This window comes from Delphinapterus leucas, chromosome 6, assembly GCF_059928025.1.
Source record: "Delphinapterus leucas isolate spDelLeu-1000000601 "Yukka" chromosome 6, BTC_Dleu_Yukka2, whole genome shotgun sequence".
Lineage (NCBI taxonomy): Eukaryota > Metazoa > Chordata > Mammalia > Artiodactyla > Monodontidae > Delphinapterus > Delphinapterus leucas.
In genome coordinates this window covers 66,779,730-66,923,908 of record NC_143134.1, presented here as the reverse complement: position 1 = coordinate 66,923,908, position 144,179 = coordinate 66,779,730, and the positions used below count along the sequence as shown (strand labels likewise).

The following is a 144,179-nucleotide window of genomic DNA, read 5'->3' as shown; positions in this document are numbered from 1 at the left end:
TTATCTAACTAGTTAACCCATTGACTTTCTGCCTTTTAACTCATTCTAAACGTAATCACTCACTTAAGTCTGTTTTCATCTGTCTCCCCTGGAGAAAAAAGGTCACTTTCCTTCAAGAGTAACTGCCTTTAAGGATTAGACCACCTTGATCTTCAAATATTTGAAGAACCTTTCATCAAGGCCCTACCAAAAGGAACTCTTTGCTCTTGAGGGCTCAGCTGCCCTGTTGAATAATTAATTTGACCCCAACATCACTACCCTCAACTCTAGGAGCTAGCTCCAGACTGAAGCTGTACTAGCGCTACAGCTCATTCTCCCCTTACCCTCACCACTGCTGCCCTGTCCCTTCCTAGGGATGGAAGTTGAGACATATCCTCTGCAGTAGCTCAAGTCCAGTATAGGAGACTTGGATGAGAAGACTGGGCACCCCCATCCCAGGTACTGATCAAGTGATTCGATCTGGCTCACAAGATGCAGGGTATGCCAGGCCACAAGGGGCACAAGGCTCAAAAAGAGGTCAAATTTTTTAGCCTGCAAGTGGTTAAGAATTTAGACCCTGTAGTAAAACCCACCTGAGTTCAAAGCCTGATTCTACTGCTTACTATCTGTACGAATTTGGACAAGGTGTTTAAATCCTCCTTGCCTTAGTCTTCTCATCTGTAAGTTTGGTGATAATAATCAAATTTACTGGTTTTTTTAAAGAGTTATATATAGTGATATATGTAAAGTACGTAGCATAGCACTTAGCCTGGGGTGTTCAAAACATTGTAGTTATTATTATCACTCTCATGGCCATACTTTTTAAGTTGGAGTTAGACTCCCTTGGAGTATGCACATGAGCAATGTGTGTTTATATATCACAAATATATAATTTTAAGGCATTTAGCCAACAGTAGGCTGAATAAGTATGTATATTTCAGGTCTTGTTTTGCCTTAGATTTTTGAGTGAGTCATTAAATTTTGCTTCCTTTTTTTCCTATCTATACTCATTAATATATTCATTTAATCCTTAGAACAACTCTGTGATGTAGATACGATCTGCATTCCCTTCTTTTAAGTGGGGGAAGAGGTTTATGGAGGCTAAATAACTTGTTTCAGGTTACAAAGCCAATACGTAGTAGGATTTAAACCAAGGTGATCTCTGTCCAGAGATGATGCTGACCACAAGACTACTAGATTATTTATAAGTGGCTTCAAGTGTACATTAACATGGATTAAAAATAGTAATTTTATATGACCTTTCAAAGCTTTTTCCTTTCTTTTTTTCACTTTTCTTTCTTTCTTTCTTTCTTTTTTCTTTTTTTTTGCGGCATGCGGGCCTCTCACTGTTGTGGCCTCTCCCGTTGCGAAGCACAGGCTCCAGACGCGCAGGCTCAGCGGCCATGGCTCACGGGCCCAGCCGCTCCGCCGGCACGTGGGATCTTCCCGGACCAGGGCACGAACCCGCGTCCCCTGCATCGGCAGGCGGACTCTCAACCACTGCGCCACCAGGGAAGCCCTCACTTTTCTTTCTTAAATGTAAAATACTTTCATTGTGAGCATCAGGGAAGAAAACATTATTGAGTTCATCTTAGACATGGGAAGAGTAGGGAGCAAAGTTCAGATTCTAGAATACGGGCCTCCTCTTACAATCACAGGCCACGGAGACTGCCTCTTATTTGGAGCTCAGTACATGTTTGTGGAATACATGAGTGAATTAAAATTCTTTTACATCTTTTTCATCTTTTGATCTTCATAGCAGATGTTACCATATCAGTTTGAGAAATGAGGGAATTGAGTCTTAAAGAAGGTCAGGGTCTTGCTCAAAGTCACAAAACTAATTAATAAAAGAAACAGGGCTAGAATCCAATCCCACTTACTTGTAACACTGCACAGATACCTTCTTCTGCTTATCTGCTCGGTCCTGAAAAATACAAACCAGAACACAGACAAACCCAGGGAGGAAGTCGTTCTTAGAACTGCTATTCAAAACAGTTCTCTCTTCCCTTTGGAGTCTGTTATGACCACCACCCCTGCCCCGCTCCATTATGCTGTTTCCTTCTTTTCTGGATGACTGTTCACACCCCACGGCAGGCATACTGATGCTCCCCAATAATGTCAGCAGAAGTCTGGTGCCTCCGTTATGTTTGGTTCGGCAAGATTCTTGTTCTGTGACAATCTGCAGAGAACACACCTTATAAATCAGAAGTCTATGGAAAGTTCAGGAATGAAAGAAATCTCTTGCAGACCTGAGGAACTGAGAGCTCATTTTTGAATCCCTGCAGGAAACCAAACCAAACCACACCAAACTGTGGCCTTAAAAAACACATTTCCTTCTCTCTCTGAGGAACTTGTCTGTACCATTTGTTTGCCACTTAATATATTCTCCTTTGTATTGGCTGAGATCCAGGAGGATGGAGTCTGGTCCCTATTCATCCCTCAGGCTGATGAAAGGCATGAGATGGGAAGGAACAAGGCAGACCTAGACAAGCCAGGATATGAGGAAGCTGACTAAGCTGGACAGTCAGTATAGGATAATGGTATAAGCATGTGAATCTCAACATCAAACTACCTGGGTTCAAATCCTGATTCCACCACTTACCAGCACCTGGGACGCTTCACTGCAGACAATACTGGGTTTAGTTTGAAACATCTTGAGTATTAATAGCTAGTGGAATCCTAGCTCTTGAGGTCCTATGGTGGTTGGAAAGGCAGCGGGGAGGCATGGGCACCGGGCATAACACTCACAAGGGCTAACAGTTATGGTGTACTTCTCTTGTGCCAAGAGCTTGCTCAGCGCTTCCTGAGTGTTACGTCATAGTACTTTGTTCTTTCCATTTACTGGATCCTTAGGAGTTCTCCAAAGGGCTCAAGTTTCCTAGACTCAGGGTTCCTCGTTACTCTTTGTCATGATACTTATTTTGCCATAATCTTGCCCTAACTACCTAAATTGAGCTTACTAGGCATAAGGTCGAGCAGAAAAGGAGAGTTTATATCCGATGGGAAATAAGAACAGCTTAGAAAGGGGAAACGTATTCACCTGAAGAAAACTATGGAAGAAAGAAGAAAGAAAAGCTGTTTTTGCTAATTACGGTCCCAGTATGCTCAGGCTTTACCAGCGTATGATGAGAAATGTTATCACATAAATGTTACATGTGAATTTTGCTAGCCTAAAGCCTGAACTTAGTGATTCCTTATAAAGTGCCCCAGGCTATTTAAATCCCCACAGAGGTCTGTGTGGACATGGGAATATGTGTTGCAGCCACCATCATGTTGTCTTGTGCCATTTTCAGGTGGCTTCTCTAGATGTAGATTTTGGACAACTATTCCAGTCACTGGGCCCTAATTTGTCACAGTGCAAGGACAGCCTGGGGGTCATTCAAAGATGGAAGAAGGTTTCAGCCTGTGAGTTGTGCTCTTTCAGGTAGCGTTGCTTGTCATGAAGTGTTTTGCCTTCACTGAGATTACACTCACATAGCCTATTGCTTGCTGAAGCAGAAAAATACCATCCAAGTGATGCTATAGGGGTGAACTCAAGTTCTGTAAAACCTGGAAAAACTATTGGCCTCAGGCCCCTGCTGGGTTACTAAGCCTGCTTCTGTGTACCATGCTGTTGTCTCGATGATAGCTCTCTCTGGGTTTTTAGAAGATTCTGGCAAAAATTGTCTTTTTAATACATCCTTCCATTCTTGCCCCATGCTCTCCACTTGCGTTTACAAGTCTAAATTCCAATTCTAAAGCCAATACGTGAGTCCCTTTCTCATACTCCCTGGGGGTTCTTTAGCTCCAATATCTGCCAAAAAGAGATTGGAAAGGTGGAGGGGAGAGGGCAATGCATAGCTCCACCTGCCAACTGTGAACAACATGAGACACCCTGGTTCTACCCCTGTTTCGATCTCTGCCTCCTTGGATGTGCCATTTAAAACCTATCTCAAAGGAGCCCAGGAAATAAGAGAACCAGAAAAGGAAGATACAGAATCCAAACATCATAGCAAATCTCTGTGTGAATAAAAATAGAGGGCGTAGTTGGTCAGAATCCATTGCTAACTCTGGAACAGTGTCGATCCATCTCTTCGTCAGACGTCAGACTGAGATTCTCTAGCCACATCACTCTGCTTCCTCAGACACAACCCTCTTGTGGACCTTGCTTCATGCTAACTTGATGAAGGGGAGGGAGGAGTGATGGCATCACGGTCACTTGCCCTGAGTCCCTACCAGCATCTAGTACAGAGACTATTCTCTACTGGACAGCTTGATCTCACAATGTGCCCTCAAGTTTTGTTTGACAGAGAACATCTGCTCACGGTAGATTTGCAGTGCACAGGTAGGATCTGACAGGGACACATTTGGAGGGAGCCCACGGGAGGGGGACCCCCAGTAGCTGCTGCATTGCACAACTGGAATTGCATAGTGCACAGCTTGCACAGGCCTAGTGCACCCTCCCCCTGGTTCGCTCTGTCAGACAATATAATGGGCTAAATTGTGTACCTCCCCAAATTCATTCATTAAAGTCCCAGCCTCCAATATTTCAGAATGTAGCTATATTTAGTAGTAGGGTCTTCAAGGAGGTGATTGAGTTAAAATGAGGCTATTACAGTGGCACCCTCACCTGATATCACTGGTATCCTTATTTTTTTTTAATTTTGTTTGTTTATTTATTTATTTATTTATATTTTTGGCTGCATTGGGTCTTCATTGCTGCACGCAGGCTTTCTCTAGTTGCAGTGAGCGGGGGCTAATTTTCCTTGTGGTGCACAGGCTTCTCATTGTGGTGGCTTCTCTTGTGGAGCACGGGCTCTAGGCGTGCGGGCTTCAGTAGTTGCAGCATGCGGTCTCTGTAGTTGCGGCGCGTGGGCCCTAGAGCATGCGGGCTTCAGTAATTGTGACGTGTGGGCTCAGTAGTTGTGGTTCGCGGGCTCTAGAGCACAGGCTCAGTGTGTTGTGGTGCACGGGATTAGTTGCTCTGCGGCATGTGGGATCTTCCCAGACAAGGGATCAAACCCATATCCCCTGCATTGACAGGAGAATTCTTAACCACCGTGCCACCAGGAAAGTCCCACTGGTATCCTTATAAGAAGAGGAAGAGACACCAGAGGCACAGAGGGACGAACACGTGAGGACAAAGCAGGGAGAAGGTAGCTGTCTATAAGCCAAAGAGAAAGGCCTGGAACAAATCCTTCCATCATGGCCCTCAGATGAATCCAACCCAGATGAATCCAATCCAAGTCTATGTATCATAGACTTCCACCCTCTAGAAACTGTGAGAAAATAAATTTCTGTTAAGTTACCTATTCTGTGGTGTTTTGTTATGGCAGCCCTAGAAAACTAATACCCCTTCATACCATCTCTAATAAACAAACTAAGCATAAACAGATTTCACAAACATAGCTGTTCCCCAACCCTGGATGCTTCTCCTGTAATTCCTTCTGATGAGAGACTTTCACAGTCTTTTAAATTTCTTCCAGGAATATTTAGCTACGCTGATCATGCATCATTACTAGAAGCCTATTGTATGACTCCATACAAAACCTGTCTCTATCCTATAGTCTGGTGTACTCGGCCTTCTCAAGGAGCCCATTCTTTTATCCTAAGCTAAGGATATCTATTAGACCTCCAAGATCTATGCAGATCCTCCTATAGTTTGGTATACTTGGACTTCTCAATGAGCCCATTCTTTTATCCTAAGCTAAAGATATCTATTAGGCCTCCAAGATCTATGCAGGTCCTCTACCGTTGGATATGTACACGGGCTCGCCAACCACACAAATCAGCCATGACATTTTCTAGTTGCATGAGCTTAAGGGCATCATTTTACCTTTCAAAACTTAAGTATTTTCATCTGCAGAAGGGCATGATAGTAGATACTTTGTTGGACTCTTGTAAAATGATGCATGTGAAATGCTTGGCTCAGCACATGGCACATGGCAGTTACTCAACAAATGTTCATGTTGGATGTTGATCATCATTACCTTTATGTTTTTTGGAATCTCCTATAGCTGTTCTCTTCTGAAATTCTCCAGTTTTCTTTTGTTGAATGCCTCAGCACTCTTGCAATGCATAAAGCAATTTCTCTGATCTGAGGTCTTTTCTCACCAGTCTCTCCTTTATTATTGGTCTCCATACAGGTAAAATTGTCGTCTCTATAGAACTCCACATCTACAAGCCTTGGAGGGCTACTTTCTACACTCTTCAGAAAGCATGAAGAAGGCAGGAGGAAACTTTTGAAAGGAGGTGATGGATATGTTCATGGCATGGGTTATAGTGATGGTTTCATGAATACATACTTATCTCCAAAGTCATCATGTTGCATACGTTAAATATGTACAACTTTTGAGGTATGTCAATCATACCTCAATAAATTGTTTAAAAAAGAAAGCAAAGGTTAGGGCCAAGTGTGTGGGAAAAGCCTTTTTTTCTTTTGGCATTCGCCTCAAAAATTTGTTCTTTATTTAGATAAAGAATCAGAACCTTTAGCAATAAGCCTGGGTCACATATATCATGTGTTGGGGACACTACACTTATAAAAAATACCTCAGAAAAAGATTGTGTGTAATACTACAATTTAAATATATCATGAGGATTTTTATTATCAATTTCATGGCTGACATGCATGGATCTTCTCTGTGGAGGTGTATGTTCCTCACAATCACAAAAACTTGGTTAAAAAAAGGAAGTTAAAACATTTTAAAAGCATGAACTATGTGCTGTGCTTTGTGTTATTTATTTCTCATGCCATCCTTTAAGGGAATTATTTTACTTCCACTTTACAGATGAGAAAATTGAGACTCAGCATTTTGACTAATTTTGGAGTTTTTATGAGTACCATGAAATTTATTCTAACACAATCAAACAGTGATTAGATAGGTAGGGGGAAGGAGAGAACTTTCTTGTTATACAAAGAGAACATCTTCATTAAAAAAACAGAAAATATATATAAACAAAATTGAAAAAATAAAAATTGCCTAAACCTGTCACCTGGAGACCATCACTTCTAGCATTTTCATTGATTACACAATAATTGTGATTCTTATAGGAAACCCTCAATCACTCATACTAATGCAAGAGAGAAGACAAGGGTGGAGAATCTAAAAATCACTTCTATCTGTACTGTGTGCTTTAGGGAGTAGAAAATTAACCTTTTGATCAGGTTCTGTATGGGCTAATTACTAAAATTACTTTTTCATTCCTAACTGATCCTAATTGAGGGCAGAGTCCCAGAAGCATTTTGGTGACATGGGATTAAACGTGTGTGGTAGCTAATCCAAGAAGTGGAGGCTGTACACATGGATAATTAAGATGTGACTGTGGAACAACGGCTCATACATTGTGGTCACAGAGGGGCTCTCCAGCTTTTCAGATGCTCTATCCTCAGAGCCATCTTGAAAGTAGATTCGATTCAATTCACCAGGCATTCACTGGGAGACTGATTCTCTCTGCAGTATGCTAAAATGTCCAGGAAATAGTCCCTGATTGTAACGGACATATAATCTAGTGAAGGAGATGGGTATGCATCCCGCTAAATTTAACAATAGTAATGATAATTATAGCTAACATTTCTTGAACATTTACTGGCCTGAGGTTCAGCTCTCTTTTAAGCTCCTTAAATGTGTTAACTCATTTAATCCTCATATAAAGCATAGTGTAATAAGGGGAAAATACTATGCACTTAGTTAGAGGAGAAGGAATGGTTTATCCTGAATTGGGAACTTAGGAAGGCTTCAAGGACTGCTGTCACAGGTGGAAGCTCATAGACTAAAGGGACCATCTTTACAAACCTGATCTTATAAAATGGGTGATGGGGGCTACAGTCCTCTGGCTGCGTCTGTTTGTTCCTCTTCCTCCCAGCATTGATGACTGCCTGGCTCACAATGCATCCGCTTCTAGGCATCGTCTCCCCAGTACGTAGGGTGGACTCCCTGTGCCATGGCTCTGTGACCACATATGACACTGCCTCACTGGATGGAGCTGATTAGATCAGGTGTTGGTTCCAAACCAAGCTGGGGCACTGAGATCCTTCCACTGGATTATTTCAACTAAAATTATGGGGAACACATCAGTCTTTCCCTGGTGGTGGAAACTGGGTAACGTGAAGTTTGAGAACTGCTGAGGTGGCCGTGAAAATAGGTCACTAAGGCCTCCTGCTTAGGGAAGAGTTATTGACCCACAGCCCCAGCTGCTGGCTCTGTGTCCACTGCCCTGTCCACATGGAGGCCACACTTCCCAAGGGCCAGTGACTGAGTGTGGTCTGCACAGGAAGGCAGACCTGTTTCTGTGAGATGGGCAACTTTGGCCCCAGGAATCCTTTCTTGGAACCACATTTAGCGTATCCAACACCCTTTCTTCCCCTTCTCCTTCGCAAGGCCAGACCTATACCACATTGTGATGGCTCTTCCCATAGCTAGCTCCCACCCCTTATTCCCTGCAGTTTTTCCTCTCACTAAACGTCTTGCACATCTGATCCCATCCTGACCTGTGCTTCTCTGAGAAAGTGTATCAATAGTAGAATTTTGTCTTCATGTGGTATTTCATCTTTAAGGTTAGACCAAGTTTCTTCACATTGCAACAGCAATATTCCAAGAGGTTAAGCCGCAATGAGCAAGCACTTATCAAACCTTATATTTACTGTTGCCCAGTTGGCTGTGTCAAGTCACATGGCCGAGCCCAGAGTCGGCCATGAGTTGGGATTAAGCGAGGATGTAGATACCCAAAAGTGTGATGCATTGACCATCCTAGTATAATGGTCTAACAGAGCTATGAACAGGGAACAGTTACCTGCATTTTCCGTAAACTGCAATTTCATGGAAGGTTTTACATGCTCCCTTCTGGAGAAAAACCCAAATAGGTACCTGGTAAAGATAAAGATTGTTCAGGAAACTATTATAAGTAGAATTAATTTTTAGAAAAGAAACCTTGTTTGTGTCTAATTGGCTCGTTGAAATAATCTCTCAGGTGGTACGATTGGTATGACTAAGGCTTTATTCCTCTAACTTTTGAGCACAAAATGGAGTAAAGAGGACCAACTGAAGCTTTTGGTAGCAATGAGGTCAGTGGTACTTTTTTCAGTGTGAACCATACCCTGTGGGCAACTCTGTATTCAGGAAGTCACTTGTGAGACTATCCCACAGAAAGAAAATGAGCAGAAGCTTAGCAGAAGTCTACTGTTAGAGGAAATGTACGTGGGAGGGCTAGGAGATCCTTGTGCTACTGCTTGTTAGGAAATTAAGCACATAAAATAATGTTCCCATGTCAGTACGTTTTCCATGCATTGCATAGTTTTTATCTCACACTGCTTCCTCTTCATCTTCTTAACTGTTCTTAGCTCAGCACTCACCATATTGCTTGAGGAATTGAGAAGGCACTGTTATTTGGAATAATTACAACTGCTCCCTTTTCTCTAAGAATGTTGCCCTTCTAAGGGTGGGGAAATTGCATGGAAATAAGTGGACTTTGCTGTCAGAAGCTTAGAGCAAATCTTTATTCTTCCACCCACCCTCTTGAACCCCATTTAAAGATGTGGGATCTCTAGTTGAATTATGTACCTTATGAACAGTGTAGTAACCACAGAGTGTTTTGTAGAGTGGGAAGTACTCACCTTTTTATGTTTTTAAATTTTTGTTCTTTGTTACTGGTCAAAGCAAGTGGAGAGAATGAGAGAGGGAGAGAGAGAGCTGGAGGGAGAGTGATTCCATGTTGGGAGAGAGCAGAATGACAATTCGTTCACTCAAGTCTTTTGAAGAAAATCGAGAAATGATATTAATGTCTTGAAGCATCTCAATGACTCAAAGTCTTCCATACTTAGCTTAAGTTTATGAACAAGGTGCTGAGTCTGTACTCTGGACTATCAGAGCAAAGGAGCAGGTTAGACAACAGCGATCCCCTCCCTTCCCCAGATCACTGTTCCACACGCACTTGGCCTCCCGGGTCAATCTTCCGAAGCTCACATTATGGGACGTGCTCTGTGGTGACACCTTAATTAGGCAACATAAAACCTCACTTGGCATTAGCCTTGATTCTAGCCTCCAGGCATTACTTCATCTCAGGAAAAGGTTTTTAATAGTTTCTTGAGTTGTATAACCATACAGAGCTGAGAAAATTATAACTAATCTCCATCTAAGCTACATTAGCACCAAGTCGTTTGGTGAATAAAGCCCCCTCCTTTTTTTTATAATTGAAAGGAAAAAGTCACCTTCCTTTTTACAAACTGAGTTCATTAGCGAAAGGTTTCGTAGGGGGTGGGTGAGTCAGGGGCAACTCACAAACTCAAGCTCTCCTCCTGGGCAGTCACAAAGATTACACCAAGTCATAAACATCCCAAGGCATTTGTGCATAACGTTAATGAGCCTGTGGATCAGGTGAAGCTGTAAACGCCAAGAGATGACAAGCTACAGTTTGGATGAGCTGCCTCCGGCCTCCTGGTGAAGGAGAACAGGGCTCTTGTGAGAAGGTGCTAGCTGATACAAATGTCTGATGATGACAATGTGGTGATGAAGTTCAGCCCAGAAAATCAGATGGCACAGCCCTCTGGCAAGGCTGCCTCTTTCCTCTTTGCCACATCATCTTTCTGAGACGGTCACCCCATATTTTCTCAATCCCTATGTTTGGGAACCCTCCCAATATCTCAGTATCTTGTGTGAAGTTTTTGCCTTATTGTTGTCTATCGGGTAATGTGACAGCCACTAATTATGACATCTGAAGTCCTTCTCATTCTGTTCCCAGTTCTCTTTTCCCATCCTCTTTCTGACCATTTTACTTGCTCCTCCCTCTCTCCAGATAAGCAAACAACCGGACTCCATAGTATTCCACCCAGGCTTTATTCCTTCAGTTTCCTCCGCCCAGAATGTTTTCTTGCCATTTCTCCACTCAAAATTATCATATTCATCCTCAAGACATAGCATTTCAACTTCATGAATTCCCTCCCATCTTCCCTTTAATAGATGGAACTAATCTGTCATTCCACTATGCCATTCTAGCATTTGCATATACATACCTGTTATAGAGACTTAGACTTCTAATCAAATAAAGTTACTCTAAGTAATGTTTCTTTACCTACAGCAGAAGTTCCTCAAGGGTTGGGTCCAAATCTCTTGCATATATGCATTGCCATTTTCAGATTCCCTCTCAACCCTCAAACCTGATGTAGTTGGTTGCTCAAAGATATAGGACTGATATGCAGGAACTTTCAGTTCTACATTATCACATTGGTCCTACACTATCACCAAGGGAAAATAAGACGAAATCCAAAATATCAAACTGTGATGGTTACATTTTATGTGTTAACTTGGCAAGGCTATGGTATCCAGTTTGGTCAAACACTAGTCAAGATGTTCTTATGAAGGTGTTTTATAGTTGTGATTAACATCTGCAATCAATTGACCTTAAGTAAAGGAGACTGACCTTGATTATGTCTGTGGGCCTCCTCATCCAATCAGTTGAAAGCCTCAAGAGCATAAATAGATTTCCTGGGAAGGAAGGAGCTCTACCCCAAGACAGTAACATGGAAATCTGTCTGAATTTCCAGCTTGCCGCTCTTCCCTACAACTTTCAGACTCAAGACTGCACCATCTACTCCTGCCTGAGTTTCCAGTATGCTGGCCTGTCCTACAGATTTCAAAATCAACACATCAAATCTTGCCTGAGTTTCCAGCTTACTGCTCAAATCTCAGACTCATCAGTGCTCACAATCACGTGAGCCAATTCCTTAAAACAAATCTTCATATTTTATCTCCTCTTGGTTCTGTTTCTCTGAAGAAGCCTTTTGATATGTAAACCGTCTAGCTAGAAAGAGAATAGAAGCGGAGGTATGGAGTCAAAGTGGGGAAAAGAAACCAGAAATGTAAGAAACAAGAGATAGCAGAGAAAGTGATTGGCCAAAACTATATAACTTCCAGATATGAAATGCAAGCACTTGTAAAGACTTTTCATGTGTCTAAGGTTTGTGTGAGTCAGTCAGATTTAATTAAGGAATCAACTTAGCGATTCTTGGGACATAGCAGACATTCAGTAAATGTTGCTGAATGAGCAAATAAGTGCATTTGTGAATGAACTGATCAACCCTTGCCTTCTCTTCCTTCGCAACAACTTGATAGCTAGAAATACCAGGAAACATGACACCCTGGGATAATTTTGACCCCTGGGCAAGATAACCACCAATATGGCAAACTGTTCTCCTTTCACAGCCATATTTGAACAGTGGAATGACAAAGTTACACCGAGAGTAGGTGATAGAGTTTTACTTTTAGAAGTTTATCATGTTAAATAGAGTAGATTTTTTAGCACAAGGATGATGCAGAGAAGCAGGGAATGGTTGACCAGTAGTGCCAGTTTCTTTTGCTTCCTGTTGAAACCACCATGGAAGCTATCAAAGGCCTGGGGCAGTCCTTTGCTACAAACATCATCCTTCTAGTAACATCTGCTCACTGGGCGAGGTATCAACTGGAGGAGGAGATATTGCAGCCAGTCCTCAAGGCAAAAACCCTGCATGCTAGGCCTTCGTTGGACAACATCCCAGGAGCTTGATTTTAGCCTCTGAACATCATTTAATCTCACTCAAAGGGTTTTGCTATATGTAGAATGTAGAAGGTATATGTAGAAGGCACACCTCTGAGGAAGTGGCAGACCGTATTGTGGCTTTTAAAAGGGCTTGGGTGCAGTCATGAACGGCAGAGCTCTGATGACTACTATGGATTATCAGGAAAAATATGTGTCAAACCTGTCCTCCATCTAGGACTGTATTCTTCTGTCAGCTGTGGTTCTCATGTTATCTTTTGTTCTTTTATTCAGCAAAACTCTCTTGCATACCTCTGTGTTCAAGGTGTTATTGCAGGAGAGTAGCTACAGGGATGAATCATATGTAAAACTTCTCCTGCAACTAGCAGAAACACAAGTTATTTCAATTAAAAAGGGGTGGGGGAAACCTCGTCATCTGACTTGGTGCTGATGTAGCTTAGATGGAAATTAATTGTAACAGTCTCAAATATGTGTGGTCATTTAACTCAAGCAAATATTAAAACCCTTTTCCTCAGATGAAGTAATGCCTGGAGACAAAGATAAGGTGATGTAAATTAATCTATAAATATTTAGGGGGACAAAAAAACAAATAATTTCTAGCAAGGGCAGTTTTCCCAAAACCTATTTAAGCATCCTTTGCAGAGGAATACTATGCATGAGTAAAATTCCAAGAGATATTCTTTGGGAAATGCTGCAATCAAGCTTTTGGATTTACTCTTTCCCTTAGGAGTTTGATGTTCATTAATACTTCCCAAGCTACATGCCTTGGAGCACCAGACTTCCACATGAGTTTAATCGGCATTGTGGGCGACTGTGGATTCTCAGGTCGAAAAAGTTTGGGATTAAGAGAAACTTCATACTCCCTTCTCCTACTAAGGTTTCCAATCCATTTTAGGTATCTCAGCATTTTAAGATGTTGAGGGGTAACCTATGAACATGTTAGATGTGCTAAGATATCCAGCAGAAAAGAATCCTGACTAAGACATATTTAAACAGGAGACTCAGGATGACTTCATGGTGACATCTAAGATGAGCGTTAAGGGGACAGGAAGGATTGTTGTTGGGAACAAAGGGCCTTTCCTTGGTTAGAGCCTCTGCTCCTTGCCTGTCATGCTCTCCAGCCATATAACTTCTTTTCAGAACTGACACTGCCTTGGTCATCCCTTTGGATGAAGGGACCGAAGAGAGGGAGCCCCTTTCCTCCCTTACCTCAGCACTAGTGTGCAGTTCCATTCGTGAGGTCTCTCTGAGATGATTCCCAAGTTCTGGGAATTCATGCCTAAGAATTTTTAGTGATCCTTTTGGCGCTGCCATTTGTGTCCCAGAGCAGCAACATCTCAGGATTGTACAGTAAGAGTTAGACCTGAGCTGAGAAATGGCATATCTTCTGCTGATAGAGTTCCTAACTGGGGAAATCCATTCGAGTCGAGCTTTTGTAGCTTTGCCAGATTAAATGGAGAATGAGTGATTTCGCTGGTAGTGTTCTTGAGTGTGAAGCCACAAAGAAGAGTGCATGGAATTTGACAGGTTGAAAGTCATCTGGTAGAGAAGGCAAGATAGAGGAGAGGTCATATAGACTCAAACTATTGGAGTGCAGGTCTTGAGTTGTCTTTCCTATTGGGAAATTTAACAGGAGGAGGGGAGGAAAATAAAGACAGGGAGAAAAGAAAGAAGGAGATTAAAAATTTGACTTTCTCAGTTGCCTGTTTCAGGATTGGGCCATCTTGAAAGCCTCAGTTTGAGGTATTTATCTTCTCTCTACCCTTTCCTTCTGTATACCTTCATTCTTTGATTACTACACACATACACACATACACACGCACACGCACACGCACGCGCACACAACCCTCACTAAAAAAATCTGGCTTTAACATGAGATTCTAGAAAATTCCTTATCTCCAGAGAATTTTATAAAAATACCACCTTTCTCTGCCTTTAAACAAATGATTTGGCTCCTGTGTCACAGAGTCAGCCTTCTAAAAGGGCCAGTACCTGATGAGTTCCCATTTCTGATAATAGTAGAAAATATTAAATCACTTTTAAGTGGGTTTTTGTTAAGCTGATTCGATAGTAACTTAGTTATTTCCAGTTTATGATTAATTGTAATCAGCCCTCCCATCTCCTTCCTCCCCAGAGACACCTCTAACCCCCACCAAGATTCTTTTTTCAATAATTTAATAATAATATATATTGAGATATAATTCACATCCCATACAATTCATCCATTAAAGGCATACAATAAAATGATGTTTATAATATTTACAGAGCTGTGCAACCATCACCATAATCAATTTTAGAGCATCTTCATCACTCTAAAAAGAAACCTCATACCCATTAGCAATCACTGCCTGTTTCTCCCAGCACCTCCAGTCCCTGGCAACCACAAATACTTTCTGACTGTGTGGATTTGCCTCTTCTGGTCATTTCACATAAATGGAATCATACAGTATGTAGCCTTTCATGGCTGGCTTCTTTCAATTAGTGTAATGTTTTTTAATATTCATCCATGTTGTAGCCTCTATCCGTACTTCATTTTTTTTATTGCTGAATAATATTCCATTGTACGGATATACCACATTTTGCTTATCTCTTCATCAATTGATGGACATTTGGGTTCTTTCCACTTTTGGATACTATGAATAATGCTTCTATGGACATTCATGTATAAGTTTTGGGGTATATACGTAGGTCCACCAAGACTCTTAGAGAGCTTTGGTGACAGCCCAGTGATGGTGTTGGAGAGGAAAGGGTCTACCTCTTGGTTTTATCTCCTCTCAGTCATGGATTATGTCATGTCTAGCACGTGTTTTGCCCGCAGGAATGCCCAGTGCTTGCTACAGAAGGCAGTAACTGGATAGGTTGCAAATGTTCATTCAGCATGTATTCATTTGTCTGACGCTGGCAATCTTTAGTAAATTGCAGCCATGCTATCCTTCAGTCCCCAGCTTGGGTAATCTACTCATGCATTCTAATGTGGAATCTTCCCTGGACTGGCTGAGGAAATCCCCAGGCAGTCCCACAGGCTCTCTCTGAACAAAATCCTCTGCTCCTGGGTACAATGGACCTCTCTTTGTCTCTCATTAATAGGAGGAAAATACAAGATGGTTCTCTTAGGCCCCTCTGATGCCAAGATTTGCCTTGTCACCATCTCTCTTGATCTCTATCATCACTTGGGCAGCGGTGTGGGAAATATTTGGCAACTTCAGCTCTTAAAAGAACAAGTAAACAAACAAACAAAAAAGCTCAGAGTCGCATGTAAATGTAAAATAGTAAAATAGATAGCTAGTGGGAAGCAGCCACATAGCACAGGGAGATCAACTCCGTGCTTTGTGACCACCTAGAGGGGTGGTATAGGGAGGGTGGGAGGGAGATGCAAGAGGCAGGAGATATGGGGATATATATATCCATATAGCTGATTCACTTTGTTATAAAGCAGAAACTAACACACCTTTGCAAAGCAATTATACTCCAATAAAGATGTTTAAAAAAAAAACAAGAAAAAAACACACACATTCCATAAATGGAGCAAGCTGCCAATCTGCCTACTCTAGAAGTACCCAAACTTCTGGGATATCCTCTCCTGTTGTCCTCAGTGCCTTCTATTTGTACAGAAAACGGGTGGTGGACAAGACACACTTCTGTATGGCTTCTTTCTTGCTTCCTGTACTCTGTGCATTTCCCCCTCTCCTGCTCAGAGGTTTCAGGAGTTCATCTGGGGCAGAAAGAAAATAGTGTTCTCCTCTAGATATCTTTGAGCAAATTGCTTCTGATTCACACCACGTTGATGCCTTTTGAACATAGAAGCTTAGAATGTGACTTCTCTGTGGGGCTGTCTCTACTGCAAAGATGGCCCTTTGTTAATCTGCCAAATGGGTGAGTCAGGCTAAAGGGTAAAGGCTGAAGCTCTGGTGATCAGGCTAAATTATGGCAATGTGTACTTTGAAATAGCATTTTGCCCCATATATACAACTATGTAACTGAGATCCTAATTTCTCCAGTCCTTAGGAGCCACCTTCCTTTTAATACACAAATAATGGAGAACCAAGTCATGTGGCTGCGGCATTTATCATGTTTCCATCCCTAGGTATTTATGAGCATTTTTCAGAGAATTCTTCCATTTGTCACAAACATTTTTTTATCTCTACAGACAGCCTCTTACTCTGGACTGCTACCATCGTCCTGGAGGTTCTTTCTGCCATCTACCCCAAAATTCTGAGACAGACTAGAGACAGTTTCCTCCAATTTCCCCCCAAAACATGTCTAAGATCAGGTGATAATATCTAACAACACAAAATTACAAAGCAGAAAAGACCATTTTTCACTGGAGAGGACACATCACTGCTCCTCCACACAGCTTCTGCAGTAGCCATATCTGTCCCCAGCCTCCTCCATACATTGCTGAGACCAGTCTACCCTACAGACTGAGCCAGAAATATGTAGTGATTCAAATGCGATAGACATTTATTTCCCACTCATATAAAATTCAGGGTTGATTTTTACAAATGAGGGTGGGTCTTCTTCAAGCAGTGATTCAGAGATCCTGACTCTTCTACCTTGAGACTCTACTGTCTTTGTTATATGGCTTCCAAGGATACTGTGCTCACCTGCATTGAGCCAGAGGAAAGAGAAGTAGCAGAGAGGATCAGATTTAGGAGTTCCTTCAGGCATCAGGCCTGGAAAGTTACTTTCTTTTGTTTTCCATTGGCTAGAACTCAGTTACATGGCCATGCCTACCTGCAAGGAAATCTGGGAAATGTAGCTCAAGTATGTGCCCAGGAGGGAAATAAAGTAGGTTTGGTGAGCAAGTAACCAGTTTCAAAGGGGAAAACCAGCTTGTCTCCAGTAGGCAGTGGTTATCAGCAGCATAATAATTTACAGAGTTAACAACTTTCCTCACAATTAAGACAGCCTTTTACATGATTACACTTATAAACATGCCAGAATAGGATCTTGGCTTTACATCTGATAACCTGAAAGCCCAGTAGAGTACCAACTCAAAAAACATCCTTCTCCCAAGGTGGATTTTGCTCTTATCTCTAGAATAATAGAAATACACAGATTTTCAGAAATATTGGTGGCTATGTTTAACTTTTCACTATCATGCATGGCTGTGTTTAACTTTTCAATGTTATGCATGGCTATGTTTAACTTTTCACTATTTATAATTAGAAAACAATGACTTCTGTTTTCTTCTGTGGCTGAAAGAAGCTTCTCATTGCTTTTATAAATAAGTCTTTCAGAACCACAAGCTTAGTTTTCTGAAACTGCGTAAAGGATTAAGCTCAGACAAGGGTCATAATGCTCTTTGACTAAGGGGTAACTTCGAGACATTTATATTGTGTAGAACATAAAATTAGCACAATCATTTATAATGAGAAAATTATCACAGAACTGCTGTGTACATTTCATCTTAGGTGGTTAAATTCAATTTGCTACAGCAAACATAGTCTAACAAATGCATTTTCCTCTAACAACATACAGAGAGTAAGTTCAATATCCAATAACAAATACCTAAAGCATTTTTGCAGTAATTGTAGCCTCAAGGTTAAGGAAATACATTTCTTATATTCTATAAGAAATAAAATTAAAACATGTACTCAAAGAGCAGAATGTCACAGGAGAAGTTCTAGTCATTCTTGGCAAATAAACTGCCTATAAACTCAATCTCATATTGTTGAGGTATATGTGATGTTTATATGTGCCTCTATCAGGATATTCATACACCCAGTGCATTCTGAAAGGTACTCGTGTCATCTGTCTTCTTATCCTCTCAAAATGTCTTACTAACTGCAATTATAACTTGTGATCAATTGTTTTAATACAAAATGGGTTTTTTAAATTGTTGAATCTAAAATTGGGGGCTCATAATTTTCTATTTCTATACTTCCTTTTTAGAAAATGTCTCTGAAATATAGCCACTCCAATTATTGAGCAACATACCAGAGACCTGTTGAAATGCCAAAGTTAGGCTATTTATTTCCTTGATCTATACTTATGTTTACTCTATACGTGTATTATCCCTACTCAGGGTGTGCACGTGTCTGCATGTGAATGCCTCTGCGTGCATGCGTGTGTGTGTGTGTGTGTGTGTGTGTAACTAGTTAGGATTCTTCATTGCAAACAACAGAAATTGACTTTGGGTGGTTAAGCAGGAAAGAATTTGTGGGAAGATGTTATCTGGCTCACAGACAGATGGAAGGCCTGGAGAACCAAACTTACAAATAGGAAAGAATCAAGGGGAGCTGGTTGCCAGGACTACAGCCAAAATCATACCTTGAGAAGAGTTTGGTCAGGGCAGCACAGCCACGAGAGCAGGTCGCTGGTACTAGTGTCTCTGCGCTTGCCAATGCTGGACGTTAACCATGACCTCTGAATGAACCTCGTCTCCTGCTTGAATTAGTTTGGGTTATATACCTACGCTCAAGCTTCCAGGCTTCAGAGAGAGCCAATGTCTGGGCTTTTTGGCTCCTGGGGGGTAGAAGGCAAATTCCTATTTCTGTACAAGTTTCACAAGATGGTGGACTCTCCAAACCTAGGAAGAGGTTCAGCTGTGAGTTGACCAAAGCAAAGGCGGCATGTGTCCACTCTAGCAAATTGTAATGAGGAGTTTGACTCCTTTTTTTGATATATGACTTCTGACAGCATTTAAGCCTCACCCCTCCCTCCGCCTCTTGTGCCTTACATCTGGACAAGTAGATAAGAAATCCTGGGCATTCCTTCCTTTGGTGCCAGCAGGAGATTCAAACCACGAGACCCCTGCCACGTGGGAACTCTCACCCTGGCACCACCTCCTAACCACAGTAAACCCAGGCCTGCCTCCCTCCCTTGCTCTCTCAAACCATTTCAGACCTGCTTGAGAGGAATGCCCTGCCTTCCCAGGGACCTCAGTTATGCCAGTAGTAAACCTTTTCATACCCTCTTGCTGTGTTTTTGGTATCATCATTCATGACATTGAACCAAACCTGGATGAGGGTCCAGCTGCCTCTGCAGGTGACCATTATATGGATTAACAAAATGGTAAATAAAAAAGTGACCCCCCCCACTAAAATCCTGGTTAATTTATCACAGGATTCATTTATGTAATAAACATCTTTAGTGCATTCAAAATAGCACTTATAATTCAAACAGATTTCCTAGAACTCATCCTTTTCATAATGGAGACATAGGCAACGCCACCCTTCTTTTAAAAGAAGAAAGTATTTCGTACTCTTGAGTGTGAGAGCAGTTGAGGGGCCTGCCTTTGCCTAGTGCTTAGATGAGGGAGATTTGAACCTACTGGGGGCTATGGACAAAGTGAGCATATTTCCCTGAATGAATAGGAATGAGCTCTTCCATGGGGACTGTGATTTAATTTGTATTCTGAGGGAAGTTGATTTATTAAAGCATATGAAGATGGAAGGGGCCTTATGTGAACATCTAGGCTACCCATTCTTACCTCATTCCCCTTTCTAGCATCTGTGACCAATCTAGCATCCTTGACTAAATGGCCAATCACTTTCTCCTGAAATACCTCCAGTGAAGGTTTGTCCTTCTTTGGACGTCTCTGATTTCTAGAAAATCCTTTTATCTATTGCTCTATCCTGAGCTCCTAGTTTTACTCATCTCAGCTACCTAGAGCAGTCTGATACATCCCCCTTGTATTCAGAAGTCCCACTTTGATTTACTGTGTCTTACCTGCTCACCTAAACCCTCTCATTCTCTCAGAAATATCAACTGAAGACTGTAGAGAAACATCTACATCCATCCCACCCACTGACTAAAAGCATCACAAGAGAATATAGAAGACCAACTGACTGATTTCTCTTTCACAATAGCGAGCTTCCCAGGTGTGCTTTTTAGCTTTAATAATTATGATGAGGGAAAGCTCTTCCTGTGCTTCAGAACTGACCTGTGATTTATGCTCTAACTCCAATTGGCATGTTGAGTGTATTATGTGCTGCTTTTGCTGGCAAGGAAAGCCTGTATACTTGCTCCTGCTATAATAATAAAGCCTCCTTTCTTAGTCTGTGCTGACAGAAGCAGGCTGAATGTGCCTTGGGTTCTAAAGCACTCTATTTATAGCCCCATTGCCCAATAATCTCTATTCATTGCATTGCTGGATTTGCAGGTTCTCATTCTGCATCTGTGAAAGCAGGCACAGATGCATGCAAGGGGCCTTCCTGGCTGAGGCAGGAAGGGGAAATCTTGGGACTGTCTGCTCCGTAGCTACTTTTTGAGGATAGCTTGGGAAATATCCTTGGAGGTTAAACAAAAGTCTTTTCAACTATATCAAGAACGGAGCTGACATTGAATTGAATCACAGAGACCAGGTAGGCTGCGGGTCCACCCAGAGGAGTTCTCACAGGTCAAAGGCTTTCAGTTTTATTACAGACCCTGTCTTAACATAAGAACTTGATATCTGTCACGGGTGCACTTCTGAATAAAGTGTTTTTTAGAATAAGCCATGATTTGTTATTTCCTTGAATTTATTTGATTTCTCTAAGGAGACTTTATTTTGGAAGCTCACAGAAAATTTATCTTGCAGAAACCTTTTATTCTGCACATCGTCCAGTGATCTGGTTAGAAAGAGGAAGAGCTTGAGAGAACAGTCCTAAGAAATATTTATCTAATGCTGAAGTCCTTTCCTGAAATCCGGGAGAGGTAGAAAGCAATAAAGTACCATCTGGATGCAAACTGGAAGAAAGCCTGGGGATAAACCAGCCTGTTGTAGATACTATGGGACAATTGGAAGAGAAACTGAGAACCTAGTGGAGAAGTGAGGAGGGGATGGGAGGCAACAGGGAGAAGAAATATTCTGTATTGGGGCTTCGTGCCCATGACTTTCTGGCTGTAAGAACTGATCCCACATTCCTGCCTTTAAAATTTTTTCTTCACTTCCTCCACTTAGAATTCCCTCTTCCCTAGATTTTATCTGTTAAAATGCTGTCCATTCTTTAGGGCTCACAGTAATGCTGAGATTGGGGGTATCTGTGCATGACATAAACATTTTCAGTTAAAAGAGATTCAAATCTCAGAGTTGGATGTTTGTCATGACAAGATTAACCTTCCTGATCTCACCCTATATATCCCCTGTACCGTATCATATTCTATTTGTATCTCTCTTAAGGCTCTTGTCACATTCAGTCCTGTATTAGCCATCTTAGTAACCCCTATTACATAAACAGTTCCTTTAATGCAAGTGCTGCATTTAACTCATCTTTGCATCCCCAGCCAAGCAAAAGTGTCTGGTAAATAGCGCCCACTTAATGGGTATCTATTGTCAGATTCTCTATAATTTTTAAAACATATCTTCAGGGTGCTTTGTACAGCAGATAATCTGAGTGATTTAAATGTGGCGATGTCTATCCCTCATGGTGTGATTATCCGGTGAGCTTTTTAAATTCTCATTTCCCATTCTGTTGGGATTAGATTTAAAAGCAAACAAACAAAAGAAACGATCAGGGGATAGAACACCAGTGCATCCTCAAGGGATTCAGTGAGTATCTGTGAGATGTGGGTAAAAGTTAAGGGTGGTATCAAACGATAGTATGATCAGAGTTGAAAGCCTGAATTGTACCCTGACCTCAACTATCCTTGGGAATCACTGTAGGGAATAACAGCTAAGTGAGAATCTGGGCACCACTAAGTAAAAGCACAGTTCAAAGCCCTGATTACAGTCTGACTCAAAAAGCCTAGGTGGTACCTTTTACCTTCCTTCCCCTTTACCTCCTGTCAGTTCACATCTATATCTTGAGGCTGGCATAATCAAGTGTGCTTAAGGAGGGAAAGCGAGATGGCTGGACCCCAAGAGAAGCCTTCAATTCACTTACCGAATAGCCACTTGGAGCAGAAAAGGATGTATCTATGGTGAGCGGAGCCTGGGTTCTTGCCTCATAACGCACAGTGGTTGTGCTCACTAGTAATTATGGCCTTAACAGAACTTTTTATGTAGTAATGGAACTAAGATAACGAATACAGGGTCTAATGTGGCAAGAGCCTTAAGAGAGATACAAATGGAATGATAGGAGGGGATATGGAGGGTGAGGTCACAAAGGCTTATCTTGGCATGATTACTTGTGGGTACAACCACGGTCAAGTTAGCAACACTTTCTCCCCTATAATGGCGCAGAGATGATGGGGCAGAGGCCACCGCGGTGGGGGGAGGGAGAGGACTGAGAGTTCTCCTTTGCTGATGACAGTTTCGTGATTGCAGCAGTTCTGAGCAAGAATGTGGGGTCTTTCCATTGGTTCATTCATGCCACTTCTGTTATGAATTCCTCCCATGGCACCTGATTAACTTCATGATGAAAACCAACTCTTCAGCACGTGGTCCCTCTATCATTGCTAGTACTGCCTCTTCCCATGCAGCCCTGATGACAAAGCCCTTGTCATTTCCTTAACCTCATGTGCTCATATTTGCCCTTTAGCACGCTATTCTCTGCCCATAATGTGTTCCCCAAACTTACCCAACTGATTTAATCCTACTCATCTTTCAAGATGCAGTGCAACTTTGCAGGGGACAAGATGTCTAAGCTGACTTTCCTGTGTAGAACTGAGTTATTCAAGGGCAACCTACTTCATGTTGCTCTGATGCAATGATGTGTTGATATAAGTTTTCCTTTGTAGTCTGGAAGCATCTTGAGGATAGGGATATTATGGTCTTTTCAGGGTCCGGCAAATTACTTGCCCAGTATTAAGGAAAAGAGATGAGTGTTTGTTAAATAACTGAATAAATGAAGGAAGGAAGGAAGGAATAAACAGTCCAGATGACCATGCAGGCGACTTTATCAGTAATCACAAGCCCCTCGCTAATACCATCAGGTAGAGTATGCAGTTGGAATGCCAAGATGATCTCTGTTAGCTCAAAACATATTTTCTTAGTTCAGAACATTTCAAATGGAGAGTAGAAGAATTGTGTGTTCTTACTGAATATATTGAAAAATATTTTCAGTGTTACACATTACTGTGTTGGTGTAAATGAGCAGAAATTCATCCTTCCTATGTTTTACTTTCCTTACTAGAAAGAAAACAAGTATTCTTAGTTATTATTTACTTTGTCCTTAGTCTGTGCCATCTCTTTTACTCCTTACAAAAACTTCCTAAGAGAAGTATTATCCCTATTTTATAGAGGAGGTAACAGGCTTTGAAAAGTTAATTGCCCACGTCATGCAGCTACTAAGTGGAGGAGCCTAGATGCACAGAAGCCTGACTGACCTGCTCTAAATCCCATGTCTTGTACACATAACTGTCTTTTGAAGGTTAAATGCAGTTCCATAGGGTTCCCTCTAGCCTTGTTTCGCTCAATCTTGGATTTTGCTCCTTCTTGGCAAGTGAGTCCAACATGTTTCAGATGATTATTAACTTTTGAAAAAATGACAAGATATATTTTTAATGATAAAATTGTCAATGTATGTTTCCATTCAAGAGATTTTAGGCTATTATAATCCTAGAATCTAGATCTCAATAATATCTATGAGTCATTCTTACTATTTTTCAAATGAGGAAAGGAGGCTGAGAGAGATTATGTGACTTGCCCAGATAACAGAGTGAGTGGCAAAGCTGAGTTTAGATACTAGACCTCCGGATTTCCATTTTGTGGTTCTTCACATTTCAGCAAACTGGGTCCCTTCTTCTGCCTGCAGTCTTCAACGCTTTCTTCAGTGAATGACCTTCAGCAAGTTATATGATCTTTCTGTGCCAGAGTCTAATTAGTGCTCCAAGAAGGTTGTAGTGGTCCACTTCCCAACATTGTGAGGACAATAATTAATAGCTATAAAACACTCTGCAATACACAGCGCTGTCCAAACACCAACATGGCACAACCAAGTCTACTTCACAGTAATTAACTTGGCATTCAGTAAGGGAGAAATCAGTAGAGCAATTCCTGGATGACTTTGCAGAAATGACCATTTCTTCTGTATCTTGAAAGAGTGTCCCACAGCCAGGGAAAAGATTCAAACTATGCATATTAATTTATTACAAGATATTTTGTAGATGACTATTGTTTTTCTTCTTTAATATTGTATTTTAAAGACATGTGTGTCTTTTTAATGGGAAAGTGGCAATGCTGAGTTTTATCAACAATGAGCATCAGTCCTCCGTGAATCATAACTAGTATGCATATTATATAAATTATTTTTAATTTGTATAATAAACCTGGAGGGTGGATAATTCATCTCTATTTTATAGATGAGAAGATAAAGGTTTAGAAAATTAAGTAGCTTGATTAGGACCAACTCAGCTAATACATGATGAAGGCCGGATTTGAACCCAAATCTGATTCCAGGGTTTTGGTTTTCTTCCTGATACCTGATATTGTTGTAATTAATAGGCTTTGCACTTTAAGTTGATTTTCCAGAAATGATATAAATCCAGCTCCGATCCATCTATACTCTCATGCTTGTCTGTCTTGGTAGCCAATGATCCACGCTTTCAACTTGTTGGATAGGCTACCAGCACAATCTAGGACCAAGAGACACACTTAAATCCTTCTAACCGATAGGCAGTTCATACCCAAGACTTTATTAACTTTAGTGGTCTAAGCCAGAGTAAAAGTGGCTTTATCCCATCTAGCTCTTTTATTTCCAGCCCCAGTAGGAAAAATAAATGATAAGAACTGAAGAGACCAAAATAATTTTGGTTTCACTAAACTTTTTTTCATAAAGTCTTTATTATATACATTTTTGTATATATTAATATACATAATGTCAAAGCTGAAGTGGGAGGTCCTTGTCTTTACCCTGAGTCTGAGCAGCTTGTGCCCTCCTCAGACTGTGTCTACACACTTCTAAACTGTACACAGATCCTTGAGAAATAAAGAGATATCTTTAAAAATGACAATTAATATGCTTAAAGTTTCTGAGTTAACTGTTTTTTTTTTAACTTAATTCTTATTTTATGTTGGGGTATAGTTGATTTACAATGTATTAGTTTCAGATGTACGGCAAAGTGATTCAGTTATACTTATATATATATTCATTCTTTTTCAGATCCTTTTCCCGTATAGGTTATTACAGAATATTGAGTAGAGTTCCCTGTGTTTTACAGTAGGTTCTTGTTGTTTATTTTATACAGAGTAGTATGTATATGTTAATCCTAAACTCCTAATTTATTCTTTCCCCCCCCACCTTTCCCCTTTGGTAATCATAAGGTTTTCTTTGAAGTCAGTGAGTCTGTTTCTGTTTTGTAAATAAGTACATTTCTATCATTTTTAAAAAATTAGATTCCACATATGAGTGGTATCATATACTTGTCTTTCTCTGCCTGACTTACTTCACTTAGTATGATAATCTCTAGGTCCATCCATGTTGCTGCAAATGGCATCATTTCATTCTTTTTTATGGCTGAGTAATATTCCATTGTATATTCCATCTTTTTTATCCATTCCTCTGTCGATGGACATTTAGGTTGATTCTATGTCTTGGCTGTTGTAAATAATGGTTACACTAAAATTTAACAACAATTATTTCTACATCAAATTTTAGCAACATTGAATAGCTTACTAGGTTATGATGAGTGTTCCTTACCCGTTTCTATGGAATTTCTATGGAATTGCATGTCATTCCTGTAGTCTAAGAGTGGGCTGGATCCTGTACATTGACAAACACTGCTATAATATTCATATTTTGAAAACCAATTTATTTTACACTTGTATATATATAAATAAATAATAGCCATTAATAAATCTTTATTGACATGCAACAAATAGAGAAAAACACAAGAAAGTAAACGTATAGCTCAGAGATTTATCAAAAGACAAATACCTATGGAACCACATCTAGATCAAGAAATAAAATATTGTCAGCACCCAAGAAGTTTGTTTTCTGCTCTTCTAATCACTGCTTACCTCCTCCCAAGAGGGAACCACTTGAGAATCATATAGTGCATAATTTTTTATGTATGGTATGTTATGTTTGCTTTATGTTATGTTGATCATACTTATTCACTGTATTCCATTGTGCCATTTTGCGAAAATATATTTATCCATTTTACTGTGGATGGACATTTCTGTTATTTAGAATTTTTGGCTCTATGATTAATGTTTCAGTGGACAGAATTTTATTCTGTTCTTAGTCTCTTGCTCACATATGCATGCATTTCTATTTGTGATGTAATTACAACCTGTAAAACTACTGGATAAGCTATGTATATATTCCACTTTACTTTGGAATGCTTAAGCGTGTTGTACAGCGTTTATAAAATTGCATTCTAAAAAGCAGAGTGTATGCTCATAATAGGGAATGGCGCAGAATTCCATAGAGGCTTTATACGTGTAAGGACCATTCACTCAGAACTCATGGATTCTCACCAACCTTTAATAATGTTAGTCTTTTTAATATTAGCTGCTCTGGTGCATGCATATTGGTATTGCATTGTGGCTTTAACTTGCATTTCCATGATTATTTATTAAATTAAATAATTTTTCATTTGTTTTGAGCAATTTGGCTACTTTTTTTTTTTTTTTTGGTGACATGACATACCTATTCAGGCCTAGTGCCTAATCTTTTCTGGGGGTGGGGGTACCTGCCTTTTTCATATATATTTTTAGGAGTTGGTTATATACTGTGAATATGGACCCTTTGTTACTTAGAGTGGTTAATGTTGGTAAGCTCTGAAGTATTATGCTCCTATTCAAATTCCTGATATTGCTTGTCCAGCTCTTTTGTTTAAATCATTTTGCTAGGGTTTACCAATATTGTTGTCTTTCAGGGAATCAGCTTTTAACGATAAGTTTTGTTGATACTCCCTATTATGTATTTATTTTAAATTTTACTATTATTTCTTTTCTTTATTATTTCCTTCCTTCTACTTTCTTGGGATAGAATTAACTGTTAATTTTCTAATTTCTAATTAATTTCAAGATCATTGGTTTTCAGTCTTTCTTTTTTTCTAACATATGCATTTAAGGCTATAAATTTCTGTCTAAAGCACAGTTTAGCTTTATTCCACAAGTTTTGATATGCAGTATTTCATAATTTTATAGTTATAATTTCTTGCTTCCATTGTGATTTCTTCTCTGACCTGCTATTTAGAAGGCTTTTTAATTACCATGCATTCATATGGGAATTTTCTAAATATCTTTGATATAGAATTCCGGTTGAACTGTAATGTGGTCAGCGAATGAATATACTCTACATAATTAAAACACTCAAGGGCTTCCCTGGTGGCGCAGTGGTTGAGAGTCCGCCTGCCGATGCAGGGGACGCGGGTTCGTGCCCCGATCCGGGAGGATCCCACATGCCGCGGAGCGGCTGGGCCCGTGAGCCATGGCCGCTGAGCCTGCGCGTCTGGAGCTTGTGCTCTGCGGCGGGGGAGGCCACAGCAGTGAGAGGCCCACGTACCGCAAAAAAAAAAAAAACAACACTCAAAATTTATTGAGATTTGCTTTATGGTCCAATCCCTAGTCAATTTTGGTAACTATTCCATGTGCTCTTGAAAATGTATTCAATTCTTATTGAATGTATTCTTAAGCTGTTGAATAATCTATATTCTTAAGTTGTTGAGTAGTGATCTACATAGGTCACTTAGGTTAATTTTGTTAATCAGGTTATTTATATCTTTTATATCATTACTAAATATTTTTGGTCTGTTCTGAAACAGTAATTTTATCAACTACTGAGAGAAGTGTTTTAAAATCTCCCATTATGATCGTGGATATGTATGTAATTCTATTTATTTCTGCCTATTTTTGTTGTCTCTATTTTGAAGCTGTATGACAAGTGCATACAAACAGAATTGTTATGTCTTCCTGGTGCATTGAAGCTTTTTTCGTTGTGAATTGACTTATTATTTGCTAATGCTATGGCTGAAATTAATAACAGCACAGCATTCTTTTGGCTATGTTTGCATGGCATATTTCTTAACCTTCTTTTACTTTCAGCATTCTTATACTTTTATGAGCATTATATATCTAGACTACAATGTATATTTTTAAGTTGGATATACTACATTTACACTTAATGTAATTTTTGTTTTGTTTAAATCTATCATATTATTATTTTCTTTCTATTTGTCCCACCTGTCCTTGGTTCTTTCCTGAGTTCTTTTTTTTTCTCTCCATTCTTGCCTTTTTAAATTGATTTTTAAAAATTAATCCATCTTCTCATATATTTTAAAGCACCCCTACTTTAAAGTACTTATTATAAAAATTTTAGAAAAAAGTACAAGGTAGTTTTATTACATAGTTATCATTTAGTAAATGATGCATTTCTTTCCAGTCATTTAATTCTTTGTTTCAATATGTGTACATAATTTTATACCTCCTTTTAATGATTTTTCATGTCATAACTTTTTCCCACAAACTACTTAATCACTTAATGGCTAAATTACAATGTATTATTGATGGTGTTGTGATGTGTGTGTGTGTATAAAATTTTACACATATACAATTTCACATATATACATTTTATTTTTAATCATTTCCTATTAGTGAACATTTAGGGTGCTTTCACTTTTATTTTGCTATTACAAATAATGATACAATCTACAATTTCAAATTCATAGTTGTTCCTTACTATACTTATTTCCTTAGAACTTACAGAAACCCTTTTTAAAAATCATAAAGTTAAACACTTTTCAGATTTATAATTTTACAAATTATTATACTTTATCGAAATTCTCTTAACTTATGAAGTCTAATCATAAATATGACTAAGAAAAGAAACCTAAACTATTAGTGAGTTATTATTAACTAATAATTCCTACATGTGTGTACATGTGTGAAGTGAGCTATTTTGTCATCTTTGGCATTCCAATCAGACATCTGTTTAATATAATGCATCACAATGATCAGAATATTAAGTATGATTCACCTTGAAATTTTTGTCCTGTTTTTCTGGTTAGGGATTGTGTGCTTACACAATCAATCAATAGGGTGATTGAATCTATAAAATTAAAGGACAGTTTAGGTGGAGAGCAAGAAAGAATGAGGAAAAAAGAGTCTAATTGTCTATTTCATATCAAGTTTTCCAAGATACTTTTTGGATAATGGGACTGTTTCATTCCCTCATCATTTCCGTGGCAACATGTAGTTGTAACATTACCCAGCATATCTGTGCTTTGCCTTACCTTAATTCATTAGGTTGGTTGGCAGTCAGTTGTTGGTCCTACCATATTCATCACTATTTGGCAAGGTGACAGCTACTGTACATCCTTCTTGATTTGGCAACTCAGTGAGCACATTCTCTCCTCCTATCCACAGTTGTGATCCTGAGATGATCACTTACTCCAAGTCCTATCAATGGGGGCCAACAAGCATCCATTCTGTTCGGGGATTTCTGTTTGTGCTGTTGGGGAATTAACTCTTCCACTTGCCTGCTTTTTGATGTTATGATCCCAAAGTTTCCAAGGACCGCATAGATTCCTTAGAGCTGACACTGAGAAAGTAGAAACCAGGATGGGAGAAAGAGAGAGATGCCAAGTGTTGAAGATATCACCTGAGTTCTGAGTCCAGTTGTTTCTGAAGATTATATATTTCTACTCTCTCAACATAAGCCCATTCCTGATCTTTAAATATATGAGCCAAAAAACACTTTCCTTGTCTTTTAAGCTGAGTCAGAGTTTCTCTCCCTCACAATAGAAAGTCCTAACTTCATGGATCTCTCCTTTCCCTTATAACACTTGTCAGAGTGTAATTTTATCATTATTTATTTAATGCAAACCTCTCTCCCTAGGCTGCAATCTCCATAGGAGAAGCAGCAGTATCTCATTTGTTCACAGTTGCATTCCCAACGCCTACAACAGTTCTGACTTATAATATTGAATGATTGAATAAACAATCCAAGCCAAGTATTTTCTTAGCCATGTTCCCAAAGAGTTTTTATGTACTTGAGAGATGCCAGTTGTTTCAAGATGATAATACTTATATACATCCTAATGCACTTATTTGTATATAGTAGTCATCGTGAAGAATTAAAGATTGCCTATGATCTCTAGTTTGAATGATACCAAGGCTTCTTTCTCTGCTGTGTGAACTCGGGCAAACCATTTCTTTAAGCCTCAGTTTGCTTACCAGTGAAAGGTGCTCACCTCAAGGCAGGCACCTGTAGATAGCAGCCTCTTGGTAAGTAGAATTACTATTAGTATAAAGGAACTAACCAGATAACCAGGGGGGAAGAGGGAACATCCATAGTTAGTTCAAAACCAAAGTGCTTGAGTGGACAAAAGCAAAGGCCAGGGCTGCATAACACTGACATTTTTATTAGAATTCATTTGTAACAAATGGAACTTGTGTCAGCAAAGAACTGATTTTCATACAGACTTCTTTCGCCACCAATGTAACGAAGTAAGAAAATAAAAAGCACGCCTTTCATTCTGTAAAACATTTACGCGTACTACTAATTAGAGGTAATTGTATTTTTTTAACAAGCCATTTTACAAGTTGTTTTTTTTAAATTTTTCAGTCTATGCATCCAAAACGAGAGCAAAGAACACAATTGTTATTATCTTTGTAAAGACACTCCAAGCTTGGATGGCAAAGCCACATAACAGATGGATAGGATGGATCTGTAGCCTTCTGATCTCTGCTGGAGTATCAGGGCACCCATAAACCCAAAGGAAACTAAAATCCAAAATAGGAAAAAGAAAAGGTAATTAAAAATAAAAAGAAAGGCCTAAAGCAAAGCGAAACCAAAAAACAAAAACAAAACCAGGAAAGAAAAAAATCTGTACATTACTGCAGAATTTTTCCTTTCCTTTTTCTATATTGGGTTATTTACATACACACAAACGAATTTCTGAAGCAGTTTCTTACAGATGGGTTCAAGTAATAACATTATTGGGTGTAGAATCAATAGGGCAGTGCATAGTATAAAGGTATAGAAAGTGCAAAGTTCCCTAGAGGCCCTTCCCTCCCCTGGCTGTCCTCGCCATTGTCTAACCATGCAAATCATTTTTAAAAAAGAGCTAAAATAAAGTTCTGTACAAATCACTTTTTATATATTTTGATTTTTTTTACCTTTGTAACTAATTACAAAATTATACATAACTACACGTACATAGGTAAATAATAGCACCGTACTGGTTATGATGATGAAAATAATTGGAAACTTGAAAGTTTATGGTAATGGTAGATAAAGATGTTTACCTGGGAAAAGAAGATAGAATGGTTGTACAGAAAAGCAGAGTGGAATGCACATCAATGACAGTAAGGGAGTTAGCTCTCAGAACAGCTCCTGAACAGTAAGATATCCGGAATATTCTCCTCCTCGCTCCTCTATGGTATGCATCCCGTTCATTTTCTTCTTGTGATTATTCTCCCCTTTCCCTTTGCCAAATGGGCAGTTTTGGTATCAGGGAGAGAAACTGCTCATTGGCCAATCGTTCTGGTGTGCAGTACACCATCGGATTCTACCTGTCCAACATGGCATGTCTGCATGACGCAATGTCTGTCCGACCCCCTTTGTTTCACTAAACGAAAATCATAGCACTGAGTAATCTGGCACTTGGATAAATCTCCAAAAGATACAAACTAAAAGAAAACAACAACAGACCCACATAGTGCACATTCTTCTCTTGTTCTGATGTAGGTTAGAGAGTCTCATTCTGAGGTAGCCTTCTAGATACTTATTATTATTTTTTTTTTTAGTATTATAGTTTTTTTTTTTTCTTTTTCTTTCTTTTCTTTTTTTTTTTTACAAAAGTGCTCAAATATGATGCTTGCAAGTGTTTGGTCTCTTGGATTTCATTCTGCTAGTGATGGGAAAATGTAGAAAACAAAACTCCTTCCATGCAGAACATCAATGAAGCTAACATTAAACCAAAATATTTTACCAAAACTCTTTAATAAGAGTTCCTTGGATATTCTGAGTGTTCTTTAAAATCATGTAAGATATGGCAAACTCATGCCATTGTCCATGGCTTCCTATAGAAATTATGTTGAAAAATTTGGGGGGTATATATATATATATATATTTTTTTAATTTCTCCTTTTAGAAAAATCCTAATGAAATAGTAAATATGTTCAAAGTTGACAATCATGTTTGTCAATAAATTAAGTTTGGTGCAGTTACTGAATGTTCCAGAGCAGATTTGGAAGGGATTACAAATAAAACAAGTAGCTTTTCCTGATGTTGACAATTATGAAAGGAAGAAGGGCCCTGATTATCCAAGTGCTTTGGGCTGGTACAATCACTAACATCCCCGACTTGGTTGAAAACTAGGAATGCATATTATTCAAAGAGTTTTTGTACATGTGGTAAACAGATAATGCTTTAATTGGAAGAGAAACACATACGAACAAATAATGAAAATATGAACCAAAAGCTGAAAAGAAATGCTATTAAAATAGGCATCAATTATAAGGCACTCTAAATGCAAAACTAAAACCAAAAGAAAACAAAGTACAGCACTTCCCAGGAATGCTGTATGCCACAAAAAATGTTTCTGACTGAACAGAGTAACATGAGTTTGGCTTTGCCCCTGTTACATATCATAAATGCAAATTTCATAGCACATACTATAGACAATATACAATTGAATACACTGTTTTTTAAACATCTTGATAGCTGATATATTACAACATTCTCTCCTCCTAAAGGGATATGCACTGACCTTTCCCACATGCACACCTCTTAGATATTTAATAATGTTTTATTGCACTAGAGTGTTAGAAATATTGAACTTTGTTGGAAGCCTGGCTAACAAAATAGTATTTGTGAATATGGTTAGGGGGGTGGGGGGAGATTGGGTAGGAAATTAAGGGGGTGAGGTTTGACAATCACTGATGTGCATTCCTCATTTCCCTTAAGAATTAAAATTGTGTGATATTGAGAAATATCAGTATGTCATAAAATTAATAACAAATTGAAAAAGGTGTTACAATAGCTTGTCTACCTTAAAAAAATTTAAAAACTAAATCATGGAAGAACTGAATGATAGCTATATCTATCTTTTTGTGTGGACACACTATATATACATAGACACCCCTATAAAATATGGATATATATGTATATATGTTAGCAGCAACTTTATACTTTGCGCCTCCCTGTTGATTCCAAAGAACAAAACAAAGTTCTCTTTGATTATTTGAAGAAAATGGGTACTTTCTCAGCAACGAAAACCAGACAGAAGTGTAAAAGTAATACCAGACGAGACCGATACTGTAGATTAAGAGTATTGCACAAAAATGTGCAAATTTTCCAATTATTTGATATTTCTACAGCAAGGTATCACAGATAACAGTTCTACAGCTTAAAAAAACCTACAATTTGGAAATAAAAAATGAAGAGTTATGTAACTTTTTTAAAATTCACTTTATCGAATGATACATTTTGTTAAAAAAAAAAGTTTACACAGTTAAAAATGAAGCACAGGTCAGCAGTATCTTTACAATACTAAAAAACTAAATCAAAGACTTTCTTTTTAAACATTCCCCACCCCCTTTCCCCCTAAAATGTTATCATGAGTAGTATGCTGGGAAGGGGCGATGTCAAAGCAGAGTCCATTTTGTCATGAGAAGCCAGCAAAGATCTTGCCCTGAACTGCTGCACTCAGGCCATTTTTTTTGCACCCATCAAGCAATCCTGAACAAGATGGCGGTTCTTTGCTGTGATTTCTTCTTCCCTTTATTTTGAATCCTTGAGGTATCTGTAAATAAAATCCTTCAGATGCCTCACCAGTCAGGACTCTCTTTATTATTTCTCAGGTTAGATTATTAAACTGTGAATTCTTGGTCCACCCGGAAGAGTTTGTTTTTTTAAATTTGTTTTGTGTGTGATAGTCCCACTAAGTGGTTGTTAGCTAGAAGTTAAGAAGGACTTCTCAAATGCCCTGTATGGCTCAGAAGAGACTCCATGGATATTGAAGGGCTTGCAGTAAAAATCCAAAGTGGGTCAGGGGTTTCTACGTTGCATAGTGATCAAAGCTGCCCAGGTACTCTAGTGCGGCTCGATAGCAGAACTGATACTGATCCTGCCGGAGACAAAGCATGGGGAGAAAGAAAAGGGGCCATGAGTACATTTTAACAAAAAAGTGGAAATCGATGTTGGAAGACAAAGTTACACCTAGATGGGGGCAAAATCACTGCTTTCGCCAGTCAATTCAATCCAATGACCAATTGTTTTGTTTAGAGCAAAGAACCATTAGCCACATGGGGTACTTATTAACTTCACCACTCAATTCAACTAAAATAGTCTCCTAATTCCAAAGTAGTAACAGCTCCTGTGAACATTATCTTCCAGACACATGTGAACTGTTCTCCAAGGATAGTACCAGACAATTACCACCAGCTAAACATGGGAACTCCTTATATGTCACAGCCATCTTTTAAAATTATCTAATTATTTGAGGTAAGTAATTTTCAGTTCGCATATTTAAGAGAGGTCTATGCAGACACATATTGTCCTGAGGAAAATGTGGTTTCATTTATCTTCTGGGCTGTTGCCAAAAACATTTGAATTAAAAAAAAAAAAAAACCTTATCAGACAGTAGACCTTGTTGCCTGCAATCAGAATTATTCTCCATTGTTTCTGATGTGTTTATATAAGCGAGGGAAGCGGCCAAAAGGTATCGTTGTGATGAACATCAGGCACACAAAGCTGAACTTTTAGGCTTTTCATCCCTTGAAAATGGCATCACAAGACTGGCTGCCCATGTCAAAAAATACCTGTGCCATTTGGCCTAATTCATTGTGATGGCTAGTTAGTTGCCTGTTCTAGAAAGAACCACACTAAACTAAAACAGCATGAAACATGTCCTTTTTCAGACAGGGAAGAACACTGTCAAATGGGAATAAGTGGGGGCATTATAAGATAGAAAAATTATAATTTACAGATGAAGAAGGGGTGAGAAAAAGTAGGATCTTCCCCGTAAAAGAAACTTATTTTCAGTAGCCAATGGGGCTGAAAGTAGATAGTCTCTATTTTGCTTAAATGTGCATTTTTCTACAATAAAAATGGTAATGCAAAATAAATGGAGTTTGCTTTCCTATCTTGTCACAGTAAGTTGCTTGGCTAAGTGTTAAGGCTCTTTAAATGTCCAATTTCCCTCGTCACCCCCAACACCCATTAAGTTTGTCAGGCTGACATAATGTTTTGAGTATCGCAAGCCAAATGCTTGCACTATTTTGAAATCGAAGTCTGGAAGATGCTGTGGGTTATGAATTTAGGAATACATATAAATTGTATAATTTGGTGGCCTTTTGAGAAACAGAAACACTATCTATCACTTATATTATCCTTAAAATGAAGTCAGTAGGTCAGACTGGCTAAGTCATGAACTCCTGTTATTCTGAAAAATATCAGAATTTTCATATCAATTCTTGGAGTAGAAAATGGAAGGCTAATTTCTCTAGTGCATATCCAGGATGCAAATATTTAAAAATACCATTATTAAGAAATGAAATATAGAGCAGTTGATAATACCTAGGCATATAGAAGGAGAATGGAGGCATAAAATGGGCCAAGGGTCTATTATCTACCAGGTATATTATCTACCATTGGGGTTTTTACATATATTAAATTCGTGCAATGTATATCACATTAATGTATATATATATATAATGAATTATATGAAATTGCCATTTTTATAGGCCCCAGATAGTGACAATTTAACATGGTTCAATCTAATACATCTTAGATAACTTCCAAACCAGCTCTAAGACATTGACACTGTCACTCCCATTTACAAAGGGGGAAAATGAGGTTCAAAAATATTAAACAACTGGATGCTTTTCCTACAGTATTTTCCTGCATTTTGCCTCTGGTGTTGAGAGTCTCTGGACTCTAGGAGATCTTGGCAAACAAAATGTATTATTTGGTTCTTGAGATGTGACAAACAAACTCCTGGAGATTTTTCTCACCTCTGTCTGCACCATGGCTGGTCGTTGCGTTCTTAACATTTTGACAGTCTGGAAGATATCTACTACTCCTTCATATCTCATTCTTTCCAAAACAATGCTTAGTGTTATGAAGACTCCAGTTCTTCCAACGCCCGCACTGTCATAATAACAAAGACAACATTACTGGATGAGACACTCACGATCTCGGCCACATGTGCTTGGAGGTGGACATTACATTGGGTTCTACTACAGCAATGTTCAGGAAAATGTGGTGTTGGGTTCATGAAATGATTACTCTAAGACAGTGTGCCATGATAACAGGTGAGAATGAATGTGCAGTAATTAGGATTAAGTCTTATAAAATATAATAACCTTTCAACTGGGATTATATGTCATTTTGGAAAGGCCCAGGAAACATAAAATAAATGGATAAAAGGAATGGTAAATAAAATACAGATTTATACTCTTCACGTAGATCCTGAAATTTTAAACTTTGCCTGCTTAATATTTTTAAAGTATGAAATAATTCATTTTTTTTGAATTTTAGAATTTTATTTATTTTTTATACAGCCGGTTCTTATTAGTTATCTATTTTATACATATTAGTGTATACACGTCAATCCCAATCGCCCAATTCATCATGCCACCACCACCCCATCCACCACCACTTTCCCCCCTTGGTGTCCATACGTTTGTTCTCTACATTTGAAATAATTCAGATAAGGTAAGACAAACTGGGTGCCTTCAAATTTTCTTGTAGTCACTTAAGAATCTGTGCAACATGTCCCATCACCTAGATGTAAAAATAAATATGAAGGTATATAGACTATTCAAATTCAGACATCAGTTTTGATATGAGAAAGGAGATTCTATCAATATAACAGGATTTTTGACATGGGATCCTCATTTAGTCTTTGGAAGGGTATATGAATATCTTATATGTATGGATTGTGTAAATATACATATATTTTTTGTTTCTGAAACTTACAACTTTAACAGATTATCTAAGGGGTCTCTGAACTGGAAAAAATTCAAAAAAGAAGAAGAAGAAAAAAACACAGTGGTTAAGAGCCACTGAGCTATACACTTATCTACTATTTTTAGATGTTCAGTAGCTAAAACACCAGGATTCTTTCCACCACGTTAGCAAGGTTTTGAGTTTCTGTTTTCTTTAATGTTTTAAGATGATTCCAGAATTGTAACAGCAGCAAGAGAAGAAAATTAATTCATAGCTTTTGTGCTCTTAAGAAGTAGGAAAGCATCTGGAGGTTTAGGTAATGAGGAAAAGAGTGAATAATCTGAAAAATCCCTACATTTTTGGATCCTAATTAAACAGCATGTGTAATGCTTGGGTACAGGCTGTAGAAAATGGATGGATTCATTTACTTTGGGATGTAGTTGATATATAAATAGTGTGTCCCTTTATAAACTGGGTTTTCTAAAGAGTCCTAACAGAAATGTAAGTGAAGTTTTAAAATCCATAGGCAGGTTTTACGAAGTGACTAAGGATAACCAGGTGCAGTCAAGGCTCTCTGTTAAGCTGGAGTAGATGACCTTGAAGGTCCCTTTCAACCTTGATTTTTTTTTTTTTTTTCTTTTGCGGTACGCGGGCCTCTCACTGTTGTGGCCTCTCATGTGGGATCTTCCCGGACCAGGGCACGAACCCGTGTCCCCTGCATCGGCAGGCAGACTCTCAACCACTGCGCCACCAGGGAAGCCCCCCTTTCAACCTTGAAAGTCTCTCTTAATCCTGAGAGACTGTGATTTATGATCTTTTTGTTGAATGGTCCAGGCACTTCAGAGTCTATCTTACCTTGCTTTGATTGCTCAAATGTAACAAAAATATAGGGTTTCTGGCTTTCTACTAGGTGCTTTCAAGAAAATAACAGACACTGGCCTTATAACTTCCAAATTTATTGACTTTATCATGTTTTTAATAAGCTATAAATGAGTGGTATTTTTAAAATATCCCCAGATAAGAGAAGATATTTGGAAGTCTTTAAGATATATGAATAACATGTCATAGTATACAAAGGAATCTTTGTATATACAAATAATTTTGTGACAAAAGCAATGAAAAGAGACACATGCATACACACACTTATTTATACTTATGGGAATGCCTGAAGTTAAAGAAAAATGTGTTGAACATATTTTTTCTTTATAGCTTATACTGGAAAATTTGGATTAGGATTTGGGCAAGTTATGTGGAAAATTAAGGGGGATATCCAGGTAATTTAAGTCCCGTATATACCACCCACTTTGTCTGAATATCGAGTCCATGCATCATTTCCTACATGCTCTTTGGTGGTCTGGAGCAAAGAACTTTGGATAAGCTCAACACACAGCAAATGTGTATAAATAAGGTCTGCTTCTCATATAATAGCACACTGTGTCCCAGAAGGGGTCTTGGAGATCAGCTGAGAAAACTGAGGTCTAGAGAAATTTCCCTACTGTCACAGAGCTACATGATGATAGTAGTGGGACTAGAGCTCAGATGTTTTGAAGCCCATGTCTAATATTTCTCCTGTTTTGAGACCTGTCTCCCATATCACTAAGAACTGTAGTTTGGGATTCTGGGGGGGAAGCAAAGTAAATTTTTAAATAAACTCTTTCAAGATTTTGACCATAAAGAGATTACAAACTGAAACTAAAAAATATTAGGTGAATCCTTTTGCTAGAAGGTTTTTGCATAGTAACTTCCAAAAGCACTAAATTTATGGTAATTGTCCTTTCTGAACTGTTTACTTGCTATTTCTATTAGCTTCAGTGACTTGAATTATAAAATGCCGTGGAAACTATTGAAAATAATTAACTTGAAGGTGCTTCATTTTCTGATATAGCAACAATTTTCAAGCAAATTGCAATTTTAACTGAGGTACCATTCTAATCACTTATTGACTGAAAAGAATTAGTATTGTTATTAAGGCTTAATAACTATTTATAGTTTTCTCAAGAAGGCAAACATAGGAGAAAGATACAGAAAGATAATTATCAGGGTAATGCTATGAAAGCAAAACAAGTGAGGAATGATAAACTGAACAAATTATCACTCGGTGGTGTACAAACAATTCCTGTTACGGTAAAACAGGCAAAGAAAACACAGTTTGGTTCTTTGTTACAAGAGGCAAAATTTGAAGATAAAAATCTTCCTCTGATTATTTTCACTTTGTGGAAAGAAAGAGAAATGAGTCCTTGCTTTAGGGTTTACGATACACTTCTGAGAAAAATAAAAATAAAATTTCAGTTATGCAGATTCACAATAAATTGGTACCAACAATGAATAGACAACAGCACATACTTTCAAAGTTATTGCATTCAGCACAAATGGAAATTCATCGTTCCTGATTCTCACCTGCAGTGGACTGAAATGGGTCCATCTTGGCCAAACTGCTCTTTTGTTTTATGGACTTGGCCAATGAAGTCAATAAATCCTTCTCCAGACTTTGGCACTCCTTGTTCTGGCCAGTCAGTGAACTGGAACTGCCTCACGGTTCGGGACTGCCCGTCCTTTAGAGAGAAAGCCACGTATCCAACCGCAAAGGAGGACGCCAGGAGGATTCAGCCAGTGCACAGACCACAACAGCAGGCATGATTTTTTCCAAAAAAGGAAAGAAAAAGGGAAGAAAAAGTTAGAAACATGTTTAACTAGAAAATTAGTCAGTTAGTATCTTACCTGCTATTAACACTGTCTACATTCACATATATTTGAATTGCAAATTTATTTACTCTCACAATGCCCATTAAAAACCTGAGCTTTCATAAAAAGCCACCTAGTTCCCATGTTAGTAAATGCTCTGAGCCCCAAAGTTTGCCTTCCAAACCAAAGTGGAACATATACACTCCATTTCAAAATTTTCAGAATCCAATAAGTTCTTAATACTGAAAGGAACATCCAGGCATGTCATCCAGACCAGAGATTTTGCTATTGTCATGATACCTTCACATTTGCTGTGTTTGCTTATTTGCAGCATTGTCAAATGACAACTAGTGACACTGAAAGGATCTGATGCAAACTGGGTAGCTGGGTTTAACCCGGATGCCCCACACGTCTCAGAGGTATACTATTTCTAGCCAAGGCAGTATACACAGCGTGTACCAGGTGACTGTGCTGTTGAGGCGGAAGTGAAGTGTCCCTCAAGGAGACAGGAGATTATTAGTAGATAAATGTTGTTTTCTGAAAAAGGACTCTTCTTGGCTGACCACAGGAACTGAGTTGTCTGTGTGGGGCTTTAACACAGACAAACCAAAAGCTAGATACGGGAGCAGTCTATCTTTCCTAAAGTGATTAGGCAAAATTTCTTTGATTCATGAAGTATAAATGGTTTCAAAAGAAGACACTAAGGGACTTCTGATTCCTTCTGGAATTGCACAGTGTTTTTGGAAGCACAACAAAAGCAGAAGGGACCCTCTGTTTACAGAAGCAGGAATAACGATTATGACCATCAACTTTCTTCCCTCAATCAACAGAGAGAGAGAGAATCCCAATTCCAAGTTTACAGGGGCTGAATCTATTTGAGGAGTCCCTGCTCCTAGTTAAGGCTTCAGTTTGGTCCTCCTTTCCACTTCTGTAGCAACTCTCTCCACATTAAAGTCATTTTGGATATAGATGTGCAAGTTCCCAAGATTATGGTTAAGTAGACAGAGACCCAATCCTTCTCATTCAGTTATATGGAGAAGAGGGGATGGCCCAACTTGAGATGGACACATATCAACCAGCCTGTGGTTTCCATACGAACAGGGCATATTCCTGACTGGAATCATTTGGGAATCGAAATAAATTGGGAGATCACATCCAGTTTGTGAGAATACTGAAGAATATGAAAGTAACTGCTTGGCCCCATAACAGACTTATGGATGGTTACCATGGAAGCATGATTTACTTCCTTTTGATTCTAGAAAAGGTTTGAAAAGCACAGGAAGGGAAGCCAGAGGCTAGGTAATACAGATTTGTCTTCCTCTGATTGTCCTGGGGATTTCATTTCTGACCATAGTTGTTTTTAACAGCATGTGTACAGACCTTTACGATTTGGAGGAGAGACCACCTGACTCCATTTAAAGGTTACCTGTTTAACAATACTCTATTCTCAAGTGCCAACTTGCTTTCTAAACTGGGAAGTTGAGATTAGAAACATACTAGGAGCACAAACAGCAAATGCTATGGCAGCTAAGAAAATTATACAATCACAGAGAGGCTTCAAAACAAAACATATGAACAAGTTCCTGCTTCAGTGTTTCTTGTCTCTGCCATTTGCAGAGCCTGGCTCCTACACTTTGTCGTCCGAAATGGTCGGTGAGTTTGCTTGGAATGCACTCAGAGTTTTCACTCACATGTCTAGCTTCAGACTCTGAAAGGGCATGCTTTTTCCTTTTTTTTTTTTTTTTTTTAAAGCAATGGGTCACCAAGGCATGCTTGCTTGGGCAACTCAAAACGAGACCTAGGGACTTAACTGCTGTCTTGAGTATAGTCACCTTCAGAGTAGTTAAGACTTCAGACTTTCTGGGATTAACAGGTCTGTCACCTGGGCCAAGCAGCCTGCTAACCAATTTCTCTTTCACTCTAGGTCAACAGCCAGGGCCAGGCTTTGGGGATTAGTAGACAATCTCTAAACATGAGTCTTGGTTGAGAAAGCTGCTTTCCAACAAAAACAATGGATCAAGTAAATAGCTCTACCCTACAGTTTTATTCAACCCACCCACTGTGACAGTTCCAAAAACAAAGCAGGGCTTTGGACTGACCCCACTCTCTCCTAAGATGTGTTTGTAATCATGGTTTGAAAGTGGCCAAAGGCAAGGATATTAAAGTTTATGCATAGAACATCTTACATCAGGGCTGAACCTTGCACTCAGCAATCTAGATAAGAAATACAGAATGAAAATTAGCCAAAAAGGGTCGTGGGTGCACAGCTCTCACGGACAGACACGTTAGCACACCGAGGAATAAACCATGCCAGGAATCAAATTAGAATGTGTAAAGCTTGTCAGATTCTTCTAAAGAATGCCATTTGCTCAGCAATTTTAAAATCATACCAAATTAACCTCCAAGCCAACATGACCTAAAGGGCTGAGCAAAACAACAACATATTTACAGCATCAAGTAATGAAGAAGTCAAAAAAGCTCCAAAGAGAATAAGCTGAGGAGGTGAACGTAAGCACAGCCAACCAATCAATAAATGCTTCCCGGCACACACACTCACCAAGCACGTCCCCAAAGTTGGGCTGCCAGATGCTACATTTGAATGTGAGCCAAGCCTGGGCTTGTGAGAAACCTTACAGGACAGGAGAAGTTACTCTTACGTTTAAAAAAAAAAAATCCTCCAGGATGAGTGATTTCTTTTCACTTTGGGAGTATGGTCACTTGGAAAATATTTCTCCCAGGGATGCATTTTAGACTACTTTTCAGTTAATGGTTAAGAGCATAAGACTGTGCCAACTTACCCTGGCATCTGTGACCTTGAATTCTCTTAGTATATATTGTGGCATGTTGTACTCAGCCATGGGATCTACAACAAAGTACTGGTATCTTGCAGATCGTTCTGCTGGCCAGTACTGGTGACATTTCTCCTAAAAAAAAAAAAAAAAGATTAATGTCAAGCTACATAAAGTGTAAATAAAGTTTTGTTTATCATGCATCTATATATTTAATGTCTTTCTTTCACTAATACAGTTTTAGAATTTAAGGTGATACCAATCGCATATGACTCATTTTCTCTTTGAAACCATAGGTTCCCCGAGCATAGGGAAATCATGTGGTTCAATATTTGTGCATGTTATCAAGCATAGTACTTGGCATACAGTAGGTGCTTAATACACATCAGTTGACTGAATTCTTCAATAGGGTAAGCATCTTCATACTTACAAGTTAGACAATTAATTACATCAGTCCTCGGACATAATGCTAGTCACGTTAATCATGCATTGATCAACACTGTGTTTTGGAATGAAGAGAACCATCAAGTGTGAACACAGAAAGAAACCTCTGAATTGACCTAGTCCAATCTCCATCAGCTGAGGAAACTGGAGCCCACGCAGTTTTAATGACTTCAATAACTAAATCAGAAAAGTCAAGTTACTTTCCTAGTTGGTATTTTTTCACTCTCTCTGTGGGCTCCAAAAAGCTGGGTTTTGGATGCATCTCTACCATTGAGTTTATACAAAGACAAGAAAGAAAACATCTCAAGCACATATGGCAGAATGCTTGTATCTATTGAATCTAAGTGGTAGGTCCTTAGGTGTCTCTAATGCTATTTTATATATTCTTCAGAAGAATCATTTTTTAAAAGTAAACCTGAGGTTACCAGATTATATCCTTAGAAAAACTACGTAACTTTCCAACAGTTTAATGGGAGTGGAAGATGAGCAGGTAAAAATTTCCTTCAGAGATGAAAAAAGTCAAGTTTCTTCATACAGAGTAATGATGGAACCCAAGCTCTAGCTTGTCCAGAGCGAAAGGAAGTAAGAACACATTGAGAGTCAAAACAAGTCAGATGTATTTGTCTCTATGATTGTGTTTCACTGGAACAAAGTACCAGTTCTTTCTTCAAAACACACAAATGAAAGAACTTGATATGGCTTTGCAAGTTAAAATTCAACACAGTAATGAATGGCCCAGAACACGTCCGGAGTACTCTGTGTTTCAAAGAAATGACGCTGGCACTCGGGTTTTTAAAATGAAATCCTCATTTCTCTTGTGGTCTGAGTGTCTTATAAGGAGACACTCACTCTGCCCATCTCACGCAGCTTGGTGAGCATCACAACGATGGTGGAATTGTGCTCCCACAGCATCCGCCAGAAGTCCTCGGTGGTCTCTGCCAAGGGCCCCTGGGTAGCGATGTAAGCTTTCTGTTGTCTGAATCACAGAGAATGAAAAGAGCATGTTAAAGCCATCAGAAAACATGCAAAGGCTTCGCATTTGATGTGTAAACATCAGACCAGCTAATAAAAAATGAAAACATTATTAATGCTATTGCAGTAAATTCCCATTAGGATTGTGTAATCAAATAAGAACATTTAATACATTTGGGGGGATTTTGCAAAAGAAATTGCTTTGTTAATATTATGATGTATGTCTTTATCACTGTTACTTAAACTTCAGAGCAATGCTAACAGCTCCATTTCACGTGTCGCACAAGTCACGTAAGAAACAGTTGTGCAACTTCATTTTGTAGAAGTGACTCTTACACAGTCTATTCAATTTATATAATATGGTACAAACAGTTTCTTTATTAACTCCTTCCACATCCAAATGACTTCTGAAAGAAGAGTGCACATGGACAGATTAAAAACTCTGTGACCGCTGCTTCTTACTCCTCTCTAAAATAATAAAAAAGCGAATACCAAGGGACTGGATGCTGACCTCTGCAGAAAGAAAACACTTTGAATTGAGATGAAATTCATGCTGGCTGTGAAACTAGGGCACATGTAGATATCAAGGCTTTGGACTGTCAGGGGAGCAAGAGTGTATACCTGTATCCATCAATAAAACTGGCATTGATGTAATCAGATCCTTCTACTCCTCGGATGGGCTGCAGGCATACTCTTGTGGATTCATATGGCATAATATTAACAAGGCGATTTTTGAATTTATTACATGGAAGATTGGCACTGATGAATCTTGAGGTGTGAGCTTTAGAACTGGCTAGACGCTGTTGTAGGAAAAAAGAAAAAATCAAAGATAATTTTAGCCTGTAGCGTGACTTCAGTGTACCCAAGATTCCCTCATTAGATACAAAGATTTTGTTTGCTTTTAAGCAAAGGACTCTTCCAACTGTACTGCTTTTCACTTCTACCTAATGAGTCCATATAGACTATGGAAGTTTTAAATATTATGTTCTGAGAGTATGATCTCTCAGTTTAAATTAGGGTACAAAAGAGCTCTAGGTATTATTAGGAAGCAAAGGATAGAAAAGGGAAGGAGGAAGAAAGTGTTTTACAGTCAGACACCTGAGGGAGAAGGTCAGGTGAATCTTGTAACTTCACAAATTTGAAAGGTTCAGAAGGACAATTCCAGAATGACTGTTCCTGAATTACCACATCACATCTAATATCATACCTTAAATTCGAGCTCCATCCCTGTGACATTCTCTCCTGTTTCTCTTTGTGTCAGCTTCTGAATGTAGGCATACAAGTTTCTAGCCGGCACTTCGGTATCCCCGCAAGTCACTGCCTCCGACAGTGCATCGTGGATAAAGATGTACTGGTCTTCTGTCTGAACCATGTAATTCCTCTGGGCTCTCATTAAAGTTACATGGCCGTAAATGTCTACAGTTTTTTCATGCTTTATTCTTTCTAACATGGCGTCTATCACAATGAAACAGCCGGTCCGGCCAACTCCCGCGCTACAAGGAAAACAGAGAAAATAAAGGTCCAAATGAATCTCCTGGGGAACCAACACATCATAACATTATTCTCATTACTTTTAATTAACGACGTTTTAAATCCATTAATTCTACTCAAATAGCTACTGTGATGATTTGGGGGCATTCTAAACCAAAGGGTAGGGAACAAATTAACAAGTAAAAGGTGATTGGTTTCAAAATGTAAAATTATTAAATCTATAACTACTGTGCTCCTTGATCACGTAACACAAAGCAGACGTGAGTTTGAAATTATTATGAAAAAAACACATTTAGGCTTTTTACATTAAAAGATATTTTAAAAACTGGTCAAGATCGAACTAGGCTTTATCTTTTTACAAACTATTTCAGTCTATTTTAGTTCAATTTATTAAAAAAAGGAAAAAAAGAAAACTAGTAAATCATTCAACTTGAAACATTTCACACTCTAAAACTCAGCGAGGAAGTTTTAAAACCAATCTAGTGGGAAGTGTATAATTAAAATATTAAAATGTTGCTGCATACTCAAAATAGTGCAGTGTATTCTCAATGGAAAGAAATTCTTAATAAAAAGCAATCACTAGAGAGTGTGGGTGTGCTTCTCGCTTTTACTCCTTTTTCTTCCAGAGTTGAATGTATTTTGAAATTTTAGGTGAAATTCAAGTATTCTGTGTGGGAAAATAAAAGCCTCAGTCTTTGTTACTGAAGAAGCTCTGAGGCATTTTTTTAAACTCCATTACTTATATGGACTTCTGGGTTGTTCTCCAGTTGGTGGGAACTGATTCAAAGAAGAGGAGGTGAGAGGTCAGCGAAGCACAGTGACAAGTTCTGCCGCCAACGAGACAACCTAATTCACTGAACTGGATTACAGAGTCCGGTGGTTGGAACATTGGAATTTCCTCGAGTGTGGGAAAGAATACTAACAAAATCACACATCTGTGTTCTTAAATCCAAGGTAAGCCTTTTATTGTCTCTAATTTTATCAAACCCTTTTGGCTGAGTCCACTTATGTGTCACGTATGGCTGAATCCAAATATTTTTCTCGTTCTGATCATGGATGCTTACCTGGCTGGGAAACATGTAATCAACAGGAATAGGTTATATATAAGCACCTTAGACACCAAGCAACAGACAGCCTCCTTCATTCACTACGTACCAGTGTTCCCCGTCATTTGTATTTCTGTGTGCTCATTTATTTGTCCACCTGTGCACTGATACATCCATCTCTTCATTCAATGAGCAGTGAAGTATTTTGCTAAGTAACATAGGGGTTACAACATTAAAGGTGACTTAGATCCTACCTAGAGCTCAGATTATCAACGGAGATAATACTTTACATAAATATTTATAACACAAGAAAAAAACGGTGTGTTGGTTTGTGGATGATGTGGCATTTGAACCAAGTTTTGAAGGACAGGAAAGGATGGGGAACTGAGTAGACTGAAATAGCAAAAGAAATAGAATGGCTCTGGGAGCTGCATGTAAAATTTTCATAGGCCTAGTGAAGCACCAGTGCAAGGGATGTACCAAAACTTCGTATAAATGAGTTTAATGAGCACTAGGGTACCTGATTCAACTGCCAAGTGGCTGTAGGTGATAAGTGAGCATTTTGTAACAAATATTACCTTTATGTAACTACTGAGCAGCATAGATCAAACCCAGCCTCCACATAGGAGCCCTGAGGTTCAGATACTAGTTTATGCGGAAATAGGATATAACCACTATTTAAAAATTGTTTACTTTTTTTGTCTTGTCAGATGTAAAAACTGTCAGTATCTAGTCAGAGAGCCTCTGGATACTGACTCTAAGACTCCATTCAGGGTTTAAACCACAAAGTGACATGACATTGAAGTGTAATGCAAAAGCCTTTGGGAAAAAGAGTCTGAGAGATGATAGCACATTTCCTAGCACAAAACAATTAGAAACCTGATGCACTGAGATCCACGAAGTCCCCTTTTCTTTTGTTAGTTTTACCAAAGAAACCTGTAAGATGGCAAGTTTTCCCTTACACTCCCCACCTTCTCCCTCCCCCATACCCCCAGCAGGATTATAATCACCCTCTGTCCCACATCCCTGTTGTCTTAAATACCACCCTACAGTCCCAGTCACATCGTATTATTAGTTAGTCTGGTAGGGCCACTGTCTGCAAATAATGAGCATATCTTGAGAGCAGGAACTGCATTTTCTGTTTTCTGTGCCCTGCACCAAGCACGCAGTCAGTGTGCAATAATGTTTGTGAAAAAGTGAATGACTTAGTGATTGGCATGAGAGGCCTTGTACAATGAGCGTCCTATCCAGATTTGGTAACAGGATCCCTCAGTCAGTGGAAGAAATCCTACATTTGATAAAGGTTCAGAACTATGTGGAGAATACCTGAAGACTCCACAAAGTGTCTGATAGGGAAGAAGGAGACAGGAAAATGCTTTGAGTGGTTTCCACACCTTGGTCTCCTGATAAGCCATCACACTGCAAATAAAGAAACTAGGTAAGAATTAGCCTGGAAGACAGAGGCGGCCTCCACATTTGGTGGGTTCTAAGACTAAGTAAATCTTTTTCCTTTTTCTGTGTTGTCTTTCTAATTGTGCGTTACTTCCATCTAGATACAATTTCATGCATTTCTACCTAGTGGAAGACACACTGCAAGCCATATAACTGAACCCTATGAATCAAGTCCAATCTAGACAGTGGCAGGAGTATTTTCTCCAAATATGCCTCGGGGGCCGTTCCAGATGTCTGGATGATGCATGGTTCTGTATTCTGGCAAAAAGATACTACAGAATCTTGCAAAATTGGTAGGGATAACTCCAGACCCTAACAATATCAACCTCTTCATGGTGATAATAATTCATTTTTTTTTTCCAAAAAAAATGAGGAAGGAAAAAAATCAGACGTGTGCCTGTGTCTACCTCATGAATTGTGGGAAGAAAAGAAACAAAGAACAGAGGCTATGACTTGTGCAAAACTTATTTTTTCCTCCTCCAAACACAAAATATTGTTAACAGCCCAATCTTGCTGTTCATATGGAAGAGAGGGAAGAAAGTGTCCCTGGAACTTACATGTTACCTCTTTTCTATGATGAAGAGTTCTTGGGGGTTTTAAATGTTAGACGTGTCTCTTAGCTTGAAGCAAGACCCTGAGGTTCAAAATACTTTTTCCAGATACCAGTGGCTGGGTGTCCCTGAGACAGTCACTTAACCTCTCGTTTTTCTGTTGTTCTTTTTTTTTTTTCTTTCTTTTTTTTTTTTTTTCTGTTGTTCTTAAATCATGATAGTGATAATTCACTCGTTAATTATCTAGTAAGTTTTAAGGCTGAATTAAAAATACAGAGTGTTTTGCAAACATAAAGAAAGATGCAGCCGCTTTGTAGGTACAAACTCCATCTAAAAATTCTACCTCTAAAGCTGACAACAAGAAATAGGAAATGTTAATGCCAGGAAATTTTTGATAGAATCACCACAGGATCATTTGAGATCAGGCTTTCAAAATCTTGCTTTAATCTACCCCCTCAAGCTTTTCTTCCTTTCCTCCCCATATTTCCAATAATAATACTTTACATTTGAGGAAGTTTCTGCTTTCACACATATTCTCAAGGTAAATGAGATGGCAGTGAAACGCCTTCTCACCACGGAGCTCGGCGTCCTGGAGGTATTCAGCAAATGTCTGTCAGTTTCTTTTCCCCTTCAATGATTCACAACATTCGGGAACTTCCCTGAAGTCGTATAGCTAATGGTAAATGGCCAAATAGGGACTCAAATGCAGGTTCTGAGATGCTAAACTTTAGCACCCCATTTCAGGGCATCACCATTACTTCACATGTCTTTCTGCCATCTGGGTAAGCAACAGTTGACAAACACGGAAACTTTCTTTTGATCCATCCCTCTATAACATTCCTTTAGTAGTGCTTAACTCTCCCTAATGAAAGTTCCTTGAAAAGCCTTTCTTCCTTGGTTTCTATGACTCTGATTGAGGGATTATGATGAACATCAGATCCTCCCCTTTGGGTTGATGGTAGGAAGGGAGGAGATTTTGTAATGATCTCAAATACAAAATAACCTGAAACACGTTGCATATGAAATTAGACAAAAAGATCTGTGACTCACGTAATGGTTCCATTGACTCTAGGAAAGGGTAGAATTTCTATCACGTTGGAAACCAAAATCAAAGATCAACTCTAAATGTCATCTTCAGAAATCTACTGGCAGCTCTTTAGACTGTGCCTCAGTATGTAACGTTTTTTTCTTTTTTTTTTTTTGCGGTACGCGGGCCTCTCACTGTTGTGGCCTCTCCCGTTGCAGAGCACAGGCTCCAGACGCGCAGGCTCAGCAGCCATGGCTCACGGGCCCAGCTGCTCCGCGGCATGTGGGATCTTCCCGGACCGGGGCACGAACCCGTGTCCCCGGCAACGTTAGGCGGACTCTCAACCACTGCGCCACCAGGGGAGCCCCGTAATGTTTTTTTCTATCTGACCCCTGTGTTGATCCTCCTCCGACTTCTCTGGATTCTTCCATCGGAATCTCTTTCTCTAATTTACATATTTCTGCCAGCCCCCAAAATGGAGATAATATCCCCAAAGTTCTGTCCTCCTTTCTCTCATTCTCCTTCATGGTTCAGCAATCATCTTCAAACAAACGATTCCTAAAGTAACAGCCCTTTCTTTGAGCATAAGGGAGACCTATATTTCAGACTGCTCTCAGGTTTCTCTAGAAATAAACATATACCAAGAATAATCAACATCTTCTCTGCTCAGATTCAGGTCATTCGGGTCTAAAATTTAAGGATCAGCTTGCATTGTTTTTGCCTTTTGCCCTGCACAATAAAAAATTATAAATTTCTATGCATTCAGTTTCTACAATTTTATTCATCTATCCATCAGTGGTGTGCCAGAGCTGGCAAAAGTCAGTTGTTAAATTCTCAGAAATCCTGCTTAAATAATAATATTAAAAATAAAGGTAACACTCAAAATACATTACTTCTTAATTATTTTACATTTATGCCCTTCAGGTGAAAATATTATATAATGGTATGCTACTGAGTAGCTCTCCCCAGCTTTTGGATTCAGTGATGTCGTATTTGTAGCCTGGAATCTGCCACTGTGGGAGTACTTACACCAATGTAATTGACCAATACTATTCCCTACCTCCAACCCCTGCCACCCCAAGCTGGTGGTTACATATTACCAGCACAGACTATCCTAATTCATCTATTCGTACCACCACCCAGGGACAGACAGGAAATGCTCATTACTTTGTTCTTCCATCCTCATTTGCTACACTATACTCTTTCCTAAGATTCTGCAGGCTATTATCCCACAAATATTTACTGAGTTCCTATCATGTGCTAAGATATCGGGGAAGTGGTGAACAGAAAAAACATGATCCTTGCCTCGTGGAGATGGCAGTGTAGTGGGGGAATTTGATATTAATAATCATATGAATAAATATATAATTATAAATCTCAACAACTGTTGTGAGGTAAATGTGTAGAATCCTGGAAGAGCACCTTTGAGGAAGTGTCATTTAAATTGATAGCTGTTAGGAACTGGATTGCGTCTCCTCAAAATTCATATGTTGAAGCTCTAACCCCCGCTGTGACTGTTCAAAAATAGGGTCTTTAGGGAGGTAATTCAGGTTAAATGAGGTCATAATGGTGGGTCCCTAATCCAGTACGGCTGGTGACCTTGTAAGAATATAAGAGACTCCAGAGATCTCTCTCTCTGTGCACAAGTATGCAGGAAAGGCCATGTGAGGACACAGCTAGAAGGCGACCATGGTAAATTAGGCCAAGAAGAGAGGTCTCACCAGAAACCAACCCTGATGGCACCTGAGTCTCGTACTTCTGGCCTCCTGAACTGTGAAAAAATAAAGTTATATTATTTAAGGCCCTCAGTCTGCGGTACTTTGTCATGGCAGCCCTAGCGAACTAATACAATACCTAAAGGACAAGGAATGGTTTGCTGAGTGAAGATGGGTGGGAAAGATTTTGAGGAGAAAGAATATCCCAAGAAGAGACCCTGGAATGGAAAATAGCTTAGTATATTGGAGTAATTAAAAGAAAGCCAGGGTGGCTGCAAGGCAGTGAGGGAAAAAGGGCATGTTCTACACATTTATTTCCCACTTTAAGGATTGTTTAAATTTTTTATTACATCTATAACTCTATTAACAGCAATTGCTTAAAATAATTGTTTTACCTGTTCATAGTTTACCTTTATGACATGGCTCATCTATTCTTGAGTTCTTTATTTTGTTACATTTATTGGTTTGCTAGAATACGTCTTTGAATAATGCTTCATATAAAATATGCGTGGGTAGTATTATTTCTGATGTCTTATATATCTGAGAAGCTCTTTATTTGCCTTTACATAGGGCCAGCAACTTGGCTATGTGCAGGATTACTGGGCTCCAACATTATCTTCTCAAACTCTAAATATATTGCTCCACGGTCTTCCTTTGTATTTTGAAGTCTTATTTTTTGTCTTTTAGTAGCAATTTTACCCCAAGTGCTTGTGGGTTTTTTCATTAACTTAGAGGTTCAGTAATTTCATCTGGATGTGTATTAGGCACTGGTCCCATCATTAAATCTGCATGGCTCTCAGGTAATAACAATACTTTTACTATAAGAGTCACACCTTTCCCTCAGAACCAGGAAATTTAAACATATTTTAAGCTTTCCCGCCTCTGGCCTTTTGCTTATGCAGGCTCTCTGTCCTCCTTATTGTGTCCACATGTTGATATCTACGTTCCTTCAAGACTCAACTCACATGCTGCATCCTGGACCAAGACTTTACCCTTGGTTTATTTCTCTTTGGATCCTTATGACAATTTATACCACTTTATTGGCAACTGCCATACCTTATTTTTGTTTTCTGGTTATTATCTTTATGCCAGTTGATACTCTCCTTTAGGGGAAGAACAACAGCTTCCTTGTCTCTATTGCATTTGACAGTTTCTCCTGGCAATTTCCATGCCAGGGAACTCAAAGGTGCTCAACTTGAGTTGCAAATTTTTTAAAAACGTAAGTTAAAAAATATTGTCTTCTTCTGGATCAATGGCATGTACAGGAACATTCCCCCAAAGGCCCCTGCATGGGAGTATTCCTTTGCTACATGTTTATAAAGATAAAGGGAGTTCTTATAACTTGATGAGATGGAAACAACCTGTGCTTATGTTTTACTCCAGTTGCTCATAAATAACAAACCTCAGGCACCACATTTTTCTTAAGAAATTGAACGTTGAACATTCAGAGCTTTTAAAAGAATGCCAGCCTACTTTTGTTTGAATTTCCAAGTTCCCGCAGCAGCACACATTTTACTTCCTTCTCCAATTTGCTCTATTTTTCACCCATCAGTATCTGAGTGCAGTGCACCTATCAAAATGAAGAATTGTAGTTCTAAAAGCAAATGCATTTTTCTTTGATCCTGAAAAACTTAGCTCCTCATGGCGGCGATAATGATGGAACCCTATTTAGTGCTGTTTGTTTTTCATCATTTCAACAGCCTTCAACGTGAAACATGATAAGGACAGCAAAACTGATAAACCACCCTTATTTTTATCTATCTTCTGTCGGAGTAGTTGCCAAGCACAAAGACAGATTTTTCTAAATATCTTTGGGAAAAAAAGAAGAGTGCATAACCCTGTGCTTCAGGCTGAGGCCAGCACAATTCGGGACACTTATTATTACAGAAAATTCCAGCAAGAAGGGAGGAGGACAGCACTTTTAAATCGAGTGTAGGATTAGGTTGGTCTCTGTTACCCTTGGAGTAAAATCAACTTTCTAAGTTACCTTTGGGTGAGGACAGTAATTCCACTAAGGTAAACCAAATTATTGACAAACTTTTGCCTTAAAAAAAAAAAAAAAAGGTTTCAGTGAGTGATAGACATTCCAGTGTTTGCAAGCTGAAAAACTAGGCAATCCACTAAACAAATACGCCTACTAGGAAATTGTTATTACTTCACTATTAGCATTCATCCAGTTACAACATTTGTTTTCAATTTCTAAAAACATGAGTGAGTTAGTCCCAGGAGTTGAAATATGCTTAATGTCCCGTGATGTGATACGGTAGTAATGTGCAAAAGGAAAACATTAAGAGGCACGAGGGGGCTATTTTGTACTAAAATCATTCTGGGTATGTGCTTAAAAGTTGGCTTCTCTGATTAATCTGGTGGAGTTTTAATGCTGACCCTTTACTGATACTTCAATGATATGGCAGAGAAAGACAAAAAAATAGAAGATTTTACAGATCATTTAGCTGGGTGCAAAGGCAGTACAATATGGCCCGAAAATCATGGTGAGCATTTCATACATACATCAGCTCGTGCTTTGATTGGATATTATAGCTCAGAAAAAAGAATGGCATTTATGAACTGCAAGACTATTAAAAAAGGAATCTAATAGAATGGATTGAGTTTTATGACTGAGATTTATAAGATTCATCAGATGACCATCCTGATAAACCTGTGATGTGATCCTGATATGACTGCTGTTTTGAAACTCTTCTCTTTTTTTTGACAAAAATTAACATTTAACTTAATGTACAGCTATACTGGGCATCTCTAGAATATTTCGGGCTCTCTACAAAAAACAGACGCATAACTATTTTAGTATTACATCCTCTGGCATCTCTTTAGAATGACCAGAGAAATTATACAGATTTCTTGGATATAAATATTCATCTGCCTAATTCACTTTTATATATTATTATAAAATAAAAACTAAAAAGATATCTTTGGACAAACTGTCATTGAAATGCAGTAGAATATATCTATGCTATTAAGTAGTTGTTTGCGAGGGCAGTTTTGCAGTGTTTGTGAAAATTTTAAATGCACACATCCTTTGACACACACTTCTGGAAATCTTTCATGGAGGTATATGTACACATATGCACAGAGAGTTTTAGAAAATGATTTTCATTGCAGCATTATTTGAAATAGCAAATTATTATAACTAAGGAAATGGTTAAATAAACTACAGTACCTAAATACTGAGAATACTATGGGCAGTTAAAAGAAGGAGGCAAATCCATGTATTGACCAAGAAAAAAATAGATTTCTAAATATGTTGCAGACCAATATATACATCATGATAACACTTATATTTTTTACAATTCCACACAATACAGTTATATATTGAATATTTTTATATGCATACCTGTTGATTCATGGAACTCGATCTCCAAAGATACACAAATGATACCAATAGTTACCTCTTGGTGGAGAATGGAATTGGTCATGGAGATGGTAAGGAGGCCTTTCACTTTAGATGAAATGTATGATGTTTTTTTTTTTAGCAAGGACAATATAATCAGTAATAATGGAATTAAAAAGAAATATAAAACAGTGGGTAAACAGTTACTATTATAAAAATATGAAAGACCAGTGAACAGCTGAGGATCCAAAGAAGTAGAGAGAGAAGATGGAACCTCATTTACTCTAGCTTGGGAATACTGCCCAGAGATGGATTCTCAGGAGAAGTCAGGGTGATGCTGGCAGCCCTTTGCAGCCTGGACTTGATCGTGCCATCAGGTGCTGGCCTTCAGCACAGAGAGGAGAATTCTTAGTACACAGTTAAAATAAGCAAAAGTTAGGATGAGACTATCCAGTACATTGATCACTCTAGAAAGAAAAAGTGCATTACACTCTTAGGCGGCATCCTCTGATGATCAAAAGTTCACACTTCATCAGCAGAGAAGAAGCAGAGACTAAGCATAGAACAACTGACCTGACAAGGATCCTAGTCTATAATATTGAGAGGTCAAGACCCATCGTATTCCCTCAGGGCATTTTATTTTTCCAGATGGGTGAAGGGGGATTTCTTAAAATGAATTACGCCTATAAAAACCAAAAATCCACATGGGTCTAATCTGACTTTTTCCCCCAAATATATTGACTCCAAAATCCTCCAAAGACTCTTCTGTATAATCTTGGCTCTGTCCCAACGTTATCTGCCAAACACATTCCTTATTCTTCTTAAAATGTGATGCTCAAGATAAAGTAGAAGGCTAATATGTTTATATAAAGAACACCTGAATATGCCATAGCAGGTTTTATTTTACAGATGGATAGAGGAGGCCATTAGGCAGAGATTAAAACAGACTCAGCTGGTTCTTATAATTGGTAGTTGACTTGAATCTGAATGAGGTCAATTGAGTAATGCTATGGAATTATGAGGAACTATATCTTTTTCACTGAAATTTTCCTTGTAAATGGCCATATCGGTTCAATCCATATTCTAAATTTTGTTTGGAATGACACAAAATTATCCACATTTTGAGAGTGGATACAACCATTAACGAGGTCTGCCAAATAAAACTGCACAGGTTGTGTGCTGCTCAACCCAAAGAAAGTACCAATCATGTAGATTACGATGTTTACAAACCTGTTCAGATCACACAGCAGGCTCACCATTAGCAACATAAATGCTGTTACTCTTGTCTCAGGTTAAAAGAGAGACAAACAGAAGAGCTACTGAAAGGTATTTGGAAAATATTCACACTTTAGCAACTTTGTTTCGATTGTTTTGCAAAGTATATCTGTGTTTTCCCACACGGAGGAGATTTGGGGGGTTTTGGTTTTGTGTTTTTGCTTTTTTAAAATGCGATTATCTTCATATAAACATAAATGGTCCAGTGGTTTTCAAGGCTCTTATCAGGGGTTACAAATTGGTAGCTCTGTTTTATTTAGTCCTTTTGTTTGATTCACACAAGGTTTTTTAAGGCAGTGAGAATCTCAGTCTCAGTACAATTTACCGAATGTCAGGGTCTGCTTCACTTATTTGTATCACCCTGCAGTCCTTCAGCAGGCCTTTGTGTTGGTGTTTCCAGAGGCCTGATCTGGCTTCTTAAACTCACAGGTTTCTGAATTAATGCATCAGTACTGCTCATTGCCTCATCTAACTCCTCAGCCTACTTAGATTTTTTGAAGGAGGAAACTGAGACCTAGGCAGGGTTAGGAATTTGACCAGGATCATGTGACTGTTACTAGCAGAGCTAAGACTTGGGTCCCTGTCTCCTCTTTCCCAGACTCATGCTTCTAGCCATGGAATTTTATTGGAAACAAGATGACAGTTTTCCTTAGAGCTTCCAAGACGGACCCAAGGTCCATGATTCTATCAATTTAGGCTGCAACAATGTTGGTCCAAAAAGGGTCTAAGCTGTGCCTATAACTGTCCTTTATTAATGAAACGTTAGCTCTCCCATGCTATTCAACTACCCGAAGAGAAAGGAATTAAGTGGCTTTTGAAGCATTGTCAAGATAGATCTTCATGTACCTATGTATGAACTAGTTATACTGATGTCAGCTCTGTTTCAGATAGATGGATGACTTTCAGTAAGTGTAGTATCCATACATGATGACTACTTAATTAGTGAAAACTGGTATTAAGTGTATTTAGAATGCCATCATTGTCACGTTTGAGGATAGGAGTAGAAAGGAGAGGGTTTGCCTCTCATTCAGGGCAATAGTAGAAGATGGAAAACAGTCACAAGACTGTGACACCAAAGAGATGAAAGGTAATATAATTCAATTCCATAAATTCAAAATGAGAGATTCCTCTTCTATGTATCAATCACCATGTGATGTATCAGTAGGCATTTATGCATTATATGTCTATCCAAGTGATCTGTACACATACCTAGGCAGTATTAAAACACAGATTCCTGTGCCCTGCCCCAGAGATTCCAGTTCAGTAAGTCTGGAGAGGAACTCAAGATTGTGCACTTCCAACAAGCTCCAAAGTGACGCTGATGTGCTGGTTCATGGGCCATACTTCGGGTAACAAGGCTACAGAGGCACTCCTCTTCTAATATTTTTATAAGTAATTGAGGGCCAAAAGATTATCAAATATACTCCTAATTATCTATGCATGTGTGTGTATATGTGTGTTCATATATATAAATTAAAGAAAAAATTTTGATCTTTCATTCTTATATAGGTTTTTGTAACCTAACTGACTTAAAACTTAAATGCAAAGGGGAGAGCACAAAGTCTGCTTTCAAAACTGTGTGATTTGCTTTTTTTTTTTAAAGGCCAAATACTTCACTATCTCCAGATACCTGAAAATGTATGGAATTATCTTGTAATAAACCTCAGATGCCAAAAGCCCACCTTGCAAGTTTCCTTTGCAGGAAACAACCCCAATACGAACAAATCAGATACCGTGTAATAGACCCAAAAGTATTTTTTCCAAAGACAGAAAGAAAAATATCCAAGCAATAGAACCCTGATTGGAAAGACACAATTCAAAGACAACAGAACTATTTTTAAGCTTCATTTTATGACCGGGGGGCACAGCAAAATACTTTGAAACAGAAAGTGTTCATGCTGATTACGTGAAATCAAAATACACACTGTTCAAAGGCAGCCAACATTTAAAAAAAAAATATGCAGCTTAGTTTATGCAGTGAATTTTAGTGTTCTTTCAGTCTGGGAATATTTCAAAATACACTGCAGGTACAGCTGAGAAAACTCAGTGATACCCCTGTCCAGATCTCAGCTATTTGGTTATAAAAATATTTTCACATTTCCTGCAGATGTCTAGATTCCTTTCTTTGCTAGTAATTTTAATTCAGAACTCATTATTGACAGCTGTTTGTTCTGATAGACCCTAATTGCACTTTTACCAGGCTCAGCTGTGAGGAGACTGATTTCTTTTCCCTTATAGAGTATATTATATATAAACACAGGCAGGAAAAAAAAAAAAACCAATTAACTAAATACGTGTGCATCAAATGAATCATTGAGAGCACTGATCAAGTAATATCTCTAACTGCAACATAGGTCAAAGGAAATTACAGCATTTACAGCTTACAGTATTAAATATAATTATATAGAAATATTCATAAGCATTCAAATATAGGGATGATGAGTGGCAGCATCTGAAAATTTATTAAAGAAACTTATAAATTACTACATTTGAGTAACCGACAGGGCACTTAGTCTACTGAAGGATTGGCTCAAGGATATCTATATACCAAACTATATAGACAGAACCTGAGAAGCCTGCCATAACCAGCACTAGTCAGGAGGAATCAAATATGCTGTGAGGGGGCTTCCCTGGTGGCGCAGTGGTTGAGCATCTGCCTGCCGATGTAGGGGACACGGGTTCGTGCCCCGCTCCGGGAAGATCCCACATGCCGCGGAGCGGCTGGGCCCGTGAGCCATGGCCGCTGAGGCTGCACGTCTGGAGCCTGTGCTCCACAACAGTGAGAGGCCCGCGTACCGCAAAACAAAAAAACAAAAAAAACAAAAAAAAAATGCTGTGAGATCACTTTGCTGTGCAGATAATCCTTTCTCTAGAGGGGAGAGTTTCTGGGGACACACCAACTCTTTTGCTCTCCAATCACTGCTCTAGACAAGCTGCTTTCCTTAACTTTACCAGAAGAGGAATACAGGTTTGTTGAAGTCAGAGCTATTTCCTCTGGGAGATTCTCTTCAAAGGCAATGCCTCATTTTAGCAGCTCCCCAAGAGGTACATGAACAGCTTGGCAATGTTCATTGTATCAAATGCCTCAGCAGCCTCGCTCATGGAGTCTAGGCCAATCTGGGGACCCCAAGCTGCTTTCCTTAGTGGACTGGAATCCCCTGAAGAGGGGTAAACCAAGGGCTGGATTCACTAGAGACCATATAAACAGCAAATATCATGCCTTTGAGAAGAGCAATACCTCGTTTTATTTCCTGTCTGTTTGGAGACAGAGGGAATGTGGTGATCAGAGATGAGCAAACTGTTCCTTAGTAAGGAACCCATTCAAAGAAAATGAACTTTTTCTTGACATCAGGGACACTATATGGTGCTTCCCTTTCTGGGGGTACTAAATGCTTCTCTTTGCAGACTTAATCTACCTCATATAGGGAGGAAGATATTGGGAATGGGATGCTCATTACCCCGATAATTCTCCGGGATGCAGCATACATTTCCATGAACGCCAGACATAAAGCTAATTAGAATGCAAGCCCCAGACTCAACATGTACAAAGCCTGTAAAGTATGTAAATGTAAAGTAAAGTAACCTATGGGGCTGGGTACCCACAAAAATCTGATCCATAGCCTACTTCCAGCCTCTCCCCCAACCAAGTAACTGTGGAAACCATTTTATTTGGCATTTAAGAATACTGCCACTATGCTTTATTATTCTTTTTTACCTACACAACACAGATTATACCATTTCGCATTGTTGTACGGCTTGGCCCGTGGTATCGCTTTGGATACTGATATTTTCGCTCAATGTTCACGTTTCCGTCAAATACCTGCTGAGTGTCTGTTTCATGTGGCCATAGCCCAGAGGAGAGGGATGCAATGGTGAACTCCTATACACCATTTCTCATCTCATATCTCTAAGATTTGGATGTTACAGTCTGGGGAAGAAATTCAGTTTTTGCCCATGGAATTAAATACTCACCACGTTTAAAAAGCCAATTTTTTTCTTGAAGGTTCACTTTTTGCTGGAATAACTTAAACATCGTAAGTATTGGCCGAATTGAAAAAACTATTTTATTTTCACGTAAGTGTGACAGGGAAAGTAGTCTGATGTGATATGCTTGTTTTATGAGGAGTCAGTTTAGCAAATGGAAAGAGCGTGAATTTTACAGATTAAAAATCTGGCTTTTCCAACTGCAAGATGTATGATATTTCATCATTTATTTATCCTCTCTCAGTTTTCTCATCTGTAAAACGTAAACCCATTCCTTAAGGTTCCTATAAGGCTATTGTTAGCAAAATGTCTTTTAACTAACAAATTCTTGATAAATGTTAATTTCCTTACTTCCTTTTCCTATGAATTAAGGACCTAAAGTTGAATATTTGAATTCATTTAGCCTAATAGCAGAGGAGATATGCAGCCTTCCTGCTCCTACATGGTTTCTATTAAAGATTACACTAGTGAATTTATGAAACTAATATTCCATCTTATTTCTGATTTCTATCCTCTGAGGGAAAAAAAAGTCATATACAACTGAACCAGATTTGAGACTTGGAAGGGACATTAGAGATTATCTAATCCGGTGGTTCTCAAAGTGCAGCCCCATGATCAGCAGCATCAGTATCATCTGGAAATTTGTTAGAAATGCAAATTACTTCCCTTACCTCAAGTAGCGATTTTTGTTTGTTCCATCATTTGTTTCTTAATATGTGCATATGGATTAATTCATATTAATATGTGCATACAGATATCTGTATGCATTTTCTTATCTGATCTCCATTTACCAACCAATCCACCCAAATTTCCCTTTCCTCCAAAAAGCCCCAGTCTGTTGCTCACTGCACCAGGTCTGCTCTAGGCTAGGAGGCTATTCTCTAGGATATCTATGTTCTTTTGTGATGCCATGGTATTTATTCCAAAATAATCAGTTATTTTAGTTAAATAATTAAGAACATATTAAACTAATGAGATATGATTACAAAATAAGAGTTGTTTCTGTGAAAGCTAAGTTAAATGCTTTGGGAAGACTTACTAAAAGTGTTCCATTACTCCCTCAAAAATACAGTTGTGTTAGGCATTGGTAAGATAACTGTAAATAAATGGAAAATAATTTATAAAAATCTAGGAGGATTCTAATACTTAAGTTGCTGCAAAGCCATTAAGTTCTTTGTCTATATTAAATACACTAAATGTACTAACCATATGTCATACTCAAAATTCTTAGTCTTAAATTTAAAAACTAATGAATTAATATAATATACAATCATATATTTGAAGGTAATATTAACTGAATACATACTTTCTTAGGCTTCTTTGCCTTAATGAAGCTTTCTCTAAATGACCAAGTCTTAACTGGATACATACATCAAGGTTTCTTCTGAACGGCCTTGATTGTTTTAGGTATGTTACATATAGGTTACTATAAGCTCTTTGAGGAAGATGCCACACTGTTCCCTCTCCATACTCAATAGCTTGAAGCTCTGCACAGTTTAGTTTTAATAGATATTTATTGATTATTTATCTATACATTTTTTTTTTGCGGTACGCGGGCCTTTCACTGTTGTGGCCTCTCCCGTTGCGGAGCACAGGCTCTGGCCGCGCTCACAGGCCCGGCCGTGGGATCTTCCCGGACCAGGGCACGAACCCGTCTCCCCTGCATCGGCAGGCAGACTCTCAACCACTGCGCCACCAGGGAAGCCCTATCTATACATTTTATTTACTGATTTACTAGACAATTACTCTTAGTAGTTCATGGTCCTGTTTTATCACCATGAGGCAAATTATCTCATATGATAGCACTTCCTAGAGTATTTTGAGAAAATTCAAGGTGGCGGCGGGGACGGGGGGTGGGGGGAAGAGTTCCATGTTTAAATAAGTTTCAGAAATTCCCTCTTGGAAGTTCACAATGGAAATGATATTTTATAGGGCTGAGAAACTCTGTTGTAAAACAATTTAACTTAGTTTAACCGTTACTTATTTGACTATAGAAAATGTCTTCCACATAACATCCAGTAACAACTCAGGGTTTAAAGTGCATATACATTGATGGGGTATCCTGAATTTTCTGAGTGACTGGCCTTCTCATGTTCAAACCGTTAATTCTGTTTCCATAGACCCTGTTTATACTTCTTGTAGAACCCAGATTGGGTATGAAAATCATGTGTCAGATTACGTATGCCAATAATTGTTTGGGAACTGGTCAAATTCGGATTTGTAAAACTGCTATTTCTATTTCTCTTCTGTTTTCTTTTTTCTAAATCAGGTAGCTAATCATTTCTGAATCCAGCTCTACTTTCACAGATCAAAAGAAGTCAGCTTTAGTCAGGGGAGTATGAAGCATGGATGTTAAATAACAGTGGTAGGGCTTAGGATGGACTGAGCCTTAAAAAAAATAAGTTAATTTCAAAATAAAAGTGCTGAATTAAAAAAAAAAGTCTGTAAGCCAAAATTTACTAAGGACAGTTTTGGGAACAAGCTCTTCCTAGGGGGACATGGTATCCATAGTCTGGAATCATTTTAAAACTTGATGCCATATGACTTTAGACTTAGAAAAGCAGTGTGGGTAACAGATTATAGTAGCATAAGAGATATAGTCCAGGAGTACTTAACCTGGAGCTGAGAAAGTGGTAATGAGTGCCTTTTACATTAAATATGTCCATGGAATTTGAACATTTGCCTGAGATAAGGCTGCTCAGGTTATTAAAACCTCAAACGTTGAATAGCAGTTATGTAATGAGTTTCTTTTGAAAAACAGAAAGTGAACTGCCATTTAATAAACACTGCCTGAAATGTTGATAACTGAAGCTGGGTGATAGGTGCTTGGGGGTTCATTATACATTCGCTCTACTCCATGGGTTTGTTGGAAATGTCCAAACTAAAAAAGAGTAGGGAGGGCTTCCTTGGTGGCGCAGCGGTTGAGAGTCTGCCTGCCGATGCAGGGGACACGGGTTCATGCCTTGGCCTGGGAAGATCCCACATGCCGCGGAGTGGCTGGGCCCATGAGCCATGGCCGCTGAGCCTGCGCGTCCGGAGCCTGTGCTCCGCAACGGGAGAGGCCGCAACAGTGAGAGGCCCGCGTACCGCAAAAAAAAAAAAAAAAAAAAGAGTAGGAAAAATGGCCTCTTTTTTAATCCCCCTAATATAAAGTTTTTTCCTAATGTAGGGTCCCTAAGGGTAAGAAATAACAAAGAAGAAGTTGTTTATAACCATTAACCTAGTTCTAATAGCTAAAATTCGACCTAAGTTTTTATGTCACAGTCAAACTGTGATGTGATGCAGCTTTAAAAAGACACGTGGAACTAAGTGATAATTCCAGAAGTGCTACTTGATAAAATTATCCATATGGAAACATAGGCTGAAAATCCAGCAAAAGGTATGATGACCACCTTAGGAATTGTTGTACCTTTGTACCTTATGTATGCCACAAAGATTCATTCTAAAAAAGACATCCATGCAGAATTATTATCTCAGATTTTTAGAAATGTGTTTATTCCTAAGCCTTTAGGAAATATAAACACAACAACAAAGGCATATATAATGTACTGGACTCTTGTAACTCTTGTAACTGGACTACATTCACAGAGTTTCTTCCTGAATTCTGAAAAGGTTTTGCTAAGCTTGTGGCTTTACTATTGTACCCTACAAACCAGTTAAGTTTGAGTTTAATTGAACCAAGACAACAAGTGAATTTCAGGCTGTAATACATCAGAGAAAATAGTCTGAAGCCAGGTCAATCATTTCCAGACACACAAAGGAGGGATGACATGTTAACCATAGGTTATAAAGAATTTTTGTGGTTTGCAACATCATCAAATGTAAGTGGTGAGCAAAAGTCCAGACTTAGAAAGGCTCTCTGCCCAATTGATTAGAATTGGAGTTGGGTGTAGGTTGACAAAGGAAGGCTTTAAAATTTTTATTTGTATTTTTAACCTTCTGACCCCCTTCATCCATTTCCCTAACTTCCACCGCCCTTCTGGCTATCACCAATCTGTTCTCTGTATCTGTGAGCTTGCAGTGTTTTGTTTTTGTTTTCATTTTTGATTTCCACATATAAGAGAGATCATATGGAATTTGTTTTTCTCTAGAATGATTGATCACCTGTGAACCCAAGTTGGGACTGAATTTGAAGGTAGTCAGAGAAAATTTCTTATTACGCTTTCTGTAAAACCACAAAATTCCTAACCATCACCATCACCATCACCATCATCATCGCCGTGAGTAAATAAGCATTTAATCTACCAAATTTTATGCAGTTTTCCCTTGTAGAGAAGATGCCTTTAGCAAATGACCAGATTGTACTCTACTTTCCTAGAGAAATAGAAACTCAGGTAAGTGATTTGTATGGGCTCTCATAGTCTTAGGGCAGTAGAATATCTCTTAGTTTTCTATGTATGCAATTTCCATTTCTTAGCCTGAAAGCTAAATATGCGGTGAAAGTCATAGAATTCTGGTTTTTCTTAATAACACACACTTAGAAGGAAAGCATTAAGATCCAGGAAAGCATTAAGATTCATTTATTATTTTGCACTTTTACATTCCCTACTATGTATGCACTCCTTTAGGAAGAGTTTGACTTTTACTGGGGTTCTAGCACGTGTATGAAACATGCCTCATATTTTGAGATGATTTATGGTCCTCTTTTGTCCACATTAAAATCTGACAACCCTGGCTCTTGATAAAATTTAGAGACTTACCGTTGTGACCTACTGAGGTTGCATCTTTTGTATATCTACATTCTATATTCATTTACAATATTCAACCTGAACTTCAAGGATAGTGTAATCAAAATCCTAGCATCCTCAAATAATCTGTCTTCAGGCAACAGGTAGGACAACAGCCCTATCTCAGTAGCAAGAGGGGGCTCTGCCCACTTAGTCCTGTTCTTTATGGACAGAGACCACAGCAGTGAGGTCAAAACTTACAGATAGAAAAAGGCACTCCAACCCACATCTCTTATATACAAATCTGGGAGTAGTTATGGATTCAAGAGGAAAAAACAAATCAGAAAATAAAAAACCAGGAGACAATGGCAAAAAATCAGGTAGCGGTTCTGGAAGAAATTAAATGGCCTTTTCTTCTCCTTTCTTACTTATTTCATAGATTGACAAAAGAACCTGTATTTTGGGTTACATCTGGGGGGGTTGTTCTTCTTATCCCGTTCTGTGGAGGAAATGCATATTGTACCTAACCAGGCTGATAAGAGCACAGCAGTGAGAAATATAGAGGAGACCAACAGGGGCTTTGTAGGCTCGTCAGTTTCATATTTGGGCTGAAAGAAAGTTTTGATAGGATAGTATGGGGTGGGTGTCCAGTGACATAGAGTCTTAAGACTATCCTCCTACCCCCAACCAGGTATGTCCTATGTCCAAAAAGAACCTTTTTGTTAGCTTAATTTATTATCATTTAGTTTGTCTGCAGCACAGAGATCATTTATCCATGCAGGCTTTTCTTTCAAAAGGGATTCTCTTCTGATTTTGGTGTCACTTCATACGTTTCTGCAACGAGAAATTCTCTCAGCAGCTGTACTTACTTTGGAAATGCAAATGTACCTTGCTAATGCTACTTGTCAAGTAAAGGGTTTAAAAATACTTGCTAAACATTTGTTTATTTACATGAAAGATTTCAGAGTTTTGCACAGTTAGATTTCGGGCACAAAGCAAACCCTGTGAGTGTGTGAAGGAAACACAAGTGATCCCAGCAGATGGCATGGTCCGAGGCGAAGGGTTTGCAAGTGCAGTAAATAGCACAGATCCAAGTTGAGAAGTCTGAATGGCTATAATTGTAACACATCTACAGTAGAAGGAAGAAGGTCATTTACATTGTGTTAAGAAACATAAGGGCAGATTCTTATCTTATGTAAGTGTGTTACACAAAATGGGGATTTGGCACATGGGCTGCTATTGGACAATATAACACACACAGTTTTTATTTCGGTTCCAGCAGAAAAACAATATTGACAAATTTCTCTCTCTCTCTGCTTCCTACTTTAATTCAATAGAAGAGGTAACAATAGCATCTGCTGTACTTGGCTGGAGCCTGGAATGAGGAAACTGTAGATGATAAGCCTCCCAGGCATATGGCCACTATAAAAGCTCACGCTACTGCCATGGCACAGCCAGGCTAGAGCTCCCATGGGGGCAGCACATACACAAAGCAGCCACTGCGAACCAGAGAAGGGCTGCCAAGACAGCATGTAAAGTCGTTTCTAGTGGCCTGAAGTGATTTCCACCATTATGGCTCCAGGCATCACTGCAAAGCAGGACGAGTTTCTCTCTGACATTCTCTCCTGCTCTCTCTTGGCCTTGCTCTACCATTTTCTGCTGCCCTGGCCTTACTGACCACCTGGGTGCCCAGCACATTCAGAGTACTCCCCAGCTATGCACTAGCCCTTTTGTCAATCAGTCATAATCGTAAAGATCTGTGATACTTAATTGGCTCTAATGCATCAAAGTTATCTGCTCTGATCATCTTGGTTCCAACCATAGTGCCTCCTGCCATTATACAGGTGATTATTTTCCTAATTTAGCTAGAAAATGTTAGGGACTCCTTAATCAAACTAATCTGAACACAATTAAAAGGACTATAATACACTGCGAAACATATTGGACCAGCAGTCAGTAGACTTGAGTCCAGCAAGAGTCTATGGGAAAGTTGTCAACTTTCCTGGTCCTCATTTTATTTTCCTATCTCTGAAATTAAAGAGGAGTGGCGAGGGAAGGGAAGGGGGTGGGAAGGGATAGCAAGGAGAGGATGCAGAGAGAGAAAACGGAGGGAGAGTGTCTGGGAGGCTTGAAATGTCCTTTCCAGGTCTATGATTCACTGTGAGTAAATCATGCTCCCTTAGTTTTTGAGTTTAAGAAGAAGCCTATTAAAACCCTAATAAATCCTAAATTACAGGAAGATGTAAAGGAAATATTTCTGAGACAGGATGGAATGGGAGTAAAGAGTATGAGTTTCTCCCACCACACAAGCTAAAAAAAATACTATTTCATATATTAAAAAAAAAAAACACAACAACTGTATTTTGGGATATACTTGGGGGGCGCTTTGCTCATCTCATCCAGCCTCAGGAGGGAAATCCACAGTGGACTTAGCCAAGCTGATGAGAGGTAAGAGGAGGGAGAAGAGCTCCATCAGTCAAGTAAATAATGTTCAGCAACATGGAACTCAGTGGTGGAATAAATGAGGTCACACATTATTTGCTACTTCTCTTATCAAGAAGTAGAGTCTTGCTTCATCAAGAAACAAGGGCCACACCTTGAATCTAAGCTGGCCCCTGCCTTGCTCTGGGCAAAAGAATGTGGTGGAAGGGATGATATGTGACTTCCAAGCCTTGGCCTCAAAAGGCCTCAGAAGCTTCTCCTTTGATTCCCAGAATCCTGAGACCAGCAGACCAGGATGAACGGCTGTGGGGCCAGAGAGGCCCCATTTTCTCAGCGCTTCTAGCTGACTGCAAAGGAGAGCTCAGGAGATAACAGCAGACAACCCCTGCCCAGCCCCAAGTGGACCCACAGAATAGTAAGAAATAACAGGCTGTGGTAGTTTTAAGCCTCTAAGTTTGGGCTGATACTTGTAAGCAGTGATGGTTAAGTGATAGATATACCCTCCATTTCAGAAAGGATGCTGGCTCCTATGACACACAGATGTATCAGAAACAGAAATATGATTCCAATTTAAAAAAAAAAAAAAAAAAGGATGCAATGCTCAAAACCAACCCAAACTGAAAAAAAAGAATAGAGAAAATACTTTCTTGTAATAATCGTAATTCTCATAATCCTTGCCTTTCAAATACCAAAAAGAATTCGAACAAGTAACTCTTTAGCCTTTATCATTAAAATGAAAGAGCCGCAGTTAATCATGGCCCATTTCATCTAGATCATCTTTTTTACCTGCTTAGATATATACCATAGACACTACAAGCTCCACTTTGGCCAGTGAAAGTCTCAACTGCTGACCCTCTCTCAATGGAATGAAAGATAGAGAAGGATTTGTTTTTTTGAGGGGGGAAAGTGGTAGAAGTATAGAGGGAGGTGAGATGGGAAGAGAGAGGCTGCTCAGGCCCCTTGGAAAAAGGTATAGAAAAATATAAGTGAAAAGTGTTTACTTCACAAAAAACTTATCTTCAATAAAACCTGTGATTTAAAAACACAGTGTGCTGGGCTTCCCTGGTGGCGCAGTGGTTGAGAGTCCGCCTGCCGATGCAGGGGACACGGGTTTGTGCCCTGGTCCGGGAAGATCCCACATGCCGTGGAGCGGCTGCGCCCGTGAGCCATGGCCGCTGAGCCTGCGTGTCCAGAGCCTGAGCTCCGCAACGGGAGAGGCCACAACAGTGAGAGGCCCGCGTACCGCAAAAACAAAACAAAACAAAACAAAACCCACAGTGTGCTATCCCAGGAATATCTATCCCCAAAAATCAAAGAGCAAGGGATTTCAGGACCTGCAAGCTTGGGCAGGGGGTCAGACATTATGACTCACTTTTCTTCTATCCATCTAATCTTTTATTTTGGCCTCCAGTAGATTTTGAAAAAGGGGCCAGCCACTGAGTCATCTGACACTTAGGGGCATTCCGAGAGCTTATTGTTTTGAACTGCCAGAATGCAGGACGTTCATACCAAGTATGGACACGAAGCAATGTGACTGATATCCTGGCAAAAACGGTCAGCATTGATCAAGCCCAAAGAGCATGGCTTTTAAAAGGAGCCACCTTTGGAGGCTGAAGATTTACTGCAGCAGTGCTGCCATGGTGCAAAAGTACTTTTGGACCTCCTTTATGGCAGCAGAGTTAAAAGCCTATCGCCTGTTCTTTTGAATTTCCTAATGGTGGCGAATTTCTGTCCTTGGAGGTGGATTTTTTTTTTTTAATTGGAGTATAGTTGATTTACAATGTTGTGTTAGTTTCAGGTGTACAGCAAAGTGATTCAGTTATCCATATACATCTATTCATTCTTTTTCAGATTCTTTTCTCATATAGGTAATCAGAGAATGTTAAGTAGAGTTCCCTGTGCTACACAGCAGCTCCTTGTTGGTTATCTATCATATATAGTAGTGTGCACACATTAATCCCAAACTCCTAATTTATCCCTCCCCCATGTTTCCCCTTTGGTAACCATAAGTTTGTTTTCGATATCTGTAAATTTGTTTCTGTTTTATAAATAAGTTCATTTGTGTCATTTTTTAAAAATTAGATTCCACATATGAGTGATATCATATACTTGTCTTTCTCTTGCCTGACTTACTTCACTTACTATGATAATCTCTAGGTTCATCCATGTTGCTGCAAATGGCATTATTTCATTCTTTTTTATAGCTGAGTAATATTCCATTGTATATTACACATCTTCTTTATCCATTCGTCTGTCAATGGACATTTAGGCTGCTTCCATGTCTTGGCTATAGTAAATAGTGCTGCAGTAAACATTGGAGTGCATGTATTTTTTCAGATTATGGTTTTCTCCAGATATGTGCCCAGGAGTGGGATTGTTGGGTCATATGGTAGTTCTGTTTTTAGTTTTTTAAGGAATCTCCATACTGTTTTCCATAGTGGCTGTATCAATTTACATTCCCACCAACAGTGCAGGAGGGTTCCCTTTTCTCCACACCCTCTCCAGCATTTATTGTTTGCAGACGTTTTGATGATGGCCATTCTGACCCGTGTGAGGTGATAGCACACTGTAGTTTTGATTTGCATTTCTCTGATAATTACTGATGTTGGAATTGTTTATTTTTTAAGTACCAAGAGACATCTAGAGCCAAGTCTTTGGTTTGTATGGTAGATGATCAAGGTAGGGAATATTTTGGGTGATTTTTTAAGTAATGAGCTTAGTTCCCTATATGAGTTAAAAAGTGATTCTTAATGTAATTCTCAGAGAGAAGTTTTCCTAATGCTTATAATAAGAGAGCCATTCAAAGAAGGTTTTTCAAGCTTTAAAGCTTTGAGGTGGGCTATCACTTGGATACATACATTCTGCTACAATCAAAAATCAGTTTCATTGCCATATAGCAGTGGTTCTCAACTAGGGGTGACTTTGCCCCCAAGGGGACATTCAGCAATGACTGAAGACATTTTTGATTGTCATAGCTGTTGGGAGGGTACTATTGATATCTGGTGGGCAGAGGCCAGGGATCCTGCTAAACCCCCTACAATGCACAGGACAGTCCCTCAAAACAAAAGTTTCATGACTCAAATGTCAACAGTGCTGAGGTTGAGAAAACTGGTCTTACAGTAACAATCCGTTCTAATAAGAATTTTTTTTTCAGTTCAATTAAATAATTATTACAGTACTTATGCATTTTTAAAGTGTTAAATATTCTAGTTGCTACTCACTTTCTAGGTTAATGCACACACACACATTCATTTTCTGTTCTTCTAGATCACAAATTACATAGAAGTCAAGCTCACATTTCTTCTTTGTTGTTTGATAGTATTCTTTGTTGTTTTCCAACAATAAAGCCAATTTAAACAACCACCTATTTTATGTGAGGTAAAACACATAATGTGTTTTAATGATAATAAAAACATCAAAAAATATAAACATTTATTGACTTCCATGTGGCTGATAGCTGGCTAATTATCATGTAGACATATCTTATTTAATCTTTATAAACATTACTACAAAGGACATACTACTGTTATCCCCACTTTACTGAACAGAGGTCAAGGCTTAGAAAGGTTAATTAACTTGCCCAAGGTCAGAGAGGTAGTAAATGGTGCAGCTGAGATTTGAACTCTAGAAAGCTGATTTCAAGTGCACAGTCTTCACCACCATGCAGTGCTGCCCCCAAAGGGGCTTTCAGGTCTGCTAAAAGCCAGCTCTGTTATTGGCTGAGGACAGGTCTGCTCTCATGTGTATAACATAAACTGAGCAAAATAGAGAATGGCAGTTAAGGTAAGAGGAGAAGACCTTGAATCATAAAACATGGGTTCTCACCCCTTGAATCATAAAACTAGTTAAAAATGTGGTCTACAGCAAGTCACTATAGCAAATTGAGACTTTTCAGTCTCAATTTCCTTATCTGTATAGTGAGGATGGTAATAATGCAACCTACCATTCTGCTTATAAGGATTAAATCCAATAAATGGTGGGAAGATGCTCTTAAATTGTCACATTCCTACACAAAAGTGATTTGGTTGTTCTTCTTGGGGATGGAATGAGAACGGTAAGGTGATAGTTTCTCAGTTGCCCTGGAAGGGACTTCTCATAGTATAGATCTAATATATGACTTTGAAGTTAGTTTCTTATAATACTGGTCTCACCTCTCCTCTACTGCCTTTATAATGCTTTTTTCCAAACAAATTTTCCATTTCACCAGACAGCCCCCCAAACTCCTTCAGTGTGTGTTTTAAATTTTACATCTATGGGGGCCACTGTGTAATTTCTTTTAATGTTTTCTTTCTTTCTTTTTTTTTTTTTGTGGTACGTGGGCCTCTCACTGTTGTGGCCTCTCCCGTTGCGGAGCACAAGCTCCGGACGCGCAGGCTCAGCGGCCATGGCTCACGGGCCCAGCCGCTCTGCGGCATGTGGGATCCTCCCGGACTGGGGCACGAACCCGCGTCCCCTGCATCGGCAGGCGGACTCTCAACCACTGCGCCACCAGAGAAGCCCCTAATGTTTTTTTTTGAGTCAAATATGTTTAACCCATTTCAGTGGAGGTAAGGCATTTTTTCTCTTATAGGATTCTGCCATCAGAATGTTGAAGATCTGGCCTCCTGTTTTGTATCACCATGTTGTTTCATAAACTAAAAATTTGCTTTTTTTATGCAGAGTTATTGATATATAAGAACAGAACTGGGCATAATAGTTTCCACAAGGTATAATCATTTCTCCTCTCCTTAAAATATTTCCATAAATAAGGACATAATTTGTATATTCCATCCATTTTCTTATCCAGAGATCTTGGTACTTTAAACAATCCAGTCTTTCATCTGTGGAAGGCCAGCTTCTCTTATTACTTAGACGTGAAAACGAATCCCAGGTTTAAGGAAAATATGGGTCTATGGTTCACACTTGTCAGCATCTCAAAACTATCACATGCTTTGGCAATACTTATGGTCTTTGATCTAAGGAGATATTTGAATGGAACATTGGGAAGAATAAAGGATGGAATTTAGAAGGAATGGTTAAAAATGCATTAAACAATTTTCCACAGCACTCTTAGCTCCTTTGGATCACAGGTCTTTTATTTTTATGCTCATGTGCAATGCTTTCCAAAATCCCTTGACCTTGAAAAGGCCATTTTTGTCCATATTGGGCTGGAATTAGGAGTAAGTGGTTATGCCATGAATATGATCTAAGTAGTTTCTTGGTTCTGCTTTCACCTATAAAGTCAAAAAATATTATGAAGATTAGATCTTGGGAATCTTTCCAACCCCAAATTGTCATTTGATTTTTACTGGGTCACCCTCAGCGGCCCATTGATGCTTCTAGGACATTATCTACTTCTGGCCCACAGTTCCTGTTCCTTTCAGTTTTGAAGACTGGTTTGATTCTATGATGTAAAATATTTAAATTACCCTCAGAAGATCTATCTCACTCCCCTTGGGATTGTTTCATTTAAAAGACAGATGCAGGGCTTCCCTGGTGGCGCAGTGGTTGAGAGTCCGCCTGCCGATGCAGGGGACACGGGTTTGTGCCCTGGTCCGGGAAGATCCCACATGCCGCGGAGCGGCTGGGCCCATGAGCCATAGCCGCTGAGCCTGTGTGTCTGGAGCCTGTGCTCCACAACGGGAGAGGCCACAACAGTGAGAGGCCCGTGTACCGCAAAAAAAAAAAAAAGACAGATGCAGGGGTAGAGGGTCTTGATCTATCCTTCTTTCACATTTATTCATAAATGAAAACATTTCTCCTATGAAGAAAGTATATTCCCCCTGGTCCTAAAAGGGGTTAACGTGACTCGCAGTTAGTATCATGAGTCAAGGTTTTGTAATTGACTCAATGAAATTATAGCTTCATCCCAATTTATTCACTCCTAACAAGAAGCAACTACTTAGCAAATTGGTTGTTGTATCCCTTTGGTACTAGCAGAATATAAACCACCACTTCTAAAAACAAACAAACAAACAAACAAAAGAAGACACACACACAAAGAATAAGGCTCAAAAAGGAAAAAAAAAAGAAACAAAGTGTCTTTATTTTCTAAGAGGAAGATTGAAATAATATGGGGAAGTGTAAAGTATAACGTCTGTGAAAATAGCCTGAAACTTCTCTCCCTTAGTCTCTTTCAAGACCAAATTTTATAAATAAGGAGAAAAAATATTGCATGTCTCTAGCACTGAGTAGATATCTGTAAAGAGATAACGGCAAATATCCGCCTGACAACCATGTGGTCAACACATATGTTGTAAGACGTTATGCGTAAGGAACTAAGGTACTTTCTGCAACAAAAAGAGTCTGAACTGGATATAATGGTGGGTAAGCAGGTCACGGACTTTGAAATAAGTCCTCAATTTATGAGCTGCTTGACCTTGAGCAAATCACCTATGACCTCCCTGTGCTTTACAAGTAAAATATATTGATTTGTGGATTAAATGAGTGAACACTTAAGTGCTTAGTGTTGCTTGGAAAACAGTAATGGCTCAGTAATTGGTAGCTGTTGTGATTATGTTAAAATGACTGAGTGGTAGAAGAGACTCACTTGCTGGCAATCATCTTTGATATAGAAAGAGTGAAATAAAGGCTAGAATATGCACTGTGAGGTGGAGTCAGAAAGGAAGGAGTGGCTCTGTTGACCAAGTCATCAGGCTAAGTCTAAAAGTGAAAGGCCCTCCACGTGGCTGGCCAGAGGAGAAGCTGAGGACCATCAAGTGATGTATGAACTGGAGAATTTACTTGATCCATACGGCCAGGCAGCCTGGGGCACATAATTGCTTTGGCACCGCTAATGGCAAGAGTTCAGACAATTAAGTTGACTTTTCTTGGCCTGTGTTTTTTTTGTATGTGTGCAATGGGAGAATAAGGTTCCTACCTCTGTAGATGCTTGGGGGAAAATGCAATGACACACATAAAACACTTAGAGGAGGGCCTCTCCAGTTAGAGGAAAGATTACTTGATGTCGATTAAGGGTTCAATATCCTTAACTATCATTTTGACACAAAAGCAGAGAGCTATGTCTATATTTAATCATGGAATGAAGGGCATGTGGGAAAGGACATAAAATGTACAGTAGTAGAAAAAGGGATTCAGAAACAGGTATTAGAAAGATAAAGGCAATTTAAAATAATTAAGTTGTAAAAAAAAATTACTCCAACATTAAGGAGACAAAAATATAGTCTCCTATTAAAAAAATCAAAAACCAAAACCAGTCCAGCCTTGAAATTATCATACTGTTTCTGTAAAAAGATTCCTGAAACGCCATATGGAATTTAACTTCAGCAAGCAACTATTGAGCACCTACTACAACGTAAGAGCTGAGATACAATTGTGCATAATCTATAGCCCATGCCCTCTACGACTGCAAGGCATATGTGATCTGCACACAGACAGCCGAATAGGCTAAGTGTAAAACTATTTGATGAGAGCTGAGAGGATAGAAGGTTCAGTTCTTCCTGTGGGAAGAGGAATGGGGAATGAGCTTAAAAATTTTCTCCAGGGTTTCGACTCAAACGTCTACAAGATGAAGCAATTCCTATAAACAGATGAGCTGAGTTGTGTGTAAAATAAATATATATATATATGAGTGGGGAGGGTTTGGAAAACTGGATAGTGCATGGCAGCTTAAAGGCATTCAAGTTTGAAGTTAAAAAAAAAATTACCATGTATATTAACAAAATCATCTGAGGCCAGTCTGCAGCCTTTGCAATACACATAGGGAGTACTATTTAAGCTAGATTATGAATCAGGGTTGCACATCATCAGGTAGAAAAGGGAAATAGGTGAAATTCTAGAGTGGATAAACATCATTTGCCGAGAGCCAGAGATGAAAGTACTTGGAATGTATACCTAGTGGGAGGTGGCTGAGAGAGTGAACAGTGAGGCATGAAGGGCGAGATCAGCCTTGATGATAAATGGCCGTGAATGTAATGCTAAATTCAGTCTTTATCTTGAAGGCCTTAAGAACCACAGCATTAATTTCTATGTATCCTCAACAGCATCATTTTAAGAGTTCAGTGGTTTCTCAGGTCTTTCTGAAAACAGATTTATTATTATAAAAGATTCTAACCCATAGCTTTAACATGTTCTCTGTCACTGTAAAATAGCTGATGGCATTTCCATGATGGAAGATATCTAAATTAAAAAAATCTATTCAATTAAATATTTGGATATTTATAAACATTTAGTTATTCATAGGATGGATGGCTCATGTCATATAGATAATATCCAAGTTCATGTTGAATTTTTCTCCCTAGAGTTAGAAATACAAATATATCTCTGAAAACTCACTCAATAATTAATATACGAATAATTTAACATTCTTGCATACTTCTATATAGAAAGCCCTGTCCTAAGTGCTTTATGTGTATCATTTCATTTAATCTTCATCAAATTCTTATTGCTATGAGTAGTGTTACCCCATTTTACAGGTGAAGAAACAGAGGCTAACAGATAGGAAATAACTTGCCCAGAGGCACACAGACAATAAGCGAACAAACCAGAGTTTTACCCAGGCAGTCTATCACTCCAGAGTGTGCACTCTTAAAGTTGAGATTACATGTTCTGTATGAAGTGACTGATGGCTAGAGTTGGTCTTTTCTCCTATGTCTGTTGAACCAGACATTCCCTCTTTTAGGAATGTGGTAGACTCCATCCTTCTCCTTGACCTTCCAAGGTCTTGTCTCTGCTTTTTGCACTAGTCTATTCTCATAACTCTTTTTTATTATTGATTGTTAGAATTTATTTTATTCATAATGGCTTTTTAGTCCTGTCACGTTTACTACTTAAGACAAAACTATTGGAGGAAAATGAATCTTCTCTTTTTCCAGTCCCATCCTCTTTTTTTGTCTACCACCAGACTTCTTTGAGAAACTCTTCCTTTGTCACAGGATCTGTGTGGCAGAAGGCTTAGACTTACTTTGACTTTGCCACTACTTCTTCATTACAGAGAAAAAAAATTCAAGTCCATCATGAGAGAAATCACAACATGAAATGCAGTGTTTAAACTCCAGAGTATTTTCTGTGATTATCTGCAACGTGATCATGGTAACTAATCAGGGTCCCTTCGTGACATGGCTAGTGTCACTTTCTGCATACTTTCCTTCCTGCTTAGAGATGATTTTTAAACCAGCATTTCTGGGATACCACAGGAGCAGTTGTTACCTCAAATGACTGTCCACTGCCACTCTGTCAGAAAAATTATGCTCTTGGGTTTTAACATACTGGTAACCAAGTCAGAGATTCGGGATGCTTTGGAAGTTCGCAGTGTGGATGCGGCCTCTCTCAAAGAGACCAAGATTTCTTATCAGGCATGTGAGGTTACCTTTGGGTGAACACAGATCGTTTCCCAGAGCTCAGCTTATGCTGCACCTTTCCTTCACTGTTTCAAAGTGGCTAACAAATTTCTTCCACCAATATACCAACTCTTCTGTTGTTTGTTTCAATACTAGCTTCTCTGGAGCCTCAGGCATAGCACTTCCAAATGTCAGCAGCTATTAGCTCTCCACATTAATCTCTGTTTCTTTATTTCTCCTGAGTTGTCTGTATCTCTCAGAGGCGAGTCCAGGTGGCTTAACATAACATCGGGGTGTGTGTTGGGGGGGAGAGTATGTATTTTCTCAAAATAAGGCATTATAGCTATCTTATCTCTCCTACTTGCTTGCTAAGTGTTTTGGAGCCCTCCAAGTACCTATCATAAAGCCTTATACCTTGCTTATGATCAACAGAGGGTAAACTGAATTTTTAAAATTATCATTCTATTTATTTTAGTTTTCCAGGGCCTCCACTTTCATTTATAGAAGTGGGAAGCACATTTTGAAAGAGGGAACGTACTATATTTCAAAATACAGTGCAAATATCATAACACTTCTTTTCAATGAAAACTTCCAAGTTAGGTTTCCCTAATTTTTGTTCCTATTATTTTATATATATATATAATGCATATGTGTTTGTATGTATGTACATAAACACACATACATCTGTGTGTATGCATGTATGCATCTGTGTGAATTGCATTTTTGCCGGTAGGCATATGAAGGCAACATTTCTTGAGTTAGGGCAAACTCTCCGTTTTCTCTCCTGTGCCCAAACTCCATCTGAAACCATTTCATGTGTGAACTTCACAATCAAGTTGATTTTGTGCTGAGCAGGGGCACCATGTAACCAGGTTCAGTGGCTCTTTGAGGTCTGCAAAGATGTATAACAGAGTACACAGACTGCCTGCTGAAACCAACCAGAAATCTGATTTCATGATGCAAAAGTATTTGTTCAATTAATAATAATTTGCTCAAGTTAATAACAATAATTTATACTGGTTCAGAATCATGCAGAAAACTGCAACATAGTGGCAGGTCCTCAAAGGCCCCTGTCCTGATTAAAGAGGAGCAAGAACTTGATTATAAGGTGAGGCTGACTGTACCTCCAACTTCTTAGCTATCTTACTTGAATCAAACCCTGTAGCCTCTCTTATGTTCTCTTCTCAACCTGACATTGTTAAGAACATCAAACACGGTAAAGCGTGGGGGAGTGCTTTGCAATTTGTAAAATACTCAATGAATATAAGGTAATGTTATTATTCGTTTTTGTTGGGGAAAAATGCTGGAAAAGAGAAATTAAACATTATCTTGCTTGGAATTTGCCAGGCCATTGTTTAACAATTACCCCTCTAGCATGGATTAGTCAGGTGGATTTTATTGCTTTTATTCTGATCCATCCATTGTCCCCAACTTTTTATAAAAATAGACCCTATTTCTAAGATCTACTACATTATGCTATAGTATAATATGGGATGTGAATGAAAGTTATACTATTAAGTAATGATAGAAGTGGTTTATGATAGATGCTTCCTTTCCTCTTTTATGTACTTCCAAACTATAAATTTACTTATCTGTGCAAGAAGCCGTGTTCTCTCATATTTGAATTACTGAGGTTACAAAAAAGTCTTATGAAGTTACATGAACCGTAATTTATATAGCAATAAACAGAATCCGACTAGATATCTTTAATAATCTGTTAGTAATGATACTTGAGAGGAATCCAGGAAACTACAAGAAATCAGTTTAGTATTAAAAATGTATGAACACTTACATATAGTAGAATCTGAGCGATGATATAGGGAATGTTAGAATTAAAAGTACAAAATAATAAATTATACATTTCAAGAGAAATATGGGTTCATTACCTCCAAGTACATAAAATAAATTCTTCCGAACTATAGATCTTCGTATATATTTTATTAAATAAAATTTTAAAGCTCAAAATAGTATATTTTCCATATGTGACCTGAGAATACTAATATGCAGTAAGAAATTGTCTCTCTAAGCTTTTGTATGTTTACAATATTATCAATATTTTGTTCGGCACTTTTTCCCTATAAATAGTAAAAAGGTTGTATCAGCCCAGCCCACAAGAGCCTGTCAAACAATTCACACATATATTATTTTTTGAAAGAATATATTTAGTTTTGCTCTAAAGAGAAAATACCATGGATCATAGTTGCCTTTATCTCCCAGGGCGGGTATGCACCGTATGAAATCCTTCCTATTAATGTTAGTAGAGGCCTCCTTTGACCAAAAAAGACTACCTGTATTCTTTACGAAGGCAGTTGCTATCCCAGAGTATCAAGAGGTTGGAAACAGAATATCCAATGAGGCATCCTTCGGTTTTCTGTCTCCCCACAAACCTTCTGACTGTGAGAAAAATGCTCTCAGAGGTTCTTACCTGCAGTGCACAACCATCGGACCTGCATCGGGAGGGTTACAGGTTTTGACTCTCCGTAAGAAAGCTAGAAAAGGTGTTGGGTGCTCTGGAACACCGTGATCAGGCCAGGCGGTGAACTGGAATTGTCTTACTTCTCTCTTCTCACTTGAACCATTCTGTGAAGTAGGAACACTGGCTGAAATTCTGTGTTCCTACCCTCAGGTTGTAATGATGAATAATAACATGCAAGAGGTACCACAAAGATGTGCTATCTTAATTCCTTCCCCCACCCTATATCCTTTGGGAAGACACACTCTGGAGTTATAAACCTCAAGCAATTTGTAAATGACAAATATTTGCTCAGGAAGACAAAATTCCTAGGTGAGAAGCATTCATTTTTCAGGTTTAACTATCAAGAGCACTTCTGTTACGTTTTACAGAAAGAACTAGTTCTTCTTCACCTATTCTTCATTTGCTGAGACTTTCATTCAGAGCAAGAGTTCCATATTTACTGATAAATCTCCAGACAAGGAGAAAAATTGCTGAGCGATAATGGAAGAATTATTTCATTCTTCATTGTTGCCAGTAGAATCAAGATTTAAGTAAAGCCTTGAGATATTCGATTTTTCAAAAGAAGCTTTCTTTAAATAATGGAAAGGGGAAAGGGAGGGAAAAAAATAAAAAGCAAACCTTGTAAAGTGCAAACGTTCGAACACAATACGTGGCCAGCTCCACGGTATCTAGCAGCGTCACTTGGACAAGCCCATGGGTTTCTGTGCCTCTACTGGGCCAATACTGGTCACACTTCACCTAGAAGAAACAAGTGACACATTCAGGGCAGATCCTCATCAATTTCTGTATTAGTTTTACTTTGAGTTGCTGTTGAAGAAAAACAGCTTTTCCGCATTTCGTTTTATGTTGATCGTTTTCTGGCGTGCATTCTTGTTATCCCAATATATGTAAATTGCTGCTCTGATGCCAATGTAAACCACGTTTTTCAAACTGGTAGGAATACTAAGCAGTAACAGATTCAATTTTCCTGGAGAGAAATAAATTGCAGATTGTCACTGAGTAAAATAAGGAGAGAGGTATTTGAAACTTCAGAGTACTTGAAAAGAAAACACAAATTTGTCTGAGATAGACATTAAGAATCATTTCAGAAAGGTTACACTTAGGCACTTAAATGACATGGTGACATAGTTAGTGTTCATCCATCAAGGTTTAAAAGGCACAACCTATTTCATCTTGAGCTATCACCATCTCCAAATATGCTTGTTTAACGAAAAGGAGAAATAATTTGTAAATCTATCGAAGTATAACAGACAACATAGAATTTTTTAATATAATATAAATGGTGTGTGTATCAAAAACAAATTAAATCTGTAAAGTCTAGGGGGAAAAGAGCTGTCTGTTCTTTAAAAAGTCTCAGAGGGTCACACGCTAGCAGTGGCAAAGTTTAAATAATTAAAAATCCATTCATTTCAGATGAATCATCTACAATTATTATGTGGAGTTGAACAACAAAAGCGCATAAAAAGTTTTCAACCCAATTAGTTCAACATTCAACAAAGAATAACTCCAAGTCTGCAGTAAGCTACAAATTTACTGAATGTGTCCTTTGGGCATTAAAAAGAGTAATGAAAAATAGCAAAGACATCACTGTATTTTCTAGTAAGACCATAGATCAGAATATATTTACCCTTTCTATATCACATTAAGAGAAAAAAAAAATGGGAGTATTTTCTTAATTGAAGCCAACTAAAATACATTTCTCTAGGTAAAGAAACCTAGTAGTATTTTATATTAGAAAGTACATCTTCTGCCTGAAAAAGAAATATGTGAAAGTTACAATCTTTGGATTTAAACAAAAGCAATGAGGCATTATTACCATAGATACTAGAATTTTTTGGCCCAGTGAATAGAATTACTAGATAATTATTTGCTTTTATGTTGAATATAAATATTACTAGCATTCTGTGAATAATATTGTAATTTTCTGTTTCACACCTAAAGCATCTGCTGCTCAAAGGACTCAGCCTCTTTCTAGACACTGGATGTTCTGCAAAGGGAGAGGGTTAATCCTCTACACAATTTCCTAGACTAGATAAAAAAGGTACAGTTACATAGTAAAGCAGAGACTGCATTCTCGAGGTTTGACTTCTGTGCCTTTATTTCAGCTGTGAGACCCACACAGACATTATCTATTTTATGAAAAACAAACAAAAGTGGTTCACAGTAAAATGGAGACTTTGTGTCTTACTAAGATTTTTTTTAAAAGACCTGCATTTTCTAGATGCACAAAATATTCTTCTGTTTTATATTTCTGTCATATGTTCTAAGTTAAAAATAACACAAGGGAAAGACAGTTCTTTAAGGAGAATATTGATGTAGCAAGACCAGGGTTGGGTACCTCTATATGTCCTCTGGCCGTCCATTAAAACCCAAGTCGCATCTGGTAGTAGCAAAGGCTACTACCCTAAGAGAGCCAACACTACTTAAGTAGCCATAATTCAGATGGAAAAAAAATCACATAAATTAAGTCAAAGGCTCCGTTTTAAACCATGAAATAGATGTCAAGTTGATGTCTCGCTGCAAAAGACAAAAGAAACTTTGGAGGCCTCTTATTGCAGCATTGAAGGGATGCCAGCAATGTACTGAGTTCAGGAAGCAAGAGAGAAACTCAAACACATTATTTAACAGTTTCAGCTGGACATCAACCCTTTCAAATCAAACCCAACAGGTCAAATCCCACGAGGACAAACACCGCTATGGCAGGCAAATTAATGCAACAAAATGAACTAGAAGGTCTGTACAATGTACGGAACACAATTCAATGTTATTATGTTTCAAAGCTGGGAATTGGTTATCCTCAGACCTTTTGGTGAGGTAAGGAAAAGGAAAAAAAGAACCATAAGCCAGCCTTTATGTGACCTCTGGAAAAATGACCCCATTATTGAGTGACTTTCCATCTACAAATCCACTCCATACCTAAGATGTAGGAAAACTTAAATTTATACTAATTATTCTCATACTTCTAGTAATAAGTTTAAGAACTGCAGCTATTTTTGGCTTAGACTCTGACGTCTTTAGGAAAAAAAAATTACCACAAAACATTACTATAAGGAGTAAATGTTGTGAACATTTTTAGCTAAAAGAATAAAACAAAAGTTCTTGTACTCATTTTAAATAATGTACTCTAACCTTACTCTTGACTAAAAGAAATCCTCTAAAATGTTTTAAGTGCAACTGTAGAAACTAGGAGCCATTTTTTAAGAAGCCAATACATTTAAACATTGCCGTTTTCTCTCAGGAAATATTTCGCAAGGGGAGTTTATGAAAAAATAAACGTTCTAATGCCTGCACACATGCACACATACAGTCTCAGCAGTGGGATTAGAAGCGCTCCCTGAGCTATCTGAACAGCTACAGCAACACATTCTTTCCTTCAGTAGCGAGGACCCCGGCACTTCTTCACTCCACCTTGTTCTCTGAGTAGCCTGCAGAGGTTTCACCCAAGTTCTCAGGGCTAAATTTAAGGGCTTAGACTTACTGACAAATACTCCTTTAAGCCTTTCGTTTTTAGCCGTACACTAAACAAATAATTTCTGATTTTAATGTTAGAGAGAGTGAGTCAGAAGTCTAGTGAGGAAAAAATTTAAAAGGATGCGGGAAAATAATAGAAGTTATTTCCTTCTAATCAGTTATGCAGATGAACTAGCTCCATTCTCCTCTCTTGAGATGTTTTTTTGACCATAACCACTCCCCTCCCCCACCATTTTTTTCCTGGGAGAAAAACCTCAGAAGGTATTTCTAGAGAGTTCCTACTTGTTAGGCTTCATTCGTAGAGCTGAGTGTGAGAACTGAGAAGTGTAGGAGGCTCCCCTTTGGGTATATAGAACGAGAAGGCCAAAGCTAGTGAGTAAAAATACTGATTTCTGTCTTTTCTTATGTGATTCTGAAGTGACTACAAGAGGCCTTCAGGACTGATTCATGGAAGGTCAGGCAGTCTCACTGGTTGGCTAGTAAGCTGCTTCTCTATTTCCAGGATCAAAGCCTTGTGGCCTCTTCTATAAAATGGGAATGATTATCTCCAGCATGACAGGGCTATTGTAAGGCTCAAAAATCTTGCACCTGAAACTCTGAACCCAATGGCCAACACAAATAGGTATCCAATGGGAATAGTTGTTATTAACTATTAAGTAGATTATGTTCTCAATTTTTTTGTGGTGGTTGTTATAAACATTCTGAATGGAAAAAAATGAATATGTTATTAATCCCAGCAGATATGTATTTAGGATGTTCTAGATGGACGGTAAGGTGTGAGTGGCTATGGGGACGGTCATAGTGAAAAACGCAGTCCTGCCCCCAATCCATCAGCCTTACTGACTAAATATGGAGGTGTGTTTACATTTCCTGTTTTTTCAAGTAGGTAGTTGTGAGATTGCAAACAACTCCCTTAATGCACCTGGACCCCAGTCTGCTGTGAGAAGAGAATGTGCTAGACTCTGAGGTAGAAAAGGAGAGGAACAGAACCCACTACCCAGGCTGTGGTTTAGAAACATTGCCCAGTAACTCTACTTGAGGCCTAAACTGAATGAGACAGTTCAGATTCCTGGCTGAATTTGGGGGAGTTTTTTTTTTTTTTTTTTTTGCGGTACGCGGGCCTCTCACTGCTGTGGCCTCTCCTGTTGCGGAGCACAGGCTCCGGACGCGCAAGCTCAGCAGCCATGGCTCACGAGCCCAGCTGCTCTGCGGCATGTGGGATCTTCCCAGACCGGGGCACGAACCCACGTCCCCTGGATCGGCAGGCACACTCTCAACCACTGCGCCACCAGGGAAGTCCTATCTTGTAGGATTTGATCCAGCAGGTCTGCTGACTGTGCTTAGGGGGAAATGCTCTCCTTCTAGTTCCATTTTTACTTCCACATGGCTTATCTTGGACATGGCCTGGCACGTCATGAGCACTCAACACGTGCAAGCCAACTTTATAATCAACTATACTGTGGTCTAAGTTGGCTTATTTTTAAATAGCCTAAAACTTTATGAAAACAAAAGGTCCTCATTTCAATTTAACAAAGCCTTATTGAGCATGGCAGCATGGTGAAGCATCAGAATTCTAAATGCAACAAACCAATACCTCCAAAGGGTCCCAGCATCACTGAACCAAAATGCATTTGCCACATGTTATTTGGAAAAGCCTGCCTAGGGCCAGGTTATTTAACCAAAGAAGGATTTAGAATAGACAATAAATGATACCTGGAAAACCATAACTATTGTTGAGAATGGCTGGAAATCAGTATTTAGTAAATTTGGGCAGAGGATTCTTCTATAAGGAGTGGCCAGTATGTTAACATTAGATAATGCAAATCAGGGTTAATATAGGGAAAAAGGAAATGTTAACACACAACTATCAACACACATTTAATAAGGGAAGATATAATGAAAGTTTCAGATAAATATTAGGATATATTTTAGTGGACACAAGAATTATATGCTGAGCTGTTTTTTCCAAAATAAGGAGATATCATCTCAATGATTCTCTTCTCTTGCAGTAATAGTGTCATTCTCTCCACTGAACTAATATCAATATTTAGCCATATCTATTTTCAAACGGCAAAACTACCTAGTTTGTGTATTTCCCCTTTTCATTTTCTCTTTGCAGACCACTATTTAGAGGAGAATCAAGGGCAATGGAATACTTGAAATGAGAGTGAAATTAAAGCATTTGACTACCAGCATAAATAGCTTTTCATAAATAAAACCATAAAGTTGAAAAAATTATTCTCTAAGTAAACCAAATTATACATTATAAAACTGCTTATCAGTTCATTGAACTGTCCAAACACTTTCTAAACCATTTATTAATTTAAAAACCTGATATTCCCTTTTGTTTGATGTATGCTATGGACTGAATATTTGTGTCCCCTCAAAATTCATTGAAAACTAATCCCCTATGTGATGGTATTAGGAGGTGGGGCCTTTTTTTTTTTTTTTTTTTTTTTTTGCGGTATGCAGGCCTCTCACTGTTGTGGCCTCTCCCGTTGCGGAGCACAGGCTCTGGACGTGCAGGCTCAGCGGCCATGGCTCACGGGCCCAGCCGCTCCGTGGCATGCGGGATCCCCCCGGACCGGGGCACAAACCTGCGTCCCCTGCATCGGTAGGCGGACCTCCAACCACTGCGCCACCAGGGAAGCCCCTAGGAGGTGGGGCCTTTGCTAGGTGATAGGTCATGAGGGTGGAGCCCTCATAGAATGGGATTAGTGCTGTATAAAAGCTCTGTCACCCCTCCATCACATGAGGATACAACAAGACAGTTTTCTATGAACTAGGAAGCGGCACCTGGATCTTAAACTTCCCAGTCTCCAGAATTGTGAGAAATAAGCTTCTGTTGTTTATAACCCATCCAGTCTAGAGCATTCTCTTACTGTAGCCCGAACAGAATAAGACAACGTGTCTGCCAGGGGTTAACAGAGGGAGCTGCACTGAACTTTCCAATGATTTCTCCCATTATATCTCCAGTGTCTAGCACTTTGTTGTAGCCAGAGGAAAATTGTGTGAAATGGCTCTCTTTCATGTCCAGAGAGCACTTGGCTATCAACCCTTCCCTCATGGTTTGGGTCTGTGGAGTCTGCCCCTCAGCCCCAATCACTCCTGGCAGTGGCTGGGCGCTCCATGCAGCCTTACTGGCACCTCTGCGTCTGTCTTTGTCTGCCTAGTGGCTGCCTGTGGTCCAGCAATGCTCCAATGTCACTGCCACTGAGAAATATCATTAGATGACAAAGTTTCAATAAAAAGATAATGTTTGTATACCAGCCAGTACTGATACATTTCAATATTTTAACACCCAGTAGAACTATACTGGTGCATACTAGCTGAATATCTGCCTTGCCTGGGCATAGAAATTAATCCACACTTCTCAAAAATCTTAGAAGTGACAGTCCAGCCTGGGAGTGCTGTAAACATGAATGTGGAGAATAAGAGGGGCTTTGCACAATGTCACTGGGAGCACAGCTGCATCTCCCCTACCCAGTCCAGCTCATTCCTTGGGCTGTGTTGCTTAATTCACTTGAACAGGAATGTTTTGAGCCAGAACCTGTAGACTGCCATTCTAAATAGAGGAGGGGGGATGGGCAAAGAAGGTAGAAAATCCAGGAAGCGAACAAACAGTTAAGAAATTGGTGGGATTCTTTCTCTTTCATCTGACACTGTGTCTGTTGACAAGAGAAAACCAAAAGTGTGGAACTTGCCAGATAAGGACCCAAACATCCTTTAGGTTGCCAACATGAGTATCATTCTTTTTGTTGCCAGTGTCCTATATACATTAAGTATCCACCACTTTTCAAAAACAATCCCATACATCAGGCAGACTTCAAAGGCAGTGTTTGCACTGCCATCCCTACAGTTGCTTAAGGAAAAAGCAGTTTCTGTTGCCCTAGATAGGCAGTGCTTTAGGCTGCAGTTTGAGAAATTAAATGTTCAAGGCCTTTGGCACTTCCAGTTCTATTTGGAAAAGGACACAGACCTGGCATTTGGAAAGCATTTGCTCTCCATTAAACTTACCGAACCTTGACAAACCAGAGGGGCCAAGAATTAGTCTGCCCGTGGCCAAGGCTGGGCCTTCCAAAACCGATAACGGCAATGAAAACAATAACACTGCCATTTATAATCTTCAACGGGATTCTGCCAACTTTTAACCCAAAAGGACCTCATAATCTGAAAAGAATCTCAAGATTTGTTTTACAGAAAAACAAGAAAACGTTTGATCAAAATCTCCTTTTTTGCTGTTTTTTGCCCAGAACTGCCTTCAGCCACAGAAGCAAGTGTGACTATGTCTCCAGCTCACTGTCACTCTCTGTTGGGGTAAATTTACTACGGTGACATTCGAGGAATGGAGAGGACACAGGAAGAGTGAGTGATCTTTAGGTCAGAAATGCTCCACTGGCCAAGCATCAAGTTTAACTCCCTAAACTATTACCATAGTGTAGTTAATGCCAGCCTGGTCCCTTTGGGCTTGACAGCATCTAACCTCCATTCATTAGTACAAACAACCATATTTACTGGAGCAGGGATTTTCCTGTTCCTGGCCTAAGGTAAGTCATGATGCACAGAACATTTGATCTGCTCTAGCAATGGATGCCATCAACTGGGTTGTCTGGTTCTCTACTTGGGAACAGAAGATGGGATTTAGAGAGTTGGGAAACCAAGTATAGACTTCTTCACTTCTAATTCTATGCTTTTACCACTAATCAGTGTGGTCCACATTGGATGACAGTTCAAATCATGTCCCATTTTTTGGGTGTCAAAATTTCACTCCCATCCTTGACATTTATAGCAGTAAGTACCACCACAATAATCGCTCTTTAAGTCAATCAACTCCCACTATAAAACTTGCAAGACATGAATCAACAATAAGTGTCAACTATGGGAACTGACTGAAGGCAGGCTGGGAAGACAAGTGAAAGCCAACTATCCCTTAACCTCGGTGAAGCCATTTCACCCTCTAACACTAATCAAGGCTGCTCAAGAATTTGTCAGCCACAGGTGTACACGTTCCCTCTGTCTTGTATACCTCAAGATGGGAAACAAAGTTGAAGAGAAACAGCAAAAAACAGATAGATAAAGGAAAAAAAAAAAAAAGTGAACAATCACCCACTAAATAATAGAGCTTCCTGGACCAGGAATCACCTTGGCAAATCCTACCTCAGAGACTCCAATTCTTCAAGTGAGGCTTGCCAACCATGTGTCCCAGTTGCCCACAAATAACACCCTTGGAGTGGAAATCCCAGCTGTATACATTTTGCTCTCCTACCGGTGCTTCATTTTTTCCGAACTTTTTCTTCCCTCCATGTGGTTGCCCAAACCAATTCATGTGCTTATTGGCATGTTATGAAACATGGAAACAATTAGAGACCACATTCTGGGTCAGAAGAATGACTCGCTGCAGAATCAATGAACTCTGCAGAACTTGAGAGGATTTGGCAAAAAAGATGGAAACTGTGGAATAAAACCCACTAACCGTACCTCATGTCAAACAGTATACAAGGCTATAAACTGATCTGTGCATTTTCAGGCAGCAATCAAATTTTACCTTCAAAATCTCTAGTTTTTAGCTTTATATATATATATATATATATATATATATATATATTCATTCTAATGAAACTCAAAGAAAATATTCAACTTACACATATTCTCTTCAGGGTTGATAAGTGGTGAATGTACAACCGTGGAAATAGTCTCCTGATTTAAGTTTGGGATTCCTTCAAGGCCACATTTGAGGGAGAGTGATGGCATTTGAAAAATCAAAGAACCTAAGTTTTCAAATGGCCACCTTAAGCCCTAAGCCATACCTCACACTTGTAAAGGGCTTCTTTAGCCCTCCAAACGCTAAAAAGGGTCAATTCTCTAACAAAAGACCAGTGAAATGTCTAACACATGCTAATGAACCCAGTATCCTTTTGCTTGAGTGAACTATTCTGACTCAGCAAAGGTTACAAGCCCTGCTGCTGTATCAACCACAGAGAGATGGTGAGGGTGAGCCTTGGTACAGAAGAGGGTGGAAAACACAGGAGGTAGGTTTTAAAGGGAGAGTTCCCTAGCATCACCAAATAAAAAAGAATGAGGAAGGAGAATGAAAAACCGAACCAGAAGGAAATATGGTATCAAGAATATATTATATTTAGTGATAATTATTACTACATGTAACTCGTGTTGACATTACTCACTATTTTCATACTGTATTCTTCAAGATATGTGAAAGTAGCAGCCAGAATGTTCTATTGTGGTCTTTTTGCAGACTGATTAACACATTCCCTGTGTCAGGGTCTCCATTCGGGAGATTCTGTCAAAGGCAAGTGCAGGAGAACCCCATGTTCTGAGCTACACTCTCCTCTTGACTAGGATGCATGGTTGTGCCATCCTGGGGACAGTGGGCACATTTCGCCATGTGCAGTGACTCTAAGTTTGGTTAGGATTCATTGTCAACCATAGAGAAACAAACTCATTTCATTTGGGAACAAAAACTGAATTATTTGGAAGCCAGCTTTAGGGGAGACTAAAGTTATAATGGTAAAGCCTCCAACTTCTCTATCTCAACCAAAAAATAGTAGTGTAGACTCACTGAGCCACCGTGTCACATTCCTTGTCTCAGGGAATACTCACAATAACCATAACCCTTTCACGTAATCGAAAAAGGAGAAAGGAGACTTTGAGGGGTCCCGCAGCTTGCCCAATGTCTCATAGCTAGTATGCACTAAAGTCGGGATCTAAACACAGACATTTGACTGCAAGGCACCCCTACCTGGAACTATGTCAGGTAGCTTCCGCTAGTGGTGGTGTCCCCAGGGAGTTCTGTGTAATATCATGCTATCTTCTCTTCCCTTTCCTTTTCCTTTCTCTTTCCCACTCCAGTTAACAGGTATTCCTGCCTACTTGTAATACACAGAAGTGTTTATGCGCGCACACACACACACACCTCTTTTTTTCAACAAGCCAAGGGGATGAATATTATTTCAGGAACCTGAGCCTTCATCCAAATAATGAAATTTCAAGCTTCAGCCCTTGGAGAGGTGATTTGTGTAAACTACCTGGACCTCCTCTCTTTATAAGAGGGACTACAGGCTGTTTCTAAGTAAAGCCAGGCTAGTTCCTACGTCTACTTTGAATTTGGCTGTTGGGAACTGAGTCCCCAGGTCAGCCCACATAACTCACAAAGTTCCCCAAGTATGGAGCTGTATATTTCAGCAACAACTAACCACTATTTATAACACTGTTTTTATAGCAAAATTTAATCTGTGTTCTTGTTTTGAGAATCCAGGAATGCTTTCCGCTTCCTCCCTGGGACTTCGGTGGAAACAGCAAGTGGACAGGGGAAAGGTGGAGTGGAGGATGTGAGGCAGGAAGATGAAGACAGGGTGAGATAATTTGAAGGACCAGGGCTTTGTTAGCTCTCTCTAGGGCATTTGGTCCCTTATTCTCAAGTGTTCTAGACTGGAGAACAAATGCCTTTTTGGGCCTTGGGGGTCAGGGTTCATTTGTATGATTAGGTTGATGATGGCTGAGATTTCTAAATATTGGCTTATGCACGTCATCATAAGTTTGGGTATAGGCTGAACCACCGCAGAATAAAAATCACAAGACAGCACTTTACTTGGCCTCCTCAGGTCATTTAACAAAGGAGAAAGCTAACTTGCAAGAGCAAAGAGTAATTAAATGAAGAGAGCAAACAGAGGCTCATTTAGTAACTTCCAAATAAGTTGCTCTGTCTGAGGTGGGAAAAAAAGGTAGCCTGCAATATAAAGATAAACTGTAGGTATTTAAGTCACAATGCCTTCTGCCAAGAATTGCTCATTACCATCAGATGTTGCACTGGCAGTGGGGCCAGTGAGAACTAATTTTATTATTAGAAGCAATTAGGGAGAAAAGGGGCAGAATTCCATTCGGTTATTTCAAAACAAGTTTCTGTGCATGGCTTAATGAAGGCCTGCAGTGTCAAGATAAAAATGTGTGTTTTACTGAAAACAGCTTTTGCAAATGACTGCTTGTTACCAGCCAGTATCTCCAGGCAGAACAGTCAGAGTAGCTTGGATTTACATGTGTGCTGTAATATAACAGTTCAGCTGTCTCCGCTTCACAGAAGTGTTAACAGACAGTACGGCCTGGTGGGTAAGCACAGATGTTGTGGAGACAGACTGTCTTCAATTCCTCACTCTGACCTTGGTAACTGAATGAGCTTAGGTGACCTTCTGGAATGTCCTGGCCTTACTCATATATAAAGTGGAAATCACAGAAGCGTTTATCTCATGGGTTGTTGTAAAATATCAATGTATCCAATACATGTTAGGCATTGTTAGAACGATTAACGATTATATCCAATAATTATTTGGGTGGGGGATTGTTTTTAAAGCAAGGGCTTGCTAGATAGGGGTTACCCTGAGTACAAGTCAATAATGGATCTATTTGCATCCACTTTGAATGGCATTTGCATGTAAAGTATAACACAGAGACGTCTTCGCAGCCATCAAAGTTTTTATCTAAATTCTTTTCAGACAATATTTCAATATTTCTGTAGAATTCACATTTTGAAAAGACCTGATTGCTTTTTAGGTTTGCTAAACAAGTTGTGCACTATATCTATTGATTTCCCAGCTTTAAGGTAACAGCTGGGACTTTTTATATTTTCCTAAGTCTGAGCTTTTCCCTTATGAATCTCCTGAGCAGCTTACAACTCCTCTCTCATATACATACTGGGGCTAAGAGAAACTGCCATGTATTGAGCTTAGGACAACATTGGAAAAATCTCAACTGTCACACAACAAATGGGGAGCTGGGCTTTGGCTTCCTTCTAAGTATCCTTTCTGATAGTACTGTGACCCCAGTGAACGAGCCCTCTACCAGTGGTTTCAAACTCTGCCCCGAAGGCCCCATACAGTGAGAGTATGTGCTGTCTTCAGTGATTTGTCAGAGACTCACTTGTTCCTTAAATTCTCAAGGTTACAGATTGATTCTCATCAGATGGCTACGATATTCACTTGCCATATTCACTTGGGAATATGGCATCCTGCTTACCCATTATGTTCTAGTTTTGCAAATCAAGAGCATTTAACTAATGTGCCATGCTCCATAATATTGGACCCATATGATGAATAAAACTCCTTTCTTGGACCTTACTAAGCAATGACTCCATTATTAAAATCTATTCATTTTGGAGAAGGCTAAACTAACAAAATGCCCTCTACACATTTATGTGTTTTCTCAACATCATTTTTTTGGCTGCCCTGACTTAATTTATGCTAATTTGAATAATTTTTAAAAAGAGCCTCTTTCACAGAATTTTAGATTTTACACTGCAGATTATGAGAAAGAAAAAGTTGAAAATATCGGGAAGTGTATATGGTGAGATTCTCCCCCATAGTCTGTGTGTTCTTGTTCAATGTGGATTTTACAAAGATGTCCAAGTTAATATTTATTTTTTCTGACCAAGTTGTCTACTTCTTTGAGTGCTGTTTTCTTCTTTTAGCGATCACACACATCATAACATGAGAGAATTTCCTTTTTGAAAGATGCAAAAGAATGTCAAAGGATGGTTTAATCTAAGCTGTTGATGCTCATTCACAATTAGTGTCTATTACAAAGTCAAAGCTTAAAGACAGGTTAGATTCTGACCAGAATGAAATATGCAATGCAGGAACTATCTGAGGGAAGATTTTGAAAGGGAGAAGGTAGATATTCATCCTTACCCTGGATCGTTCTTCTAGTTTTGTCATCATAACAACTGTGGCACTCCGTTGTTCCCATATCATTCTCCAAAAGTCCCCAAATGTTTCGGGGAGAGATCCCTGTGTTGCAATATAGGCATTTTGTTTCCTATAGCCATCTATGTAGTTAGCATTCACATAGTCACTTCCTGGGATTCCTGTAAAACAAGGAGTGTTATTCAATGGGGTGAACATATCACAAGAGAAAACAGCCTGGGACATGCCCTAATGACAATGTTATATTAAGAGGAGTCACACTATATTAAAGTTTGGGTTTTAAACAAGATCAAAAATAGGTCTTATTGGGACCATTACGTTAGAGTAATGCAATGTTTGTATTTATCATGTGACAAAGTGGACTCCCAAGAAAGAAAAACACAACCAATTGTCCATAGAATGCCTTTTCTCTCACACGCTGTTTTCTCCATTGCATCAGAAAAATATAGCTTGCAAAGGAGGATAAACAATTATCTGGTCACTCTCCTCACTCATTCTCTTCTTCGTTTCCGGACAAAAACCAACTAAAATAAATGCAATATAGGGTGGAACATGTCATAACAGTGAGAAATTCTTTGCAGATTTAGCTGAGAGGAAACTCATATATAAACTCTTTTAATCCTCACAACTCTGTGAAGTTCTGTCATGATCTTCCTTTCACAGAGGTGGGAACCGAGGTGCACAGAGCTTGCTGACGCTGGTGGAGTCTGGTTTAATCATAGGCAGGCAGTCTGCTACATCTGTGTCTTAACCTCTGTAGGGTACTGCTTCTCGTTTAAACCTCAACGGGTTGTTGTATCACATGAAATCTCTCCTGGGATTATGACAACTGCCTCCTAATTGGTGGTTCGGCTTCTGCTTTGTCCTTTGCAGTCTGTTCTCTATCTAGTATGAGAGCAATTTTTAAAAATATATTTCGGACGCTGTAATGTCTCTTCTTCAAAGCCAACAATGGCTTCCCCTTGTACTTTAAATAAAATCCAAACTCTCAACAATGGCTACACTCTGGCTAAACTCTGTACTAAACAAAGGCTAAACTCTGTACCTCTCCAGACTAAACAATGGCTAAACTCTGTACTTCTCCAGACTCATCTTGTCCCACTCACCTCCTCGCTTTCTAAACTCTAGACGCTGGCCTGCTTCTAGACGCTGACTTTGTTAGAAAACATTGCTAGCTTAGTACCCTCCCACATCCTACAACACTCTCAGCCTCGTTCCCATCGGAAAACACTCAGCCTCCATCTCAGAAGGCCTGCCCTCGATACCCTGGGACCTAAGAACCCTCTTGGCAACTCTTTATATGACTTATTACACATTGAAATGACATATTTAGTTGTTTGTTAACTTGCTTATTGCTTGTTTTATGTGCCTCTAGACCACATCTCTTTTATTCACCTTTGCTATCCCTAGTGACAAAAAGAGCAAATTTTGTGCTTCCGTTCTAACATTTAATAAGTAGCACAGCTGTAATGTAATACAGATATTCTGATTAAAAGTCTAATTTTCCTTCAGCACAACAGCTTTAAAAGGGGTATAGGGGGGACGTTTGAGTTTCTTTCAAGAAGAGTGGCTGGAATGATTAAGGAAATCAAAGCTATTCCTTATGAGAAAGGAATATATATTATAACCTGGCAAAAAGATAGGGGTTGGAGATAAGAGCTGCCCATAAGTGTCTGAAGAGAGGTTGAAGTTTACTATGTTGAGACCCAAGTCTTTTAGTTCTGAAGGATGTAACTACAGAGAGATGAATTTCATCTCCAGTATAATAAAAGTCAGAATCAGAAAGGGCATAGATTTCCTCCAGAGGTAATGAGTTGCCTATCCCTGAAGGGGAACAAACACTTTACAGGGAGGTAGCAATAGAACCTGTACATGGTCCCTTCTTACTCTGGGAAAATATTAGTCTTGGATTTATTAAAAAAAAAAAAAAAAAGAATATTTTCTTTATAATGGAACATATGTTCCCAAGCTAAGATTACTCTATTTCACTGATTGCCACTTGCAATTACTTTGACTGCTTTTCTGATTCCAGTTGTAAAACTGATCCTCTCAAGAAAAAGTAATGAAAGTCAGATGGAAACTGCTGGGCTCCAAGATGAACACATGGATATGGAATACCACCAGCATTAGTGAAAAGCCTTTTGAGCAAAAACTGAAATGCACGGTTGGTTGTAACATTATTCATCTATTATAGCTACTCAAGAAGCAGTTGGGGTTCTGGCAGCCCTTTGTCGATAAAGATCCTATTCCTCCCTGACACCAAATTACTGTAGATTCAAAGGACAGTTTAAATAAAGTCCTCAGGTTACAACCACTGGGGAAGCACGCACATCTACACGTCCACAGGATTTGGTTCTGAGCCACCAATGAGTCTATATTATAATACAGGAAAAGCCCACTTTAAATAATTTAATTTAGCAGTTAACATTAGAGAATTGATAGAAAGAATTCTGGCTAAGAGCCTCACTCCGCTACCAAAATACAGAAAACTTTTTTCCAAGAAAACTCAAAAATGGAGAAATCTGGTTTAATGACTCAGAAAATGCATCAGCTGGGCACTATGCCATTTTTCTCTCATCAAGGATGATAACTAATGTATCTGAACAACACATCTGAGGACAGAGGAGGTGGGTGTGAGACTCATATCTAAAGGAGGGGAATCAGACCTATCCTATATTCTTGCACAAATTTTAATCAGTTATTATGTAATGAATTGGTTTTTGACATATTGCTCAAGTTTGAACAATAAGTCGTTATATTTTAGGGGGAATAGGTTGATACTGAATAATGGTTGCATTTTCCAGGGATAAAAATACAAAAATTCTGCCTGAAAACTATTAGGCACCTGGGATCCATACTGTATCACCAAATACTTTAAGAATTTGGGACTTGATATTCTGGAAAGAAGAGAATTGAAAACAATAATTGAATACCTAGGAGAGCTAATTGTTAGGCTCAAATTTATATCCTGAAAATAGTGTGAGGCTCCTCTTCTATTTTGACACTTGTCTGTGAGGAGGTAGTACCTGGAATAAAAGCCTCCTGGCAAATCCCTTTACACACTCTGGCAAAAAGACACTTCCAGTAAGTTCTCTCATATGTCTTTTGCAATGTGGAGATGTGAGAGATGGCTATGCTCTCTAGAAGCTCTAAGGCCTAATGTGTCCTATATTCATACAACCCAACATAACAAGCTGTGTAGAAAGAGGAATGAGAAAAGATCTGAGAAATGGTGGTGGCTTGCCCTTCTAAAAAATATTAACCCCATATCAGAATCTGAAATTAAAGAGCAGTGTATTTCAAGTAGATGAGACCTCAATTTTCAATGCGATATATTTAGAACAATTTTTCAATCAATCCCAATGGAAAAAAAAAATAGCATGCTGGCTTTCCACTAATGCAACGCTAATCAGCATGCACTACTGATCCAAGAGGAGTGTGTGAGAATTAACTGAATTCTGGGGCTATGATGAATCGAAATCTAAGTTAAAATGCAGAACTGAAAGAATATAGGATTACTATAAATTAGCTGATTCCTTTTATTCCTTGGAGTCAAGGAGACTTTCGTCCAAAACTATGGTAACGGTGTGCCTTGCCTTTTTTTTTTTTTTGAGGGGCAGGGGTTATTAAAATAACAAGAGCATAAAAAACATGTCTGAAGCTCATCATAGGCAAAATCTTAGGATTGGCCCTGCTGTAGGACTGTCTCTTGGACAGTTGGTCTTAATGTCATTGTCCAAGAGAAACAGCTTAGATCTAAAACTTGCTCTTCCTAGGCATCCATGGCTTTACTTCATTTATAAAAGTAAGTTTTCATGATTTCCTATGTATTGTTTCATGTGTATTCTCCAATTAATAAGTCACGTAAACAGTTCCAACACCAATAATAATTGTTTATCATTCTAATCTTACAAGTGAGAATACTGAGGCTAGATCTTGACTTTATATTGTACCCCACAATATTCCCCATTCCTGTGTTATAGTCTATTTCATCAGTTAATGGACTGTTATTTCTTCTGGTGCTTAAAATTATTACTTACATGCTTTATACTGGGTCTTTGTGTTTTGGGCAAACTAAGAGCTATAAAACTCAAGGCTTTAACAGATATTGTGATGAGGTGAATGATTGGTAGAACTGGGCTTCTGTGTTCTTCATGCACAGTGAGCCATAGCAAACAGCTATTCAAACAGGGATGGGCCAGGTTTTAGGCTTTCGTTTTATTCACTGGGAATTGCCAGTTACAGCTTTCAGTGGAAAACTTAGCCTGGACATGAAGTTTGGGCTCCCCTGTTTTTCTGTCTGAAAAACTGAGAATTTATCATGAGTTCAACATGCAGGGGTAATGCCATTTTGCTTCATTTAAGCATGGGATTAACACTTTAGGGCTTCATAATAATGTTCCCCTGTGTGTTTGAATATTAACAAAAGGAGAGGAATCCTCGGAAAGATAAAGCTACTAGGTTTGAAAGAATATTCGTGATGAATAATTAACTCATACTGAGAAATGCTTTAAAACCTCGAAAGCATGTTGAAATGTCAAAGAATACACTATCTGAGCTGTTTTGTCATGCCTGGGTTAAAATAAGTTTTTATTTCCCCTTGTTAATTTTATGAGAACTAATTGGGTCATGTGGGTCCAGTTAAAAAAAATAAACAACTCGCTTTGCATTAGCTTTTTCAGGTCAGCAGATAATTTGATTTGAAAAGATTTCTCTTGTTGAGAGGTGTTTAGAATTATAAAAATTTAATAATGAAGGCCTTAGCGCTGATGTTAAGTGAAAAAAGGAGGACCCAAAATAGTACACGAATTATTTTATTGATGTGAAATTAAGTAATCATAAGGGGTAAGTGTGTACTTTTGTGTCACCCCACACTGGGGGGTAAGTCATATGTGCCTCTTGGAACAATACTAAGCACATGCTAAGGCTTTAGAGAAACTGACCGGGAAACCAGAACTCCAGTCTAGGGCAGCATGCTGGTAGGTTGCTCTTTGACATTTGGGCAGTCCGTTCAACTTGTCCAGACCTATGACTGCTTATCTGCTAAACAAGGTGCGTTGGACAAATTGATTCCCTCAAGTCCCTTTGAGTTCTAAAATAAGATGTCTCTCTGTGGTATTCTTAACCTTCTTGGATTCAGAAATCTCTGTGAAGATTTTAAGATAAATAGAGGCTTTGTGGCTCTCAGATTAGGTAGGAACATGCTCTGATGATCGTTCAAGCTGATTCCTATTGCTTCTACCTCTGATGTGCTGAGATTTTTTTGGTGTGAGTGATACTTCAAATCTTGATTAGAACCTGGTGGGATAAAAAAATAAACAAATTCAAAAACAAGAGGAGGGGGTAGGACTAGGCTAGTACGCAGTCTATTCAGAAAAAGCAGCTTTCCTTGAATTGTGGAGGCGAGAATCAGTAAGAGGCAGCATTAGAGGGAAGGGGGGATGCCATCCAGGGCTCCAGAAGACAAACTACTACAGCATTACAGAGCTGGAGATAGACCTCCAGTTCACTGGCTGACTCTGTTCCAACTTACAGTGTGGCATCAAAACTCCAGCACTTTTGTTTCCTTTCACTCTGCAAACGCTCTGTGAAGTTTGTGTCAAAAAGAAATTGTTTTTTTAGTAAGCCAGTTTATTCCCTGTTGTAAGATGGAAGTACTCGGGATCCACTAGAGCACAAAAGCTATCTTCTATTTAGTAAATAACATCTCCACCACTTCAATCCACAAATAAAAAGAAAAACTCCAACAACAACGAATTTCCAGTTAAGACCTAGATTGTAATTTTTACTACCCACAATGCAGAAAAAACTGTTTACTTTGTTTGCTGACAATGGCAAAACTAGAGAACAGAAAATAGAAAAATGAAATCCAATAATAACTTACTAGAAAATTTATTTGATTTCAAGGGACCCAGGCCTGCTTTCTCCTTCACTTACACCACAGCAGCCACCCACAGCTGCATCAGAACTAGCAAAATGAAGGATTCTCTTCGCAACATACCAGAAAAAACTAATGCTTCTTGCAAAGGCACGGTGTATTATCTGCTAAAGTTTCCCCGGATGTGACTGCAGTTTGGCAAGTGACCCTCCATGTTTCTACCGTATGTAGGACAATTTGTTTTAGAAGTGTGCGTTGCTCTGTGGGCACTGCAGCTCATCACCACAATGAGTTAATGGAAGGGATACGTTTCAAAGAGCTCGTGAACCCAGCCTCCACCCTCTCGATGTTCTCCGTCCTCTGCTCTCTGGTTTTCTATTCCTCAGCACTGCTGAGGAGGCTGGGTCATGAGAGTGGCTACAGCGAAGGATGTGGGCGATTGGATTGTCTTTGAATGCATTCTAAGATTAGCTACACGTGTTGGGGACTTATCAGCACTTCTGACAGAGGGAACTGATTTCTGGTTAGGGGGCACTTTGCCCTGAAATATAAAGCAGACTTTGGGCCACCGAAGCATGCCTTTTCAGCCAAGTCACAGAGTTTTGGTCTACTTAGCTTATGTTAATAAGGATGCAATTATTGTAGGGCTTTATTCAGCAATGAAGTAGTCAAAATGAAATGCAGAGTATGACGACAGGAGCTCTGTCTGTAGGAAACTCTCAGAGCCCCAGTCCCCTCATATATATATCCTAAAATACAAGCAGCACTTTCATAACCTCCTTACCCAAAACCCCTGTGAGAGTCAAATGAGTCAATGCATTTGAAATATCTAAAATACCAGTGGATGCTACTTGTTCTTATGATCGATGTGATAAACAGAAATGAAATAAGCCTAGTCATTCCTAAATACTCTACTGACAAAAAGTAATTCCAAATCTGGAAGGCCCCTTCCTAATTCCTATATTAAAAAAAATTAACGGAGAGGACAAAAATAATTATTTTTTAACTTCCCAACCATGTACAACCTGTGCCTATATTCTAAAAACAGAGCCATTCCGCAGATGACTTAGGTTTCTCTGCAGCATCAGAGTAATGAAGTGTAGATTCATTAGCACAATCTGCATAGATGTACAATACAAATGAAAAGAAAATCCCAATAACTGAGCTAGAGAAATGGAGATAAAAAGAAACTCATAGAGCTTTCTGAGTTACCCTTTGATTAGCTTCCTGGGAACAAGAGTAAAGGAAAAAACCAACACAACTAGCCATCCCTTAAAAATGCTTTTTCTCTTTTCTAGGTAAGAAGCACCACAGGTGCAGGCTGAGGTAGGAGCTGGGGAATAACAGATCCCCACACCACTTGCTCTGCTGCATGCAGGAGAGAGATGCCATTTAAATAGAGAGTGGCATGGACATATATACACTACCAAATGTAAAATAGATAGCTAGTGGGAAGCAGCCACATAGCACAGGGAGATCAGCTGGGTGCTTTGTGACCACCTAGAGGGGTGGGATAGGGAGGGTGGGAGGGAGGCACAAGACGGAGGGGATATGGGGATAAATGTATATGTATAGCTGATTCACTTCGTTATAAAGCAGAAACTAACACACCATTGTAAAGCAATTATACTCCAATTACGATGTTAAAAAAAAAAGAATTAACTTGAAAACTGAAAATGTTAGAGAAATTGAGCTAACTCAGCATTTGATGTTCTGAACAATGTGAGAAAAATGAACTCAACCAATAATGGGATGAGATTTAGCCTTGTTTTCTTTTTTTTTAAGATGAGGCATGTATTCTAACCAACTTCCTTCAGTAGTTTAAATAGAATTTCAAGAGCAAAATAAAACAAACAACAGGTGCCCACAGATTAGTCATTAGTGTCTGGGATTGGGGGAGAGAGGAAAGAGAAAGAGAGAGAGAATGAGAGAATGAACCAAGAGGGAGGAAAAGGAATCATATTTATTGAGTCAATGTGGGAAATATCATGACAGCTATTCTTTACTGAGGAAAACAATTTTAATTCTTTAATGTTAGTGCTTCATATGGAACATTTATATTCACTATAATTAAACGCTTATTAGAAAATGTTGGCTAGATGGTATTAACTGATTTTCCTGTGTTTGTTTTTGTTTGTTTTTACTTACTGAAAATATATCAGGTTATTAGATATGGCCTGTTAAAAAAGAAAAGATAACTCACAGCATGGATAAGATGTGAAACTGGAGAATGTTACCATGTGCTGACCGCTGTTTTAAACAAATCGGTAGAGATTTACCTTTCAACACTATACAGAAGAAGCTAAGACAGGACTTAAACGTAGAGCACAAGTGTAGTGGCAGATGGTGAACCGATAGTACAGGGGAATATCAGTAGTTTCTTCTCTTTACTTTTTAAATTTAGATTTATCTTAGGGGCAGTGATTCTGTGAGCTGCTTCCTCATTTTAAAGGTGCTAAATTGTGCATCTCACAGATAATGAAGTTGTTGTAACATCATCTATATTATTTACAGTTGGAGTTGTCTTGAGTTGCTCCTATTACATAAATCAAACAGCAGACGATACATTTTGGATTTCCATTTAAAAGAACACATTCTTCCTCTTGTTGAAATTTGTAATGCTATTATAGGTCTCGTTTCCATGTATCAAGCACCAATATTTTCTTCTGCTCCACAGACTGCTGCAAATATATGCAGCTTTCTCATTTGGATATTATTAATTTTCCCATAGATCATATACAAAAGAAATTCCATCTGTGGATAAAAGGATCTATCAATAGTAGTAACACAATTCATAACAGCAATGATAACTTTAATAGTTCCCAATATTTATTAGGCATTTTCTTTGTGCCAAACACTCATCTAAAGGCTTTACATGCATTAGTTCATTAAATCCTCCTAATAATTCCAGGAAGCAGGTATTACTATTAATTCTATTGCACAGATGAGGAAACCAAGGCACAGTAACTCGTCCAAACAATCTCTTCAGAAGCAAGATGATTTAATAGGAAAGTAGTTCTTGAAAGATACACAGGCCCTTGTAGGAAGGTACCTCTTCATTATAGAGATGAAGTGAATAAGCATATTTATGGTTTGAAACTAAATATATTCCCCCAAAACTAGAAAAAAATAAAACAAACCCATATTTTACTAAGCTGCCTTTATCAGATTAACAAGCACTGGTGTTAAAAAACGCATATGGCATGAAGCGCTTTATTCGTTGTCATTTCTAACTCTTTTAGATAAGACCATTTGAACCTGGCGCAGTAGGAGAGACACATACCAGCCAATAATTCTATTTGAGTAAACCCTCTGGATTAAATGCGTGGGGCTTTTTTTTCCCCTCAAAAGAGTAATCTCTTAATGTCCAAGATTTACTATTTATCTATGATCCCTGGATTTAGAATCAACCTTCAGAATTTTCGGAATAGCAGGAAGGATCTTATACATTCTCATTTTAGGAAGAACCAGAACAAAAGACCCAAAGTCAGGGGGCCCTAAACTGGAGAATGGGCTTGCAAAGAGATTGTATGTCTGTGAACTCTATGATATTAGTATGCAGATAAAGTGTGTAGGTGCCTTTTCTTTGCAAGTGGGATTTAAAATGTTCATCAGATTCTCAGAAGGAACAAGCTCCCCCCAAAGGGTTAACTGAACTAAGTTACATGCCCAAGGTCACATAGCTGCTAAAACTGGGATTTAGTTTCTGTCTTCTTATTTCGTATTCTTCCTAAGATACCTCAAAAAGTAATATTAAACAAATAAAAAAAAATCCACCAGAAAGCCATTTATATATCGCTTGTTCTTTGGAAAAATTCACTTTGACGGAAGTCTAAGAACACAGTTGAAGACCTCTGGCTCTAAGATTTCTATCGTAAGTGTTTCACAATGTATATTTCAAAATTCCTAGACAGTCATCCCAGCCAAAAACGGCAGTTTTTGAATTAGGTTGATATGTATAGGCTCGGCCAGTATGATTCAAAGGTGGCTACAGTCTTAAGTGACCTATTGGAGAGGAGAGGCTTCTTGAGTCCAACTGACTCATGTTAAAATTTGGCTCTGCCAGTAACTAGCTAATGATTATAAACAAGTTACTTGACTTTTTAAAGTTTAACAGTTTCCTTGTCTATTAAATTGGATGATAACAACTAGCATTTGAGGTTGTTCTGAACACTATAAATAACAACTATACATGATTTTATACACTGTGTGTAAAAATCTATGACATGATGCCCAACACATGGTAAATACCAAGACAGTCCGTCATGTCTATCATAACGTCTTGTCTTTGTTGTCGAATTTAAAAGGAGGGTTTTGAATTTTGCTCTATATTTAGGCCTGGCCAACGATTTTAAAAAGTTCCATGTCAACATGACTTTTAAAGTGAAATGTTAATTAAAGTCCTACTAATAGAAATGTAGTACTGGCAGCAGTGAAGAGTAATTCTATTTTACAAACAAAACAAAACAAAACTTTTTTTATCTAGGACTGTAATAGATTGAATTTTTGATAGTTACAAGGCAGTACAATTAATAATCTACCACTAATTGATATTCCTGAGTTTATAAGAAGTTGAAGATATATAAAAAGATATTTGCGCTAAGTAGATCACCTGTGAGGGACAGATGTAATGTTCTGCAATTGTAGGACTCTGATGCATTTGGGTCACTGATGATTCCCCCTTTTGTGTCACTGCCTCAGAAAAGTTAGGCCATAAAGAGGGAAATGAAACATTTAATGTGAAGTTCGTGTTATCCATGATACCAAATGATAAAATGGACTTTTTAGGTAAAAAGGCAAGGCTGGGTGTTCGGATCCACGCTAAGCTACTTAGTTACGGTCACGTCCTGTATCAGTAGGAAAGCAGTGTGAGTGATGTGGACCTATGGAAGCCTGGATTGAGGAATCAGAAGAGCTCAATTCTAACTTAAGCTATATTAATTGTTCACCTTTTACACTGAGACAGTCAGGGCTGATTCTCTGTTTGAGCCCCAGTTTTCTCATCTCTAAACGTGGATACCTGTCTGTATCAAAATATTTATAGTGTTGCTTCATCAGACTGTTGTGGGTACAGTAAATAAGACAGTTGATATGAAAACTACATAGAGCTAACTCGTATTAGAGAACTCAAAAGTAAAAGACATTAGCGCTGGGGAAACTGATACTCAGAGAAGTCAAGGTTACATTACTTAGTGACAGAGCTGTGACCCAAACTTGCTTTTCATCTTTTGGTTTGTCCATTTCTCTCTTTGTACTTTAATAAAAGTATACTTTCTGGACAACTTTGGCATCTATAAGATTAAGCATATTATTTTATTCACATGTAAATATTAGTTTCCATTTAGTCTTCTTTGACAACATTTATCTTAAATCATTAAAATAAATCCCATCATCCCTTTTTTTTCAGGAATTACTATTCTCTCTTAAGAACTGCTTAAACATGTTGGGATCCCAACAGTAACTGCATTGGTCAAAAATTCAATTGTATTTGCATACTGCTTACTCTCTAATTCAACAATTGTGAGCATTTTGTAATTAGGACTCTCTTGAATTTATTCTGCATTTTCCCCAGCATACATAAAACAACTGTCATTCGGAAACACGTCATGAAGTGTCGCTATTTTCAAGGGGTTCAGTAAGCACGTTGGTGCCCATATGCAGTTCCTGATTCTTTTAAGTTTTTCCCTTGTCATCTTTCAGTGGAAGTATGTTAAAAGTTTTGCTCTATTAAACCAAGATAAAGACAACACGAGTCACTGTGGCAACACCCAGTTTTTTCTGTGATGCCATCAGATCACCCTGCAAAGTAATATGAAGAGAGTGATCAGAGCACTGAGAGAAGGACGACAACAAAAACGCCCCAAATAAAACATGCAACCACAGTCATGTAAGTTATCGCCGCGGGTAGAACCTAAAACAAGCACGTTACATTTTATAAATTGCGCATGAAGTCACTTAACATTTTAATATACTTTAAAAATCTGGCTCTGTGTTATCAAAGCTCCCTTTATAGGAGAAGCCTCAGTTAGTGCTTCTGTGGTTCCAGTTGCTGGTATTTTTTCTGTGTTTAAGATATAGGATGATTGCTTTTCCCCTTAAATATCTACTGGCTAGGGCTTAGTCAAAGACAAAATGCTGTTCATGGCTGTAATCTAGATTAAAGCTTTCTGTATAGCCCGTAAGCTTCAATTAAATGCTTCTAACCTTTTGCACAACACTTAAAATTGAAAAGCTTTTGTTTTCTAGGTCATCTCTAGATCTAGGGTGTATTTATGGGCACAGAGCTATAAAAAGGCAGGTTTTAGTGTGATTCAACTGCTTTGGCTCTTATACTGTAAAAATAGCATAGGAATGAAATGTACATAGTTTCCAACTATCATAATAAAGGTACAAGGAGGCAGATTCTTTGTCCTTCGACACACTTTACTGTTAAGATGGTGGAAAATAACAGGTTAAGGAAAATAATGACAAAGCAGGGAAAAGTACACGGAAGTGGTAGTACCGAATGACCTAATTCTGAGTGGAAACGATGCTACAATACAGCAAAGGCAGAATGACAAGTTCTCTAGCCAAGATCATGCCAACTGGGTTCTCAATTTACATTCACTTATTTTATTTTTATAATTTACCTTGCTTCACTCATGACAAAAAAGATTTCTCTCCTCTATGTGTGACTTGGTTTACTTTCTTATTTACTCTGGATATGATTTAAGAGACTTGAGACAAGAAATTGCTACTATAGTTTTTTACATTTTAAGATGGGAGATAGGTAAAATGTAAACCCTATATGCTAATCATCCACATATACCATTTACAGTTTTTAAACAGGACCTCAAAAGAAGCAACTACCTATTTGACACTATCCTGCTTGAACTAGCATTGGGGGAACTCTGATAAAACTGATCAATTTTTTCAATATGGAAAAAAGTTAACTCCTGAACACCTAGCATCTTGAACTGGCTCAAAAAGGGATTAAGCCATTTTCCAACAGCAAAAGTAAAATCGATTGTGAGAATTTTACAAAATATATCTATGCCACATAATACCATTTTGAGAAACGGGGACTGAGGTATGGACTTGCTCAAATGCCACAAGGTCGTTCTTATTCCTCCAAAATTGGAATTCAATGTGTTGTTGCCTTTGGTGCTGACTGGGAAAGCTTCTAAGCAGAGTCTCACTTTCAAATTAACTTTGGATACTAGGGAGGCAGGTAGGACTTGGTCAGAGTTATGAGATAAAGTGGTGGTCATCATAGATTTCGGAAGCAGAAAAAAGGGAAAGGTACTTGAACAGCTATAGATGAAAATGTTTCAACTGTTAAGGTACTAAAAAGGTCCAGGTCTGAAGCTGGTATTATTTTATGTTTTATAAAACATCTGGAAGAGGGTAAGCAGTGACCTTTCAAGTATGAAGAAGCCACAAAGCTCTTCTGAATGCCAGTGAGGATGAATGTGGTATGTGGCAGTCGGTAGTCCAGGTTAGGATTTAAGTGACATTGTAAACTACGTTCTAAGGAAAGCAATCCAATGCACTACTATGGCCATAAAAGACTAACAAAATGCTGAGTGCTGAACATGAGCTCCTAAGTGTCTTTAATATGCCATGTGAGAAGGATTCATTATTGGAAAGGGGTGAATGGATAATAGTCTCCTGAATCCTTCAGAGAAGCTAGGTATACTTGAGGAATAATCCTCATCTTCTAGGAGCAATCATTCCTTCTGGAATAAACTCCTTACTACTACAATTGTGAGAGAGATTACCAAGCAGTCCACAAATTAGATGAGCTAGACATTTCTAATGTGCTTAATTTTTATTGATCGTCACATCACCACTCCTAACTTTTTGGCCGTTCCTAGTGGTTATCCAGAGTTATTGACAAACAAGCCCCTCACCATTTTTAAGTAACAGTCTATGGGCATCTTCCGACAGTCACCTGTTTATTCATAACCATCAGCAACCATCAGTAAAATGGGCAACCTCAATTTGCTTCCCCTATATAAACATGAACTGCATTATGAAATCTTTCATCCAGGGTAGAAGCAAGAAGGTAATGAGGAATGCCCTTGTGTTACATGGAGTCAAGGATATTGTGTGCTCAAGGATTGGTTTATTTGTATGAGAAAGAAAAAGTGAGAACAAGCAGCGCCTAAATCTTGTTTTTTTTTGCGTTATGCGGGCCTCTCACTGTTGTGGCCTCTCCCGTTGCGGAGCACAGGCTCCGGACGCGCAGGCCCAGCGGCCATGGCTCACGGGCCCAGCCGCTCCGCGGCGTGTGGGATCTTCCCGGACCAGGGCACGAACCTGCGTCCCCTGCATCGGCAGGCAGACTCTCAGCCACTGCGCCACCAGGGAAGCCGCAGCGCCTAAATCTTAAGTAACTATTTTCATAGATGGCTGAACACCTAGTTAAAACTATATTTTCACGCACATATTTAAACCCATGAAAATAAAGGTATAAATAACATCTGCATTTCCTTACCTTCTATTGCTGAGAGGAGAACTCGGGAATGATCATACGCGATTACATTTGCATATCTGTTCTTTGGTTTGTTTACTTCCAAGTTTGAATGTTCCCATGTGAACTGCTGGCCAGGGTCAATTGACTTTAAAAGAAAAACAGCACACATACATAAAATCAATACTGAATAACATCAGATTATAGGCATTTATCACAAGTAACAAACGATTTAAAAAGGAAATTCTGAAGCTACACTTCATCAAGACGACCCTAGCTGTGAAGCTGAACACTAATATAACCAGCATAAGATGAAATGATTAATCATAGGAAAAAACAGTGATAGTCACCAACACTGATTCAAATGGAAAAAAGAAATCAATATAGGTGTTCTGTTAATAGTGGAGAGGCAGGTTTTTTTTTTTTTTTAATTTTTCCATTTCCTTCTCTGCTGCTGTAGTTTCCAAGTTATCTTGGTTCAATATTCCTTCCAGTTCTCTAGTTCTGTGAACATTATTTTATCTTGCTTACCCTTTCCTATGTGGACCTAACCTTGTTCTTTAAGTTGACTGATCATTCACTGGATTCACTAGGCACAGGCTCTTCTTTCTTCACCTGCAGGCTTACATCTTGAGGGCAACTTAAAATTTTGTCTGTTTCTCCAAAACATACTATGACCACTATCACAAGGCAATTTGTACAATTCAAACAGTTAAGAATAACAGTAAAGAAGGGAGGTCAGTTAAATCAAATAATCTTCTTAGAATATTAATTTATAATCTAATGCAGATAGGATCTAATCGCTTCTTAAGTTATCATTATGTGTTATCATGTTTACAAAGTTTGCTTTTTATTCCTTATTTTAAACTTACTTTTTCTGATTTTTAATGTCTTTCCTTGATGCCTTAGTTCAACCAAAGTTGTTCAATAATCTAAAATAAATATTTCACAGATATAAAATAATATATAAAGTTCTTTGTGGTTAAAGCAGAACCATTATTTTGAGACTGAATTCAGGCTTTGATATAAAACTTTGGGGAACTTTTTAATGCCCTGCAATGTTATGGAAATCAAAATACTTTTTCTTTCATCATAGCATACTGACATTTTTTTAAGACATAATTTCATGGTATATGGAAATATGAGTTCAGTAATTATAGAAACATGATTTTCAATGATCAAAATCAAGTTTTCAGACATAATGATAAAGTAGGTTTATATACAGATGAAATTCTTTAAAAAGTAAACACACTTTGTTATGTTCATAAAATTTTTAACAGTTATTTTTGATACTGGATATTTTCCACGCTTTTATGTGGATATGTAGAACTTGAAATTAAAATATATCCAACAGCTGTTACAATATTAAGGACGCACACATTTGTGTTAAAATGGATAGAGTTCAGCACGGTAATAAAACTCACAAGTGTAATGAGTCAAGCCTATTAACAGTCATGAATAAGCCTCCAAACATACAAAAATTCTCAGCAGTATAGATTGCAGCTTCTCATTTACTAAGGATTATAAAACCCTTTTTCCTTTCTTAGCCTATGCTAATCTGTATATAAACTAGTCAATCATTGAACTGTACTCAGCAAAATAATTATCCACGTCTTAGAGTCTAAAGAATAATGTAATTAGGGGTCTTTCTAGTTCGCTTTTCCAGGGAAGCTCATCACCTCCTCTGCAGAATGTACTCCTCTCCAAGTATGCCATGAGCTAAAGGGAGTTGCAGCATTCAGATGCCTGGGTGGCAGCTCTCAAGTCAACCTTGAGCCTTCTCCACACAAAGCAGCTCCATTCAATGACCAAGGCTGCCTTAAAAAATTCTCAAATCCGTCCCAAATCTATCACTCCCTCAATCCCAGTCCTTCAGTATCTGATGTCTGATTGGAATCCCTTCTCTAAACTCTCACTCCAATCCATTCTTCATACCCAAGTAGACATTCTAAAGCACAGCCCTGGATAGGTTAGGACCCTGTTTAAGAACTTCCACTGGCTCTGGGTGACCTTCAGCTTCAATTCTGGAGTCCTTAGCCACCATCCTACCTAGACACCATTAGTCGTCTTTGCATCTACAAAGGCCTCAATAAATGGTTTAACAAATGTTTTTTAAATGAATTGAACTGATGAATAACTGTTGCTGAGAAAAGTTCATAAAGAGAAATCATGGAGTTAATTCCTTCTTTTAACATGGGAGTTAGAGAACGGACTATGGAAACTGCAATGTGCAGTGCATTGCTAGTTTAATACTTTAACATTCATTATCATATGGCTTAGTAATTAAGTACGTGATCCTGAAAGTACAACTACCACTGATAATCCACTTTACACTGATGAGCATTACTGAGTACATAAGCTTCCTACACATCATTCTCTAAAATATCCCAAGAAGCTCCTAAGCTCACTGATATACAGTCACTCCTTTGGTGGAAGACCTTACTCCCTCTGATGGCCTTGTTCCTCGGATTACGATCACTCACATATGTGTAAATGGCATGCATTTAATTAGACTAATGAAACTGCATCTACCAACTCAAAGACACTGTGAACTCATGTTCATTTCCACTCTTGCCACATATTTGCAGCCGTCTGCATGTTGTATTTGATACCCACATCGAAGAGTTTAAAAACCAGTAATGGAAACATAAGCTTGTATATCACATATGTTAAGGCTTAGAATGTGACCCAAGAGATAAAGACCTGTAGGTAATCGGATCATGATAATAGCTGCCAGGTCATTATGCTTTACATGCAGTATCCTGTTTAATTTTCACAAATGTCATGAGGTAGGTATTGTTGTTTTCTCCATTTTGCAGACAAGGAAACTGAAGTAAAGAAAGACTAATTCAATAAATTTTACTGAGGGACTTCTCTGTGGCAGGCATTTTGGAGGTTAAGTAATTTGCTCATACAGCTAGATTCATACATTTAGCCTCAAACCCAGGTTTGGGTGATTTCAAAGCTCACTGATGATTAACAGCTGGTAATTACTAAGCCACGGTGCTACTTCGCTATCCAGAAAGCCATTGCAAAGTGAAGAAGCCCAACCTATGAAACAGACTTCAACATAACTATCCTTTATCCCATCAGTCCAAATGATATTTCTTTCCAACTGATCATCCTGTGTGTATGACCAGGCCACCCAAGATGGCTGTTCTCTTGCTCTCTCTACTTCCCCTGCTCGACCACTGTCTGCTTCACCTACACCCTACTCACAGGACTGACCTTCCTACATACTTGCCCCAGGCCCCAGCTAGTGATGGTTCTACTCTTTAGATCAGAACATCTCCACCTGATAGCTTATCAAAGGGGCGGTGAGGGGCATGCCCCTCTGCTAGTTTCCCTGGTAACCAACAAAGACAACCTGAAGTCAATTCCCCACTTAAGTGGTAACCTCCCCTCCCCCCGTCACGAAGGCTGCCGCCCTGTTCTGCCCGCTGCTGTCTGCTGTCTGATCTTGGTGGGATGTCGCTCCAGGACCTCGCTTCTGACCTGTAAGCTCCCCCATTTATAAATCCACTGACGTCTCTGTCGCCGACTCCGGGCTCTTTCTTCAGTCTTGAAGCTGGGCAAGCACAGGCCTGGCAGGCCCATGGGGGTGCAGCCCAGCAACTGGCGGAGTGGCCAGGAGACTGAGGAAACTCCCGTGAGCGCCGAGATGTCGGGAAGGAAGGAACGGGGAATGGCAAGTTGTAGGGGCCATCCACTGTCAAGTGGGGCCTGAAAGTTACGGCTGTGATCCCGGGGTGGCCGGCCACTCATGTGGGACCCAAAAGTTGTGGGGATAATCCTGAAAGTTGCGGCAGAAATCCCCGGGGGGGCCGTCCACTAGTATGCGGGGGCCCGGCAGTGGCTGCCTTGATGAATGGGGCCCACCGAGAGAGTTCACAGAACTCTCACAGGCACCCCAAGGCCCTTGTGGAGATACTGGCCGCCGTTAAGAGTGGGAAAACAGTGGCCGCAGCTCGGGGCTGGCTGTTGGTTTTTGTATTAAGAAAGGCAAAGAGGCTGAGATGACAGCTGAGGCGAAGGTTAACTTAAATGTTGATTCACGTTCCTCTGAAAGTGAGCCATGTGAATGTGAGTGAATGATATGTATTACTGTCTATCACTGGTATTTGTTTAAAGTGAATTGGCTATTTAGAAACTGAAAGAAAATCCCTGAAAATGTCCAAGATGGGACTCTTTTGACATTCTAAAACTGTTTTTTTGCATATGCCCTAAGAGGAAGTTAGCTTTCTAGAGGGAATTGGTATTTCTCTTCTTGTGCCTTTGAGATGTAAATGATCTACCTGGGTTCTCAGGAACTTTAATCATCTGGTCTCTGAGAGTGAAGAAAAAAATAACAAAGAGGCCTTTTTAAACTCTAGCAGGAAAACTGTGAAATCTCTTTGTTTGTATAGATACATGTCTATGTGTACCTTGGAAATATGTCTCTGCGTCTAAATGGCATGGCCAAGATTGGTTTGTGGATGAGCTGTTTAATTGGATTAAGAGAAACTAAGTGCTTATATAAATTCATTGATATCTCTGTGGCTGACTCTGGGCTCCTTCTTCGGTCTTGGAGCTGGGCAAGTACAGGCCTTGTAGGCCTAAGGGGTGCAGCCCAACACTGTGTCATTCTGGGGCAATTACATAAGAAATCAAGATTTAAAAATGAGGTTGGCTTCACATGGATGATAAAGCAGATGGGATGCAGCTTGCATTTATACTCGTTTTACAAGGATCAAACAAACATTGATTAAATAATGCTGACTTGTCTTTGTGCAACACATATCCATCCATCTGTATCTATCTGTCTGACTGAATGTTTAACAACACACAGCATAGGTCATTATTTTGGAGCTTGTCAGAATGCTGAGAGCAGTAAACTCAGTAAAGAAGAATAACTACTGAAAGTAGATGAGGTATAAGAAGATCTTTTAGATTAAAACAAACCGGTTGAGGAAAATCAAATTTCAATTATCCATGTTAATGAGGCAAAGATATCATGGATCAATAAGACCCTAATAGTCAAAACCCAATGTTTAGGCTTTTCTTAGTGCTAATGAAGACACTGTTGCTTTGCTTCTTTGTTTTCTGGCTTCTCTTGTCGAGAGCTTTTTTTTTTTTTTTTTCCCGGTACGCGGGCCTCTCACCTCTGTGGCCTCTCCCGCCTCGGAGCACAGGCTCCGGACGCACGGGCCCAGCGGCCATGGCTCACGGGCGCAGCCACTCCGCGGCATGTGGGATCTTCCCGGACCGGGGCACGAACCCATGTCCCCCGCATCGGCAGGCGGACTCTCAACCACTGCGCCACCAGGGAAGCCCCAGAAGTTGATTTTCAGTTCAACCTTATAATTTTGGCCAGCCCATCTTAACCATGCATCTTCCTGCTGTAAGATTAAGCTGAGTCCACCCCAATATTATTCACAGCAATTTGAAATAAGCACCCTTTTCCTAGTGGATTCAATCATTTCTTGCTGTTAGTATTTGGTTTTCCTGAGCTTGACTCTCAGATTATCTCCGCTCATCCTTCTGTGTCTGTTTATCCAAACAACATTCAGTTGGGATCTACCTCCTTCTTTATCCAAACAACATTCAGTTGGGATCTACCTCCTTCTTGTCACTCAATTCAAAGTTCGACCCTCTTGAGCCAGAATCCTAACCAGGTCCTCTTCAGCCTCCCCTGAGAATTTTGCAAGTTGGAAATGAAGTAAAGTAGACTTATTCAACCAAAAGTTGATTAATAGACTTTTTAAGAATTTACATGAAATGTGGATGTTACATTGCCACAGAATTTATAAACAAGAATGCTATTTCATAATATTAACTTTTGTTTCTCCAATCAACAATGCCCTTGAAGATGTGCCAGATGAACCCTATGTAGCATCTAAAACCTTACCAAGATGACATACCATTCTGCACAGCCTCCCTACCTGCACACCTGACACATGACACACTCCCGTTTCTCCTCCCAATAGCTTTTGACGGAATCACTCTAATGCTAACGCATCTTCAACTCCCTGGCTTAGCCTTACTGAGAAAAAGTGACAAAATAAAAGGAAAATCCCCCTGTAACTTAAAGAAGAAAGGGAAGGCCCTAGCTAAATACTTGCTAATATCAAGTATTTTGCATTTATGTACTCTTTCACTTGATGGTCTGAAAGTTCTAAGTTTTTCTTTAATCAACTGTAACTTGGCCTTAAAATAGGTAAGAAGAAAAAAATAGGTAAGTGGAAATAAAAGCTACGTTTTAAGTTATGGATTTACAATTTTGCCCTGTATTCTTGATAAAAAGCTAGAATTAAAATGTAAGTATTTTATATAACTAACACTTATGTAACATTTAACTTCTCATTTACATTTCTTTGTGCTTCACATATCTTAAGCCATTTTATCTTCACACAGACCCTGGAATTAGTTACCATTATTATCGTAACTCTGTAGATGAGGAAACTGAGGTGCAGAGAAGTTAAATTACCTTCTCAGAGTCAGACAGCTACTAGGTAGAGAAGCTAGATTTGGGGCAGAGGTATTCTGTACCCTACACCCCTCCCCTGCCCCCATCTGAGTGACTAGCCACCGTGCTATGCTTCCTGTCTGGCCAAGTTCGAGAAGATCCCTTGACTGTTTCACACATGCCTTTCAGTTGTTCTCCTGAAACACAGTGGGAAAGCTAGGAAAAAAAATCTCTATAGTACTTCTGATCTATATTTACAATTCTAAATTCAAAACAAAAAAGTGCTCATGAGTTTGCACATCAGATTACAGTCACTGAGTAAAATTACATCTTGATACGAGAGTGACCTTTTTTGACAAAGCTGAAGTCATCATCTTACAGCAAAGCCCTTTAAATATGGTGTAAAATTTCAACTTCTCTATCCAGAAGAAAAATATTATTCCCATGTGCAAAACACCATACAAGTTGCTCTGTCTTCCTCTTCTCACTCCACCAGTAGAAAACCTCAAAAAATTCCCTTTAGAAACTCATCAAAGAGAAACCACAAAAAAGATATATCCTGTTTTTGTGTGTTTTAAAACAACTAACAAGATTTAATTATACAGAAGTAACAGAGCAGCTACTTGACTAACCAACCTATGGGTCAGACTAAGCATCCTTTATACAGAGAATTGAACTTTCATTGACCTTAACCTCCAGAAAAATACTATCTTTCTACATAGTTCCCCATCAGTAGGCCCATTTGGTCCTCAGTGTGGTTTGCCCCTAGATATTCTCAAGTCCTTTCTGAGGTTTAGAAGAGCAATCTGCCATTGACTGTATATTTCTGAAATGAAGGCTTTTTAATTTTACTCTTTAATATTCTTTTTTGGCATGTTTTTGTTTCAACTTGAAGTAAAGTTGATTTACAATGTTTCAGGTATACATCAAAGTGATTCAGTTATATATATGTATATTCTTTTCCGGATTCAGTTTGTTTTCTATGTCTGTGAGTCTGTTTCTTTTGTAAAGAAGTTCATCAGTATCATATTTTAGATTCCACATATAAGTGATATCATATGATATTTGTCTCTGTCTGACTTACTTCATTTAGCATGATAACTGCTAGGTCCATCCATGTTGCTGCAAATGGCATTATTTCATTCTTCTTTTTTTTTTAATGGCTGAGTAGTATTCCATTGTATATATGTACCACATCTTCTTTATCCATTCATCTGTTGATGAACATTTAGGTTGCTTCCATGTCTTGGCTATTGTAAACAGTGCCGCTATGAACACTGGGGTGCATGTGTCTTTTCAAATTAGAGTTTTCTCCAGATATATGCCCAGGAGTGGGATTGCTGGATCATATGGCAATTCTAGTTTTAGTTTTTTTAGAAACCTCTCTACTGTTTTCCATAGTGGCTGTACCAATTTACATTCTCATCAACAGTCTAGGAGGGTTCCCTTTTCTCCACACCCTCTCCAGCATTTATTATTTGTAAACTTTTTAAATGATGCCCATCCTGACGGGTGTGAGGTGATACCTCATTGTAGTTTTGATTTGTATTTCTCTAATAACTAGTGATGTTGAGCATCTTTTCACATTGGCGATCTGTATCTCTTCTTTGGAGAAATGTCTATTTAGGTCTTCTGCCCATTTTTCAATTTGGTTGTTTGGTTTTTTGTTACGGAGTTGTATGAACTGTTTGTATATTTTGGAAATTAAGTCCTTGTTGTTTGCATCATTTCCAAATACTTTCTCCCAGTCTACAGGTTGTCTTTGCATTTTGTTTATGGTTTCCTTTGCTGGGCAGAAGCTTATAAGTTTGATTAGTCTGCTTATTTTTGCTTTTATTTTTACTACTTTGGGAGACTGACCGAAGAAAACATTGCTAAGATTTATGTCAGAATGTTTTGTTTGTGTTCTCTTCTAGGAGTTTTATGGTGTCATGTCTTATATTTAAGTTTTTAAGCGATTTTGAGTTTATTTTTGTGTATGATGTGAGGGTGTGTTCTAACTTCATTGATTTACATGCAGCTGTCTAGCTTTCCCAACAACACTTGCTAAAGAGACTCTAAAGAGACTCACTTTCCCCCACTGTTTGTTCTTGCCTTCTTTGCTGAAATTTAATTGACCGTAGGTGTGTAGGTTTATTTCTGGGCTCGCCATTCTGTTTCATTGATCCGCCTGTGTGTTTTTATACCAATACCACTATGTTTTGATTAGTGTAGCTTTGTAGTATTGTCTGAAACCTGAGAGGATTATCCCTCCAGCTTTGTTCTTTTCCCTCAAAATTGCTTTGGCAATTTAGGGTCTTTTATGGTTCCATATAAATTTTAGAATTATTTGTTCGAGTTCTGTGAAAAATGTCATGGGTAATTTGATAGGGATCACATTAAATCTGTAGATTGCTTTGGGTAGTATGGCCATTATAACAATATTAATTCTTCCAACCCAAGAGCCATGGGATATCATTCCATTTCTTTGAATGAATGAATCATCTTTAATTTATCAGTGTTTTATAGTTCTCAGTCTTTAACCTCCTTGGTCAGGTTTATTCCTAAGTATTTTATTTTTTGATGTGATTTTAAAAGGGGTTGTTTTTTACCTTCCCTTTCTGATATTTCATCGTTAGTGTAAAGAAATGCAACTGATTTCTGTGTTAATCTTGTATCCTGCTACCTTGCTGAATCCGTTAAAATTCTAGTAGTTTTTGTGTGGAGTCTTCAGGGTTTTCTACATATAGTATCCTGTCATCTGCATATAATGACAATTTTACTTCCTCCCTTCCCATTTGGATATATATTATTTCTTTATTTTTGTCTGATTGATGTGGCTAGAACTCCCAATACTATGTTGAATAGAAATGGTGATAGTGGGCATCCTTGTCTTATTCTGGATTTTAGCAGGAAAGCTTTCAGCTTTTCACTGTTGAATATTATGTTGGCTGTGGGTTTGTCATAAATAGCTTTATTATGTTGAAATATGTTCCCTCTATACCCACTTTTGTGAGAATTTAATTTTGAATGGATGTTGAATTTTATCAAATGCTTTATTCTGCATCTATTGAGATGATAATGTGGTTTGTCTTTTCTTTAATTGATATGGTGTACCCCATTGATGGATTTGCATATGTTGAATCATCCTTGTGACCCTGGGATGAATCCAGCTTGACCATGGTGTATGACCTTTTCTGTGTGTTGTTCCATCCAGTTTGCTAATGTTTTGTTGAGAATTTTTGGATCTATATTCTTCAAAGATATTGGCCTGTAACTTTATCTTTTGGTAGTGCCTTTGTCTGGTTTTGGTATCGGGGTGAACTTTAGAATGACTTTGTGAGTGTCGCCTCCTCTTCAGTCTTTTGGAAGACTTTGAGAAGGATCAAAGGTTCTTCTTTGTTTGTTGAGTAGAATTCCACATCTGGTTCTGGACTTTTGTTCGCAGAGAGTTTTTTAAATTACAGATTCTATTTCACTTCTAGTGATTTGTCTGTTCAAACTATCTATTTCTTCTTGATTCAGTTTTGGTGGGCTGCATGTTTCTAGAAACTTGTCCATTTCTTCTACGTTGTCCAATTGGTTGGTATATAATTGCTCATAGTGTTTGCTTATTTTTTTGTGTGTTTCTGTGTTATTCCTTGTTATTTCTCCTCTTTCATTTCTTATTTTTGTTTATTTGGTTCCTCCCTCTTTTCTTCTTGGTGAGCTTGGCCAGAGGTTTGTCGATTTTCTTTACACTTTCAAATAATTAGCTCTTTATTTTATTGTTTTTTCCTATCTTTTTAATCTCTTTTATTTATTTTCTCTCTGATCTGTATTATTTCCTTCCTTCTGCTGACTTTAGGTTGTTTGCTCTTCTTTTTCTAATTTTTTTGGTGGTACATTAGGTTGTTTGAGGTTTTTCTTGTTTTTTGGGGGGAAAGACCTGTATCAGTATGAACTTCCTTCTGAGGACTGCTTTTGCTGCATCCCATAGATTTTGTATGGTTGTGTTTTCATTGTCATTTGTCTTAAAGCATTTTTTAATTTCCTCTTTTTCATCATTGACCCATTTTTTTAAAATTAGCATATTGTTCAGTCTCCATGTAATCATTTTTTTCTCATTTCTTTTTCTGTGGTTGATTTCTAGTGTCATGCCATTGTGGTCAGAAAAGATGTTTGAAATAATTTCTGTCATCTTAAATTTATTGAGGCTTATTTTGGGCCCTAGTATGTGGTCTATCCTAGAGAATGTTCCATGTGCACTTGAAAAAAATGTGTATTCTGGTTTTTTTGTATGCAATGTCCTGAAAATATCAATTATGTCTAATTGTTCTATTATGTCATTTAGGGTCTCTGTTGCCTTACTGATTTTCTGTCTGGATGATATATCCATTGATGTAATGGGGTGTTAAAGTCTCCTAGTATTACTGTATTCCTGTCAATTTCTCCCTCTATTTATATTAGTATTTGTTTTATCTATTTAGGTGCTCCTGTATTGGGTGCTTATATGTTAATGAATGTAATATCCTCTTCTTGTATTGATCCTGTTATCAATATATAGTGTCCTTCTTTATCATTTTTTATGGGCCTCGTTTTAAAGTCTGTTTTGTCTGACAGGAGTATTGCTACCTCCGCTTTCTTGTCATTTCCAATTGCGTAAAATACCTTTTTCCATCCCCTCACTTTCAATCTATCTGTGTTCTTTGCCCTAAAGTGGGTATCTTATAGGCAGTATATTGTAGGCTCTTGTTTTATTATCCAGTATGCCACTCTGTCTTTTGATTGGAGCATTTAGCCCACTGACATTTAAGGTGATTATTGATAGATATGTATTTACTGCCATTTAAAACCTTGTTTTCCAGTTGGTTTATATTTCTTCCTTGTTCTTTTTGTCTTTCCTTTTGTGGTTAGATGGTTTTCTTTTTGCTATGCTTGTGTTCTCTTCTCTTTGGTTTTTGTGAATTTATTGTCTGTTTATAATTTGTGGTTGCTGTGGTTTTTCAAGTATGTTTATTATATCAACTTGCTTTAGACTGGTAGCATATAGGCTCAAACACATTCTAAAAAAAAAGATCAACATTTTCTTACTCCTTTCTCCCATGTTTTATGATTTTGAGGTCCTCTTTTACATCGTCATATTTACCCTTTTGCTGTTCATTGTAGTTATTATCGCGTTCACAACATTTTTTTTTTTTAAATTCTGTGTACTGGCTTTTTAAAAAATGATTTACTTTCTGATTGTTATTTTCTCTTTCCTATAGATTCTTGCTTTTCTATTTAGAGAAGACCTTTCAATGTTTCTTTTAGGATAGGTTTAGTACTGCTGTATTCTTTTAGTTTTTGATTGACTGAGAAATTCTTTATCTCTCCTTCTATTCTAAGTGATAATCTTGCTGGGTAGAGTATCCTGGGTTGCAGGTTTTTCCCTTTCAGGACTTTGAATATATCTTGCCACTCCCTTCTGGCCTGCAGTGTTTCTGTAGAGAAATCAGCCAGTAACCTAATGGGGGTTCCCTTGTAATTAATTCTGTTTTTCTCTTGCTGCCTTTAGAATCCTTTCTTTAACCTTAGCCATTTTACCTTTAATATATCTTGGTGTAGGTCTGTTTGGCTTCATCTTGTTTGGGACCTTCTGTGCTTCCTGTGCCTGGATATCTGTTTCCTTATTTAGGTTTGGGGAGTTTTCAGTCATAATTTCTTCAAATACATTTTTGATCTCCATTTCTCTTCTATTTCTGGGATCCCTCTTATGCACAGATTCACATGCTTAACATTACTCCATAGGTCTTATATATTGCTTTTTTTTTTTTCATTTTTCTGTCTGCTTTTTTTGTGTGACTTCCGTTATTCTATCTTCCAGATCACTTATTCATTCTGAATTATTTAGTTTGCTATTTATTGCCTTTAGCTTGGCCTTTGACTTGGTAAGTGAGTTTTATAGTTGGCTCCTCTCTATAATTTCTAGTTCCCATTCTGATCCACCCTCCCCGCCCCCCGCTTTTTCTTGTGTTCTAACTGGTTATGTGGTGATCTTTCTTGTACCTTTAGTTGTATGAGATCTTCTGCTAGTGTTCTGTAGATATTCTGTGAGAATTGTAGATGTATTTTTGATGTATGTGTGGTAGGAGATGAGCTCCATATCCTTTTATTCTGCTTTCTTGATCTCCCCCTGATTTCAATTTTCTTAAAATTACCAAGGCTTGTTTTTGTGGCCTACCGTGTGGTCTATCCTGGAGAATGGTCCATGTGCATTTGAAAAGGATGTGTATTCTGCTGCTACAGCATGGAATGCTCTATAAATGTCAATTAAGTCCATTTGGTCTAATGTGTTATTTAATGCCTGTGTTTCCTTATTGATTTTCTGCCTGAAAGATCTGTCCCATTGATGTGAGTGGGGTGTTAAAGTCCCCTACTATTATTATGTTACTGCTGATTTCTCCTTTTATGGCTTTTAATATTTACCTTATATATAGAGGTGCTCCTATGTTGGGTGCATATATTTTTACAGTTGTTATATCTTCTTGGATTGAGCCCTTGATCATTATGTAGTGTCCTTCTTTGTCTCCTGTAACAGTTTTTAAGTCTATCTTGTCATGTATAAGCTTTGCTACTCCAGCTTTCTTTTGATTTCTATTTGCATGGAATATCTTTTTCTGTCCCCTCACTTTCAGTCTATATGTCTCTCTAGATCTGACGTGAGTCTCTTGGAAGCAGAATATATATGGGTCTTGTTTTTGTATCCATTCAGCCAGTCTGTGTGTTTTGGATGCAGCATTTAGTCCATTTACATTTAAGGTAATTATCTGATATGTATGTTCTTACTGTCTTTTGGTTGTTTTGGATTTTTTTCTTTTCTTTTGTTCTCTTGTGATTTGATGACTATCTTTAGTGTTATGTTTGGATTCCTTTTTCTTTTCTGTGTGTATATCTATTATAGATTTTTGGTTTGCTGTTACCATACATACACACACACACACACACACACACACAAACACACACGTGATTATTTTATATTGCTGATCTCTTAATTTCAAATGCATTTTAAATAGCCTGCTTTTGTACTCTCTTCCTCTCATGATTACTGTTTTTGATATCATATTTTACATCTAATTGTTTTGTGTGTGGATTATTTCCTACCTTTACAGTGTTTTTGCCTTTATTGGTGAGTATTTTTCTTCTACAGTTTTCTTATTGCTAGTTGTGGCCTCTCCTTTTTTGCCTAGAGAAGTTCCTTTAACATTTCCTGTAAAGTTGGTTTGGTGGTGGTGAATTCTTTTAGCTTTTGCTTGTCTGTAAAGCTTTTGATTTCTCCATCAAATCTGAATGAGAGCCTTGCTAGGTAGAGTATTCTCAGTTGTAGGTTTTTCCCTTTCATCACTTTAAATGTATCATGCCACTTATGAAACCTTTTTAAAATTCTCATTCATTCATATTCTCTCTCCCCATTTGAAAATGGTAAATTAATATGTATCCGTTTGAAAAAGACCAGTGTTTGCATAGTTGGGAAGGGCTATATTTTGCACAATTAGCAGAGGCCTGCAAAAGACATAATGAGTACTTGCATCAAAGAGAACAGCATGAGTTCAGTTGAATCCAATGACACTTTAAAAACTGAAATGTGAGGAAGGGGTGGAAAGTATGGTGATGAGCAAAGTCTGGGAATCAGAACTCAGGGTACTTGCTTTCCTTTTGCCCCTGGTTAGCTTTGGCAGGTCACATACTTGGGTCTGTTTGCTCTGTGTTCCTTTTTTCAATTACTGTCATCCAGGCATCAGGTTTGTGCCTTTATTTTCTCTCTCTTTACCCGATTAGTTAACAGAACTTCCTATGTCTTTCCCTATAAAGTACCTCTGATCTAGGCCACCATTAGAGTCTGAAGGACTGAAATAGGGACTTTTCAAGGCTCTCAGTGTTAACTAATGAATGGATGTGGGAATTCCCCACCTTTAAGAGAAAAAGGATGTATAATTTATAAACATACCACACTCATTGAAGGCATCAGAAAGTGTTTCCATCAGTTATTTTTTGTACATAGCTAAATTTTCTTCTTTAAATAAGTGATAAAATTGCATCATGTTTAAATGTTGCCTAAAGATTTGAAATGAAATTCTGATTATAACTTATTATGTAACAAATACTTATAGAAAATGCCCTCAATAATGTCTTTATTTACATTATTAGAATTGATATGTAGAGAAGCAGAAAGGACAAACTATACTCATAGTAAGCCATTCAGCCATACTAGGTGAGAAAATATCTCAGGCTGCCCTTTGATAGACATTTTTATATCTTGGCACTAAGGATGAGTTAGTTTATTTCTTGAGGATTTACACCTACGTGCACATTTAACTCGCCCTAATTTACTATGGATTCAAAATGACAAAAACAGCAACAACAACACACTACTGGATTCCTTTTCAACTCAGTAGGACAAAGCTATGTGGTCTCTACTATGCAGATAGGCTATTTTACTTGATATATGTGACTCTGGAAGATTATTTTTTGAGTGCCTCTTTCAAATAAGGGTTCAAAAAAGAAGGTACAGTTTTAAGATCTAAAGAATTAAAGGCCCAAATTTTAAAAATTATACTCAAATTTTTAATGTGCTCCAACATTTTCCCGGATATAACTCAATGCAGAAAAGAAGAGAGACATTTATTCCTAGTTCCCAAAGGCAGTGCTCTAGAGGGATGGTGGTGGTGATACCTTTTAATACAAATGTTTTAGGTTTTAGCTGTGTATTGCCTGCTTCAAATTAAAGTGAATAATAAAAAAGGGATGGACAAAATTATAGTTGATCTTATAGACTAGAGCTTCATGGAGAATCATTTTATAAATATAATTCACAGACTAGGATTTCTAATGCTATTTGGAAAAGCAAAAGGAATTAAGAATTTCCTAGACAGTTTGGGGCAAGAAAATGTTATTAGGAATTTATTAACTGCTCTGATTAAAGAGATAAAGTTGATTGAATTGGTAGAAAGTAATTACAATGTTTATGAAGAGAACTGTCTACAGGTAACAAACAAAATTATTAAATGCAACTGATGTTCAGCATTTAACTTAAAAATTCACAGTGGTACCCTTTCTTTTCCATGAATAAAAGGGCACTGTTTTTTGGTACTGAATTAACAAGATGAATGTGTTTATTCCTCACCATTCTTTGTAAATGTTGGCACATCTGTTTAGACTCAAAAGTAATATGTGAAATAAAATGTTTAAGACAACTTATACAGAATTATCACTAAAAGAAATTATACATGCTTCCACCGAATTAATTATGAAGACGTGTTGGAGTTGGGGGGGGCTTATATCCTAGTTTACACCTGCTGTCCCAGTTTAATTATTAATAGGACCGTCTTTCACTCTCATAGTGGCCCACTTTGGGGAATAAATTATAAGGTTAGAGCAGGCTCTAACTTCTTCATATCCACATCTATATCTTGGGGTCTTGGTTAGCTTCATGATATAGTGTCATAACCATCAGAGCCAGGGGAATACATATATATGGAAAGAGAGTAAGAGACAGACAGACAGACAGATGGCAGGTTCTACTTACTAAGTTCACATACAAACTCTGTCACATGGGGTGAGTGGGGAAAAGTAAAGACAGCAATTTCCTCAGAACAACACCTATTCCACTTATCTACTCTGCTGATGTAAGAGCGGGACATAAAAACCAGAATGAGAGAAGCTGGCTGGTCTGACCCAGTGATTCACCTTTGTTGAGCTTTCCTATGGAACAGCACAGAAGATAGAAAAGAAGAGAGAGAACATGTGATTCTTGATACACATTTACCCTGCTCTCTACTAATCCAGCAATTGAGCCTACTCAGATTATACATAACTTTTCCTTCTGGGGCAGGGTGGTAGATGGGAGGAATGTGATGGTACATAAACTGGCTGGATGTGTATTCACTTGTGAAGGAAAAGAACGAAGTTAAGGAACTGACTTTATATACTCATCATTCCATATAAATTGTTAAGATTTTGTGTCTAACATACTGCATAATATTTTAAATTATTATTGTCAAATAGGTATAATTAGCTATAATTTCTTCCTTACTTTTTTTTAATGCTCTGTAAATGGAACCATAGGTTTATTCTATTGCTTGAGTAGTACACAATTACACCATCACATATGTCTTCAAATATAATATGCTCTAAAGTATTAGAACATATATCAAAATATTTTTCAAAAAAATCTGCATTAACGTACTTAAAGAAATTCTATGTCAATCAGGGATAGAGAAAGTAAGTCATAGGCACATAGAAAATAGAGGATCAGAGAGGATGATGACCATGATTTGGTCCTCTCAGAAAGATGGTAGCATCCAGTCATCACAGCTGTATGACATAGCCACTAAGATCACATAACTAATGAAAGTGAGGTCCCCATAAATCAGTTACCACTCAGAAGTTTATAAAACTAAGGATCAGGTTCTGAAGTAGAGTGACCTTATCAAAAGGTACTTTCAGGGCTTCCCTGGTGGCGCAGTGGTTGAGAATCCGCCTGCTGATGCAGGAGACACAGGTTCGTGCCCCGGTCCGGGAAGATCCCACATGCCGCGGAGCGGCTGGGCCCTGAGCCATGGCCGCTGAGCCTGTGCGTCCAGAGCCTGTGCTCCGCAACAGGAGAGGCCACAACAGTGAGAGGCCCGCGTACCGCAAAAAAAGAAAAAAAAAAAAGGTACTTTCATGGTACCTTTTGGTACCTGGAGGCTTAGTTTGGTACCTGGAGGCTTAGTTTGGGATCACTTTGTCTTCCCCAGCTGACTCCCATTCATCTCACTGTGCTCATTCTTCAAACTAAGCTGGTCACTGATTCATCATCTCCTAGGGTTAGACTTCAGACATACCGTCAGGCACTAAACTTTGCCTAAATGCCTTGAAAGTGAAAAACGTGTTTGTCTGCTAGACAAATGCATAGGACAGTCATTGTAGAATCATTTACAACAATGAAAAAAATAGGAAATTTAATATAATAGACTGTTTAATTACTTATAGTATTTAAAAAGGTATGAAACTATTGAAATTGTTCTATATTTACTGACATAAATATGTCCACTTTTACTGTTAAGTTAAAAAAACTATAAAAGTACTATTATTAAAATATATACATTTATATACACATACTGCAGATATAGATATAGATAAAAAAATCAATAAAACAGTACTATTATTAAAATATATACATTTATATACACATACTGCAGATATAGATATAGATACAAAAATCAATATAAAAACCTAGAATGTTATACATCTTATCTCTGGGATGTGGGGATTGATAATGTTAAATTAATTAAACAGGGAGGCCATTAGATTGAGGTGGCTCTAATGCAATGGCAGTCTACAGTAGCAAACCAAAATCTAAGCCTTTAAATGCTTCAAGGTTACAAAAGCAAAATGCTAAGGACAACCAATCACACACAGCCACCTAGGCTTTAAACTATAGCCAATCAGTAATTTCCTTACTTTGCTTCCACTTTCCCTACATGTCTCTCCCCAGCTGCTGTCTGCAGAGTGTTCCTAACCACTTTGGGTTTGGTGCTGCCCTATTTGAATAAACTTTTGCTCAAGCAAACTCTTCATAATTTTAAATATATCTCAGTTTATCATTTAACAATAATTATTTTAATATTTTATGTTATCGTGTTCTTTAATTTTTCATTTTGTAAGCATTGTACTATGTCCAAAATGGGAGGAAAAGGGGGTTGAAGGACACTCTTCACAACTGCACATTTGACTTCCTCTTATGGTTAGAGGCAAAGCAGGCAGATTATAGGACTCAACACTCTGGAGGGTATTTTGAGAAATCCATGTCAAGTTTTTCAACTGGCTTCTATGGCCATCTGTGGAGATAAAGCTCAGTGTAGATTTACGAACAAGAAAAAACACTGAAACAGCCAACACAGGACTCGATTATCTCCCTCTAACCTCATCGAAGAGTGGTACTGAGAAATAATCAGGTTAAAGTATTTATGATTTTGATGATGACGATGATGGTAGCATCATCATTATGCACTGAATCTCACATAATTCCTAAAACAAATTTAGGTAGATACTGTTATGTCTGTGTTATGAATAAAGAAATGGAGGCTTAAAGGTGTTAAGGCACTTTCCATCCCCCTGGTAGTCCATAAAGAACTGGAGCTGGGATGTGAATCAGTTTCCTGACTTTGAAGTCTGCGCTCTTAACTACTACACTCTAACGCATATATATAAATTATGACTTTAAATTTACTATCATGAAGTTGAGTTGCTTATTTCAAAACTGTGGATATTAAAGAAAATAGATTAAACACCGGATACATCTTTCACTCTGGTTTAACGATACATAATTCCCACAGTACTTTTCACTTCCAGATTTTTCTGAACGTGGAAAAAGAAGCTATAGCTTTCTATATAATTTGATTTTCACACAATTCTTATCAAATTTAAAAGAAGTCTTAAATCTTTACCCTATGTAGTTAAGAACATATAGACACAGGGTTTCAGTTTCCACCCTCTCAACGATGTCCCTTCGCCCTCTGTCTCCTCCTCTCCCTCACATACACTGCCCCCCTCCCCTGACACACACACACACACACACACACAGAACCCCATAAATTCTGCAGGAAAGAGAGAAAGCTGATATACTTTCATTCCTTGGAACTGAATAGCCACAATGGAGCAAAGGATAGAATAGTATTGGCAGAGAACTGAGAGTGATGAGAAACCAGTAACTCATGAATAACAAGTCTGCATTAATAGTTTTAATGACTATTCTAATGGTTTAATAGATGGCACTTTAACAGGATTTCTAGTATAATCCTTCCGTAAGCTTGTCTTCAATAAATCTGTCATTACAAAGAACTGGGCTGCGTTACCACGTAACCATAGTTTACTGGATCTGGACACAAAAACATTATGGCAGTTGTCATCCTATATGACCATCCTCATCTCAAGTATTCTGTTAACTACTGTGAGAGAGACAACTCCATGCTCAAAATATAGGTTGTCAGTAAAAGAGGCATATTTATACTAAGGGGATGCAGTGGACATTAAACAAAACAGGATAGAAAGCTCACAATTATGTGTGTGAAGACAAAAGTAGAAACAGTAACTGTAATCCAAACACATAGGTGTGTGAACACTGACACTCTAAAGACTAGCTGGAGTTCTTTTTGAAATGGCTTATTGAATTCTTAGGATGATTAGTTTTTGAATGCCTATAGCACCGTTTCTACATTTGTCTCATATTATCTTACACTGTCTTGTTTCCTGTACTGACTTAAAGTACTTTAGAGTCAAGGATTGCCATGTTGTGTTCCTCAGTGTGCGTGCCACCTCAGTAAAAATGTTGAATTGGTTAAAATCTGTCCTGGTGAATGGCCCAAAATTCCAGCCCTTGGCTCCATTTTCCTCTGTCTTTGTCAGAGGTTCTCAATTCTGACCTCTTTAATATTGGAATACTTCTGGTCTGGAGAGAACTTTTGTTATCATTTCTGGTTTTTGTTTTTTTTTTAAATCCTACCTTTCTTGCAAGGTGCAGCTGAAATCCCATGATTCTAATCCCTGCCTGCCTGGAGATCTCTCCCATGTACTTTCACATGCACCATCACCATACATTACACTGTGGCCCATTCGTTTGACAATTAGTTACGTTTAGCCTTGCTTCTTTTAAAATTGTTTAAATTCATTATTATAAATTACCTTTTCATGTAATAATTCCTTAGTTCTCCAACTCCTCTATAAGTTCCTGAATGAAATATAATTTACTATTTATCTTTGTAGTCTATAAAATGGATAGCCCAGGACAGGTGCAAGTAAAATATATCGATATAATTTTAACAATTTTAGATTTTTGTCTCTATTGCTGTGAAAGTCTTTTGAAATTGGGAAACTCAGTTCTTTTGTAATTACACTTTCACCCTGATTTATAATGCTGAGTCTTAAAAAGATATACAAAGATTTTGAACCTGAAAGTAACAGGCTGATGCCTTCTTCAGATTATCTTCCCCATCAAAGCTGAAAGCTGTAAATCCATTGACCTTACAGCAATCTATATTGATTATCAAGACTAGTGAAAATAACCCATTGGATAAGCTATGGTTCATAAAATTGCACAATTTAAACAAGGCCCATGGTACGTTAGAGGAATAAAAATATCCCTTTTCCTATCCAATGTTGGAAAAAGTTGAATAGATATACCCTTTCTAGGGGATAGATATACGTCTATTTAGAAGTAATATTGTAAAAACAGCTCCATTTTTTCAAAATTGAAAGTATTATCAATCAATCTATTCAATAAATGTAAACATAGCTTTATTCTTGAAAAGAAAAATAATTATATATGTTTATTTAAAATGTCTATTGTTTATTAAGAAAAAATATTATAGACTCTGCTTTTTATTACACAGCATAAATCTTATTTACTCCAATTTGAGGGTATGCTTTGATAATTTAACAAGATAGCAAACAAAATACAAAGAGCCTAAACAATCTTATAAATAGCAATAAGGGTAAAGTAACAAACATAAAGGATGTTTTCTAATAGATATACCCTCTTTTACAATACAGATATTTAAAATACAAGTAGGTTTTATAATAAGGGAAGTAAAAAGAAATTTATATGATACTTTAGTATCTCATACTACTTCCTGGAGGTATGTATTTCATCTCTTTAAGGAATTTTGGTTAAAATGATAACAAAACACTATGTTTGATAATTGTTCCTATTGCTTAAAGAAACATTAAAAATTCTGTCACAGAAACATAATAAAGAACAAATTCTGTTCCTTAATCTTATTTAAATAGATTCAAGTAACAGAATATGAGAAAAAGAAATATGTTTTCTCTAAAATGGGTCCACAAACCTAAAAGTTTAAAGGATTTATTTTTCAGCCCAAGGAATTAGCAAATACAGACTTTGAAGAATAGATTTTAGATAGCTCCTAGAACTCAAACTGGATTTCTAAATATCTGAATTGATTGAATGTTAGAAAACCAAAAAAATCCCATCACTCCTCACATGGTGGTTATAACAAATATAGACATAGAGTATTCTGCCTATGCTCTCCTCTAAGAGTTTTATAGTATCTGGCCTTACATTTAGGTCTTTAATCTATTTTGAGTTTATTTTTGTGTACAGTGTTAGGGAGTGTTCTAATTTCATTCTTTTACATGTAGCTGTCCAGTTTTCCCAGCACCACTTATTGAAGAGGCTGTCTTTTCTCCATTGTATATTCTTGCCTCCTTTATCAAAGATAAGGTGACCATATGTGCGGGGGTTTATCTCTGGTCTTTCTATACTGTTCCATTGATCTGTATTTCTGTTTTTGTGCCAGTACCATACTGTCTTGATTACTGTAGCTTTGTAGTATAGTCTGAAGTCCAGGAACCTGATTCCTCCAGCTCTGCTTTTCCTTCTCAAGACTGCTTTGGCTATTGTGTAATGTTTTGTTCTAGTTCTGTGAAAAATGCCATTGGTAGTTTGAAAGGGATGTAAATTGATACGGCCACCATGGAGAAGAGTATGGAGGTTCCTTAAACAAACTAAAAATAGAACTACCATATGACCCAGCAATCCCACTACTGGGCATATACCCTAAGAAAACCATAATTCAAAAAGAGTCATGTACCACAATGTTCACTGCAGCTCTATTTACAAAAGCCAGGACATGGAAGCAACTAAGTGTCCATCAACAGATGAATGGATAAGGATGTGGCATATATATACAATGGAATATTACTCAGCCATAAAAAGAAACGAAATTGAGTTATTTGTAGTGAGGTGGATGGACCTAGAGACTGTCATACAGAGTGAAGTAAGTCAGAAAGAGAAAAATACGGTATGCTAACACATATATGTGGAATCTAAAAAAAAAAAAAAAAAAGTTCTGAAGAACCTAGGGGCAGGACAGGAATAAAGACACAGACATAGAGAATGGACTTGAGGACATGGGGAGGGGAAGGGTAAGCTGGGACTAAGTGAGACAGTGGCATGGACATATATTCACTACCAAATGTAAAACAGATAGCTAGTGGGAAGCAGCCACATAGCACAGGGAGATCAGCTCGGTGCTTTGGGACCACCTAGAGGGGTGGGATAGGGAGGGTGGGAGGGAGACGCAAGAGGGAGGAGATATGGGGATTTATGTATATGTATAGCTGATTCACTTTGTTATACAGCAGAAACTAACAAAACATGGTAAAGCAATTATACTCCATTAAAGATTTTTTTAAAAAAGAAAACAAAACAAAAATAGACAAAAATCCAAGTTCTATTACATTGGAGTAAAACTCATAGCTGCATGTTATTGGAATCCTGACAAAATCCAGTTATTGTAGCTATGGCCTAAAATTTGGCTAAAAAACTGAAGGAAATTTTACGCTCAAAATTCAAGGACAAGGATTATGTATTATTCATTTTTGTATCCCCTGAGCTTAGCAAAGTACCTGGTACATAGTAAGAACTCAGTAAATGTCTGTAGTATAAGATGAACTGAATATAAAGCTAGAAGAGGAAACAGACCTCTAAAGGAATGGGCATTCATGTGTTTAGAAATTTTTTTTTAGAGGTAGCCAATATTTTTAGAATTTGTCTTCCATTGCTCTCAGGGATATTTGGAAGAAATGAGCAGCTTTGTTTCACAGAGTTCATTTGTTTATTCTCTAAGGAAAACTATAATCCTCGGTTTGTGGCATCACAATTGTTTGCTGTGGGAATGATTACAGATCAAAAACAAAAAGATTATATCCCTTTTCAAGAGCAAATGAGTAGCAAGAACAGATGAAGTCTTAAGAAAACAGACATGTTCTTTTTATGCAAATATGTTTATGATAAAACTATGGAGAGATAAATATTGAAACTACTAGTCTTTGTGAAACTTGCTGGCAGATTTTTAGCTTTGAGCAAAGATGATTTCCCTGCCCAGAGTTGGCCTGGAGATATGAAAACTACAGATCATTTTTCTTTATAGACATAGAGAATAGGAAAAGTGAGTTCTGCAACCAGCATTCTTCTGCTGCTTTAGGTTATGCACAGGAATGAATGGCTTCCCTATCTGTGCAGAATCCCTGTCAGATAACCTTGATCTCCCGCACTGTCCTACTAATATATTGCCCAAGGGAGGTCCACCAAGGAAGCCAAAGGTTGATTCTCCACCTAGATAGAAGACCATTGCCCATGAGGTTGCTGCCCGTCTGTTCCCATAGGACCTATGCTGCAGTACAGTAATATTATAACCTAATGAAGCATCTCTATTCATGATTTGATAAATGATGTCCATCTTGATATTGTGTGACTATGCTTGGGAAAAGGGAGATGTGAAGAGCATACCGTGTTCCTATTCATTTTTTACACTTATTCCTACATTCATTCCAGTAACATTCATCATGCTAGTCACGGGTAAATACCCCAATATTACCTGCTAGTCACAGGGATACCCCAATAAATATGATACATTCCCTGCCCTGAAAAAGCTCGATTCTAGTGGAAAACACGCCAGTAAAACAATAGAGACTGTGATCCCTTGCTATACCATGGATTCAAGCACAGCGAAGAGTCAATCAAACTTGCCACATACACAGTGCCAGCCACCTGTCTCACCATAATATTGGTCTTTTACTCAAGCTTTCCCCAGACTCTGACACTGGCATTTGCAAACAACTCCACAGAGCCAAGAGCTCCCTCTGTCAGGTGTTTAAACGTGTTGCAAACCAAAGAAGCATAAATCTTCATGAAAATGTAGGGGAAAAAAGCCTAGTGGTCTCCCTGATTCTTGATAATATATCCATTTAATATTCAAATATAAAGTATATCCAGTGAATTGTACACTTTAAAATGCTGTACTTGATAACACATGAATTCTATCTCAAAATAATGAAGAAAAATATACCAAATATATCACATAAATTTCCTTTTGGCCTAAAACCATCTTATTTCTTTCAATAAATAGAAGTCACCTCTTTTATCGCAAACCTTGATAGCTACCTAAATGTCTAGTTCTTTTCATAATTTGGGTTCTCATATAGACAGCAAAACTTCTTTGTTGTTTCAAGTTAACCTGACTTTAACATGTATTACTACAGTTTTATTTTGAGAATATTTCTATTTACTTACTAGTGTATTTTTATTTAGGGAGTCTACCAGAAAAACATTAACTGTTATATATAATGTTAGATGAGAAACTGGCTGAGTGACTTCAGCCATGTCTGTCTCTTAACCTCCAGGAAAATGTCATATCTTGAGTAAAACAACAGAGGTAGACTAGACTAGAAGATTTTGAAAATCCTCAAATATAATTCCCAGTGGAAACTTTATGACACTAGATTCAAACTTCTGAAACTTTCGGACAGTGTTCTGTTTCGTTTTTTAAGGTAATGGGAGACTCCTTGAGCTGTGACAGGAAGGATCAATATGGAAGGAATAGAAAAGAAACAAAAAGGGAAATCAATGCCCAGTTGCACAGCAACCTCCACCAACTCCAACGCTCAGGCAGAAACTTTTATTCTCCTCATGTCTCAACTGATGACAAGGAGGTCAATTAATTACCTTGGGGGGGGGGAGGGGGGGGAGGAGACCAAGTTCTTCTACCATCGCTAATGCAGTACCCTACCTGCTCTTAATACAAGGGAGGAAGCATTTCACTGTTCATTAACTATACTCATTACGGTTTCTCAATCACTTCAGCCATGCCCGCACTCCTGAGTTACAGAACACGGATAGAAGAGATTTGACCTTAGCCTGCAGGGTTGGCGTGGGGCATGACCACAATGAGAAACAAAAAAACCAAAAGGGAAACCTGGCATCAGAACCTCCTCTATATAATATCTACTTTTAATCATGTTTTATAACAATCAGAGAAACAGAATTCTAGGGTTAGGGAGAATCATAAAAGGTCACTCAGTGCGATCATCGATCTGATGCCAAGCTTCTGCCTCATCAATCCAGCTCATTAACTTACAGGCCACTTGACATACTGTTCACTTTAGCAGAAACAAAAGTTGGAGCTAAAACAAACAAAACTAACAGTAAACCCTGAAGTGAATGGAAATACATATATGTAGGCAATGCGTTTGTACACTTTGCCGTCTTGAAATAGGGCAAACTTCTGATTGTGAAGTAACAGCTTCTATCTTTTTAATCATTCAGCTCCTATAAAAAATTAAATTGCAGGGGGCTTCCCTGGTGTCGCAGTGGTTGAGAGTCCGCCTGCTGATGCAGGGGACACAGGTTCGTGCCCCGGTCCGGGAAGATCGCACATGCCGCGGAGCGGCTGGGCCCGTGAGCCATGGCCGCTGAGCCTGCGCGTCCAGAGCCTGTGCTCCGCGACGGGAGAGGCCACAACAGTGAGAGGCCCGCGTACCGCAAAAAAAAAAAAAAAAAAAAAATTGCAGAAACTTAAAAGATTTTGCATATATGGAAGAATGTTTTAAAAATCTTAAGGGTAAATGTCACTTTACATCATTTTAATAGACTTATGAAACTTAATTTACTGTAGTGAACAAGTTTTCCTTTCATCGTGGGTTTTATCTAAATGAAGCTGGAATTGAACTGGTGATAGACGAAGAAGAGAACATTTTGCTAGCATATTTCTTCATTTTTTTTTTTTTTTTAAATCTTCAGGATTTAAGAAGTAAGTAGACTCTTCTGCAGTTTAAAATGTCAAGACAAGAAGCAATACCTACTATGTTCTCTGAGAGTTAAGACTGGGTCTTTCTTTATACCTTCCAATCCTTCAAACATTCATTTCTGCTCCCTCTCTTCACTTTATTTGCCTAGTGAACTGGTCAAGATTGGAAGACAAATGCAGTCACTACTATATGGGAAAAGTTACAGAGTCAAGTTCGTCAGTTGATGATTTCTAGTCCAACTTACTGGATATAGCATTCTCTGTTCAACAAGGTTCGAGTTGGAGTGCTAGCTCTGCATTTTCAGGGATAAACGATAACTGTTCATCTTCAAACTTTCTAATTTTTAATAAAATAGAAATAAGAACACAAAGAGGAAGGCTGGTATGAGGTTTCTTATCCAAAGCAAACCAAGTCCTTTTTTGTTGTTGTTGTTCAAAGACTGTCCATGATATTGAAAAACAAAAATAATTATACCAATCAGAAATATGGGCCAATGTGCCTTATTTTGGATCAGAAAAAACAAGTAGTTTAATAGGAAGTGACATATAATTTGTTTCATTTTAAGACCATAATGAAAACTGCTGTGGAAGGAAATCAACCAGCAGAGGGAACTATTTATTGTGGTCCGTATATCACCCCGCCACCAAGCCATGTAGGTTCATTTCCAAGCTCTGCCACTTACTAGCTATGTGACAAGTTGGACAGGGTATTTAACTTTCCTGTAGTTCAGGTCAGTACCCTCTTCTGTAACATGGGACTACTAATAGTACCTATGTGGAAAGACTGAATGAGTTAATATATGTAATGTATTGTGAAGAGTGATGTAGTAACTGCTACACAAATGTTATCATTATCCTTGAAAGCACTTTTTAGACAGTGAAGCCCTATAGAAAGGCTAGATAATATTATCATAATATTAAAATGTTGTGCAGCTTAATACCATGGAAGAAGGTATAAAGAAATATTCTGCAAAACTGGCAGTGGGGTGGGGGGTTGGGGGACAGGGAGAGGGGGAGAGTGAGAGAGAGGAGGGAGGGGAGGGTGAAGAGAAGAGAAAAGAAAGAATGAACTAACTCAGGGATCTCCATGAGCTGGAGTTTGGACGACTGATAAATACCCACCATTAAGGAGACTTACGCAGCAACTGAGAAATAATGCAGTTCTCATTATGCTGTATACATGAACTTGTCAGTTAAAAGCCAGATATTCCAATTGCCGCATCTGTGATGACTAAAAGACTAATGTTTCCCAAGGCGTTGCTAAATCCACAGGTTCATGTTCATGTAATGTCTTAATACTTTTATCACTCTCCAACATGGTGCTGTGCTCCACAACTGTTTTTCAAATAGAACGACAACCTGTTCAACCACAGTAGAAAAACCATGGCGAATAATAGTGCCACTACCATTTAGAGAAAGAAAGAAAGAGAGAGAAAAAGAGCGAGAAAGAGAGAGAGAGAAAGAAAGGACATCCCTTGCTCCAATCCTTTCCTGCAGCATTGTTAAAATTCTACCCAAAAGCTATACTCAAAAGTGATATAAACCCAGATGCACTTATTTTTTTCCCGGGGCGTTTGCAGCTTTAGGATCAGAGGCAGGAAATCATTCCCATGACTTGAGCATACTTTTGAGATCACCTGGTGCAGACACCTCAGCATGTTGGCATCCACCTCACCTCTCCACAGCAGCACCCTGACATTGCAGTGACAGGTACCGAACACATCGGGGTCCCCCGAATAAGTCAGGCCTCTTCTCATGTCCATGACTCTGCATGTGCATCTCCCTCGGCCTGAGGTCTTCCTTTTCTAGCAAACTTCAGTGACTTTTCAACTCAGATGCTCTCGGGAAAGCCTCACCTCCGTACCTGCCCCTTCCTAAGCTCCCTTCTCCCAGCACCACCCACCATGTTTTATGATTACTGGTTCCTTTTCTGTTTTTCCTAGGAGACTATGGAGTCATCCATGGCAAAGCTTATTTCTTGATCATTTTTTATTTTGCAGTAATGTTTGTCAAATAGACAAAGGCATTCAAACTGCTCCTTTTATAAAGAAGGAAACTGAGATGGGGGAGTTAAACAGCTTGTCTAGTGGCATTCAAATTCATGGCAGAGACAGGAGGACAGGTTCTACTCATCAGTGAAATTGAATCTTTCTGGATACTTAATGTGGATTTAATTTCCAGAAATTCCATTACGTATGAAATGTGAAAAGAACTTTGCAGACATCATAGCCATGCTCTGTCTTCATCTCCGCTCGCCTTCTCCTAATTGCTTTCATAGAGCTTCTTTTTGGCAGAAGAAGGGAATATTATAGCAGATAAAATGAGCAGTGAAACAAATTCAGTGCTGTTAAGTGACTAATAGGTAGGTCGTGAGTATTAAAGTTCACAACATTGTGGGCCACTTCTGTTTACTTCATGCTTGCTTCGTAAAAGGCAAGAGACCAGGTGCCTAACATATATTCATCTTCCTAACAACCTTATGAGTAGATACTAATATTCTAATCTTAAATAAGAGAGAGCCAAGGCCACCAGAGGTGCAGTAACTGGTTCAGGGTCAAGCAGCACAGCTACTAATTGGCAGAGTCAAAATATGAACATTGTTTTCCCTGACTTCAAAGCTCGCTCCCGCATCTGCTATTGTAACCCTCTAAGTGCACACTTATCACTCTGGCCCTAAAACCCCAACTTCATTTTAAAATCAAAACAAAACTCAAAAAGTGGTCTCTTTTTTAGTTCTTGCTATCGTCTCTTTGAAGTTGAAAGCTTGCTTTGGAACTAGAGACACTTCAGGATTAATTGTTTCCTGAGAGCCTTGGGCTCCACACGGGAGCAGGTGGAAAGACAATTTGGACAATGTCCAGTGATGGTTAAGGGCCAATTAGTTATGGCAAACTTGTGTGAGAACAAGGATTGAGAAACAGAAAACTAAAGTTACATGAGATTCCCCCAAGATGCCGCTTTGCCTCCCGGAAGAAAAAATAAAAAGCTCAAGTATTAAAGATATGGAGTTTAACCTTGGCAAGGAAAATGTTTGAGGTTTTTAAAAAGTGGGTCTAAGAACATTAAAGAAGCCCAAATAAAAATAAGCTTTGAAACTTGAGAATTTGATTGCAGTTTGAGTTCTCACAGCTACAGAAGTGCAGAAAGAATAAACGACTGTAAACACACACACACCCTGGTTTTGGATGTAACATTACTTCTAAGGTGAGCTGCTGTGTCTTTGTGTGCTGCTAGATTTGTTTACAAGATGCAGAATGGCAGCCAGCCGGGAATGGACTCTCTGTGCCTTTATATCTTACTTGATGAGGCCGGCCTTAGCTACGAACAAAGAAAGCATCTTCTCAGACTGCCAGCTGGCAGGCCCATCTTTACTCGTACTGGGAGTTTAATCAGTAGGTACGTTTGAGTTAAATCTGAGAGGGGTCTGCATTAAAATGCATTCACTTCTGTACTGTCCAAAGATAATGACAGTCTATTTTCTGAGAGAAACAGGTCTGAAAATAAGGCTTCAGCTGCTGATAAATCAGGTGGGGATGAGAAGAGCAGCTCTTTTTACAGAAAGTCACTGTTCCGTTCACTCCTGTTGTTCCTACTAGCAATTTTGAGCACAACAAAGAGTTTCCGTGAGCTGTAAATTTACTTAGAAACCAATCCAGACACACACTTTGGCTAAGCATTTGCTGAAGGCCCAGTGGTGAGCTTGCTGCCACGTGGCCAACAGCATACAGAGAGGCGTAACATCTGGCCAGGAGAAGCTTATGTTCAAACACAGGAAATGAGTAGAATAAAAGAGAGGGCAACCTAGTGCTAATTGTGCTGGTTTAAACTAGCAAGTTTTCTTTTTTTCTTCTTTGACTTTTTTTTGTTGTTGTTGTTGTTTAACTGAGTTCAGCAAAGCCCTGGGGGTCTGACCAATGACAGGGATGGGAAGAGGCCAGGGTTTCATTGATTCAAAGACATTTATTTTGTGCACATTTTCACGTCTCTGAAATGAATGTGCATCTTAAAATTGATGGCATTTATTTGAGGAAATAGTACCTACTCAGACTACTGAGCACTTGTATCAGGGACTCTGCTGAACATTTCATATGTATTCATTTATTTTTAGTTACCTATGAGGTAGGTACTATGATTACTTCCATTTTAGAGATAAAGTAAACTATAGAGAGGTTCAGTTATTTGCTTAAGATCACACAGCTTGAGCCAAACAGCCTGACTCAAAGGCCTGTGTTCTTAGCCACTGTGCCATACTACCCGCACTGTTAGCTCAGTGAGTACAAGGCCCTGAGTGGCATGCAGAGGGGTTTGGGCCCAATCTGAAGCAGGCCAACTGCCATGTTCTTAAGAAAGTAGATAATGACTCGCCTACTCTCACCCCCATTGCTACAGTATTCAGGATGTTCCACTTTGGAATAGTAAATTTTGCCATTCGTCCCCCCTGAAGGAAGGAAGTTTAACTTGGTTTATCTAACCCAGGTATGAAAAGGTTGTTACTACTTTTTATTTCATAAAGTCATTCATTTTTTCATCTATTACACAAGCCACCATAATTTGTTCAAAACTAAAAAAAAAAAAAAAATCTCTTGTAACTCATGTGTCAAAAAATATTTACAAATGGAAGCTTTTCCCTGGTCAATTCTACTCGTCAACTCCACATAAAAGATGAAAATAGATCTCTGTCAGCCACCACTTCCTTACTTCAGAAAGACAGAGGAGCCACTTAGAAGAAAACTTCAGTGCATTGAAAGCTAGCCAAAAAGTCAGAGGGGTGTGCGTGTGTGTGTGTTTGGTTTCTTGTTTGCATCTCTGTGAGGCTCTAATGCATGTCCATTGTCATGAGTTTACACATAAATTATAAATTAGTTGAAAGCAGATATGACAAGTAATTTTGCCTTATGAATGCTTGGAGGTTTATAAAACATGAGCAACGAAGGCTTTCTGCCTATGAATGCACCCTGGCACACATACGTGGTCCGATACATCGAGAGCCTTTTTCTAGGGAAAATAGAAATGTTTTCTTTTGTGGTCATTGCTTTGATGACAGACAATTTGTCCCTCTGTAGAGAAATATAACGTTTACCACTGGAAATGAAGAAACTGTCTATGGAGAAAAGAAATGTGTCCTTAGCATGTCATAGAAAAACTACTGGTTTTCCCAGTGAAAATCATGCAATGCAAATTGGTTACTATGACATTTTCACAAAAAGTTTTAGAATAAGTATTGATCTAGTTGAAGACTTAGGTTTCCGGACTCTATAATCAACACGTAGTAAGTAACAAACAGTAAAATATTTTGGTGTCTAGAGCAGGTGAGTTAAGGTACGGTGTTCTTCCAAGAACAAGAAGGCGTGAATTTGTGGCTTGGTTCAGCCACATACTAGGTGTGTGAGCCTGAGCAAGTCGCTCCCTTCTCAATCTCTTGTTCCCTACCTCTAAGATGAGAAGGTTAAACTACATGATCTCTGAGGTCTGTTCCAGCTCTAAACATTTAAAAATAGGATCGAAGCACTGTTTTTTAATGTCTCTATATATCTTAGCACTGTCTTGATACATGTCATTATTCATGAGGAAGTAATATATCTTTTTCCTTTACCTGTCTCACCAGTATTGTGAAGATTTTAGCTTATTAGACAAAGGTGCCACATACATGCTGTCATTAAAATGGAAAGACAGGGCACTGTTATCTGGAATGTTTCAGATAAGAGGCTCACTATCAACCGTACAGACTGGAGATGTGAGAGTGTTGCCATGAGTACAGGAGGAAACTCTCAGCACACTAGGATGCTAAATGTTGGAGACACACGGGGCCTGAGATTAAAGATAAGAGACTTCCCACAGATGGCAGCAAAGACACTGGGACCGGACTTTGTGGTGGGAACAAAATAGGTCAAAGGTATCCTTCTGATAGGCCTTCTGTGAACCACAGCTTCTCGCCCTTCTCCGATTGCAACAACAAAACTGATCCTCAGAGTAGTTGAGTTTTATTTTATTTTATTTATTTAATTGAAGTATAGTTGATTTACAATGTTGTGTTAGTTTTCCTGGTGTACGGCAAAGAATATATATATATTCTTTTCCAGATTCCCTTCCATTATAGTTTATTACCGGATACCGGATATAGTAGTAGTTTTAAAAAATATATATATATATATATGTGTGTGTGTGTGTATATATATATATATATATATATGTTTAAGATAATACCACTAAAAAGAGCTAGTGATGACAGATTTGAAACTAGATGTTTGATAACTATTCATGTCTAACTGCCAATGGCAGGATGGATTGTGGTCCAAAAAGTAATTTGTAAGTCAGCTGTTAGGAAGCTGCAAGAAAATTTGCTGTTGTAACTATGTTTAAAAGGGGGATTATTTTCTCAACGTAGAAAATAAAGGTATAAAATCTATAATGTACCTGAAGTACATTGTCCACCTGACAAAATGCTTCTTACTCCTGTTCTTCCGAGTTATACTCTCAGTACTACCTTTTCTTCAGTACCTTTACTGAATCCCAACAGCATTGCCTTAGTACTTAGGATTAGCTTCTAGATGGTCTTCTTAGTATTTTTGGGGGGTGGGGGACAGGGTATATATCTAAGTTTGCATTCTAGACATCCTGGAAATAAAGGTTTCTTGTAAGTTTTACATTCCTCTCAGCACTTAGCGTGGTGCTTTTCCACGGCAGTATGGTGGATAATTATTGGTTCCTCCTCCAGCTCAGAAATAACTTTGCTCTCTTCAGTCCAAGGAAGGAACCAGATATATAGGGATGGGCTGTTAGCGGCTATGTCCTAATGTGTGTCTTCACAACCCAATGAGTCAATTGAAGTTTAGAGTTTGTTCTCTGGCATTTGGAATTTGACTGACAAGAAGAATTGTCTCTCTCTTTAGGGGGACTCTACGTAAAAGAAAATATGATCAAAGGATATATTTTCTGTACGTGGGTGGGAGAAACAGAAGAAGCTGGCCTGTACAGGGGAAAGAATAGAGCAGCCCAGAGAAAAACACAAAGATGAGAGTTTCAGAGAGGGTGTTGGAAAATCTCTACAGTCCTCCAGTTTCAGATAACAGTTCTTTTTTAAATTTTTAAAATTTTTTCTTGAAGTATAGTTGGTTTACAATGTTGTGTTAGTTTCTGGTGTACAGCAAAGTGATTCAGTTCCCTCTCTCTCTCTCTCTATTCTTTTTATAGATTTGTTTCCAATGTAGATTATTAAAAGATATTTGAATATAGTTCCCTGTGCTATACAGTAGGACCTTGTTGTTTATCTATTTTATTTATAGTAGTGTGTATCTGTCAATCCTAAGCTTCTAATTTAGGCCCCCCTCCTTCCCCTTCGGTAAGCATAAGTTTTCTATGTTTGTTTCTGTTCTGTAAATAAATTCATTTGTAACATTTTTTAGATTCCACATATAAGTGATATCAAATGATATTTGTGTTCCTCTGTCTCACTTACTTTAGATAACAGCTCTTGAAGCATACCTGCATGGGTAGCCTTTGGCTCTATATAAATAAATAAATACATTTATAATAGATAATAGATAAAACAAACGACCCTTTATTTTCCATGAAGCAAACTCTAGGGGCTGTGGTTACTTATAGCCAATCTGATATAAATAGGATTCATGTATATGATGTTGATAATGATAATGCTGACTGCGATGCCTGTCAAACGAATCTCATACACAGATATATTTGCCATCTTAGGAAATGGTGAAATGAAGATCAGAGGGTCGTGTGTGTGTGTGTGTGTGTGATTGGAGGGTGACACACACACACAATATTGTTCAACCTTAAAGAAAATTCAGCCATTTGTAACAACATGGATGGACTTTGAGGGCATGGGCATCATGCTAAATGCAATAAGCCAGATAGACAAATACTGTATGACCTCACTTACGTGGAATCTGAAAAAAAAAAAAATTGTTTTAGAAATAGAGAACAGATTGGTGGTTGCCAGAGGCATAGGGTGGAGGATGGCAGAAATGAGTGAAGGTGGTCAAAAGCTTCCATTTTACAACTGACCCTTGAGCAATGCAGGAGTTAATACATGTACAATTTGTAGTTGGCATTTACTATTGAAAAATATCCATGTATAAGTGGACTCGTGCAGTTCAAATCCATGTTGTTCAAGGGTTAACTGTATAAGATAAGTCTTGGGGATGTAATATACAACATGGTGACTATGGTTAACAATAACGTATATTTGAAAGTTGCTAAGAGTAGATCTTAAGAGGTCTCGTCACAAGAAAAAAAATTTGTAGCTGTATGAGGTGATAGATTGTAACTAAATTTATTGTGGTAATCATTTTGCAATATACACATATATCAAATCATTATATCATATGACTTAAACTAATACAATGTTAAATTTCAATTATGTCTCAATAAAACTGGGGAAAAAGAAATAAAATGGGCATTGCTAATTGCCATGGCTGAACTACTGAACCAGCATTTCTGGAGTTCGGACGAGGAATTTGGATTTTAATTAGGCTTCCAAATGATCCATATATAGGCATTGGCTAAGAGTTTATTTGGCAAGACCTACACAACTATTATGAATCAGTCTAAACGTTCACCGGCCTGATGTACTGACTTTGACAGTGATGCCACATTTAAGGAGGACTTTGTTCCCTGCATTCTAGATGCCATCCTCAAATTCTGGACTGAAATTCTAGTAGGACTGGGCAGTCGCATTGCAGAAAATAAAAGCCTGAAGTAATTGTAAAGACCTTCAGGATGCAGTTATACTAATTTCTCAGGTTCCTTCTTCCAGCTGTCATTGAATCCGATGTCTGAGACCAATTTTCTTTACAGTAAAGGAAGTCTCTCACATGATCTAATAATACTGTGCTATAATTTAAACCTACTTCCTCCTATCCTGACCTCAGGATCAGTGCAAACAGGTTTCATGCCTTGAACTTCTGCTTTAGTCTTAGAATCAGAGTAACAAATTTAGCTTTACCCATCTTGAGAGGTCTGAGTAAACATTAATTCATAGTGATTATGCCAAAATAATTACATGTTTGAAAATAATGACTTGTGTTTGTTTTCTCCATTTTCTTCACTGAAAAATCTATTCAAATTTATATGGAGATAATATGCAAAAAAATTTTTTTTTTCAGTGTGTTGCTTATGGCCTAAAATATTATGTAGAGGTCTTTATCATATTATCACAGATGAATACATCACTTAAATATCCCCTTCATGGCTGTTAAGGCACCATAGAGTCAATTCATGCCCAGGGAGCTTTAATCACAGATCATCGTTGTGATAAATGGTAGTCAGTGTGGGCTATCATGTCGACGGCTACTGGGGGAGTTCTTAATGGGAATGCTGCCAGCATGCAGTTCGTAACTACTTTCAAGGAGCACTTCTAATCTAATGGCTAAATGAGTATCATTAGAGTGTCTTTACATGTAGCATTTCTGGAGAAATTCCATATTTAAAGGAGGCCAGTTATTGTAGTCAACGCATACAACTGAGATTGCTTGAATGATGCAAATACTGTCAATGGTATTGACAATTAATAGCTTATTAACAGGTTGAGCTATCAAGTTTTATTTTTTTTGGTGACCCATCATATCACACATAGCGAAACACTAAGCATAACAATAACAACACTCACGATAACAATAAAGAGGAGGTTGGAGGAGTGAAAGATTCTGGTTGGTGAAAACTAACACACTCAACTAAGAGTTTTTATGTTGCCCCAAATGGCATTCATCACATGCCTTGTTTTCTTTTTAAAACTCAAATTTCAGCCTCAAGCCTCAAACCAGAAACTACAGAAACCATTTTAAAGAATACTGCATAATTTAAAAAGAGTCTTTATGACTAAGAGGAAGAACAGGAAAGAAATAAGCAGCAGCCCATTTAGAAAATAAAGACAATTCACAATCCAATGTGTTTCCTAAAATTGAAAACGTTCTCCTAAATGCTTAGAACAGAATACAGGAAAATGTAACTCAGCCAATGAGCAAACAAACAAAATCTCCTTTGCGTTCTATCAAATATTTGACAAAGATGCTGGAGTGTGTAAATTGCATAAAAGGTTACCAGCTCTTGAAGGTGAAGAAGGTGCACGGGGCTACAGATAGGTTTTGCTTAGCCAGCACAATAATTTAAATAATCAAAATTTGCAATGTTTAAAGACTTTAGAAAGTCCATGCAAATATCCAGACTGCCGCAGGCACCACTGCGCCACGTTCTCTTACATGGAGCTTCTTCACATAGTTGATATCCCTCTAGCCACTTGAGGTTAGGGCTCCTCTTACGGTTTTCTAACCGAATATGACAGGGCAAAATGTTAGAGCTGCTAGGGACTGAGAGGTACCTAGTCCATCAGCCTCATTTCAGGTTGATAAAACAGAAACCAAGGGATGTAACAAGGATGTGTTTTAAGACTCCCGTTAAGTAAATTAGAAACTCTTTATGGTTGAATTTGAACTGTTCCAAACAGTTTTGTTATTTGGCACAATTAGAAGACTTTAGTTGGACATGTTAATCTTACGCTAAGTTAAACTTGATCTAAAAGATAAATGATCATTTAGTTATGAATAATCCATGGACTGGTTTCACTATGGGTCCCGGTTTCTGGGAAATACCATAAATATCCAGTTTTACGACTTTCTGCTTGATAAATGCCACAATATCCAAATACCCAGACATATACAACAATTTTTTATTCATTTTCATCAAGGATTCACACAAAACCTTTAAGCATTCTGAAAATTTAAGATACCATTAAGTTCACCATTGCTTCAAAAACAGGCAGCTTTCTGCGAACATATTACTATCTTCATATTAGCCCTAATATTATTTAGACTGAATGGTAAAATCATGTGTATGTACTTAATAATTACAGTTTTCAGGCCATGTAAAACTGAAAAAGAGTACTGGGAAATCTGCTTATTCCGTGTAATTTCTTTTTCAGTGAGCCTTCTGACCGTAAATCAGTGTATTTGGCACCCCTTTAGTATACTGGGAACCTTATACATTCAGTATAGTCTATGAACTTGAAATCAGCGAAGATAAATCAACCTCATTAAGTAACACCAAACGCATATAAATAATTCAACACCTTTCAGAGTACAACTACTACATTAATTGTACAGATACTTTTAAGTTGGCTATTTGTAATAAACTTTTATATCAGATGCTGAGTCATATTTAAAGGAAAAAGAACTGATGAAGTTCTTTTTCATCAAAAAGAACAAAGGTCAAAAAGAAGAGGGGGGCAATTCTTGAAAATACTGTCAAGTATAAACACACTTAATTACCTCATATTCCTGGGAAAACTTCAAGTTGTCATTTGCTTTTAACCTTTCAATGTGATCTGCGAGTTCCAAGATAGGTATTGGAGGATGGCTAGCCATACCTATTAAAAGGAAAGAATAAAGACATTTGAAAACGAATGAAGCTAACTATTCCAAAATATAGAGAATACTATAGTTAGAAATGGCCTGAAAATATGTGAGTAGTAAAGATGTTTAATGTGAGGAAGCAGGCAGGTCGTTTGGTTACTCAAAGCAGGACATGCTCTGGAAGGATGAATTTTGTAGCCAAATGAAAAGCTACCAAGCATAATCCCCAAACTAACACTCCTAGTGTGAAAGAAAGCGTTATTGTGCTATGAATCAATGCAGTTAGCTCGTGGAGAAAACTGACAGTCAGGCTTGATGTCAACTTCTGCTTTGAGTAATGACTGTTATGTCATTTCAAACTCCTTCTCCTGCACTGTGTGAAATGGAAACTGTGTGGAATTAAATGGTGTAAAGTGAACTAAGAAAACA

General features: G+C 38.4%; 2 protein-coding genes across 2 annotated transcripts in view; both read right to left on the bottom strand.

The window, feature by feature from the left end:
* Window positions 1–31,771: 31,771 nt before the first annotated feature.
* Window positions 31,772–109,681, bottom strand: LOC149748968 (receptor-type tyrosine-protein phosphatase delta-like). Its single transcript, XM_089912630.1, has 12 exons — window positions 109,649–109,681; window positions 106,378–106,501; window positions 92,006–92,181; window positions 79,458–79,577; window positions 78,789–78,943; window positions 45,294–45,579; window positions 44,708–44,886; window positions 43,964–44,090; window positions 42,680–42,805; window positions 39,597–39,751; window positions 36,263–36,398; window positions 31,772–31,933 (listed from the first exon to the last, which is right to left on the bottom strand). Exons 1-12 carry the CDS (start codon window positions 109,679–109,681, stop codon window positions 31,772–31,774), a joined length of 1,779 nt encoding a protein of 592 aa, XP_089768756.1.
* A 33,421-nt stretch (window positions 109,682–143,102) lies between these two features.
* LOC111174669 (protein tyrosine phosphatase receptor type D) overlaps window positions 143,103–144,179 on the bottom strand; it is an 83,055-nt gene continuing 81,978 nt past the window's right edge. Inside the window, exons 15-16 of the mRNA XM_089912629.1 lie at window positions 143,667–143,764; window positions 143,103–143,111 (exon numbers count right to left, since the gene is read on the bottom strand). Of these exons, the coding sequence (XP_089768755.1) occupies window positions 143,103–143,111; window positions 143,667–143,764 (107 nt within the window). The remainder of the gene's footprint in view (window positions 143,112–143,666; window positions 143,765–144,179) is intronic.

Bases quoted from the DNA above. Each gene is read 5' to 3' on its own strand.
- LOC149748968 (XM_089912630.1), bottom strand. From the start codon at position 109,681: ATGCCCCTCACCGCCCCTTTGATAAGCTATCAG. The intron at 78,944-79,457 runs GTTTGCTTTTTA...CCTACTTCACAG, and splicing joins GAACGTTTGCACTTTACAAG to AATGGTTCAAGTGAGAAGAG. The intron at 36,399-39,596 runs GTGAGAATCAGG...TTATTATGACAG, and splicing joins CCCATTTCAGTCCACTGCAG to TGCGGGCGTTGGAAGAACTG.